General features: G+C 47.6%; 1 protein-coding gene across 1 annotated transcript; it reads left to right on the top strand.

Moving 5' to 3' along the window:
- Positions 1 to 28937: 28937 nt before the first annotated feature.
- Positions 28938 to 97417, top strand: LOC144502629 (leucine-rich repeat-containing protein 75B-like). Its single transcript, XM_078226783.1, has 3 exons — positions 28938 to 29062; positions 70606 to 70718; positions 96735 to 97417. Exons 1-3 carry the CDS (start codon positions 29027 to 29029, stop codon positions 97273 to 97275), a joined length of 690 nt encoding a protein of 229 aa, XP_078082909.1. The 5' UTR covers positions 28938 to 29026; the 3' UTR covers positions 97276 to 97417.
- The last annotated feature ends 35408 nt before the right edge of the window (positions 97418 to 132825 follow it).

Genomic DNA, 132825 nt, shown 5'->3' with positions numbered 1-132825 from the left:
TCCCCCTCCGCCGGTCTGTCTCCCCCCCTCCGCCGGTCTGTCTCCCCCTCCGCCGGTCTGTCTCCCCCTCCGCGGTCTGTCTCCGGGTTGTCTCCCCTCCGCGGGTCTGTCTCCCCCTCCGCGGGTCTGTCTCCCCCTCCGCCGGTCTGTCTCCCCCTCCGCCGGTCTGTCTCCCTCCGCCGGTCTGTCTCCCCCTCCGCCGGGTCTGTCTCCCCCTCCGCGGGTCTGTCTCCCCCTCCGCGGGTCTGTCTCCCCCTCCGCGGGTCTGTCTCCCCTCCGCGGGTCTGTCTCCCCCTCCGCGGGTCTGTCTCCCCCTCCGCGGGTCTGTCTCCCCCTCCGCGGGTCTGTCTCCCCCTCCGCGGGTCTGTCTCCCCCTCCGCGGGTCTGTCTCCCCCTCCGCGGGTCTGTCTCCCCCTCCGCGGGTCTGTCTCCCCCTCCGCGGGTCTGTCTCCCCCTCCGCGGGTCTGTCTCCCCCTCCGCGGGTCTGTCTCCCCCTCCGCGGGTCTGTCTCCCCCTCCGCGGGTCTGTCTCCCCCTCCGCGGGTCTGTCTCCCCCTCCGCGGGTCTGTCTCCCCCTCCGCGGGTCTGTCTCCCCCTCCGCGGGTCTGTCTCCCCCTCCGCGGGTCTGTCTCCCCCTCCGCGGGTCTGTCTCCCCCTCCGCGGGTCTGTCTCCCCCTCCGCGGGTCTGTCTCCCCCTCCGCGGGTCTGTCTCCCCCTCCGCGGGTCTGTCTCCCCCTCCGCGGGTCTGTCTCCCCCTCCGCGGGTCTGTCTCCCCCTCCGCGGGTCTGTCTCCCCCTCCGCGGGTCTGTCTCCCCCTCCGCGGGTCTGTCTCCCCCTCCGCGGGCTCTGTCTCCCCCTCCGCGGCTCTGTCTCCCCCTCCGCGGCTCTGTCTCCCCCTCCGCGGCTCTGTCTCCCCCTCCGCGGCTCTGTCTCCCCCTCCGCGGCTCTGTCTCCCCCTCCGCGGCTCTGTCTCCCCCTCCGCGGCTCTGTCTCCCCCTCCGCGGCTCTGTCTCCCCCTCCGCGGCTCTGTCTCCCCCTCCGCGGCTCTGTCTCCCCCTCCGCGGCTCTGTCTCCCCCTCCGCGGCTCTGTCTCCCCCTCCGCGGCTCTGTCTCCCCCTCCGCGGCTCTGTCTCCCCCTCCGCGGCTCTGTCTCCCCCTCCGCGGCTCTGTCTCCCCCTCCGCGGCTCTGTCTCCCCCTCCGCGGCTCTGTCTCCCCCTCCGCGGCTCTGTCTCCCCCTCCGCGGCTCTGTCTCCCCCTCCGCGGCTCTGTCTCCCCCTCCGCCGGTCTGTCTCCCCCTCCGCCGGTCTGTCTCCCCTCCGCCGGTCTGTCTCCCCCTCCGCCGGTCTGTCTCCCCCTCCGCCGTCTGTCTCCCCCTCCGCCGGTCTGTCTCCCCCTCCGCCGGTCTGTCTCCCCCTCCGCCGGTCTGTCTCCCCCTCCGCCGGTCTGTCTCCCCCTCCGCCGGTCTGTCTCCCCCTCCGCCGGTCTGTCTCCCCCTCCGCCGGTCTGTCTCCCCCTCCGCCGGTCTGTCTCCCCCTCCGCCGGTCTGTCTCCCCCTCCGCCGGTCTGTCTCCCCCTCCGCCGGTCTGTCTCCCCCTCCGCCGGTCTGTCCCCCCCTCCGCCGGTCTGTCTCCCCCTCCGCCGGTCTGTCTCCCCCTCCGCCGATGATGCTAGTCTGTCTCCCCCTCCGCCGGTCTGTCTCCCCCTCCGCCGGTCTGTCTCCCCCTCCGCCGGTCTGTCTCCCCCTCCGCCGGTCTGTCTCCCCCTCCGCCGGTCTGTCTCCCCCTCCGCCGGTCTGTCTCCCCCTCCGCCGGTCTGTCTCCCCCTCCGCCGGTCTGTCTCCCCCTCCGCCGGTCTGTCTCCCCCTCCGCCGGTCTGTCTCCCCCTCCGCCGGTCTGTCTCCCCCTCCGCCGGTCTGTCTCCCCCTCCGCCGGTCTGTCTCCCCCTCCGCCGGTCTGTCTCCCCCTCCGCCGGTCTGTCTCCCCCTCCGCCGGTCTGTCTCCCCCTCCGCCGGTCTGTCTCCCCCTCCGCCGGTCTGTCTCCCCCTCCGCCGGTCTGTCTCCCCCTCCGCCGGTCTGTCTCCCCCTCCGCCGGTCTGTCTCCCCCTCCGCCGGTCTGTCTCCCCCTCCGCCGGTCTGTCTCCCCCTCCGCCGGTCTGTCTCCCCCTCCGCCGGTCTGTCTCCCCCTCCGCCGGTCTGTCTCCCCCTCCGCCGGTCTGTCTCCCCCTCCGCCGGTCTGTCTCCCCCTCCGCCGGTCTGTCTCCCCCTCCGCCGGTCTGTCTCCCCCTCCGCCGGTCTGTCTCCCCCTCCGCCGGTCTGTCTCCCCCTCCGCCGGTCTGTCTCCCCCTCCGCCGGTCTGTCTCCCCCTCCGCCGGTCTGTCTCCCCCTCCGCCGGTCTGTCTCCCCCTCCGCCGGTCTGTCTCCCCCTCCGCCGGTCTGTCTCCCCCTCCGCCGGTCTGTCTCCCCCTCCGCCGGTCTGTCTCCCCCTCCGCCGGTCTGTCTCCCCCTCCGCCGGTCTGTCTCCCCCTCCGCCGGTCTGTCTCCCCCTCCGCCGGTCTGTCTCCCCCTCCGCCGGTCTGTCTCCCCCTCCGCCGGTCTGTCTCCCCCTCCGCCGGTCTGTCTCCCCCTCCGCCGGTCTGTCTCCCCCTCCGCCGGTCTGTCTCCCCCTCCGCCGGTCTGTCTCCCCCTCCGCCGGTCTGTCTCCCCCTCCGCCGGTCTGTCTCCCCCTCCGCCGGTCTGTCTCCCCCTCCGCCGGTCTGTCTCCCCCTCCGCCGGTCTGTCTCCCCCTCCGCCGGTCTGTCTCCCCCTCCGCCGGTCTGTCTCCCCCTCCGCCGGTCTGTCTCCCCCTCCGCCGGTCTGTCTCCCCCTCCGCCGGTCTGTCTCCCCCTCCGCCGGTCTGTCTCCCCCTCCGCCGGTCTGTCTCCCCCTCCGCCGGTCTGTCTCCCCCTCCGCCGGTCTGTCTCCCCCTCCGCCGGTCTGTCTCCCCCTCCGCCGGTCTGTCTCCCCCTCCGCCGGTCTGTCTCCCCCTCCGCCGGTCTGTCTCCCCCTCCGCCGGTCTGTCTCCCCCTCCGCCGGTCTGTCTCCCCCTCCGCCGGTCTGTCTCCCCCTCCGCCGGTCTGTCTCCCCCTCCGCCGGTCTGTCTCCCCCTCCGCCGGTCTGTCTCCCCCTCCGCCGGTCTGTCTCCCCCTCCGCCGGTCTGTCTCCCCCTCCGCCGGTCTGTCTCCCCCTCCGCCGGTCTGTCTCCCCCTCCGCCGGTCTGTCTCCCCCTCCGCCGGTCTGTCTCCCCCTCCGCCGGTCTGTCTCCCCCTCCGCCGGTCTGTCTCCCCCTCCGCCGGTCTGTCTCCCCCTCCGCCGGTCTGTCTCCCCCTCCGCCGGTCTGTCTCCCCCTCCGCCGGTCTGTCTCCCCCTCCGCCGGTCTGTCTCCCCCTCCGCCGGTCTGTCTCCTCCCCTCCGCCGGTCTGTCTCCCCCTCCGCCGGTCTGTCTCCCCCTCCGCCGGTCTGTCTCCCCCTCCGCCGGTCTGTCTCCCCCTCCGCCGGTCTGTCTCCCCCTCCGCCGGTCTGTCTCCCCCTCCGCCGGTCTGTCTCCCCCTCCGCCGGTCTGTCTCCCCCTCCGCCGGTCTGTCTCCCCCTCCGCCGGTCTGTCTCCCCCTCCGCCGGTCTGTCTCCCCCTCCGCCGGTCTGTCTCCCCCTCCGCCGGTCTGTCTCCCCCTCCGCCGGTCTGTCTCCCCCTCCGCCGGTCTGTCTCCCCCTCCGCCGGTCTGTCTCCCCCTCCGCCGGTCTGTCTCCCCCTCCGCCGGTCTGTCTCCCCCTCCGCCGGTCTGTCTCCCCCTCCGCCGGTCTGTCTCCCCCTCCGCCGGTCTGTCTCCCCCTCCGCCGGTCTGTCTCCCCCTCCGCCGGTCTGTCTCCCCCTCCGCCGGTCTGTCTCCCCCTCCGCCGGTCTGTCTCCCCCTCCGCCGGTCTGTCTCCCCCTCCGCCGGTCTGTCTCCCCGTGTCTCTCCCCTCCGCCGGTCTGTCTCCCCCTCCGCCGGTCTGTCTCCCCCTCCGCCGGTCTGTCTCCCCCTCCGCCGGTCTGTCTCCCCCTCCGCCGGTCTGTCTCCCCCTCCGCCGGTCTGTCTCCCCCTCCGCCGGTCTGTCTCCCCCTCCGCCGGTCTGTCTCCCCCTCCGCCGGTCTGTCTCCCCCTCCGCCGGTCTGTCTCCCCCTCCGCCGGTCTGTCTCCCCCTCCGCCGGTCTGTCTCCCCCTCCGCCGGTCTGTCTCCCCCTCCGCCGGTCTGTCTCCCCCTCCGCCGGTCTGTCTCCCCCTCCGCCGGTCTGTCTCCCCCTCCGCCGGTCTGTCTCCCCCTCCGCCGGTCTGTCTCCCCCTCCGCCGGTCTGTCTCCCCCTCCGCCGGTCTGTCTCCCCCTCCGCCGGTCTGTCTCCCCCTCCGCCGGTCTGTCTCCCCCTCCGCCGGTCTGTCTCCCCCTCCGCCGGTCTGTCTCCCCCTCCGCCGGTCTGTCTCCCCCTCCGCCGGTCTGTCTCCCCCTCCGCCGGTCTGTCTCCCCCTCCGCCGGTCTGTCTCCCGCCTCCGCCGGTCTGTCTCCCCCTCCGCCGGTCTGTCTCCCCCTCCGCCGGTCTGTCTCCCCCTCCGCCGGTCTGTCTCCCCCTCCGCCGGTCTGTCTCCCCCTCCGCCGGTCTGTCTCCCCCTCCGCCGGTCTGTCTCCCCCTCCGCCGGTCTGTCTCCCCCTCCGCCGGTCTGTCTCCCCCTCCGCCGGTCTGTCTCCCCCTCCGCCGGTCTGTCTCCCCCTCCGCCGGTCTGTCTCCCCCTCCGCCGGTCTGTCTCCCCCTCCGCCGGTCTGTCTCCCCTCCGCCGGTCTGTCTCCCCCTCCGCCGGTCTGTCTCCCCCTCCGCCGGTCTGTCTCCCCTCCGCCGGTCTGTCTCCCCTCCGCCGGTCTGTCTCCCCCTCCGCCGGTCTGTCTCCCCCTCCGCCGGTCTGTCTCCCCCTCCGCCGGTCTGTCTCCCCCTCCGCCGGTCTGTCTCCCCCTCCGCCGGTCTGAGTCCGCCTCCGCCGGTCTGTCTCCCCCTCCGCCGGTCTGTCTCCCCCTCCGCCGGTCTGTCTCCCCCTCCGCGGGTCTGTCTCCCCCTCCGCGGGTCTGTCTCCCCCTCCGCGGGTCTGTCTCCCCCTCCGCGGGTCTGTCTCCCCCTCCGCGGGTCTGTCTCCCCCTCCGCGGGTCTGTCTCCCCCTCCGCGGGTCTGTCTCCCCCTCCGCGGGTCTGTCTCCCCCTCCGCGGGTCTGTCTCCCCCTCCGCGGGTCTGTCTCCCCCTCCCCGGTCTGTCTCCCCCTCCGCCGGTCTGCGGGTCTGTCTCTCCCTCCGCTGTCATAAGAACATAAGAACTAGGAGCAGGAGTTGGCCATCTGGCCCCTCGAGCCTGCTCCGCCATTCAATAAGATCATGGCTGATCTTTTCGTGGACTCAGCTCCACTTACCCACCCGCTCACCATAAACCTTAATTCCTTTACTGTTCAAAAATTTATCTATCCTTGCCTTAAAAACATTCAATGAGGCGGCCTCAACTGCTTCACTGGGCAGGGAATTCCACAGATTCACAACCCTTTGTGTGAAGAAGTTCCTCCTCAACTCAGTCCTAAATCTGCTTCCCCTTATTTTGAGGCTATGCCCCCCAGTTCTAGTTTCGCCCACCAGTGGAAACAACTTATCTATTCCCTTCATAATCTTATATGTTTCTGTAAGATCTCCCCTCATTCTTCTGAATTCCAGTGAGTATAGCCCCAGTCTACTCAGTCTCTCCTCATAAGTCAACCCTCTCAACTCCGGAACCAACCGAGTGAATCTCCTCTGCATCCCCTCCAGTGCCAATATATCCTTTCTCAAGTAAGGAGACCAAAACTGTTCACAATACTCCAGGTGTGGCCTCACCAGCACCTTATACAATTGCAGCATAACCTTGCTGTTTTTAAACTCCATCCCTCGAGCAATTAATTACCTGCTGCACCTGCAAACCAACTCCTTGAGATTCCTGCACAAGGACACCCAGATCCCTCTGCACAGCAACATGTTGCAGTTTTTTACCATTTAAATAGTAGTCCATTTTGCTGTTATTCCTACCAAAATGGATGACCTCACATTTACCAACATTGTACTCCATCTGCCAGACCCTCGCCCACTCACTTAGATTATCTATATCCCTTTGCAGACTTTCAGCGTCCTCTGCACACTTTGCTCTTCCACCCATTTTAGTGTCATCTGCAAATTTTGACACACTACACTTGGTCCCCAACTCCAAATCATCTATGTAAATCGTAAACAATTGCGGTCCCAACACTGATCCCTGAGGCACACCACTAGTCACTGATCGCCAACCAGAAAAACACCCATTTACCCCCACTCTTTGCTTTCTGTTAGTTAACCAATCCTCTATCCATGCTAATACATTACCCGTAACACTGTGCACCTTTATCTTATGTAGCAGTCTTTGGTGCGGCACCTTGTCAAATGCCTTCTGGAAATCCAGATACACCACATCCACAGGTTCCCCATTGTCCACTGCACATGTAATGTTCTCAAAGAATTCCACCAAATTAGTCAAACGTGACCTGCCCTTCATGAACCCATGCTGCGTCTTACCAATGGGACAATTTATATCCAGATGTTTCGCTATTTCTTCCTTGATGATAGATTCAAGCATTTTCTCTACTACAGAAGTTAAGGTAACCGGCCTATAGTTACCTGCCTTTTGTCTACCTCCTTTTTTAAACAGCGGCGTCACATTTGCTGTTTTCCAATCTGCGGGAACCACCCCAGAGTCCAGTGAATTTTGGTAAATTACCACTAGTGCATTTGTTATTTGTTACCTGTCTGCGGGTCTGTCTTTCCCTCCGCTGTCTGCAGGACTATCTTCCCCCGCTGTCTGCGGGCCTATCTGCCAGTTCAGTTTTGACATGAGTGTGGAGTAGCCCTGGCGAGTTGGGGTGGGTTGTGGGGTGGGGAGATGGAGGGGGGAATGAGTTCTGTATACCCGATGCTTCCAGTAAACAGATCGCGCCTGAACTGCTCTTTATTTTGAATAATTTCTTGGAATTAAACATGGGGAGGCAGAGGATGTCCCAGTGTTCAGGCAAGTCACCAAGAAGGAGTTTTGTTCTGCAATGTTGGGAGCTAGCCGCCTCTCGGCTGATCCCAATGCCTCTGGGAGAATTCTCTCTCAATCTCACAAATGTTTTTTTTATAAACCTACATCTCAGGAAAAACCTCCCACTTAAAAATCCCAGTGAAATGCTGTACAATCTACTTGTTATTTTAAAAAACAGTTTAATTTGGAATTATTAAATTTAACCTAAAGTTTAACTTATTTTACAATACAAATATGTAAATATTCATTTCATTAACAGCAATTTGTGTTTGTTTTAAAAATAAAGCTCCAGTTATATTCCACAGGAAACATTTCTAACAAATCAAATATTGCAAATCTTATTTAAGTTATGAAGAGAGGTTGGAGAGGCTTGGGTTGTTTTCAATGTGTGAAGATGCCGGCGTTGGACTGGGGTAAACACAGTAAGAAGTTTAACAACACCAGGTTAAAGTCCAACAGGTTTATTTGGTAGCAAAAGCCACACAAGCTTTCAGAGCTCCAAACCCCTTCTTCAGGTGAGTGGCCACACTCACTCACCTGAAGAAGGGGCTTGGAGCTCCGAAAGCTTGTGTGGCTTTTGCTACCAAATAAACTTGTTTTCATTGGAGCAGAGAAGATTGAGGGGGTGACCTGATCGAGGTGTACAAGATTATGAGGGGCATGGACAGAGTGGATAAGGAGCAGCTGTTCCCTTAGTTGAAGGGTCAGTCACGAGGGGACATGGGTTCAAGATGAGGGGCAAGAGGTTTAGGGGGGGATGTGAGGAAAAACATTTTTACCCAGAGGATGGTGATGGTCTGGAATGCGCTGCCTGGGAGGGTGGTAGAGGCAGGATGTCTCACAACTTTAAAAATGATCTGGATGAGCACTTGGCATGTCAGAACATTCATGGTTGTGGGACAAGTGGTGGTAAATGGGATTAGGTAGGAGGTCAGGTGTTTCTCGTTTGTCAGTGCAGACTCAATGGGCCGAAGGGCCTCTTCTGCGCTGTGTGATTCTCTGAAGTATTTCCAAACTCACTCTAGATTGTACTCTACATAACAAACTATATTATAAAACCAGTCTAAATCTCTCTGCAATCTGCAAAACATTTTAAATCCCACAATAAATCTCACTATTACATTCAAATATTACAAGTATAATTAAAATATTATAGATCTCGAAATAAGCCTATGAAAAGCTCTCCAACAGAATGCATCTTATTGAAATGTTCTAGAGTCTGAGGAATGTGCAGAAAAGATTGACTGGAATGAGTCTGGGAGGTTCTGCAGATCAGGAACAGCTGAACAGACCCTCATCCTTTTATTTAGAAAAGAGGTTCAGGGGCAACCTGATAGTCTTTAAGACAGTGAAAAACTCTGGTAATTCTCATGAAACTCTGGGTAATGTGGAGAAAATGTTTCCACTTGCAGGAGAAAGTAGATTGAATGGTCAGAAGTATAAGATAATCATTTATAAATCCAATAGGAAATTTGGGAAAAACTTCTTCACAAACATAAGAAATAGGAGCCTTTTGGCCCTTTGAGTTTGCGTATAAACATTCAATATTCCTGTTGCACTGTAGCCCTATCCACTATTGAGAAAATCATGGCCGATGTGGCTTAACTCCGTCTTTCCACACTGTATCCATATCTTTGATTTGATTTATTATTGTCAGTGAAAAGTATTGTTTGTTTTGCGCTATACAGACAAAACATACCGTTCATAGAGAAGGAAAAGAGAGGGTACAGAATATAGTGTTCCAGTCATAGCTAGGGTGCAGAGAAAGATCAACTTAATATGAGGTAAGTCCATTCAAAAATCTGATGGCGGCAGGGAAGAAGCTGTTCTTGAGTCAGTTGGTATGTGACTTCAAACTTTTGTATCTTTTTCCCGACGGAAGAAGATGGAAGAAAGAATGTCTGTGGTGCGTGGGGGGCGTCCTTGATTATGTTGGCCGCTTTGCCGAGGCAGCGGGAAGTGTAGACAGAGTCAATGAATGGGAGGCTGGTTTGCGTGATGGATTGGGCTTCGTTCACGACCCTTTGTAGTTTTTTGCAGTCTTGGTCAGAGCAGGAGCCATACCAAGCTGTGATACAACCAGAAAGAATGCTTTCTATGGTGCATCTGTAAAAGTTGTTGAGGGTCCCATATCCCTTAACTTACCCAGTATCCAAAAATCTCTTGATCTCTGTTTTGAATGTACTTGATGATGGAGCATCCAAAGCCCTCTGGGGTAGTGAATTCACTCTGTCGAATGAAGAGATTTCTCATCTCAGTCTAAAATGACAGGCCCTTTATTCTGAAAGTGCGACCCATGATCTAGATTCTCCAGCCAAGGCAAACGTTTTCTCAGCATACACACAGACAAGCAACTTACATGTTTCAAATAGATCACCTCTCATTCTTCTAAGCTCCAGTGAATACAACCTACCCGATCTCTCCTCATAAGGCAATCCCCTCATCCTGGGAACCAGCATTGTGAACCTTTGTTGCAGTCAAAGAATCACAGAATACCACAATGCAGAAGAGGCCCTTCGGCCCATCGAGTCTGCACCGACGCATGAAATGCCCTGAGCTGTCCACCTAATCCCACTTGCCAGCACTTGGCCCATAGCCTTGAATGTTTGGCGTGCCAAGTACTCATGCAGGTATTTTTTAACGGATGTGAGGCATCCCGCCTCCACCACCCTCCCAGCGCATTCCAGACCGTCACCGCGCTTTGAGTAAAAATGTTTTTCCTCAAATCCCCCCTAAACCTCCCACCCCTCACTTTTAACTTGTGTCCCCTTGCAACTGACCCTTCAACTAAGGGGAACATTGCTCCCTATCCACCCTGTCCATGCCCCTCATAATCTTGTACACCTCAATCAGGTCGCCCCTCAGTCTTCTCTGCTCCAACAAAAAACAACCCAAGCCTCTCCAACCTATCTCCATAACTTAAATGTTCCATCCCAGGCAGCAGCATCCAGGTGAATCTCCTCTGCACCCCCTCCAGTGCGTTCACATCCTTCCTATAATGTGGCGACCAGAACTGCACACAGTACTCCAGCTGTGGCCTCACCAAAGTTCTATACAACTCCATCGTGACCTCTCTGCTTTTATAATCTATCCCCGATTGATAAAGGCGAGTGTGCCGTATGCCTTTCCGCCTTCAGGGATCAATGGACAAACATGCCAAGATCCCTTTGCTCTTCGGAATTTCCCACTGTCAGACCTTTCATAGTATACTTCCTTGTCAAATTACTCCTTCCAAAGTGCATCACCTCACACTTTTCTGGGTTAAATTCCATCTGCCACTTATCCGAGCATTTGACCATCTCGTCAATATCTTCCTGTAACCCTAGACACTCAACCTCACTGTTGACCACCCAGCCAATCTTTGTGTCATCAGCAAACTTACTGATCCTACCCCCCCCCACATGGTCATCTATGTCATTTATATAAATAAGCAATAGGGGTCCCAGCACGGATCCCTGGGAAAGAGCATAACTTCTGGGGAAGTTATGCTCTTCCTAAATTAGAGGCCAAAACTGCACGCAGCGCATCAAGCGTGGCTTCACCAATGCTTTGTATGATTGTAGTAAAACTTCTTGACACTTCTACTCCTAAGTTTAACATTTTGAATAGCTCGCTGTTTGTGCTTCAAACACCCAGGTTCCTCTGAATGAAAATATCATTCACCATTCAAAACAATATTCTGCATTTTTATCATCTAAAGTGTAAATATAGATTGCAAATAGCTGGGATTCAAGTATTGATCCTGCAATATTCCATTAGTTACAGCCTGGTAACCCAAAAATGTCCCATTTATTCCTACTCTCAGTTTCAATCCATCAACCAATCCACACTCAGTGCTAAAATATTATCACCAAACCCATGAGTCCTAATATTGAGTAATAATCTCTTGTGTGGCACCATATGAAATGCATTTTGAAGATTTGAAAATCCAAGTACAGGAGTTCCCTCTCATCCATTTTACTACTTGTATCCTTGAAAAACCAGTCCATTTGTCCAACACCATATCCCTTCCATAAATCTGTGTTGCCTTTTTTAATCACATTATGATTTTTTAAGTGCCCACCACCATGTTCCTAATAACAGGTTCTAGTGGTTTGCCTATTAACTGGCCAATAGTTCCTTGTTTTCTCTCTTCCTCCTTTCTTAAATAACAAGGTCACGTCAGGGAGCTGGTCTAGAATCTAAGGAATTTGGGAAGATCAAAACCAGTGCATCCACTATCTGTGGAACTGCCACTTGTAACACACTTGGTTGTCAGATCCAAGGACCACTCACCATTTAACCCCAATGGTTATATTCAATCCTTTAAGTTTCTCATTCTTGCTAAACACTTGGTTCCCCAATTTTTCTGAAATGTTTTTTGTGTCTTCTACCGTGAAGACAGACAGAAGGCATTTGTTTAATGTCTCTGCCATTTCCTTACTCTTCATTATAATTTCATCTGTCTCTGCCTCTATTTTCACTGAACTCATCCTATTTACATGCCAATAGAAATGTTTACAATCTATATTTATGTTTCTTTCTATTCTACTCTCATATTCTCTTCAATTTTTCCTTCTTAATTACTTTGTCCTCCTTTGCTGAATTCGACAATTGTCCCTACTATTTCTGGCAATGTAATAAACCTCTTTCTTTGATATAATACTATCTTTAAATTCTCTAATCAGCCATGGTTGGACCACTTATTCTGTGGGACTTTTCTATCATGAAGGAATGTATATTTGTTGCAAGTTCAATATTAATTCCTTAAGTGCTAGCCTTTGCTTCTCCACCATTGGATCATTTAATGTAATTTCCCAATCTACCTCAGCCAACATATATACTTGGTTTAGATGTAAGACCCTAGATTCAGACTTAACTAAATCACTTTCAAACTCAATATTAAGTTTGTGGATGATACAAAAATTGGTGGGGTGTTAAATAGTGAGAGGATAGCTTTGGATTACTGGAGGATATAGACAGGATGGTCAGATGGACTGATCAGTGGCAAATGGAATTCAATCCACATAAGTGTGAGGTGATGCACTTGGACAGGACAAACAAGGCAAGGACCCTGGGAAGCACTGAGAATCTGGGAACTTGGTATGCATGTACACTGGTCCATTTTGATAGCAAAAAGAGAAAGACAGATTACTATCTAACTGGCCATAAGTAGGAGAGGGGAATGTGCAGTGGGACCTGGGTGTCCTTGTACACCAGTCACTGAAGGTAAGCATCAGGTGCAGCGGGCGGTAAAGAAGGCAAATGGTATCTTGGCCTTCACAGCAAGAGGATTCAAGTACAGGAGCAAGGATGTCTTGCTACAGCTATACAAGATCGTGAGGCCACACTTGGAATATTGTGTGCAATTTTGGTTTCCTTTTCTGAGGAAGGATGTTCTTGCTCTAGATTGAGTGCAGGGAAGGTTTACCAGACTGATTCCTGAGATGGCAGGACTGACATGTGAGGAGAGATTGCGTCGGTTAAGATTTTATTTGCTGCAGTTCAGAAGAATGAGGGGGGATTTCATAGCAACCTATAAAATTCTAACAGGATTAGACAGGGTAGATACAAGGAGGATGTTCCTGATGATGGAGGTGTCCAGAACCAGGGGTCACAGTCTTGAGGATACAGGATAGACCATTTAGGACAGAGACGAGGAGAAATTTCCTCATCCGGAGTGTGGTCAGCCTCTGGAATTCACTACCACAGAAAGTAGCTGAGTCAAAAAATTGAATGCTTTAGATAAGCAGTTAGATATAGAATTTGAGGCAAAGAGAATCAAAGGATATTGGGGGGGGGGAGGGGGGGGGCAGGATCAGGCTATTAAGTTAGATGATCAGCCATGATCATAATGAGTGACAGAGCAGGCTCGAAGAGCCGAATGGCCTCCTCCTGCTCTTATTTTTTATGTTTCTAAATGGGATGAATTTCAAAGAGATCTAGCAACTCAAAGGTGGCTATCCATGAGGTGCTGTGGGCCATCATCAGTAGCAGAATTGTATTGAGCCACAATAAATGGGAATTTCCGCCTCCTCAGATACTGAAGCAGTCCGTGTGCATCTGCAACAAGACCTGGACTACACTCAGGCTTGGGCTGACAAGTGGCAAATAACATTCACCACACAAGTGCCAGGCAATAACCATCTCCAACAAGAGGCAATCTAACCATCTCTCCTTGACTTTCAATGGCATTACCATTACTAAATACTGCACTATCAACATCCTGGGGGTTACCATTGACCAGAAACTGAATTGGACTAGCCATATAAATACTGTGGCTACGGAGCAGGTCAGAGGCTGGGAATTGTGTGGTGAATAACTCACTTCCTGACTCCCCAAAGCCTGTCCACCATCTACAAAACACAAGTCAGGAATGTGATGGAATACTCTCCACTTGACTGGATGAGTGCAGCTCCAACAACACTAGTTCGACACTATCCAAGACAAAGCAGCCCTGCTTGATTGGCACCCCAGCCACAAACATTCACTCCCTCCACCACCAACACACAGTGGCAACAGTGTGTACCATCTAGAAGATGCACTGCAGCAACTCACCAAGGCTCCTTCAGTAGCACATTCCCAGTCCATGGCCACTACCATCTAGGAGAAGGACAGCAGATACATGGGAATACCACCAGCTGGAAGTTCCCTTCCAAGCTACTCACCATCCTGACTTGGAAATCTGTCGCTGTTCCTTCACTGTCGCTGGGTCAAAATCCTGAATCTCCCTCCCTAACAGTACTGAGAGTGTACCTACACCACATAGATGGCAGTGAATCAAGAAGGCAGCTCGCCATCACCATCTCAACAACAATTAGGAATGGGCAATAAATGCTGGTCTAGCCAGCGACGTCCACATCCCATGAGCAAATAAAAATGCAGCCTGAGAATGTGGACCCCGCTTGCACCAGAAGTAGCTGAGGTAACAGCATTTAAAGAGATAAACACACGAGGGAGAAAGGAATAAAAGGATATATTGATGGGGTGAGATGACAAGTGATGAGAGGATGCTTGTTTGGGGGTTAAGTGGCCTGTTTTAATGTAAATAGTACATAGTTAGGTCATACTGCATAAAATATTCCAACTCCCACTGAACACATTTCAAATTTCACCAAGAATATCTGAAACCAAATTAAAATATTCTAAATATCACTTTGCATTGTAAACGTAGACAGCTTCATGTTAGAACTATTTGGTGTTTATATTTTTATATATGTATAACAAATTTACTGAAAGAATGTCATTGTCAAATGCAACAGCCTCTAATATTAGGTTGGTTTTGGTCACCTTGCCAAGTAATTTCACTGTAAATACAATGTAGGAGCAGAGTCTGCCTGGGGAAAATTATAGGATGTCAACTATCAGGTATTTGCCAGTTCTGGGTTGCAGCAAGAACTTTCGTTTACAAAGAACCTTTTGTGACCTCAGCATTTCCAGATCTCACTGGAAACAACTTAATATATTTTGAAGTGTAATTGCCTGTTGTAAAAGAACACAACGACATCCCACAAACCAGCAATGTGACCAATGAACAGATAAACTATTTTAATTAGCACGTTGGTTGTACCTGATCCGGATGACAACCCCTCTGACACTGCAGCATTGTGACAGGAATCTCAATCTGGATTCGGTGCTCGAGATTAGGGAATGGGACTTGAACCCACAACTTGGGGAGTCTGAGGGTAAAGTGCTATCTCTGAGCCACCCAGCTGACACAGGCCTCGCGCTGTCGGTGGGATAGCAACTGAGGGAAGTAAGATTGGCCTCAGGGAGTCTGAAATTGGTTCATTTGGGGGAATTCCTACTCTTTCTTCCTGTTCAGTGGTCATTCATCTTAGATACAACATTAGAGCATCAGTAACAAGTCACAGTGTTCCACACACACTGGCCAATATGAATTGAAAACAGTAAACCTGTGAGAAGGAGAAACATTCTCACACCAGAATGCACGGAACAAATAGGAACTTGACATTTTGGGATTTATTGTGGAAGTTCACTTCCACAATAAATTGTTTTTGTTGTGTATGTGGTGTCTGCCTCTTTAAGATGGCACAGCAGAAGAGAGTCACCTGACTCGAAGGACCAATGGAACTGAGAGTGATGATCACCCCAGAGGGTGGAGTCTTCTCTCAGAGAGAATCTTTTAGCAGCCATGTTGTAAGCATGTAAGGATTGGAGCTCTGCTCCAGGGCAGCCCAGGGCTGCAAACTCCTGGACCAAGTCTCTTATTCAATAAATACTTTTAGTTTCTGACAAAGTTTCAAATCTCTTGATGATATCAGAGTGCCGCAATGTAACAGTTTTTAATCCCGAGAATCTAATGATCTGAAGAGCCACATGGGAGAGTTTGGTAGTTTCTCTCCGAAATGTAATGAAGGCTCTGAAAGTTCAGCACTATATCTTTTGCTGTGGTTAAGAGGTTATAGGATAGAATCCCGACAATGCAGAAAGAGGCCATTCGGCCCATCAAATCTGTGCCAACTCGCTGACAGAGCAAGCCACGCAGGCCCTAACCCCATAACCGCACATATTTTCCCCTCTAATCCCCCTAACCTGAGTATCTTTTGGACACTAAGAGTCAATTTAACATGGCCAATCCACATCTGTGGACTGTGGGAAGAAACTGGAGCACCTGAAGGAAACCCATGTAGACACAGGGATAACGTGCAAACTCCACACGGAGTCTGGAATTGAACCCGGGTCCCTTACACTGTGAGGCAGCAATGCTAACCACTGTGCCACCATGCCTTGTTTAAAAGATTATGGTTATGCTATGGTTAAGTGGTTATGATTCTGCTATGGTTAAGAGGTAGCAATGATGCAGTATTGACACAATCTGGAGACTGGGGGGAGGGGGGGCCCTACCGCAGGAAAAATATTTATTTCCTAGTAGATTCCAGACTCCAGCCCTCAGAGAGGGGAAAAGAGAGGCACTTCTTCCATGAGTTCTCTGTGTAAGCTCAGCTGTGCCCAGTCATATGACCTGACCTGTCAAGCAACCTCATCAAGCCCTACTCTGCAATCTCCCAGGGAAAACATAAAACAACATAACCCTGCATTCGGTCAGATTAAAACAAACATTGTAGCAATTAAGATCAATTACGCTGTTACAGTAATAACACAGTGCTGCTGTGTATAGACAGAACAGCTCCAACAATAAAAAAAACAATATGGATTTTAGCAAGGCGTTCGTTAAGGTCCCCCATGCAAGGCTTCTAGAAAAAGTGAGAGGGCATGGGATCCAAGGGGCTCCTGCCCTGTGGATCCAGAACTGGCTTGCCCAAAGGAGGCAGAGAGTGGGTATAAATGGGTCTTTTTCTAAATGGAGGTCAGTCACCAGTGGTGTGCCCCAGGGATCTGTTCTGGGACCCTTGCTGTTTGTCATTTTCATAAATGACCTGGATGAGGGAGTGGAGGGATGGGTTGGTAAGTTTGCCGACGACACGAAGGTTGGTGGGGTTGTGGATAGTCTGGAGGGATGTCAGAAGTTACAGAGGGACATAGATAGGATGCAAGACTGGGCGGAGAAGTGGCAGATGGACTTCAACCCAGATAAATGCGTAGTGGTCCATTTTGGCAGGTCAAATGGGATGAAGGAGTACAATATTAAGGGAAAGACTCTTAGTACTGTGGAGGATCAGAAGGACCTTGGGGTCCGGGTCCATAGGACTCTAAAATCGGCCCCGCAGGTGGAGGAGGTGGATAAGAAGGCGTATGGTGTGCTGGCCTTTATCAATCGAGGGATTGAGTTTAGGAGTCCGGGGATAATGATGCAGCTATATAAGACCCTCGTCAGACCCCACTTGGAGTGCTGTCCTCAGTTCTGGTCACCTCATTACAGGAAGGATGTGGAAAAGATTGAAAGGGTGCAGAGGAGATTTACAAGGATGTTGCCTGGAATAAGTGGCATGCCTTATGAGGATAGGCTGAGGGAGCTCGGTCTTTTCTCCTTGGAGAGACGTAGGATGAGAGGAGACCTAATAGAGGTATATAAGATGTTGAGAGGCATAGATCGGGTGGACTCTCAGAGGCTTTTTCCCAGGGTGGAAATGGCTGCTACGAGAGGACATGGGTTTAAGGTGCTGGGGGGTAGGTACAGGGGAAATGTTAGGGGGAAGTTTTTCACACAGAGGGTGGTGGGCGAGTGGAATCGGCTGCCGTCAGTGGTGGTGGAGGCAAACTCAGTAGGGTCTTTTAAGAAACTCCTGCATGAGTACATGGGACTTAATGGGATGGAGGGTTATAGGTAGGCCTAAAAGGTAGGGATATGTTCGGCACAACTTGTGGGGCCGAAGGGCCTGTTTTGTGCTGTAGTTTTCTATGTTTCTATATCTATGTTTCTAAGATGCTACAACAAATCCTGGACAAATAAATGACATACATTTCTTAAAGGCAACAGTACAGGTGGAATTATCTTTAATTCAGAAATGGATCCATCAATACAGTGGTGTCACTACACAGTTTGTTCAGTGGATATTGATAATGTGACGAGTGGTACAGCTGTACAGACACAAGACACAACATATACTAGAATGATGCTGATAATGTCAAAGGACCATTCAAATTATATCCGGATAGCTGGTATTTCAGAGCAATAGATTTCCAGATTGGAGAGGTTACAGTGGGATGTTAAAGGTGCTTTATAAATGCAAGTTGTTGATGATTGTTGGTATACCAGGAAGGGAAGTAGGGTGTAGACCACACAGAGGGACAGACAGTGGCAGAGCCAACACATTGGCACAGTCATTAGAACAGGTCTGAGCTGTCACAGTGAACTGGGGCCTCATATTCCTGCTGTGTATAGAATCATAATGAAACCAGGCAGCAGGAGGTATTTTGCCCAATTGTGTCTAAGAGCCATCCAATTAACCCCCCTCCTCTGTTCCCACCCCATAGCTCTGCAAATGTCACTTTACAAATATTTATCCAGTTTATTTTTGCAAGTTATACTGAATCTGCTTCCACCATCCTTCAGGCAATGCATTCCAGCTCCTGTCAGCTCACAGCGTTAAACAATTCTACTTTTCCTCCGCCCACGGTTTTTTGCCACTCGTTAGAAATCTGTGTCCTCTAGTGACTCACCTCCTGCCAGTGGAAATAGTGCATCCTAATCGAATTAATCAGCTTTGTAGACCTTTAATTGGTGCTGTCTTTGTGTTTTTTTATTTGTAAGCAATGGTTTGCTCCCTCGGATCAGAGACTAGTTTGAAATAAAGCTGTTAGATTGGCGATCACTACTGGTACGGTTGTCACACATTTCATAATCCTTGCCCTAGCAGCTTCCTGCGACATTCCCTGCTGTATTTGGTCATATCGTCTGGCGGCCCAGCCACGTTGGCACGCAGGTGACACACGTAGTGATTTTTAGTTTATTTATTAGTCACAGTTGGCTTACACTAGCACTGCAATGAAGTTACTGTGAAAATCCCCTAGTCTCCACACTGTGGCACCTGTTCGGGTACACTGATGGAGAATTTAGCACGGTCAATGCACCTAACCAGCACATCTTTTGGACTGTGGGAGGAAACCGGAGCACCCGGAGGAAACCCACACAGACACGGGGAGAACGTGCAGCCTCCACACAGACAGTGTCCCAAGCCAGGAATTGAACCCGGGTCCCTGGTGCTGTCAGGCAGCAGTGCTAACCACTGTGCCACCGTGCCGCCAGTGTCAGTGGGTATGTTTTCAGTAATGATTGTCATTGAGCAAGTGCTGCTGGCAATGTGAGAGAAGTTTGTGCCAACAGAGGCACACGCTGTTCCAGCACAAAACAAACCAGTGTCAAAGCCTTTCCAAAAGAATCCAATATTACAGTGTTCAGGAAGCATGTCGCTGCCAGAGTCTGACGTCAGGGCAGAACAACTTCTCATCAGCTCCAGACACTTGTTGCTGAGGCTGAGGGTGGGGGAGAAGAGTTTTACACAATGGTTAGGGCTGAAGATCAGCAGCAATAAATTATCCTTGCCTTTCGGGATGATCCTAGAGTAGTGGCTGGTTTTCACAGTGGAAGCAAGGCCTGAGCGATGCTGAATGGTACTGGAGCTAACAGGGTTACGTTATGAGAACCGGTTTCATAGAGTATTCCCTGTAGGAATAGAAACTAGAAGCAGGACTAGGCCATTCGGCCCTTCGAGCCTGCTCCGCCATTCATTTTGATCATGGCTGATCATCAAATTCAATATCCTGATCCCCTCCTCCCTCCCATATCCCTTGATCTCTTTTGGCCCCCAAGAGCTGTATCTAATTTCTTCTTGAAATCAGACAACGTTTTGCCCTCAACTACATTCTGTGGTATTGAATTCCACACATTCACCATCCTCTGGATGAAGACATTTCTCCTCACCTCAGTTCTAAAAGGTTTACCCCTTATCCTCAAAATATGACCTCTAGTTCTGGACTCCCCCACCACTGGGAACATTCTTTCTGAATCTACCCCGTCTAATCCTGTTAGAATTTTATAAGTTTCTATGAGATCCCCTCTCACTCTTTTAAACTCTGGTGAATATAATCCGAACCAACTTAGTCTCTCTTCATATGACAGACCTGCCATCCCAGGAATGAGCCTGGTAAACCTTCGCTGTACTCCCTCTATAGCAAGGACATCCTTCCTCAGATAAGGACACCAAAACTGTGACACAATGCTCCCGGTCTGGCCTCACCCACACCCTATACAATTGCAGCAAAATATCCCTATTTCTATACTCAGATCCTCTCGCTATGAAGGCCAACATACCATTTGTCTTCTTTACTGCCTGCTGCACCTGCGCGCTTACTTTCAGTGACTGATGCACGAGGACACCAAGGTCTCGCTGAGTATCCACCTCTCTCAATTTACACCCTTGAATGATGATCAAATTCAGCTGTTAATATAGTCAAAGAAGTTGGCAAGATAGAAACTATTCCCTCCATCTCTAGAACATGGCAAAAAAACAGCTTCAAAATTCGAGTGAACCATTCAGATGGTGATGAAAGAGAGTATTCCTTCATCCAGGGGCTACTTAAAGCTCAGGGTCAATTGAAATGTTCACGCCAAGAGTTTAATATTCTGATAATTCAGTCAAAACGCTAGTTTCCCGTCACCAGCGACCCTTTATTGTGCACCAAAGAGAAAGGCCACAGCTTACAGCAAGACAGCCTTCACCTCGGGACCTACAATGCCGGTCCTTGTTTATAAACCCATTGCTGACCGCTTCTCATTGGGCAAGCCTCCATTCACTCAATAAGGTAGCTCATACTCTACGCAGCCCACGGGGAGACCTATTCATAGCAGATATATTTTTGTTAGGCAAAGGTAACAAAGGTATGGAATTGTGGTGATTGTCCCTTTAAGGGCAACACAGCAGAAGAGGATCACCTGGCTTGAGGGACCAAATGGGACTGAGAGTGAGTGTCATAGAATTCTCACAGTGCAGGAGGCCATTCAGCCCATTGAGTCCACACCGACTCTCTGACAGAGTATCTTACCGAGGCCTTCTGCCCTGCCCTATCCCCGTAACGCCACGCATTTCCTATGGTTAATTCATCTAACTATCCAGCTTTGGACACTAAGGGGCAATTTATCATGGCCAATCCACATAACCTGCACATCTTTGGACTGTGGGAGGAAACCGGAGCACCTGAGGAAACCCACGGGGAGAACGTGCAGACTCCGCACAGACGGTGACCCAAGGCTGGAATTGAACCCGGGTCCCTGGCGCTGTGAGGCAGCAGTGCTAATCACTGTGCCACCGTGAAGGACAGACGCAGAGCAAACCTGAATTGTCAGTACAGTTAGCAATTTAGAAATATATAGAAAGGAAGTGCAGAGAAAATAACCCTCATATCAAACGCTGTGATTTAGTGTTTAAGGAGAATTGAAACTTAAGTTTTTTTAAAAAGGACAAAGAGTTGCTGCAAGTTTTTTTTCCTTAAAAAGTAAACAAAGAGAACACAGGAATGTTTTGAGTAAAACATTTTTAGAAAATGCCCCGACGGGTTGTAGCTCGTGCCAGTCTCCAGAGTGCGGGAAAGTGGAGGATGAGATTGCCAGGCTCCAGATCCAAGCAGAGTCTGTGAGTGGGTCCGGATAGTGGCCCCTGCACTGAGAACTGCAGGCAGCAAGTTTCGATGTTTTAGAGAGAAGTTCTCAACCCATTCAGTAGATAAGTTGAACAGTTTTGAAAACAGCCCCTTGGATCTCGAGAGCGCTGGATCTTGCAGTGAAATTGATTTAAAAAAGAGAATGGACTCTCCAAATGGCCAGAGAAAACCAAGCTGCAGAGATCGCTGAGAGAGATTTCTGTCAGTAAAAAGGACAAGTTTAGAAAGTTTTTTAAAAAGGTTCAGGACCTGCCAGGTTCACGCTAAAACTTCAAAAGTGTGGGAAAAAAATACGGAGAGAAGCAGCAGCTGCTGACAGTTAAAAAGTCTTAAAGCGGCAATGCATTTAATGTGGCAATGCTTTTAAAGCAGCAACCACAAGAGGAAACACGGGGCAGTGGACAGAGGACGGCACAGTGTTTAGCACTGCTGCCTCACAGTGCCAGGGACCCGGGTTCAATTCTGGTCTTGGGTCACTGTCTGTGCGTTCTCCCCGTGTCTGCGTGGGTTCCTCCCGGTGCTCCGGTTTCCTCCCACACTCCAAAGATGTGTAGGTTAGATGGATTGACCATGATAAATTGCAGGGTTATGGAGATTGGATAGAGTGGAGGGTCTGGGTGAGATGCTCTTTCGGAGAGCGGTGCAGTCTCGATGGGTCAAATGGCCTCCTTCTGCACTGCATTCTATAGTCAACAACATAAGCTCCAGCTTATGGCAAGGGAGGAAATTGCTGGGGCCCCCTTGAGAGAAATCTTTGTATCCTCACTGGCTACAGGGGAGGTCACAGTAAGAAGTTTAACAACACCAGGTTAAAGTCCAACAGGTTGGACTTTAACCTGGCAAACCTATTGGACTTTAACCTGGTGTTGTTAAACTTCTTACTGTGTTTACCCCAGTCCAACGCCGGCATCTCCACATCATGACTACAGGGGAGGTCCCAGAGGATTGGAGAATAGCCAACGTTGTTCCTTTGTTTAAGAAGGATAGCAAGAATAATCCAGGTAATTACAGGCCGGTGAGCCTTACGTTAGTGATAGGGAAATTCTTGGAGAGGATTCTTCGAGACAGGATTTATTCCCACTTGGAAATAAGTGGGCATATTAGTGAGAGGCAACTTGGTTTTGTAAAGGGGAGGTCATGTCTCACTAACTTGGTTGAGTTTTTCGAGGAAGTGACGAAGATAATTGATGAGGGTAGGGCAGTGAATGTTGTCTACATGGACTTCAGTAAGGCCTTTGACAAGGTCCCTCATGGCAGATTGGTGCAGAAGGTGAAGTCGCATGGGATCAGAGGTGCGCTGCCAAGGTGGATACAAAACTGGCTCGGTCAAAGAAGACAGAGGGTAGCAGTGGAAGGGTGCGTTTCTGAATGGAGGGCTGTGACAAGTGGCGTTCCTCAGGGATCAATGCTGGGACCTTTGCTGTTTGTAATATATATAAATGATTTGGAGGAAACTGTAACTGGTTTGATTAGTATGTTTGCGGACGACACAAAAGATTGATGGATTTGTGGATAGCGATGAGGACCATCAGAGGATACAGCAGGATATAGATCAGTTGGAGACTTGGGCAGAGAGATGGCAGATGGAGTTTAATCCGGACAAGTGTGAGATCATGCATTTTGGAAGGTCTAATACAGATAGGAAATATACAGTAAATGGCAGAACCCTTAAGAGTATTGATAGGCAGAGGGATCTGGGTGTACAGGTACACAGGTCACTGAAAGTGGCAATGCAGGTGGAGAAGGTAGTCAAGAAGACATATGGCATGCTTACCTTCATCGGCTGGGGCATTGAGTTTAAAAATTTGCAAGTCATATTGCAGCTTTATAGAACCTTTGTTAGGCCGCACTTGGTGTTCAATTCTGGTCACCACACTACCAGAAGGATGTGGAGGCTTTGGAGAGGGTACAGAAAATATTTACCAGGATGTTGCCTGGTATGGAGGGCATTAGCTATGAGGAGAGGTTGGAGAAACTTGGTTTGTTCTCACTGGAACAATGGATGTTGAGGGGCGACCTGATAGATGTCTACAAGATTATGAGAGGCATGGACAGAGTGGATAGTCAGAAGCTTTTTCCCAGGGTGGAAGCGTCAATTACTAGGGGGCATAGGTTTAAGGTGCGAGGGGCAAGGTTTAAAGGAGATGTACGAGGCAGATTTTTTACACAGAGAGTGGTGGATGCCTGGAATTCGTTGCCGGGGGAGGTAGTGGAAGCGGATATGGTAATGACCTTTAAGGGGAGTCTTGACAAATACATGAATAGGATGGGAATAGAGGGATATGGTCCCCGGAAGAGTAAGGGGTTTTAGTTCAGTCGGGCAGCATGGTCGTCAGTGCAGGCTTGGAGATCCGAAGAGCCTGTTCCTGTGCTGTAATTTTCTTTGTTCTTTGTTTGTTCTTTGTTCTTCCCGAAGGATCACAAAACATTATCAAGAATAAGGAAGTTAGTTTATCAGGAGACCAGAGTGCCAGAGGGTACAAAACAGCATGGATCCAGAGATATGGAGCTGAGGGAGCAGGAAAGGCCAGTTGATGTTTCTTCGAATATAGCTTGCAACCAGTTCCAATTAGAGATTTACAGAAGTTATGAAAAGACGAAAGGTTAATTCAGGAAGCTTCAAATTGATGCAGACATCAAGGGCTTGACAGCTGTTAAACAAAGCGATAGCAACACATTTGACAGAACGAGGATAGTGTGCTAAGTGGTCATGCAGTTTGAAGGTCAGTTACTATGCTGATACAGGTCAGAGTGTCGGCTGTTGAACCAATGAACAGCCTCACACAATAGCACAGTGGTATTGATGAGTTGGGAGTGTTTCAGTGAATGTGAGCTGCAGAAAGGATAACTCAGTAAGAGGCATTTATCAAACTGTTGTGATGGTGAATGCACAGTAGGCAGGCGGCCTTCTTTATCTCTTTCTCTCACTTGCACTCTTTCCCTCTCACCGCCCCTCTCAACTGTTACTCTTTTGCTCTCCTCTCTCTTTCCCCCTCTCCCTACTCTCCCCTCCAACTCATCTCCTCAGTCTCCTCTCTCCCCCACCCTGCGCACTCCCTCCTCCCACATCTCCCATCTTCTCTTTCACTTTGCCTTCCAATCTCTATGTCTCACCCTCCTTCCCTCTGTCTTTTGATTTCTGTCTCCCTCTCTCTCCATCCCGCTCTCCATCGCCCATCTCGTTGCCCTCTCTCTTTCCATCTCCCTCTCTGTCTCGCTCTCGCTCTCCCTCTCTCCCACTCTCTCATGTTGTGTCCCAGTCTCAATGGACAATGCCTGACATTTCTCTAACCCATGTTGTTGGATGAACTTCCTCCTCAGCCATTCTGGGAGTGACAGTCAATGTGTACCAGCCTCACAGCTTCAATACTCTGTACTGTTGCCAGGAGGAGAGCTTGGCACCAGAGAGATATTTTCAGTTCCCAAATACCTGCACCATCTCAGTCAGATTGTCAGCTTCATTCTAATTTGCTATTGGTTGTAATCGCTGGGAGCTGGGTTCAAAAATGGTCAGATTTAATTTGTAGGCAGCGCACGAAGGGAGATTTTCATCTCCACAGTCTGGACTGTGCGTGAGTCCAAACACTCCAGTCTATAACACTCCAAGCCTGTGAATTTGTCTCATACGCTCTCTCCAGCAGAGTATGCTGCGTTCTTTAAGCTCACTTTTATCCTATTTATACAAATCAATGCAGAAAAATTCTGGAAATATCATCAGGCAGGTGGCAAATGTGAAACAGGAAACAGAGCTAACATTTCAGAGCAACAACCTTTCTACAGAGCTGCTTTCTCAAACTTCCAGCACCTGCATTATTTTGATTTAATCACATTTACCATTTGCCAACTAGAAAATGGCTGTGTCTCTAGGTGACAGGGTCCGGGTGCTTCTGGGTGACGGTGCGGGTGCCTCTGGGTGATGGTGCGGGTGTCTCTGGGTGACAGGGTGCGGGTGTCTCTGGAGGACAGGGTGCGGGTGTCTCTAGAGGACAGGGTGCGGGTGTCTCTGGGTGACAGGGTGCGGGGATCTCTGGGTGACAGGGTGCGGGTGTCTCTGGGTGACAGGGTGCAGGTGTCTCTGGGTGACAGGGTGCGGTGTCTCTGGGTGACAGGGTGCGGTGTCTCTGGGTGACAGGGTGCGGGTGTCTCTAGGTGACAGGGTGCGGGTGTCTCTGGGTGACAGGGTGCGGGTGTCTCTAGGTGACAGGGTGCAGGTGTCTCTGGGTGACAGGGTGCGGTGTCTCTAGGTGACAGGGTGCGGGTGTCTCTGGGTGACAGGGTGCGGGGATCTCTGGGTGACAGGGTACAGGTGTCTCTGGGTGACAGGGTGCGGTGTCTCTGGGTGACAGGGTGCGGTGTCTCTGGGTGACAGGGTGCGGGTGTCTCTGGGTGACAGGGTGCGGGCGTCTCTGGGTGACAGGGTGCGGGGGTCTCTGGGTGACGGTGCGGGGATCTCTGGGACAGGGTACGGGGTGTCTCTGGGTGACAGGGTACGGAGTGTCTCTGGGTGACAGGGTGCGGTGACAGGGTGCGGGGATCTCTGGGTGACAGGGTACGGAGTGTCTCTGGGTGACAGGGTGCGGTGACAGGGTGCGGGGATCTCTGGGACAGGGTACGGGGTGTCTCTGGGTGACAGGGTGCAGGTGTCTCTGGGTGACAGGGTGCGGGTGTCTCTGGGTGACAGGGTGCGGGTGTCTCTGGGTGACAGGGTGCAGGTGTCTCTGGGTGACAGGGTGCGGGTGTCTCTGGGTGACAGGGTGCGGGGATCTCTGGGTGACAGGGTACGGAGTGTCTCTGGGTGACAGGGTGCGGTGACAGGGTGCGGGGATCTCTGGGACAGGGTACGGGGTGTCTCTGGGTGACAGGGTGCAGGTGTCTCTGGGTGACAGGGTGCAGGTGTCTCTGGGTGACAGGGTGCGGTGTCTCTGGGTGACGGTGCGGGTGTCTCTGGGTGACAGGGTGCAGGTGTCTCTGGGTGACAGGGTACGGAGTGTCTCTGGGTGACAGGGTGCGGTGATCTCTGGGTGACAGGGTGCGGGGATCTCTGGGTGACAGGGTACGGAGTGTCTCTGGGTGACAGGGTGCGGTGTCTCTGGGTGACAGGGTACGGGGTGTCTCTGGGTGACAGGGTACGGGGTGTCTCTGGGTGACAGGGTGCAGGTGTCTGTGGGTGACAGGGTACGGGGTGTCTCTGGGTGACAGGGTGCAGGTGTCTCTGGGTGACAGGGTGCGGGGGTCTCTGGGTGACAGGGTACAGGTGTCTCTGGGTGACAGGGTACGGGGTGTCTCTGGGTGACAGGGTACAGGTGTCTCTGGGTGACAGGGTGCGGGTGTCTCTGGGTGACAGGGTACAGGTGTCTCTGGGTGACAGGGTGCGGTGTCTCTGGGTGACGGAGTGCGGGTGTCTCTGGGTGACAGGGTGCGGGTGTCTCTGGGTGACGGAGTGCGGGTGTCTCTGGGTGACAGGGTGCGGGTGTCTCTGGGTGACAGGGTGCGGGTGTCTCTGGGTGACGGTGTAGGTGTCTCTGGGTGACAGGGTGTGGGTGTCTCTGGGTGACGGTGCGGGTGTCTCTGGGTGACAGGGTGCGGGTGTCTCTGGGTGACAGGGTACGGGGTGTCTCTGGGTGACAGGGTGCGGGTGTCTCTGGGTGACAGGGTACAGGTGTCTCTGGGTGACAGGGTGCAGTGTCTCTGGGTGACAGGGTGTGGGTGTCTCTGGGTGACAGGGTGCGGGTGTCTCTGGGTGACGGAGTGCGGGTGTCTCTGGGTGACAGGGTGCGGGTGTCTCTGGGTGACAGGGTGCGGTGTCTCTGGGTGACAGGGTGCAGGTGTCTCTGGGTGACAGGGTGCGGGTGTCTCTGGGTGACGGTGCGGGTGTCTGTGGGTGACAGGGTGCGGGTGTCTCTGGGTGACAGGGTGCGGGTGTCTCTGGGTGAGAGGGTGCGGGTGCCTCTGGGTGACAGGGTGCGGGTGTCTCTGGGTGACGGTGCGGGTGTCTCTGGGTGACAGGGTGTGGGGTGTCTCTGGGTGAGAGGGTGCGGGTGCCTCTGGGTGACAGGGTGCGGGTGTCTCTGGGTGACGGTGCGGGTGTCTGTGGGTGACAGGGTGCGGGTGTCTCTGGGTGACAGGGTGCGGGTGTCTCTGGGTGACAGGGTGCGGGTGCCTCTGGGTGACAGGGTGCGGGTGTCTCTGGGTGACGGTGCGGGTGTCTCTGGGTGACAGGGTGCGGGGTGTCTCTGGGTGACAGGGTGCGGGTGTCTCTGGGTGACAGGGTACAGGTGACTCTGGGTGACAGGGTGCGGGTGTCTCTGGGTGACAGGGTACGGGTGTCTCTGGGTGACAGAGTGCGGGTGTCCCTGGGGGACAGGGTACGGGGTGTCTCAAGTTAGGGTATGTGATTAGAAATTCCGAGGTACATTATGAAGTTAGACTAGGCCCCAGCAATTTGCTATTTTGGCATTAATGTGAGAATAAGATGTTTCACCCCAGGTGTGACTCTACTGACACTAGGGAGCTTTTATCAAAGCAAACTTCATGTAACCATACAGTTTAACTTTAACTAATGAATTAGATTAATATTTACCAATTGAGCAATACTTAAACATGCCAAGATACAGTTCTTAACTGTTAAGCTATCCCTATGAATTTCAATACAAGCAATATTCCTCTTATAGACTTAAGCTCTTCTTCAAAATCAGTTAGCAAACCCCATGCTTCTGTGCTTGAATTTGTTAACCATCTTGGGGCCTTTTGAACACTTCTGGAGAGAGACATAGAGATACCTGTCTTCTGATAGCCCCAAACAGCAGCCTCCAGAGAGAGAGAAAGAAATGGAAAGACACTTATTGCTTCTTTCTGGACCAGGCAGAAACTGACTATTTTAAAATAAAAGAGAACTGTGTGTTTTCCCTACAAGTTTCGCTCCAGGACTAATCAAAACCCTACTCTGAAACACCAGGGGGAAACTGAAGTAAATGCAAATGTATTAACTCTGTTTAGACAAACACACCATTAGCTAAAATCAATCATTAGCCTGCATTCGCAGCATGTCAGCAGCCTGCTGCCCTGACAAATCGACACCATGTAAATCAGAGCTGAATTCTAAACGTAACCCTCACAAGAAAAATGCTAAAAATACATTTCTTAAAGGCACTGTATCAGCATACTCACGGTGACAGGATACAGGTATCTTCGGGTTCTGTCTAACATGTCTCTGGGCTCCAGGTGGCAAGGTATGGGTGTCTCCCGCTAACCATAGAACCAATAGAATCTCTAGTGCAGAAGAAGGCCATTCAGCCCACTGAGTCTTCACCGATTCTAAAAGAGCATCCTACCCAAGCCCAACCCTCCACCCCCACCCCATCCCCAACACCTCACGCAATTACCATGGCCAATCCACTTAACCCACAAATCTTTGGACTTTTTGTAATAGAGTGAAGGTTTTCCATCTCATTACACTCAGGAAAGTTGCAACTATAGTTTATCTGGTATCCTGTAAGGCAATATTGAAATCTCTCTTCATAGGGACTCCATGATTCTGCATTCTCATGGAATGGTTCCATAGCGCCACCTTTTACCGATCTTCCCAGAGCACCCTACCCAGTTCTGAAGTCGTAGAAGGATATTAGGAGAGCATGAGAGGTCAGAGTTAGAGAAGCATGGAGAACTCAGAGGGTAAAGGTCAGCATGTGACTGTGTGACTGGATTGGCCAATCTTCCAAGTTGCTAATTAGCTGCCTTCTCTCCTGTGCAGGATCTGGGTCTGGAAAGCTCATCCTTAAACGATGTTCTCTATAAACACACGGCGTTCCCCAATTTGGTGGACCCCATTTCCCATGACTTGCTCATGAGCCTGGCCCGGGATATCCAGTGCCCCAAGAAGGTGAGTCATGTGATGTTTGTATTAAATCCCCAAGACTGTGTTTGTTTGAGCTGTGTGGGAAGGTATGTAAATTGTTAGTGCGGAAAAAAATGAAACCTCGGTGCAAGTCGGTGCTGTTGGTGTCATGGTGTTAAATTTTATTGGCTACGTTAGGTTTGCTGGTGGAACCTCTGCTATGAAGGACTTGTTTATAGGACTACAGACATTTTAATACTGGAGAGATTGCTGTGAAATACACACTGATCGGTGGCATTGTCCAATAGAAAGTATTTGAAAAGGTTTGTAGGATCCTGGGTTTATAGTAGAAGAATTCAAAAACAAGGAGGTTACGATGAACCTTTTTAAAACGTGAGCTTCCACTGGACAATTGTATCCAATTCTGAGCATGAATTGACATTGTAGAAAGTGAAGAAAAGATTGTGAGAGTGACGCCAGGGATGAAATGTGTCAGTTAAATGGATAGATTGGAGAAGCTGGGGTCCTTGGAGAAGACAAGGAGGGGAGGAGATTTGATAGAAGTGTTCAGAATCCTGAGGAACCTGGATGGGATGGAATAGGAAGAAACTGGTCTTCAATCTATTCACTGATATGAAGAGACTCATGGTGATTGGCAAAAACAAACAAAAGTACATGAGGAAAAATTATTTTCTGCAGTGAGTTGGGTGACAGAGTGACAGTTCTTTGAGGATGTAACAGAGAGAGTAGATAGAGGGGAACCTGTAGATGTAGTGTATTTAGATTTCCAAAAGGCATTTGATAAGATGCTGCATAAGGGGCTGGTGCATAAAGTAAAAGCCCAGGGAACAGGAGGAAGTGTGTTAGCATGGATTGAAAACTGGCTGTCACATAGAAAATAAAGAGTTGGAATAAATGGATCCGATTCAGGGTGGCAAGATGCAATTAGTGGAGTACCGCAGGAATCAGTACTTGGCTCGCAATTGTTCACTATTTACGTTAATGACCTGGAGGAAGGAACAAGATGTAATGTTTCCAAATTTGCCGATGATACAAAGTTAAGTGGGAAGACAATTTGTGATGAGGATATTGTGATTCTGCAAAGGGATATAGATGGATTGGGCGAAAACCTGGCAAATGGAGTTTAATGTGGGGAAGTATGAGGTCATGCACCTAAGTAGGAAGAATCAAAAGGCAGATTATTATCTAAATGGAGAGAAACTGTAGGTAAAACCATAAGACATAGGAGCAGAATTAGGCCGCTCAGCCCATCGACTCTGCTCCGCCATTCAATCATGGCTGATATTTTTCTCATCTCCATTCTCCTGCCTTTTCCCGATAACCCCGATCCCCTTATTTATCAAGAACCTATCTATCTCTGTTTTGAAGGCACTCAATGACCTGGTCTCCACAGCCTTTTGCGGCAAAGAGTTCCACAGATTCACCACTCTCTGGCTGAAGAAATTCCTCCTCATCTCTGTTTTAAAGGATCATCCCTTTAGCCTGAGGTTGTGACCTCTGGTTCTAGTTTTTCCTATTAGTGAAAACATCCTTTCCAAGTCCACTCTATCCAGACCTCGCAGTATCCTGTGAGTTTCAATAAGATTCCCCCCTCATTCTTCTAAACTCCAACGAGCACAGACCCCAAACCCCTTAACCATTCCTCATATGACAAGCTCTTCATTCCAGGGATCATTCTTGTGAACCTCGGCTGGACCCTTTCCAAGTCCAGCACATCCGTCCTTAGATACGGGGCCCAAAACTGCTCATAATACTCCGAATGGAGTCTGACCAGAGCCTTATACAGCCTCAGAAGTACATCCCTGCTCTTGAATTTGAGCCCTCTTGACATGAATGCTAACATTGCATTTGCCTTCCTAACTGCCGACTGAACCTGCACGTTAACCTTAAGAGAATCTTGAACAATGACTCCCAAGTCCCTTTGTGCTTCTGATTTCCTAAGCATTTTTCCATTTAGAAAATAGTCTATGCCTCCATTCCTCCTTCCAAAGTGCATAACCTCACACTTTTCCACATTGTATTCCATCTGCCACTTCTTTGCCCACTCTCCTAACCTGTCCAAGTCCTTCTGCAGCCCCCTGCTTCCTCAATACTACCTGTCCCTCTCCATATATTTGTATGATCTGCAAACTTAGCAACAGTGCCTTCAGTTGCTTCTTCCAAATCGTTAATGTATAGTGTGAAACGTTGTGGTCCCAGCACTGACCCCTGAGGCACACCACTTGTCACCGGCTGCCATCCTGAAAAAGACCCCTTTATCCCCACTCTCTGCCTTCTGCCAGTCAGCCAATTCTCTATCCATGCCAGGATCCTACCCTTAACACCATGGGCTCTTAACTTATTTAATAGTCTCCTATGCGGCACCTTGTTACAGGCCTTTTGGACATCTAAATAAATCCCACCCACTAGTTTTCCTTTATCTAACATCCTTATTATCTCCTCAAAGAACAGATTTGTCAGACATGACCTCCCCTTGACAAAGCCCTGCTGACTCAGTCCTACTTTATCATGCACTTCCAAGTACTCCGCGATCTCGTCTTTAATAATGGACGCTAATTCTCGCCAATGACCAAAGTCAGGCTAACCGGCCTATAATTTCCTGTCTGCTGCCTCCCTCCCTTCTTAAACAGCGGTGTTACATTAGCTACTTTCCAGTCCTCTGGGACTGGAATTATTTGCTACCAAATAAACCTGTTGGACTTTAACCTGGTGTTGTGAGACTTCTTACTGTGTTCACCCCAGTCCGATGCCGGCATCTCCACATCACCCTCCCTGCCTCCAGTGACTCCTAAAAGATCACCACCAATGCCTCCACAATTTCCTCAGCTATCTCTTTTAGAACCTGGGGTGTAGTCCATCCGGTCCAGGTGATTTATCCACCTTCAGGTCTTTCAGTTTCCCCAGAACCTTTTCCTTAGTGATGGCCACAACACTCACCTGTGCCCCTGGTTTTCCTGGAGCTCTGGCATCCCACTGGTTAAAAGCAAATTACTGCGGATGCTGGAATCTGAAACCAAAAGGGAAAACGCTAGAAAATCTCAGCAGGTCTGGCAGCATCTTTAAGGAGAGAAAAGAGCCGACGTTTCGAGTCCAGATGACCCTTTGTCAAAGCTAAAAGGAATAGAAAGTGGGAGATATTTATACTGCAGGGGGAGGGAATGAAAGATGAATCATAGCCACAGCAACCAGGGGAAAAGACTGCTAATAGCTGTCCACAGAGAGAATAAAGGGTGTGAATGGCTAAACGGCAGAGAAGCTGTAAGTTGTGACAGATGAAGATGTTGGGGGAGAGGGGGCGGTGGTGGAAAAGATGGGACAGAGGTAGAATGTAGAAACGGGGAAGCGGGGAGGAGAAAAGGTAAGGGAAGGGGGATGAAGTAGGGGGAAAGAGTGCGGGGGAAGAAAAATGAAGAAAGACAATAAAGAAATAAAAGGTAGAGAACAGTAAAAAATTAAATAAAATAGAATGAAAACAAAGGGGTCGAGGTGGGGTAGAGCAAATCATCTGAAGTTGCTGAATTCGATGTTGAGACCAGAAGGCTGTGAAGTGCCTAGCCGGAAGATGAGATGCTGTTCCTCCAGTTTGCGTTGAGCTTGACTGGAACATTGCAGCAAGCCAAGGACAGACATGTGGGCATGGGAGCAGGATTGTGTGTTAAAATGGCAAGCAACCGGAAGGTCAGGGTCCTGATTGCGCACAGACCGAAGGTGCTCAGCAAAGCGATCACCCAGTCTACACTTGGTGTCTCCAATATAGAGGAGACCACATTGGGAGCAGCGAATGCAATGGACCAAATTGAAAGAGGTACAAGTGAAATGCTGCTTAACCTGGAATGAATGTTTTGGGCCTTGGATGGTAAACATAGAAGAGGTAAAGGGACAGGTGTTACACCTTCTGCGATTGCATGGGAAATTGCCATGAGTGACGGGAGAAGTGTTGGATATAGTGAAGGAGTGGACTAGGTTATCCTGGAGGGAAGGGTCTCTGTGGAATGCTGACAGCAGGAATGAAGGGAAGATGTGTTTGGTGGTGGTATCACACTGGAGATCGCGAAAATGGTGGAGGATTATGCTTTGCATGCGGAGACTGGCGGGGTGAAATGTGAGAACAAGGGGAACTCTCCCCTTGTTCTGGGAGGGAGGGGAGGGGGTGAGGGTCGTGGCGCAGGAGATGGACTGCACGCTGTTGAGGGCCCTGTCGACAACTGTGGATGGGAACCCACGCTTGAGGAAAAAGGGGCACATATTAGAATCACCACTTTGGAAAGTGGAACAAATGCGACGGAGGCGAAGGAGCTGAGAGAAAGGGATGGAGTCCTTACAGAATGTGGGCTGTGAAGAGCTGTAGTCCAGATAGCTGTGGGAGTCAATGGGCTTGTAATGGATATTGGTAGATAGTCTGTTGCCGGAAATGGAGAACAGAAAGGTCCAGGAAGGGAAGGGAAGTGTCTGAGTTGGACCAGGTGAAGGCAATGGAGGGGTGGAAACTGGAAGCAAAGTTCGTGAATTGTTTGAGGTTTGGACGAGAGCATGAAGCGATACCAAAATAGTCATCGATGTACCGGTAAAGAAGTTGTGGGAGGGGACCTGGGTAGGCCTGGAACAAGGAATGTTCCACGGTAAAGATTCCACGTAAATGTTTCCACATAAAGTGGAAAAGATTGAAAGGGTGCAGAGGAGATTTACAAAGATGGTGCCTGGATTGAGTGGCATGCCTTATGAGGATAGGCTGAGGGAGCTCGGTCTTTTCTCCTTGGAGAGACGTAGGATGTGAGGAGACCTAATGGAGGTATATAAGATGTTGAGAGGCATAGATCGGGTGGACTCTCAGAGGCTTTTTCCCAGGGTGGAAATGGTTGCTACGAGAGGACACAGGTTTAAGGTGCTGGGGGGTAGGTACAGGGGAAATGTTAGGGGGAAGCTTTTCACACAGAGGGTGGTGGGCGAGTGGAATCGGCTGCCGTCAGTGGTGGTGGAGACAAACTCAATAGGGTCTTTTAAGAGACTCCTGGATGAGTACATGGGACTTAATAGGATGGAGGGTTATAGGTAGGCCTAAAAGGTAGGGATATGTTCGGCACAACTTGTGGGGCCGTAGGGCCTGTTTTGTGCTGTAGTTTTTCTATGTTTCTATACCTCATAAAAAGACATGGTGTCTTCCACCATGAAGACTGGTAATGCAAAGTAACTATTCAGTTCCTCTGCCATTTCTTTGTTTCCTATTATTACTTTTCCAGCCTCATTTTCCAGTGGTCCAATGTCTATTTTTGCCTCTCTCTTACCTTTTATATGTTGAAAAAACTCTTCCTATCTTCTTTTATATTACCAGCTAGCTTACACTCATATTTCATCTTCTCCCCCCTTATTGCTTTTTTAGTTGTCGTCTGCTTGCTTTTAAAGGCTTCCCAATCCTCTGACTTCCCACTAATCCTCATCATTTTGTATGCTTTTTCTTTTGCTTTTATGCTGTCCTTGACTTCCCTCGTCGGCCATCGATGCCTCATTCTCCCCTTAGCATGTTTCCTCCTCCTTGGGATGAATTTCTGTTGTGCCTCCCGAATAACCCCCAAAAACTCCTGCGATTGCTGTTCCGCTGTCTTCCCTGCTAGGCTCCCTTTCCAATCAACTCTGGCCAGTTCCTCCCTTATGTCTTTGCAGTTACCTTTATTTAATTGTCATACTGTTACATCTGATACCATCTGATACCCTCTCAAACTGCAGGGTAAATTCTATCATATTGTGGTCACTGCTCCCTAAGGGTTCCTTCACCTTAAGTTCCCTAATCAAGTCTACCTCGTCACACATCACCAAATCCAGAATTCCTGGTTCCCTAGTAGGCTCTGTCACAAGCGGCTCCAAAAAATCATCACTGAGACATTCCACACATTCCTTTTCTTGGGATCCACTACCAACCTGATTTTCTACCTGAGCCCTCTGCTCCTTTAACTAGTTGAAAGTCCTCATCATTAACCTGCTCTTCTCCCCTCTCCTTTAACTTTGATTTTCTAATTCTCTATACAACTGAACCTTCCCCCCAACTATTTAGTTTAAAGCCCTATCTACAGCCCTAGTTATGGTCCCAGCATGATTTAGATGAAGACCATCCCATCGGAACAGGTCCCCTCTACCCCAATGCTGGTGCCAATGTCCCATGAATTCAAACCCATTCCTCCCACACTAATCTTTGAGCCTCGTATTTACCTCCTTAATTTTATTGACTCTGTGCCAATGAGCTCGTGGCTCAGGAAACAATCCAGAGATTATTACCTTTTTGGTTCTGCTTTTTAATTTAGCTCCTAGCTGTTCATACTCCCTTAGCAGAACCTTTGTTCCTGTTCAGCCTATGTCATTGGTATCTACGTGGACCATGACAACTGGATCTTTACCCTCCCACTCCAAGTTCCTCTGCAGCCCAGATGAGATATCCCGAACCCGAGCACCAGGCAGGCAACACAATCTTCGGGATTCTTGATCCAGTGTCAATGCCCCTAACTGTACTATCCCCATTTACGACTACATTTCTTTTTTCTCCCCCTACTTGAACGGCTCCCTGTATCACGGTGCCGTGGTCAGTTTGCTCATCCTCCTTGCAGTACCCATTCCCGTCCACACAGGGAGCAAGAATCTCGAACCTGTTGGACAAGTTCAGGGACTGAGGCTCCTGCAACCCTACCTCCTGGATCCCTCTACCTGCCTGACTCGCAGCCACACCCTCCTGTCCCTGACCACTGGCTGAATTCAAGGTATTTAATCTAAGGGGTGTGACTGCCTCCTGGAACACAGGTAAGTGAAGTACAGAGTGATTTAGGTGTTCTAGTGCATGGATGACAAAAAGTGAGGAAGCAGGTCCAACTAGTAGTTAAGAAGGCAAACAACATATTGGCCTTTATTGCAAAGGGGTTGGAGTTTAAAAATAGGGAGGATTTGTTGCCATTGTACAGCGTGTTGATGAGACCTCAAAGGGGACCAAAACTGCGTACAGTTTTGGTCCCCTTACCTAAAAAGGATATAGTGACATTCCTCAGAGAAATTCCTCCTCATCTCTGTTTTAAAGTATCGTCCCTTTAGTCTGAGAGGGCACAACCTCAGACTAAAGGGACGATCCTTTAAAACAGAGATGAAGAGGAATTTCTTCAGCCAGAGTGTGGTGAATCTGTGGAACTCTATGCAGCAGAAGGCTGTGAAGGCCAGGTCATTGAGTGTCTTTAAGACAGAGATAGATAGGTTCTTGATTAATAAGGGGATCAGAGGTTATGGGGAAAAGACAGGAGAATGGGGATTTAAAAAATATCAGCCATGATTGAATGGCGAAGCAGACTCGATGGGCCGAGTTGCCTAATTCTACTCCTATGTCTTATGGTCTGATAGCTTATGGGCATTGGAGGCAATCCAAAGGAAATTTTATAGTGTTAATGTAAGCCTACTTGTAATACTAATAAATAAACTTAAACTTAAATTTCACCAGACTAAATCCTGGGATGAGAGGGTTGTCCTATCAAGAGAGACTAAATAGTCTGGGTCTATATTCCTTGGAGTTTAGAAGAGTGAGGGGTGACTTTATTCAAATATATAAGATCTAGAGGGGGCTTGACAGGGTAGATGGTGAGATGTTTCACCATTGGGAGAGTCTCAAACAAGGGGACATAGCTACAAGACAAAGGGCTGGTCATTTAAAAGTGAGATGTGTCGAAATTTCTTCTCACAGAGGGTGGTGAATCTCTGGAATTCTCTGCCCCAAAGGGTGGTGGAGGCTGGATCATTAGAAGTGGAGGTGGATAAATATTTGACATATCGAGGAACAGGGGGCTATGGGGAAATGGCACAGAAATCAGGAGTTGAGGCCGGCAGAGATCAGTCATGATCGTATTGAATGGCAGAACAGGCTTGAAGGACCTGGTGGCTTGCTTCTATTCTTGTGTACTTGTGAGTTAATGAAATGTACACTAAATGTATTCAACTGTATGCAGATGGTGGACATTAACTAGTGTAGTGGGAAAAATCACAAAGATGGGTACCTGACACACAAAATGGTTGCCTGGCACATAAAATGGTTACCTGGAAAGAGACATTAAGTAGGCACTGACTTTTAGCTACTTAAAATTAAAACATGCAGCACAGACAGTTATTTAAAGTTAAACATGCAGGGAACAAATACTGCAGGAAGCCAGTAAGAGCTTGAGGCACTTTAAAGATAAGGACAGACCCAGGACAATAAGGTCTAATAAAGAGATTAGCCATAGATGAGAACAGAAATACATAAATGCAGGAAAACCAATCACTGTATGTATAGACTGAAACTAGTCATTGATAGAGGAAATGTATCCATTCTATGAAACAATGCGATGTTAAATGCCCATGTCTGTATCTGTCTGATTGTAACGATGTGTTAACTATCGATCATCATGATCTGCCTACTCAACTATAACGATGTGTTAAATGGCTAATGTCCGGACTACCTATTGTATGAAAAGTATAAAAATGCTCAACTCCTATTGTATTATTGAGAGGGTAGCTGCCAAGTACTGCGGAGTACCAGTGCTTTCTCCCTTGAAGCTTCGTGTCCAAAATAAAGCTGTATTATTGAACCTCCAGTCTGACTCCGGTGGTAATTTTCCCACAACACTAGGGTTCACTTGAATCCCGATATGTAGACACAGACTGAAATCTGTGATTGTTGAATTAGGAGGTGTATGCTTGTCCTCTCTAACAGCTGTGATGTTAGTGTACCTTTAAGAGATTTTTTTTTTTTAAATCATGTTCTCTGCAGCTCTCAGTGTTGCTGCGTTGTCTATAGAAGCCCTTTTATTGCTTCTTCAGTGGTTTAAATGGGGTTTGTTTATTTTTACTCTGGGTTGTTTTATGACCCTGCATTGTTAGAAGGAAGGTCATGTGTTCTGGACAGTTTTTTTTCCTTCCTAGTGAATTGAAGGTTTCATTTTCCATTTGGCTGCAGAGTTAGTTTTAGAAGGGACATCAGACTGAAAACAGTGTCTCTTTCTTTCTCTCTCCGGTTTTGGAAATTCTGCTGGTTAGCTGAAAGCAAGACTTTTGCCTACCTGGAGTAGAGAATCTGCTTTTGGTGGCTTGGCCAGAGCCTCACCCTGGTGTTCTGGGAAGCAGTTCTGACGTCAGACTGTTCTGGGCGTATCGAGAGGGCTGCTAGCAGTTACAAGCCCGAGAGGTCAGAGTTTCAATTCTCGAAGCAAAGGACTCAATTCCAGTATGACATGAGCATTAGGGAGAGGCTCTGGCCAAGCCACCAGAAGCAGATTCTCTACTCCACGGAGGCAAAAGCCTTGTTTTTAGTTAACCAGCTGTGTTAAACCTGTGAAAAGGGTTTTTTTGGGGGAGTTTTGTTTGATTGGAACATCTTAGATATATTTGTTAAGGGTTATACATTATCATGATTGCTTTGTTTTTGTTTATAAAAATTATTGCTGATTTTCTTTCCATACATGTTAACTATATTATTAAATAAACTTTGTTTGATAAAAGCTGTCTAGTGGGTCATTTGAATCATACCTAAAGTGAAACACATCATGCTTATCCTAGCCAAATTCAAGACGCAAAACTTATGAACCAGGCGAGCTTCATAAAACACTTTGGAGTTTCTGACCTGGGGGGCTCTTGCGGAATTAAAATCTCTATTTCCTGATTGATTTGGGATTCTTCAACTCATAGGTAGGAAAAGGAATGAGGTCCTGAAATGTGAATATAGAGAGTTAGGCAGAAGACTAAAGTGTAGGACCTCGAAGGTAGTAATTTCAGGACTACTACCGGTACCACGTGCTAGTGAGAGTAGGAATTGGAGGATTAGGCAGATGAATGACTGGAGAGCTGGTGCAGGGGGCAGGGATTTAGATTTTCGGATCATTGGGATCTTTTCTGGGGAAGGGCTGATCTGTTCAAGAGGGACGGGTTACATTTGAACTGAAGGGGGACTAACATCCTGGCGGGGAGATTTGCTAGAGCCACTCGGGAGGGTGTAAACTAGTTTGGCAGGGGGGTGGGATCCAAAGCAGTAGGGAGACAGAAGAGAAGTTTGAGGACAGCATGGAAGTTAAAGAGAATACTTTAATTAGTAAAGGCAATGTCAGTAATCCTAGTAAGAGTTTTAACAACACCAGGTTAAAGTCCAACAGGTTTATTTGGTAGCAAATACCATTAGCTTTCGGAGCGCTGCTCCTTCGTCAGATGGAGTGGAAATCTGCTCTCAAGCAGGGCACAGAGACACAAAGAGAGATGTGTGTTGTCTCCAGACAGGACAGCCAGTGAGATTCCCGGTTTAGGCCGTCCTCATGTGTGCGGAACTTGACTATCAGTTTCTGCTCAGCGACTCTGCGTGGTTTCCCCAATGTACCATGCCTCGGGACATCCTTTCCTGCAGCGTACCAGGTAGACAACATTGGCCGAGTTGCAAGAGTAGGTACCGTGTACCTGGTAGATGGTGTTCTCACGTGAGATGATGGCATCTGTGTCGATGATCCGGCACTTCTTGCAGAGGTTGCTGTGGCAGGGTTGTGTGGTGCCGTGGTCACTGTTCTCCTGAAGGCTGGGTAGTTTGCTGCGGACAGTGGTCTGTTTGAAGTTGTGCGGTTGTTTGAAGGCAAGAAGTGGGGGTGTGGGGATGGCCTTGGCGAGATGTTCGTCTCGAAACCATGCAGACACTATGACAACGGATGAATGAACACCGCTCGACAATCACCAGGCGAGACTGTTCTCTTCCTGTGGGGGAGCACTTCGGTCACGGGCATTCAGCCTCTGATCTTCGGGTAAGCGTTCTCCAAGGCGGCCTTCACGACACACCACGGCACAGAGTCGCTGAGCAGAAACTGATAGCCAAGTTCCGCACACATGAGGACGGCCTAAACCGGGATCTTGGGTTCATGTCACACTATCAGTAACCCCCACAGCTTGCCTCCTGGACTCGCAGAATCTCAGTGGCTGTCCTGTCTGGAGACAATACACATCTCTTTAACCTGTGCCTAATGCTCCCTCCACTCACATTGTCTGTATCTTTAAGACTTGATTGGCTGTAGAGACTCGCATTCTAATCAGTATTCTGTAACTTGATTTTGTGTCTCTGTGCCCTGTTTGAGAGCAGATTTCCACTCCATCTGATGAAGGAGCAGCGCTCCGAAAGCTAATGGTATTTGCTACCAAATAAACCTGTTGGACTTTAACCTGGTGTTGTTAAAACTCTTACTGTGTTTACCCCAGTCCAACGCCGGCATCTCCACAGTAACCCTAGTACCAGACAGGTCAGACAGAAGCAAGACAGAGAGCAAGGGAAGTCCAGATTAAACTGCATTTATTTCAATGCAAGAGGCCTGAAGGGCAAGGCAAATGAACTCATTGATGGGTACGTGGGACTGGGATATTATAGCAATTACTGAAACATGGCTAAGGAAGGGACAGGACTGGCAGCTTAATGTTCCAGGGTACAGATACTATAGGAAAGATAGAACAGGAGGTAAGAGAGGAGGGGGAGTTGCACTTTTAATTAGGGAAAGCATCACGGCCGTACTGAGAGGGGATATATCCGAGGGTTCGGCCACTGAGTCTATATGGATAGAACTGAGAAATAAGAAGGGGGAAATCACTTTGATAGGGTTGTACTATAGGCCCCCAAATAGTCAGTGGGAAATTGAGGAGCAAATATGTAAGGAGATTACAGATAGCTCCAAGAAAAATAGGGTGGTAATAGTCGGAGATTTTAATTTTCTCAACATTGACTGGGACAGCCATAGTATTAGAGGGTTGGATGGAGAGAAATTTGTTGAGCGTATTCAGGAGGAATTTCTCATTCAGTATGTGGATGTCCCGACTAGAGAGGGGGCAAAACTTGACCTCCTCTTGGGAAATAAGGAAGGGCAGGTGACAGCAGTGTAGTGAGGGATCCCTTTGGGACCAGTGACCATAATTCTATTAGTTTTAAGATAGCTATGGAGAATGATAGGTCTGTCCCAAAAGTTAATATTCTAAATTGGGGCAAGGCCAATTTTGATGGTATCAGGCAGGAACTTTCAAAAGTTAATTGGGAGAGTCTGTGGGAAGGCAAAGGGATGTCTGGTAAGTGGCACGCTTTCAAAAGTGTGTTATCTGGGGTTCAGGGTAAACACATTCCTCTTAGAGTGAAGGGCAAGGCTGGCAGATGTCGGGAACCCTGGATGACTCGGGATATTGAGGCCCTGGTCAAGAAGAAGAAAGAGGCACATGACGTGCATAGGCAGCTGGGATCAAGCGAATCCCTTGAACAGAGTATAGGGGATGTAGGAGTAGAGTTAAGAGAGAAATCAGGAGGGCAAAAAGGGGACACAAAATTGTTTTGGCAGATAAGGCAAAGGAGAATCCAAAGAGCTTCTACAAATACATAAAGGGCAAAAGAGTAACAAGGGAGAGAGTAGGACCTCGAAGGATCAACAAGGTAATCTATGTACAGATCCACAAGAGATGGGTGAGATCCTAAATGAATATTTCTCATCAGTATTTACTGTTGAGAAAAGCATGGATGTTAGGGAACTTGGGGAAATAAATAGTGATGGCTTGAGGAGTGTACATATTACAGAGAAGGAGGTGCTGGAAGTCTTAAAGCGCATCAAGGTAGATAAATCTGCAGGACCTGATTAGGTATATCCCAGGACGTTGTGGGAGTCTAGGGAGGAAATTGCGGGTCCTCTAGCAGAGATATTTGAATCATCGATAGTCACGGGTGAGGTGCCTGAAGATTGGAGAGTGGCAAATGTTGTGCCTTTGTTTAAAAAGGGCTGCAGGGAAAAGCCTGGGAACTACAGGCCAGTTAGCCTCACATCTGTGGTGGGTAAATTGTTGGAAGGTATTTTGAGAGACAGGATCTACAGGCATTTAGAGATGCAAGGACTGATTAGGGACAGTCAGCATGGCTTTGTGAGTGGAAAATCATGTCTCACAAATTTAATTGAGTTTTTTGAAGGGGTAACCAAGAAGGTAGATGAGGGCAGTGTAGTTGATGTTGTCTACATGGACTTTAGCAAGGCCTTTGACAAGGTACCGCATGTTAAATCTCACAGGATCCAGGGTGAGGTATCTAAATGGATACAAAATTGGCTTCTTGACAGAATAAGAAGTCTGACAACACCAGGTTAAAGTCCAACAGGTTTATTTGGTAGCAAAAGCCACTAGCTTTCAAAACAGGCTGTTCCTTCGTCAGGTGGGTGGGAATTCTGATCACAAACAGGGCACAAAGACACAAACTCAATTTACATGAATAATGATTGGAATGTGAGTCTTTACAGCTAATCAAGTCTGAAAGGTACAGACAATGTGAGTGGAGGGAGCATTAAGCACAGGTTAAAGTGATGTGTATTGTCTCCAGAAAGGACATTCTTGACAGAAGCCAGAGGGTGGTTGTAGAGAGTTGTTTTTCAAACTGGAGGCCTGTGACCAGCGGTGTGCCTCAGGGATCAGTGCTGTATTTGTCATTTATATTAATGATTTGGATGAGAATATAGGGAGCATGGTTGATAAGTTTGCTTCCCCTAACTAAATATTCATTGTTCATGTGAGTTTTGATGGTGACTGTCTCAAAATGTCTTAACCTGATGCTCAAATAAGTGCATTTATAGTAATGTCACTGGTCATTGATCAGGATTTATGAACCCATGTCAATTTGATCCGCAGTGCAGGATACAGGGTATTAACTGTAACATCCTTACTACTTCCAGCATCCCCATATTCCCAATCCTAATGGAGATTAGTTAACTCATTGCAGACCAATTGAAGCAGGGTGTCTAATGGCCTGTATTGCTTTCCCACCTTGGCCTCCATTACTTTTGGAAAATTGAGTACTTGAATAACCAAATATTCCCATAGACTTTCCACCTCCTTTACCTGTCAATTAGCTCAGTTGGCTGGACAGCTGGTTTGTGATTCAGAGCGATGCCAATAGTGCAGGTTGAATTCCTGTACCAGCTGAGGTTATCTTCTCAACCTTGCCCCTTGTCTGAGGTATGGAGATCCTCAGGTTAAATTTCCACCAGTCAGCTCTCCTCCCCAAAGGAGAGAGCAGCCTATGGTCATCTGGGCCTACAGCGACTTTACTTTTTACTTACCTCCAGTGTCTCTATTTTTGCAAAACCCAAATTAGTGGAATGTATAGTATAGAAGCTATCTTTACTTGAGAATGCCCTATGCAGCTTGGTCATGATTCTCCAATCTGGATCAGTGAAATAGAAATATTTCATAGTTTACCATGAAAGATTTGACCATCGTAGTCTTTTCAATCACTGTGGTTTAAATGGTTACTGCATGCATTTTTCATACATAGACATGAGTTTGAGCTTGTGCTCACCAGCAATGTTCCTTATTCCCACTGGATAATGTTGCATTGAAATTTTGATGTCAGCCCAGCCCTAAAACTACCAGCTTCATAGAAGCTCTCTAAAATGTGTGGGTTAGGTGGATTGGCCATGCTAAATTGACTCTTGGTGTCAGGGGGTTAATAGGGTAAATACACGGGGTTACAGAGATAGGGCCTGGGTGAGATTGTTGTCGGTGTAGGCGTGATGGGCCGAATGGCCTCCTTCTACACTGTAGGTGTTCTGTGAAACTCTTCTCTGTTCTATGACACCAAGATTGGTGGCATGGTGGACAGTGACGAAGGTTATCTCCAATTGCAGCGGGATCTTGATCAATTGGGCCAGTGGGCTGATGAATGGCAGATGGAGTTTAATTTAGACAAATGCGAGGTAATGCATTTTGGTAGATTGAACCAGGGCAGGACTTACTCAGTTAAGGAGAGTTACAGAACAAAGAGATCTAGGGGTACATGTTCACAGCTCCTTGAAAGTGGAGTCACAGGTGGACAGAGTGGTGAAGAAGGCATTCGGCATGCTTGGTTTCATCAGTCAGAACATTGAATTCAGGAGTTGGGACGTCTTGTTAAAGTTGTACAAGACATTGGTAAGGCCACACTTGGAATACTGTGTGCAATTCTGGTCACCCTATTATCGAAAGGATATTATTAAACTAGAAAGAGTGCAGAAAAGATGTACTAGGATGCTACCGGGACTTGATGGATTGAGTTATAAGGAGAGGCTGAATAGACTGGGACTTTTTTCTTTGGAGCATCGGAGGCTGAGGGGTGACCTTATAGAGGTCTATAAAATAATGAGGGGCACAGAGGGCCACATCGTATATTTTACACATTTTCGGGGGCCAAAGAAAAAAAATTAGTTTTATAAATGAATGAATAAAATTTAAATGAATGAATAAGTTTTATTTAGATCATCTTTGTAATCAGCATGATATGATTCAGAACAAAGGAGAAATGTGACAATTACAAAGAAACAATGTCGTGCTTACACTGAGAAATGATATATGAGTAAAAATGTCAAACATTAGCAAATGAACCATAGAACCATAGAAAATTACAGCTCAGAAACAGGCCTTTTGGCCCTTCTTGTCTGTGCCGAACCATTTTTTGCCCAGTCCCACTGACCTGCACTTGGACCATATCCCTCCACACCCCTCTCATCCATGAACCCGTCCAAGTTTTTCTTAAATGTTAAAAGTGACCCCGCATTTACCACTTTATCCGGCAGCTCATTCCACACTCCCACCACTCTCTGCGTGAAGAAGCCCCCCCTAATATTCCCTTTAAACTTTTCTCCTTTCACCCTTAACCCATGCCCTCTGGTTTTTTTCTCCCCTAGCCTCAGCGGAAAAAGCCTGCTTGCATTCACTCTATCTATACCCATCAAAATCTTATACACCTCTATCAAATCTCCCCTCAATCTTCTACGCTCCAGGGAATAAAGTCCCAACTTATTCAATCTCTCTCTGTAACTCAGCTTCTCAAGTCCCGGCAACATCCTTGTGAACCTTCTCTGCACTCTTTCAACCTTATTTACATCCTTCCTGTAACTAGGTGACCAAAACTGTACACAATACTCCAAATTCGGCCTCACCAATGCCTTATATAACCTTACCATAACACTCCAACTTTTATACTCGATACTCCGATTTATAAAGGCCAATGTACCAAAGGCATTCTTTACGACCCTATCCACCTGTGACGTCACTTTTAGGGAATTCTGTACCTGTATTCCCAGATCCCTCTGTTCAACTGCACTCTTCAGAGTCCTACCATTTACCCTGTACGTTCTTCTTTGGTTTGTCCTTCCAATGTGCAATATCTCACACTTGTCTGCGTTAAATTCCATTTGCCATTTTTCAGCCCATTTTTCTAGTTGGTCCAAATCCCTCTGCAAGCTTTGAAAACCTTCCTCACTGTCCACTACACCTCCAATCTTTGTATCATCAGCAAACTTGCTGATCCAATTTACCACATTATCATCCCGATCATTGATATAGATGACAAACAACAATGGACCCAACACCGATCCCTGCGGCACACCACTAGTCACAGGCCTCCACTCAGAGAAGCAATCCTCCACAACCACTCTCTGGCTTCTTCCATTGAGCCAGTGTCTAATCCAATTTACTACCTCCCCATGTATACCTAGCGATTGAACCTTCCTAACTAACCTCCCATGAGGGACCAAATGCTCTGACAAAATAATCAATTACTTAACTGCAGATGAGAAAAGCAGGCTATTCATTTTTTAATTAATTTTTACTGAAATTTTACAAATGTTTACTTGAAATGAGAATTTGCCCAATTTTGTGGCACACAATAAGAAAAATAAACACGCCCCAAGAAAGAACTTCAGTAAAACAAAGCAAAGACGTTCAAAATAAACTTGAACCATTAATAAAGGTCGAACAAAAATAAATTCAGTTTGCACCTTTCTACACAATTCTGGCAATTGGAGTTTTCAATCGTAACCAACAAATCATTAAGTTTTGCACAAAAGTAATGGGAATGATGGAACTGCTTTTTTAATTTCAAAATATTGCTGAACTGAGGTTTCAAGCTTGAGGAGCCAATTATTAGAATGGACCATTGATGCGCGATTAAATCACTCGGGAGGCTGGATCGTACCCGGGAAATAAAGGCTTTTATTAGTAACAAGAATGGAGCATACTATATAACAATACAATCCCAGACTAAAGGGTCACCAGGCAGTGCAGTGACCTTTATACTCCTACAGGTAGGCGGAGCCAACCGAGTGTACCACAGAACAATACCAACAGGTAGAACACCCCAACCCTAACCCCAACAGTGACAACAGTAACATATGTACAAGTACCCATAGTGGTAACCATCTGTGGTTCACCACATTCACCCCTCCTTTAAAACAAAGGCCGGTGGGGCAAAAAAAAACAGAACGAACTGTCCATATATTCGCAAGTTCAGTCGTATTGGAGGGCTGCACCATCTCTGCGACCTCCTCAACACTGGCGGTAGCGCCGGTTCTGGTGACCGTGATGACCCTCTCTCCAAGGCGGTGTCCAGTGACTCCTCCAGTTCCTCACGGACAGGTGGACCACGAGGTGGCGACAATCTCCTGGACTCGAGCACGCCCCGAGGTGGCGACAATCTCCTGGACTCAGGCAAGCTGTACACGGGAGTAAGAGGATTAAGTGGTGGTCCCGATACTGCCCGTGCCGTGTCAGGAGGGGAGATAAAGGTCAAGGGGTCCCTAACCAGGGGTGCGGGAGCGACGGGTTTCCAAGTCCCCTGCAGGCGCCAGATCCCGAATAGAGACCGTGTCCTCTCGCCCGTCAGGATATGCCACATAGGCATATTGAGGGTTGGCGTGGAGGAGATGGACCTGTTCAACCAAAGGGTCGGACTTGCGGGTCCTAACATGCCGCCGCAGGAGGACAGGTCCTGAGTACATCAACCAAGACGGCAGTGAGGTCCCAGAGGAAGACTTCCTAGGGAAGGTAAACATCCGCTCATGTGGGTTGCGTTGGTTGTCGTACACAGGAGGGACCGGATTGAATGGAGCGCATCAGAAAGTACCTCTTGCCAACGGGAGACTGGAAGACCCTTAGACCTCAACGCCAGTAAGACAGCCTTCCAGACTGTAGCATTTTCTCTTTCAACCTGCCCGTTACCCCTGGGGTTGTAACTCGTAGTTCTACTTGAGGCAATCCCTTTTGAGAGCAGGTATTGCCTCAAGTCGTCACTCATAAACGACGAGCCCCTATCACTGTGGATATAGTTGGGGTAACCAAACAGGGTGAAAAGATCCCGCAATGCTTTGATAACCGTGGCAGTGGTCATGTCTGAACAGGGAATGGCAAAAGGGAATCGGGAGTACTCGTCAATTACGTTGAGGAAGTACACATTCCAATCTGTCGAAGGAAGGGAGCCCTTGAAATCCACACTCAGTCTTTCAAAAGGGCGAGTGGCCTTAATGAGGTGTGCCCTGTCAGGTCGATAGAAGTGCGGCTTACATTCAGCACATACCTGGCAGCTTCGGGTTATTGACCTGACATCCTCTACTGAGTAGGGTAGATTCTGGGCCTTTACGAAATGGAAGAGCCGAGTGATCCCCGGATGGCAGAGATCATTGTGGAGGGCCTGTAACCTATCCTCCTGCACACTGGCACATGTTCCACGCGACAGGGCGTCTGAGGGCTCATTGAGCTTCCCCGGACGGTACATGATATCATAGTTGTAGGTGGAGAGTTCGATTCTCCACCTCAAGATTTTATCATTTTTGATCTTACCCCGTAACGTGTTGTTGAACACGAACCGCTGGTCCGTGACCAGGGTGAATCGTTTTCCAGCCAAGTAATGGCGCCAATGCCGGACAGCCTCCACAATGGCCTGAGCCTCTTTTTCCACCGCGGAGTGCCGAATTTCAGGGCCTTGGAGGGTGCGAGAGAAAAAGGCGACGGGCCTGCCCGCCTGGTTAAGTGTGGCGGCCAGGGCGAAATCAGATGCATCACTCTCCACCTGAAAGGGGATGGACTCATCGACAGCGTGCATCGTGGCTTTCGCGATGTCAGCTTTTATCCCTTCAAAGGCTAAACGAGCCTCTGCTGCCAGGGGAAAAGAGGTAGACTTTATGAGCGGACGAGCTTTGTCCGCATAATTGGGAACCCACTGTGCGTAATACGAAAAGAAGCCTAAGCATCTTCTCAGTGCTTTGATGCTAGTGGGTAGGGGAAGTTCAAGGAGGGGACGCATATGGTCTGGATCAGGGCCAAGGACCCCGTTTTCCACCACGTATCCGAGAATTGCTTGGCGGCACTTGCTAAGTACACACTTCTCCCTGATGTAGGTCAGATTCAGGCGAGACGCAGTGCGTAAAAATTTTAGGAGATTGGCATCGTGGTCCTGCTGGTCATGGCCACAGATAGTGACGTTGTCCAGGTACAGGAAGGTAGCCCGTAGCTCGTTTTGGTCCACCATTCGGTCCATTGCACGCTGGAAGACCGAGACCCCATTCGTGACGCCAAAGAGGACCCTTAAGAAGTGGAAGAGACGACCATCCGCCTCAAAGGCCGTATATTTTCGGTCCTCTGGGCGAATGGGGAGCTGGTGGTAGGCTGACTTCAAGTCAATGGTGGAGAACACCCGGTACTGCGCAATCTGGTTGACCATGTCAGATATGCGCGGGAGAGGATACGCGTCCAGCTGCGTGTATCTATTAATGGTCTGACTATAGTCTATGACCATCCGGGGTTTGTCTCCAGTTTTAACCACCACGACTTGCGCTCTCCATGGACTAGTGCTAGGTTGAATGATCCCTTCCCTGAGGAGCCGCTGAACCGCAGATCGAATAAAGATCCGATCCTCAGCGCTGTAACGCCTGCTCTTAGTTGCGATGGGCTTGCAGCCTGGCACGAGATTCTCGAATAAAGATGGCGGGGTGATTCTGAGTGTCGAGAGACTGCACGTGGAGCGCGCTGGGCAATTTGGAGGCTGCTGTTCTCCCACTGAAAGTGGAGGGAGTGGCCCATCGTACTGCAGGGTCACACTCCTCAGGTGGACCATAAAGTCTAGTCCCAGGAGTATCGGAGCACAAAGGTGCGGTAACACGAGGAGCCTGAAGTTCTCATAAACTGTGCCCCGCACCGTAAGGTTGACCACGCAGCTCCCAAGAACGGTAACAGATTGGGACCTCGACGCCATAGAAATTGTCTGTCTGACAGTCTGTACTCGGAGACCGCACCGTTTCACGGTGTCAGGATGAATGAAACTTACCGTGCTCCCGCTGTCAAACAGACAATGTATTAGGCATCCATTTACCTCTATGCCCATCATGGACTTGTCGAGTCTGTGAGGCTTGGCCTGGTCCAGGATGATTGACGCCACCGTTGAGTCTTGAGTGAACCTACAGGCAGCTGAGATGGTTGATGATGATGATGACCCCTGCTGGTCGTCTGCGGTCGGTGCCGACCAAAATGGCTGCGCCCATGGATCGCACGTGGTCGGTGGTGCTGAAAGTGGCGGCCCCTGCAGGTTGCACGTGTCTTGCGTCGTCGTCGTCAGGAATGGCGGCGCTCGTGAATCGCACGTGGTGGAAGACCTCGATGAAACCGGAGACAAGGAGACAGGTTCTGGAGAATCACACGCCGCGCTGCTAAGCTTCGAGGGTGGTTTAGCTCTGCATACTTTGGCATAGTGCCCTTTCTTCCCACACGCGGAGCAAAATACCGTTCTGGCCGGACATCGCTGCCGAGGGTGTTTTGCCAATCCACAGAAATAGCACCGCGGGCCTCCTGGAGCTGCCGCCGTCGTCAGGTCCGAGGTTGAAAACACAATCGCGCAGTTTTTCGGAGCCGCTGGGTAGAATTGAGTCGGTGGCTGTACTTGCCACGATGTTCCCACGTGGTCGGTGGGGTAAGTTTCTAGACTTCTGGAGGCCGTTTCCATCGTGTCAGCCAATTCCACCGTCTTAGCTAGGTCCAGGTTACCTTGCTCTAGCAGCCGCAGGCGAATATAGGATGAGCCGATTCCCGCCACGAACGCATCTCGGATCAAGTCGTTAGTATACTGGGTCGCCGACACTGGCTTGCAATTGCAGGCTCTGGCTAGCTGCTGAAGTTCGCGCAGGTACTGTCCCGTCGTTTCACCGGGCTGCTGCCGTCGAGTGGCTAGAAGGTGTCGAGCATGAATCTCGTTTGGCGGTTTGTTGTACAGTTTCTTAAGTAGTTCGATGGCCCCTTTGTAGTCTTGGGCATCGCGGATTGATGAGTATACAGTGTCGCTTAGCCTTGCGTGGAGGACCCGCAGTCTATCAGCGTCGTTTTGAATGGCTGTTGAGGCATCGATATAGTCTTGAAAACACTTCAACCAATGGTCGAAAGTGTTCGACGCTCTAGCTGCACGTGGATCTAAGGTAAGCCGATCGGGTTTTAACATTTGCTCGATGGTTTTTTTTTAACCAAAATTGTTACTAATAAAATTGATGCGCGATTAAATCACTCGGGAGGCTAGATCGTACCCGGGAAATAAAGGCTTTTATTAGTAACAAGAATGGAGCATACTGCATAACAATACAATCCCAGACTAAAGGGTCACCAGGCAGTGCAGTGACCTTTATACTCCTACAGGTAGGCGGAGCCAACTGGAGTGTACCACAGAACAATACCAACAGGTAGAACACCCCAACCCTAACCCCAACAGTGACAACAGTAACATATGTACAAGTACCCATAGTGCTAACCATCTATGGTTCAGTACCCATAGTGGTAACCATCTATGGTTCACCACAACCATTAATGCTCATCAGATAAATTTGCTCGATATTTGGACTTGACGTACTGTGTGAACATGTTTGTTCACACAGGTATGTTGTGCCAAAAACTGATACAAATCCACAAGCAAATCGCTTCAAATTTGGAAACTGCTCAGGCTGCAAAGATTTATAAAATTGGATCAGATTTCCTTCTTTATACTTGTCTTTCAGCATGTCATCTGATTGGAGATCAATAATTTCCATTTGAAACTGACTTGGAAGTGTTTCAACATTGCAGCCAAATGGATTTTGAAACAGCTTTATTTCATCTGTGTTTCCATCAAGATCAGAAAATCGTTCCTGAAATTGTTTTTGCAAGTCCTTAATGATTTCTGTTGCAAATGAAGAAGGAAATTCTGCTTCACCTTCTTCATGAAATTTTTCACAACATGGAAAATGAACCAAGTTATGAACTTTCAGCTGTCCTTGAAATAGCATCAGTTTTGCCCTGAATGCCTTGACATGCGCGAATAGATCACAAATCAAATTTGTTTCACCTTGCAACTTCAGATTCAATTGATTCATATCGCCTGTCACGTCTGCAAAAAATGCCAATTTCCAAAGGCAGTCAGTGTTTGATAAAAGTGGTTTGGGTCGATTGTTCTCTGTGAGAAAGGAATCAATTTCCTCTCTGAGCTGAAAGAACCGTGATAGATCCTTTCCACAACTAAGCCATCGAACTGCTGTATAATAAGGCAAGTCACCGAACTCAGAATCAGTTTCTTTCAGAAAATCACGAAACTGGCGATGCTTAAGCCTGTGAGATCGAATGAAATTCACTGTTGAAACAACAGGTTTCAGAACGCAAGACATATCCACATATTTTCCGCACAATGCTTGTTGATGGATAATGCAATGCAGAAACATGGGCTTTGAGAATCCACCAACCTCACAAGCTTTTGTGATTTGTCCAACCAAACCTTTCTTCACCCCAGACATGTTCTTTCCTCCATCAATTGTCACGCATTGCAGTTTATCCCACTCCAGGTTATATTCTAACACAGTTTTTTGCAATTCTTTGAAGATGTCTTCTCCAGTTACTGTGCTGTGCATGCTATGCACTGATGCTAATTCTTGTCACATTAAATTCACTGTCGACGCCACGGATGAATACTAGGAGTTGTGATGTGTCACACACATCAGTGGATTCATCAAGTGCGAGAGAATACAACTGAAAATTTCTTGCTTTGTCTGCAATTTGATGAAATATATTGCTTCCTATATCCTCAATTCTACGAGCAACTGTATTTGGCGCAAGACTGATGATTTTGAACAGATTTGCTTTTTCTGGGCATAACTCTTCCACTGTTTCCATTATACACTCTTTGATGAGATCTCCATCGGTGAATGGCTTTCCTCTTTTAGCCAACACATAAGCTAGTTTGTAACTGGCCCTGGTTAAAGCTTCATTTTCAGTTAGCTTCTGCGTAAAAAAAGCTTGTTGGGAAAGCAGCCTGCGTTGCATTGATTCAAATTTTTCTGAACGCTGTGTTCCTGTGAATTGGGAATAACTTGGTTCATGTTTGGTCTCATAATGCCAACGTACATTGTACTCCTTCAAAACTGCAACAGTTTCGTTGCATATGACACACAAGGCTTTATCACCTGCTTGTACAAAGAAGTACTTTACACCCCATTCTTCGTTAAACAGGCGGCACTCACTGTCCACTTTTCTTTTTTCCTTCCATAACTGAATTGGTCTGAATTGCCGCCATCATTGTCATTGTTCTCGCTCATTTCAGACAGATGGAGCTTACGGATTGGATAAAGCAGCTGTCACTCAGTCAGTGCAGAGCGGCAATTGGATAACAGATGTCTCAATTGCTGATTCATTTAATGAACTGTCAGTCACAGGTCGGCAGCTCTGATTGGACAATAGGCCGGTAAAGAGGGCGGGGATTCCCATGGGTCCATCAGACACCGCGCGGAGCGGCAGCAAATGTCCGGCCTGTGGCTTCCATCCCCGCGTCCGGATCCTGAGTCAGCGGTGGGGTTCCGGACGCGGGAGTGTTTTCGGCAGCGGGAATCCCGTCCCGCCCCACTGGCTGCGGGCCAGATGTAGCCCGCTGCGGGCCGGATGTAGCCCGCGGGCCGTAGTTTGGAGACCCCTGAGCTAGATAGTCAATATCTTTTCCCAAAGGTAGGGGAGTCTAAAACTTGAGGGCATAGGTTTAAGGTGAGAGGGGAGAGATACAAAAGTGTCCAGAGGGGCAGTTTTTCACACAGAGGGTGGTGAGTGTCTGGAACAAGCTGCCAGAGGTAGTGTGGTAAACCACTGTTATCTGTTATCTGCAGTGGTTAACCACCGTAGTTAGTATTTCTCAGTACCTGGGTATGTGGCACATCCCTGTCGGTTCCGCCCAAGTCTCCTCCCCCTGGTCCGGGTATAATGGTGGTGGCTCCTCCCCCTTGCCTTCAGTTCAGACCAGATCACCGACACGGATGGCTCCAAGTTCTTGCTAATAAAAACCTATTTGTTTTGCTCACAACTAGTCTCGGCTCGATTGATAGTGCATCAATTTTATTAGCAAGTTTTTTTTGAAGAATGGAGCAGTTACTAAAACCCAAAAGGCTGAATCTGGACCCGCAAGCTGCTGGAGCTTCGAACACGTTTGACCACTGGCTGCAATGTTTCGAGGATTACATCAAAGCCTCCGCTGCCATCAGCACAGATGCTGACAAACTACGGGTGCTCCGCGGCCGGGTAAGCAACGTAGTATATGCTACGATCCGAGACGCGGAAAATTACACGACCGCTATCGAACTGTTAAAGGGCCTGTATAATAAACGGCCTAATGAAGTCTATGCGAGACACCTCCTCGCTACGCGCAGATGGCAGCCAGGTGAATCAGTCGACCAGTTCCTGCGCGCGTTGCGACTGCTTGCCCGGAACTGGAACTGTAGGTCTGTGACTGCCACCCAATATACAGATGACTTAATCCGGGATGCCTTTGTCAGGAGCAACGGAACTACTTATATCCGGCAACGGCTGCTGGAACAGGGTGCGCTGGACTTAAAGAAAACGGTGCAACTGGCTGAATCCCTAGAAGTGACCTCACAATACCTCGAAGCCTACTCACCTGACCACATGGGCGCATCGTGGACACCGCGGCTGTCGCTACCGAGAGGACCACAGCCCTACGCCGCCCCACGCCTCACCGGTGACCTGAACACTGCAGCAACCTCTGGAGGCCCGAAATGCTACTTCTGCGGCCTGGGTAAGCACCCCCGACAACGCTGCCCGGCGAGGGAGTCGTTCTGCTCCGCGTGTGGGAAGAAGGTGCACTATGCCAAGGTCTGCCGTAAGTCTACCCCCAAATCCACGAGCGCTGCGTGTGACCCGCAGGGGCTGCCATCTTGGATGACGTCATCAGCCGTCGGCGACCCACGGGGACCGCCATCTTGGATGACTCTGGCCGCGTGCAACCCGCGGGGGCCGCCATCTTGGATGACGTCATCAGCCGTCGGCAACCCGCGGGGACCGCCATCTTGGACGACAAGGGCCGCGAGTGACCAGCAGGGGCCACCATCTCCTACCTCATCAGCCCCCTACGGCTATCTGCAAGATTCAACGGTGGCATCGGTGACCCTGGACCAGACGAAGCCTGGTCATGATGGACATTGAGGTAAACGGGCACAGGGAGCATTGTTTGTTTGACAGTGGGAGTACGGAGAGCTTCTTTCATCCTGATACGGTGCGCCGATACGCCTTTTCTGTGCGGCCCGTCAAGCATGGCATCGCAATCCTGCTCCGTGAATGTCCTCGGCTGCTGCGTGGTGACCCTGAAGGTGCGGGGCACGGTACACGATGACTTCAGGCTCCTCGTGCTGCCACACCTCTGCGCTTCTGTACTCCTGGGGCTAGACTTCATGACCCATCTGAAGAGTGTCACTATACAGTATAATGGGCCTTTTCCCCCGCTCTCCGTCTGCAATCAGCAGCGTCTAAATTGCCCACCGCACACCACCTGCAGTCTATCAACCCTTAAAATCGCCCCTCCCTCCTTGTTTGCGAATCTCACCCCCGACTGCAAGCCCATCGCCACCAAGAGCAGGTGGTATAGTGCTGGAGACAGGGCCTTTATCAGGTCCGAAGTCCAGCGGCTCCTCAGGGAAGGGATCATCGAGGCCAGTACCAGCCCCTGGCGAGCACAAGTGGTAGTCGTTAAGTCCGGGGAGAAACACAGAATGGTCATTGACTACAGTCAGACCATTAATCAATATACGCAGCTGGATGCGTACCCCCTTCCCTGCATATCTGACATGGTCAATCAGATTGCACAATATCAGGCGTTCTCCACCATTGACCTGAAGTCGGCATACCACCAGCTCCCTATCCGCCCGGAGGACCGCCAATATACGGCGTTCGAGGCGGATGGTCGCCTTTACCACTTCCTTAGGGTCCCCTTTGGCGTCACCAACGGGGTCTCGGTCTTTCAGCACGAAATGGACCGAATGGCAGACCAGAACGGGCTGCGGGCTACCTTCCCACACCTGGATAACGTCACCATCTGCGGCCATGACCAGCAGGACCACGATGCCAACCTCCACAGATTCCTGCACACGGCTAGTCTCCTTAAACCTGACCTACAATAAGGAGAAGTGCGTGTTCAGTGCACACCGCCTCGCCATCCTCGGGTGCGTAGTGGAGAATGGGGTCCTCGGCCCCGATCCCAACTGTATGCGTCCCTTCCTGGAACTTCCCCTCCCCACTAGCCTCAAAGGACGGAGAAGATGCCTGGGTTTCTTCTCGTACTATGCACAGTGGGTCCGCAACTATGCGGATAAAGCCCGTCCGCTCATAAAATCCACCCTTTTTCCCTTGACGGTGGAGGCCCGGCTGGCCTTCAACCGTATCAAAGCAGACATCGCGAAGGCCACGATGCACGCTATAGACGAATCCATCCCGTTCCAGGTGGAGAGCGAGGCGTCTGATTTCGCCCCAGCCGCCACCCTTAACCAGGCGGGCAGACCCATGGCCTTCTTTTCACGAACCCTCCAAGGCCCCGAAACTCGACACTCCTCTGTCGAAAAGGAGGCCCAAGCCATAGTGGAAGCTGTGCGGCACTGGCGCCACTATTTAGCTGATAAACGGTTCACCCTCCTCACGGACCAATGATCCGTTGCCTTCATGTTCAACAACACGCAGCGGGGCAAGATCAAGAACAACAAGATATTACGATGGAGGATCGAACTCTCCACCTACAATTACGATATCTTGTATCGGCCCGGGAAGCTCAATGAGCCACCTGACGCCCTGTCCCATGGAACATGCGCCAGTGCACAGGTGGACCGGTTACAGGCTCTCCACAACGACCTCTGCCACCCGGGGGTCACCAGGTTTTTCCACTTCATTAGAGCCCGAAACCTGCCCTACTCAGTTGAGGATGTCCGATCCATTACTCAGAACTGCCAGGTCTGCGCGGAATGCAAGCCGCACTTCTAACGGCCAGACAGGGCACACCTCATAAAAGCCACCCGCCCCTTTGAACACCTCAGCATCGGCTTCAAAGACCCCCTCCCCTCATCTGATCGCAACATATACTTCTTCAATGTCATTGACGAGTACTCACGTTTCCCCTTTGCAATTCCCTGCCCAGATATGTCCTCGGCCACAGTCATTAGGGCCCTGCGCAGCCTCTTCACTCTGTTTGGTTACCCCAGCTATATCCATAGCGATCAGGGTGAGAGGGCTATAGAGGTCCCTGAGTCACCTGCGGGCGCTAGGTCACGGATAGATACTGTGTCCTCCCGCCCGTCGGGGTACAGCACGTAGGCGGACTGGGGGTTGGCGTGGAGGAGTTGTACCCTCTCGACCAGGGGGTCAGACTTACGGGTCCTGGCATGCTTCTGAAGCAGGACAGGGCCCGGGTATGCCAGCCAGTTCCTTCATGGGTGAGGAACTGCAACAGTACCTGCTCTCCAAAGGCATAGCCTCAAGTAGGACTACTAGCTACAACCCCCGGGGTAACGGACAGGTGGAGAGAGAGAACGCCACTGTCTGGAAGACCGTTTTACTAGCACTACGGTCTAAAGGCCTTCCAGTCACTCGCTGGCAAGAGGTCCTACCGGAGGCACTACACTCCATTAGGTCCCTCCTGTGCACGGCAACCAATGCCACCCCCCACGAACGAATGTTCGTGTTCCCCAGGAAGTCTTCCTCAGGGACTTCACTACCGTCGTGGCTGGCATATCCGGGCCCTGTCCTGCTTCAGAAGCATGCCAGGACCCGTAAGTCTGACCCCCTGGTCGAGAGGGTACAACTCCTCCACACCAACCCCCAGTACGCCTACGTGCTGTACCCTGACGGGCGGGAGGACACAGTATCTATCCGTGACCTAGCGCCCGCAGGTGACTCAGGGACCTCTATAGCCCCCAACCCCTCACCCCCAACCCCCGACTTTGTCCCTACCATGTCAGAACCACTACTCACTCCTCTTGCCCCCGTGTACAGCTCGCCTGAGCCCAGGAGTCGTCACCACGCACCCGATGGGCGGACGAGACCGCGGATGACAGCTATGTTCCGGCGCTCGAAATGACACCGCGACCTGAAACCACGTCGGAACCGGCACTACGGCGATTGCAGCGGAAGAGCTAGCCTCCGGATAGACTAAATCTGTAAATATTGTTCACTTTGCCTCACCCCCGACGGACTCTTTTTTAAACAGGGGGTGAATGTGGTAAACCACTGTTACATGTTATCTGTAGTGGTTAACCACCGTAGTCGTATTTCTCAGTACCTGTATATGTGGCACATCCCTGTCGGTTCCGCCCAAGTCTCCTCCCCCCTGGTCCGGGTATAAAGGCGGTGGCTCCTCCTCCTTGCCTTCAGTTCAGACCAGATCACCGACAGGGATGGCTCCAAGTTCTTGCTAATAAAAGCCTATTTGTCTTGCTCACAACTAGTCTTGACTCGATTGATAGTGCATCAGGTAGTAGTAGAGGCAGGTACAATTTTATCTTTAAAAAGCATTTACATAGTTACATGGGTACGATGGGTATAGAGGGATATGGGCCAAATGCGGGCAATTGGGATTAGTTTAGGGGTTTTTTTAAAAAAAAGGGCGGCATGGACAAGTTGGGCCGAAGGGCCTGTTTCCATGCTGTAAACCTCTATGACTCTAACTCAAAGATGGTGAGTGGTGAGCATATTTGTGTTTTCTTTTCAGGTGTTGTATTCAGGTTTAAATAGGTAGTGCTTTGTGGAATAATGGTTCTTTCAGAGGCTTAGGAGTTCCTGGCCGGGGGGGGGGGGGGGGGGGGGGGGCGTGGAAGAAGTCAAAAGGTGACTAAAACAAAGCTTTTGGAAATGGCAAAAACATTTTGGGGAACTTCATCTGGAGTTGGTCATAACAATATCAAACCCTGAGACTGTTTGACACAGATCTACTCTGTAAAATAGGGTAACGTATGCTGTCCCCAGTGCTGTTACCAACCACCTTCAGCCCATAATTCATTACTGAGAGTATTCCAATTTCTGATGATCCATACGTATTTCTTTTGGAGGCAACCTGCTTTTAACATTGTTCCATAACGTTCTGAATAACAGGCCATTGAGAGCTCCTGTTGCTGTGTCACTTACTGATGTGCACCTTCTTCACAACATCAAAGATTTTCACACATTTGGACAACAATGGTTTTGTTTGAGAGTCTGGCTGAGAATTCAGGCTCAGAAAATACCCGTATATTCCCGTCAATATCAATACTCTCTGTAGTATTTCGCTATAATTGTGTTCTTGAATTTTTCATATCTTGAGTCAGCAAATTAAGAGCTGATGCTGAGGGGGGTTGCATTATGTTAGCACAGAGCACAGAATGAATTAAAGGAACTTGGATTAATGCTGCACTTTATCACAAATCCCAAAATCTTTCACAGTCAGTGGAGTATTTTTAGTGAAGACTCTTTGTAGGAAAACGCAGCAGTCAATTCACCTCAATACATATTGTGTATTTGATCCCAGACCGACTGTCATCCGAGAAACTTCAAAGCGCTGTCAATAGGGAAGAGAATTGGCATTGGTCCCATTCCCAATTCCCACTGGTTGTAAGTTCCCCTCCAAGCCATACAGGATAGCAGTTATACAGCATTACTTTCACAACACAATCTCCATTCCAAATCAATCAGGGCTTCTCAGCCTTATTGCTTGATACTCTCCCCCCTCCTGTGTAATAAAAATTCCATGGACCCCTGATAATACAAGTATTGTTGAAAATTAGCATTGAACATTTTCCAGCTATCCACAATTTAGGTTGGATCACTTATCTCCACAGTGCTTATTGCATGATAGGAACCATATATTGTTGTATGACATATTATGTGCATATATGTACATGAATGAATGCCCATTTCAGTCCTTTTAGCATCAGTTATCCAGGTTTACAATTTTAACAATAGTTTACCAGCTGGTCAATAAAGAAATTTAGCAAAACTCTGGCTGAGGAGTTGGAGTGAGGAAATTCCTCCTTCCAATCAAGATTCCTACCGAGCAAGTCACACAGCCTGGAGCCAATCCTCCGAGGATTCTGCTTCCACTCCCTTCCTGACTTCATCCCATGGGAATAAACAGCTGCGTGTGGACCTGGCATGAGGCAATGACGTTCAAATGGTTTTCTCTTTTGGAAAGCAAACTTCTGAGGCGGTTATTTCATTTGTTTGTGATGGGATCGCACCTGTCAACCAGGGGGAAAGCGGCCATGTTTGTTTTGGTCGCGTTTCCAAGAGGTGTTTCGAATAGACAGGAAGGCAGATTAAGTTATTCTCAGCGGTGGGAGATAAGTTGAAAGAGAACACTTTTGTAGGGAAGCATATAGCCGAGTCTGAGTTGATCTGGTTTGGTGTGGGTTTGTTTAGTTTCCCCGAGGGAAACAGACCAGAGCTGACCGACTGCATCGAGTGACAAATCTGCAACACCCAGCAGCACATGTGAAACATCCCCAAACCACATGGCCCAAGCACAACCACAATCAACCATCAACAAGAAATTCCACAACCTCAAATTGTCCATGCTCATCACAATCCCCTGACCCAGGAGGAGTACGCTTTGACCATGAGAAGAGGTTAAAGGGAAATATTTTTATTAAGTTGAAAAATGAAGGCCAGGTTCAGGAGCTGTTTCTGGGCTAATTTATTACACTGGTCGTACAATGCACAGAGTTGCTCCTGGGGCTTCTGGAGAAATATAATCTTGGTGAATCCAGGCCATCAAAGCCATGGTGAGCCGAGCGGGGGAGATTCCGCAGACGTGCACCATTTTGGTGAAACCAGTGCAAGTGGAATCTGGATTAGTTGGGTTTTGGCTGAGGATTGGAGACTAAATCTTGCATTGGCGAACGGACTGGAACTCTGAGGAAGACAGAGGCTGGGATTTTCAACCTCCTCTATGACGGATGTTTCCATGGTGCTGGGAGAGGTTGGGAGGGTCATGAGGATGAGGGCAGGATGCCCAGAAATAAAGGTGGACTTTGGGCTCCATGAACTGTAAATCCTTCTCTGATTATATCCACACCAAAGTTTCCTGAGTTTGCTGTTTTGAGTAACATCCAATCAAATTTCCACTTGGTAAAGGGCTCACAACATAAAACTTCACTCAGTGCGAGATCTCAGTGCCCTTGTGCAGAGGTAGGTAGGTGTCCATGTTGGGGCTGAGACACAGAGAGAAGTCTGTTTGAAGTCTGTTTACAATTGCAGACAGGGGGACTTGCAGCCTCACTGGAACACATACGTGTACTGGATGAGAAAACATCATTCTGCAGCACTTAGTGCACCAGCCAAGTCTCAACTCCCTGGGCAGTCATCTGTTATTGAGATTCTAGCTGACACATAGTCATGTTGAAGATTTATTCAGTATTATAGCAATAATACTGCCGGCCAGTAGATTTATTACTGCAATTATAATAATCCATCGATTTCAAATCTCCCAAACTTTTAAAAGTCTTCCAGTCTGTCTGCTCCTATTTGTGAGGGAATTATAGCTTACAACCACAATGGAGCCACCGTAAGTGAATGACCTGCTCTGCCATTTTTCAGATCGACGGGGCACCACCCCAGTGTAGACCGAGTGGTCATGTGAAAACATGATATAATGGCTAGAAAAGAGGTCACGTGGTGGGAGAGGGGGAGATATCCCTGGGAGCAGGGAAGTTACCTCTGGGAGTGCGGGGTTATCCCTGGGAGCACGGGAGTTAACCCTTGGAGCACGGGAGTTACCCCTGGGAGCACAGGAGTTACCCCTGGGAGCGCGGGAGTTACCCGTGGGAGCGCGGAAGTTACCCATGGGAGCGCGGGAGTTACCCGTAGGAGCGCGGGGATTACCCCTGGGAGCATGGGGATTACCCCTGGGAGCATGGGAATTACCCCTGAGAGCACAGGGATTACCCCTGGGAGCATGGGGATTACCCCTGGGAGCGCGGGGGTTACTCCTGGAAGCGCGGGAGTTACCCCTGGGAGCATGGGAGTTACCCCTGGGAGCGCAGGAGTTACCCCTGGGAGCGCGGGAATTATTCCTGGGAGCATGGGTGTTATCCCTGGGAGCACTGGAGTTACCCCAGGGAGTGCGGGAGATACCCCTGGGAGCTCGGGAGTTACCCATGTGAGCGCGGGAGTTATCCCTGGGAACGTGGGAATTACCCCTGGGAGCGAGGGAGTTATCCCTGGGAGCACTGGAGTTACCCCCGGGAGCGCGGGAGTTATCCCTGGGAACGCGGGAATTAGGCCTGGGAGCGGGGGAGTTATCCCTGGGAACGCGGGAATTACCCCTGGGAGCGGGGGAGTTATCCCTGGGAGCGCGGGAGTTATCCCTGGGAGCTTGTGAGTTAACCCTGGGAGCGCGGGAATTACCCCTGGGAGCGGGGGAGTTATCCCTGGGAGTGCAGGAAGCACCCCTGGGAGCGCGGGAGTTACCCATAGGAGCACAGGAGTTACCCCTGGGAGCGCGGGAATTACCCCTGGGAGCGCAGGAAGCACCCCTAGGAGCGCGGGAGTTACCCATAGGAGCACAGGAGTTACCCCTGGGAGCACGGGAATTACCCCTGGGAGCGGGGGAGTTATCCCTGGGAGCGTAGGAGTTACCCCTGGGAACGCGGGAGTTACCCCTGGGAACGTGGGAGTTACCCCTGGGAGCACGGGAGTTACCCCTGGGAGCGCGGGAGTTATCCCTGGGAGCGCGGCAGTTACCCCTGGGAGCGCAGGAGTTGCTCCTGGGAGCGCAGGAGATACCCCTGGCAGCGCAGGAGCTACCCCTGGGAGCGCGGGAATTACCCCTGGGAGCGCGGGAGTTGCCCCTGGGAGCGCGGGAGTTAATCCTGGGAGCGCGGGAGTTAATCTTGGGAGCACAGAAGTTACCCCTCGGAGCGCGGGAGTTATCCCTGAGAGCACGGGAGCTACCCATGGGAGCGCGGGAGTTAAACCTGGGAGCGTGGGAGTTACCCCTGGGAGCACGGGAGTTACCCCTCGGAGCGGGGCAGTTACTCCTGGGAGCGGGGAGTTATCCCTGGGAGCAAGGGAGTTACCCCTGGGAGCGGGGAGTTATCCCTGGGAGCGCAGGAGTTGCCCCTGGGAGCATGGGAGCTACCCCTGGCAGCGCAGGAGTTATCCCTCGGAGCGGGGCAGTTACTCCTGGGAGCGGGGAGTTATCCCTGGGAGCAAGGGAGTTACTCTTGGGAGCGGCGGAGTTACCCCTGGGTGCGTGGGAGTTACCCGTGGGAGCGTGGGTATTACCCCTGGGAGCGTGGGGATTACCCCTGGGAGCGTGGGGATTACCACTGAGAGCGCGGGGGTTACCCCTGGGAGCGCGGGAGTTACCTGTAGGAGCACGGGAGTTACCCCTGGGAGCACGGGAGTTACCCCTGGGAGCACGGGAGTTACCTGTAGGAGCACGGGAGTTACCTGTAGGAGCACGGGAGTTACCCCTGGGAGCGTGGGAGTTACCCCTGGGAGTGCAGGAGTTACCCCTGGGAGCACGGGAGTTACCTGTAGGAGCACAGGAGTTACCTGTAGGAGCGCGGGAGTTACCCGTGGGAGCGCGGGAGTTACCCCTGGGAGCACGGGAGTTACCCCTGGGAGCACGGGAGTTACCCCTGGGAGCGCGGGAGTTACCCCTGGGAGTGCGGGAGTTACCCCTGGGAGCACGGGAGTTACCCCTGGGAGCGCGGGAGTTACCCCTGGGAGTACGGGAGTTACCCCTGGGAGCGCGGGAGTTACCTGTGGGGGCGCGCGAGTTACCCCTGGGGGCGCGGGAGTTACCCCTGGGAGCACGGGTGTTACCCCTGGGAGCACGGGAGTTATCCCTGGGAGCGCGGGAGTTATCCCTGGGAGCGCGGGAGTTACCCCTGGGAGCGCGGGAGTTACCCCTGGGAGTGCGGGAGTTACCCCTGGGAGCACGGGAGTTATCCCTGGGAGCGCGGGAGTTATCCCTGGGAGCGCGGGAGTTACCCCTGGGAGCGCGGGAGTTACCCCTGGGAGTGCGGGAGTTACCCCTGGGAGCACGGGTGTTATCCCTGGGAGCGCGGGAGTTACCCCTGGGAGTGCGGGAGTTACCTGTGGGGGCGCGGGAGTTACCCCTGGGAGCACGGGAGTTATCCCTGGGAGCGCGGGAGTTATCCCTGGGAGCGCGGGAGTTACCCCTGGGAGCGCGGGAGTTACCCCTGGGAGTGCGGGAGTTACCCCTGGGAGCACGGGAGTTATCCCTGGGAGCGCGGGAGTTACCCCTGGGAGCGCGGGAGTTACCCCTGGGAGTGCGGGAGTTACCTGTGGGGGCGCGGGAGTTACCCCTGGGAGCACGGGAGTTATCCCTGGATGATAAAACCTTCCATCATTCGACCCTGACCCAGTGCATGTCTGTCCCTCCAGGGCAGAGCCATCTGCTCCCTTGGTCCTACACTCCAGCAAGGGAGAAATAGATCTACATTCATGTAGCGCCTTTCATGTTTACAGTTTGCCACAAAAATGCTTCATAGCCAGGGAGTTACCTTTGTAGTTTGGTCACTACTCTCTTGTCGGCAAAATTGGGAGCAAATTACCCTGCACGGTGGCACAGTGGTTAGCACTGCTGCCTCTCAGTGCCAGGGACACAGATTCAATTCCAGCCTTGGATGACTATCCATGTGGAGTTTGCACATTCTCTCCATGTCTGCGTGGATTTCCTCCAGATGCTCCAGTTTCTTCTCTCAGTCCAAGGACATGCAAGTTAGGTGCATTAGCCAGGCTAAATTGCCCCTTAGTGTCCAAAGATGTGTAGGTTGGGTGAATTAGCCATGGTAAGGGTGCGGTGTTACGGGAGTGGGTGGGCCTGGGTAAGATGGAGAATCAGTGTAGATTCAATGGGCCGAACAGCCCATATCTGCACTATAAGGATTCTATGGTTCTGATCACAGCTGAGAGGACTTCTCAGCAAACTAGGCCTCACTCCATTTCTCCTGACACCTTTGTCATCACTTTATCAGCAGTGCCTCTCACAGTCTCCTGTAATCTCCCCCTTACTCCTGTCTGAGTTAGACTTCCAGCCATGGCGTAATTCAGCATGTTTTACAAGATTAAATGGAAATTGGTGTCAGACCTGAGGTAATCCCTCAATAACCGTTGATAATCTCACCCTGCAGAACTTTACGATGTTGACAATCCTGTGCAAAACACTCCCACTCTCCTGACAGTTTATTAAACTTGATCCGCTGACCTCAGCGCTCCTTATAATCAGCAGATGCCAATTTAATTACTTTCTCTTCTTCAGGTTTTCGTGCTGTAACCATAGAGACCACATTCAGTCCCTGATCAAATCAAATTGCTGTCGTTCATTCTCAGAATAAAACATTTTCACGTGCAGCAATCCAATTTGAATAAGTCAGACGGTTTATATCTCCAAACAACTTCTAACCACTGAACAACACTGACCTACAACCTTCCATCCTTCATCCACTGACCCGGAACCTTCTCTTCTTCATCCACTGACCCGGAACCTTCTCTCCTTCATCCACTGACCCGAAACCTTCTCTTCTTCATCCACTGACCCGGAACCTTCTTTCCTTCATCCACTGACCCGGAAACTTCCATCCTTCATCCACTGACCCGGAACATTCTCCCATTCATCCACTGACCCGGAACCTTCCATCCTTCATCCACTGTCCCGGAACCTTCCATCCTTCATCCACTGACCTGGAACCTTCCATCCTTCATCCACTGACCCGGAACCTCCTCTTCATCCACTGACCCATAGAACATAGAACATAGAACATTACAGCGCAGAACAGGCCCTTCGGCCCACGATGTTGCACCGACCAGTTAAAAAAAAAAACTGTGACCCTCCAACCTAAACCAATTTCTTTTCGTCCATGAACCTATCTACGGATCTCTTAAACGCCCCCAACATTCTCCCCTTCATCCCCTGACCCGGAGCATTCTCCCCTTCATCCACTGACCCGGAAGCTTCCATCCTTCATCCACTGACCCGGAACCTTCCATCCTTCAGCCACTGACCCGGAACCGTCTCTCCATCCACTGACCCGGAACCTTCCATCCTTCATCCACTGACCCAGAACCTTCTCCCCTTCATCCACTGACCCGGAACCTTCTCCCCTTTATCCACTGACCTGCAACATTTCATCCTTCATCCACTGACCCAGAACCTTCCATCCTTCATCCACTGACTTGGAACCTTCCATCCTTCATCCACAGACCCGGAACCTTCTCCCCTTCATCCACTGACCTGGAAACTTCCATCCTTCATCCACAGACCCAGAACTTTCTCTCCTTCATCCACAGACCTGGAACCTCCTTTCCTTCATCCACTGACCCGGAACCTTCTCTCCTTCATCCACAGACTCGGAACCTTCCATCCTTCATCCACTGACCCGGAACCTTCTCTCCTTCATCCACTGACCGGAACCTTCTCTCCTTCATCCGCAGACTCGGAATCTTCCATCCTTCATCCACTGACCCGGAACCTTCCATCCTTCATCCACAGACTCGGAACCTTCCATCCTTCATCCACTGACCCAGAACCTTCTCCCCTTCATCCACTGACCCAGAACCTTCGCTCCTTCATCCACTGACCCGGAACCTTCTCTCCTTCATCCACAGACCTGGAACCTCCCATCCTTCATCCACTGACCCGGAACCTTCTCTCCTTCATCCACTGACCCAGAATCTTCTCTCCTTCATATGTTCCATCTGAAAGGCTTTGGTGCTTGAGATAAACTCTGGTGACGAGAGAGAAAATGCACCTAATGGAGGATTACACCCAGAGGCAGTCCCAGGGGTGCATGCTCGAGCCTTTGTACATCTTTATTCACACAAATAGGTAAATGGCCCAGATTCGGAACAAGTTGGTTGAAGTTCATAGGTAATATTAAACAGTGGGGGCAAGTCTGATATTTATGGAGGGGCCCTGTCAATGTTTACAAGTGGGGAGAACTGTGGTAAATAATATTCAACGCACAGTCTTGCACATTGATGGAGAATATGGAGAACATAATGTACAGTGTCAACCTGTCCAGTGAAGAGACATAAAGAGATCTGAGCCCAACAACACTAGTCATAGCCAGTCTTTGTAGAGCTAATAACTAGCAGGCGATGGTGAGCTACATTGGGCTGTTAATGGAGCCACTATAAGGTCGTCATATTGAGGTTGGATGGTGTTGTGGTCAGACTGTATCTGGAGTATTGTCTGCAGTCTAATTACTGAGGCTTACTAGATTACATGGGGATTTTCACAGTAACTTCATAGCAGTGTTAAAGTAAGCCTTACTTGTGACTAATAAATACATTTTACTTTACTTGAGGCACCAGAGAAGTATTCACACCCTAGAGGTGGTATGGGAAATGTCAGGAGAATGATCCCTGGTGTCAGAGGGCTGACATCAGGAGGAAAAATTCCAAAAACCTGGCTTCTTCGACCTCAATGGTTGAGGAAAGTGGGATAATAGAGGTTAGCTATCATGATAAGAGCTGCCTGATTTTTCCTTTCATTGACCTCAGCTAGGGTGTAGAACAAGCAGATAATTTAGTATCAACTATTTTACAATAAAGTTCAAATAATCCTGACTAAGTGGAACGGTACAATTAATCCTGGATAGCATTCCGAGTTGAAGCATGGGATTGAAGGAGACGGATAGCAATGAGTTCATTATTCATGACCTCCAATAACGTGGATCTACCAGGTTACATTGGGGCTGAAACTAAAGCAACCAGAACCAGTGCCCCTCCACCCTACTCTTCAGCTAGAGGAGAGGATTCCTCTAAAATACAGCAAGACACCCAGTCAAACATTCAACAGGGATTCCATTCTCATCATTGGGCAACATACCGCAATGTTCACCAATCACAGGGGGCTCGATGTGATCCCAATGCTGTGTCATCGAGGAGCAGAATGGGTCAGGACAAACATCAGGAAGAATAGCCAACAGCAGACCCGAAGGCTGGAAATTTGGAATCATTCGAGAGGCAGACAGATATTACAGTGAAGAAAGGATTGCAGGTTTCTACCTATCCGGAACATAATTGGGTACATTGGCTATTGGGTAAAGTGGACACGCTACTGGACTAACGCTCTAGTGAACCGAGTTCCAATCTCACCACAGCGTTTTATGAATTGATTTCATTTAATTAAATAAATCTGAAATATAAAGATAGTGTTAGTGATGCTGACTATGAAACTAGCATTGATTGTCGTAAAAACCCATCTGGTTCACTAATGTCCTTTTGGCAAGGAAATCTGCCATCCTTACCTGATCTGGCCTACATGTGACTCCAGACCCACAGCAATGTGGTTGATTCTTAAATGCTCTCTGAAATGGCCTCAACAGCTTCTAAGGTGACTCACCACCACCTTCTCAAGGGCAATTAGGGATTGGCAATAAATGTTGGTTCTAGCTAGTGATGCCCATGTCACATAGAATATAGAACATAGAGCATTACAGCGCAGTACAGGCCCATCGGCCCTCGATGTTGCGCCGACCAGTGAAACCAATCTAAAGCCCCTCTAACCTACACTATTCCAATATCATCCATATGTTTATCCAATAACCATTTGAATGCTCTTAATGTTGACGAGTCCACTACTGCTGCAGGCAGGGCATTCCACGCCCTTACTACTCTCTGAGTAAAGAACCTACCTCTAACATCTATCATAGAAACCCTACAGTACAGAAAGAGGCCATTCGGCCCATCGAGTCTGCACCGACCACAATCCCACCCTATATCTATCATATATCTTATATATGTTATATATCTTATATATATCTATCATATATCTTGTATATCATATGTCCTATATCTATCACCCCTCAATTTAAAGCTATGTCCCCTCGTGTTAACCATCACCATCCGAGGAAAAAGGCTCTCACTATCCACCCTATCTAATCCTCTGATCATCTTGTATGCCTCTATTAAGTCACCTCTTAACCTTCTCTCTAACGAAAACAACCTCAAGTCCCTCAGCCTTTCCTCATATGATCTTCCCACCATACCAGGCAACACCCTGGTAAATCTCCTCTGCACCCTTTCCAACGCTTCCACATGTTTCCTATAATGCGGCGACCAGAACTGTACGCAATACTCCATGTGTGGCCGCACCAGAGTTTTGTACAGTTGCAGCATGACCTCATGGCTCCGAAACTCAATCCCTCTACCAATAAAAGCTAACACACCGTATGCTTTCTTAACAACCCTATCAACCTGGGTGCCAACTTTCAGGGATCTATGCACATTGACACCCAGATCCCTCTGTTCATCCACACTACCAAGTATCTTTCCATTAGCCCAGTACTCTGTATTCCTGTTACTCCTTCCAAAGTGAATCACCTCACACTTTTCCGCATTAAACTCCATTTGCCACCTCTCAGCCCAGCTCTGCAGCTTATCTATGTCCCTCTCTAACCTGCCACTTCCCTCCGCACTGTCTACAACTCCACCGACTTTAGTGTCATCCGCAAATTTACTAATCCATCCTTCCACGCCCTCATCCAGGTCATTAATAAAAATGACAAACAGCAGTGGCCCCAAAACAGATCCTTGCGGTACACTACTAGTAACTGAACTCCAGGATGAATATTTCCCATCAACTACCACCCTCTGTTTTCTTACAGCTAGCCAATTCCTGATCCAAACCACTAAATCATCCTCAATCCCATGTGTCCGTATTTTCTGCAATAGCTTACCATGGGGAACCTTATCAAACATTTTGCTGAAATCCATATACACCACATCAATCGCTTTAAACATTACACACAGGAGGAAGCTATTCAGTCCCTTGCACCTGTTCCACCATTCAATTAAATCATGCCCGATCTGTATCTCAAGCTATATATCTCTGCCTTTGCTTCATGTTCCTGATCTCCCTACCCAACAGAAATCAGGATCTCAATCCTGCAATTGGCTGCTCTGTGTGTGTGTGTGTCTGTAGGGGGAGGGGGGGGGGGGTCCGTGGGAAGGTGGGATTCTATATTTAGAACATAGAACAGTACAGCACAGAACAGGCCCTTCGGCCCACGATGTTGTGCCGAGCTTTATCTGAAACCAAGATCAAGCTATCCCACTCCCTATCATCCTGGTGTGCTCCATGTGCCTATCCAATAACTGCTTAAATGTTCCTAAAGCGTCTGACTCCACTATCACCGCAGGCAGTCCATTCCACACCCCAACATACCTCTGATATCCTTCCTAAATCTCCCACCATGAACCCTATAGTTATGCCCCCTTGTAATAGCGCCATCCACCCGAGGAAATAGTCTTTGAACGTTCACTCTATCTATCCCCTTCATCATTTTATAAACCTCTATTAAGTCTCCCCTCAGCCTCCTCCGCTCCAGAGAGAACAGCCCTAGCTCCCTCAACCTTTCCTCATAAGACCTACCCTCCAAACCAGGCAGCATCCTGGTAAATCTCCTCTGCACTCTTTCCAGCGCTTCCACATCCTTCTTATAGTGAGGTGACCAGAACTGCACACAATATTCCAAATGTGGTCTCACCAAGGTCCTGTACAGTTGCAGCATAACCCCACGGCTCTTAAACTCCAACCCCCTGTTAATAAAAGCTAACACACTTTAAATGCAAATGTGTTCCCTGATTTCCCAGCTGAATAGTCTCACTCTGATCTGAAGATTATACTCCTTTGGTTTCGATTGCCCCCCCCCCCACCCCCAAAGTGGAAATGGTTTCCCTAGTATCTGCCCCATCCTTTATTCTCTCGCTGGCTGGGTCAGCGTTTGTTGCCCATCCTTAATTGCCCTTGAACTGAGTGGCTCACTCGGCCATTGCAGAGGGGCAATTAAGAGTCAACCATATTACAGTAATGGAGTGACATGTAGACCAGACCAGGTAAGGACGGCAGATTTCCTTCCCTAAAGGACACTCGTGACCCAAATGGGTTTTTACAACAATTGATGATAGTTTTACGATCACCATCACTGAGACTAGCTTTCAACCGCAGATTTATTAACTGAATTTAAATTCCACCAGCTGCCGTGGTGGGATTTGAACCCATGTCCCTATCAAAACCTTTTAACATTTTAAATACCCTGATCAGATCACTCTTATGCTTAAGGGTTCAGCAGCCTGCCTTTGTAATTTAATCTTTTTACTTTTGGTATCATTCTGGTGAACCCATGCTACATCCCCACCAAGGACAATATATCCTTCCTGAGGTGCAACCGAATACACTGCTCCAGATGGGATCTGACTAAGACTCTATATCACTGTGACTAACCTTTATATTCTAGCCCCTTCAAAAAATAGACAAATTCTCCATTACCATTTCTGATTTCTCTTTGTATCTGTCCATTAGTTTCTAATGATTTGTGATGAACTGTGTGGGTTGAATGGCTCCCTCTTGTATTTATCATTGCCGAAAGGGACAGAGTTTGTTTTCTAGGTGGGGTGGACGGCACACAGGACCAAGTTAGGTTCAAGGTTTAACCACTGTCCATTTGTTTTAGGAATTGGAGCCCCTGAAGTCTTCCGAAAAGCTTTGCCGACAGCTCATTTATCACCTGACCCCACATTCTAAGTGGCACCGACAGACAGTGTCCAGGCAGAAGTCACAAGCCTGGTGAGTACCAGTGGTCATGAGAGACACCATGTTGGAGACACTTGTCTCTCATTCCCTAACCTGCTCAAGGACAATGACCCTCACCTGTCAGGCTAGCTGGAAAGGTTTCTCATACTGTTCAGCCAGATCAAATCAGAAAACAGATTTTTAGACACAGCCAGAATATTATTATCCTGAGAAGTGAGAGATGGCTATTGATTTCAAGAAGAAATTGGATTTGTCTCTTGGGGCTAAAGGGATCAAGGGATGGGGGAGGGTGACAGAGGTGAATTTGATGATCAGCCATGATCAAGATGAATGGCGGAACAGGCTGGAAGGGCCAAATCGCTTCTAGTTCCTATGTTTCTATCCAATCTCAGAAAATGAAGTTCTGGGAAAAGCGTGAAGAAGTTGGATTTGTTTAGCTGAGAAAGTAAACCTCTTTAATATGACCTGATCAAAGAGGTGAGGGGTGGCATGGTGGCAGTGTGGTTAGCACTGTTGCCTCACAGAGCCAGGGATCTGGGTTCGATTCCCGGTTTCGGTCGCTATCTGTGTGGAGTTTGCACATTCTCCGTGTCTGCGTGGGTTTCCTCCGGGTGCTCCAGTTTCCTCCCATGGTCCAGTAATGTGCGGGTTAGGCTGATTGGCCATGCTAAATTGTTCCTTAGTGTCAGGGGGATTCATAGGGTAAATATGTGGGGTTGCGGGGATAGGCCTGGGTGAGATTGTTGTCGTTGCAGGCTCGATGGGCCAAATGGCCTCCTTCTGCACTGTAGGGATTCTATTCTACGATTAGGAGAGCAGTTGATAAAACTGATGCAATTCAAGAATTTCTTGTGTTGAAGGGCTCACATCCCAGGACATCGGTGCAGACTCGATGGGCCGAATGGCCTCCTTCTGCACTGTAGGGTTTCTATGATTCTATGATTCTGTGAGGACAGAGAAATTTAAATGTGGATCAGGAATAAAAAGGGGCAATTGAGAGGGGAAACACTCTTTGCTGTAATGATGGAACTACAGGTCTTCACATTTAGTAAGGAATATCCCCTTAGAACTAATGACTTTGCTTATTTTTTTATTTTGGGCTTAAAGAATCGTTAACTGGTTCCTGCAAGGTTACTGACAGGTCTTATGTCTGAGAGAAAGACTTTAAAATGTGTCAGTGGAGCATCTGATATAGCTGGAGATGGGGGGGTTTTTGTGCATGCCTGAGCAGGGCAGGAAAACCCTTTTAGGGTAAGCCCGTTTCTTTGAGTCAATATCCTACACTCTCTTTGGCTAAATAAACAATGGCAAGAACTACTTTGAAACTTTGCTTCTGGAATATGCAGGGAATACATCATCCTATTGAATGAAAAAGGATTGTGGGGGCGTTCTTACCAGTTCATCACGCCAGTTTGCGCGACATCACGCAAAGGGGGAAAATTGGGTTTGCGCAGTTTCTCACCTCTCATGATATTACCAGCCCTGTTCTGGCAGCGTAATCAGCCTCACACCCAATATTCATTCGCTCATTTTAATATTATTATTAGGGAGTCCCGGATGCAATTTTCTGGGCTCACTTGCCTTAAGACTTCGCCGGTGAAGGTCCTCACTGGCGAAGATCATGTATGGTCCCCACCAACGGGCAGCAGACGTGATGGCCTTGCCGATGGGACCGGAGGCTGTTGAGGCCCCCCCGGGGCAGTCAGGGGCAGGGGCGGGCAGTGTCACTTGGGCAGTACCTTGGCAGTCTGGCACCCTGGCAGTGCCGACTAGGCACTGGGCAGTGCCAAGGGGCAGGGTCTAAGGGGCGGGGTGGAGCCTAAGGGGAGGGCGGGGGCCTGAAGGGCATTGGGCCTGAAGGGGCAAGGCTGAAAGGGAGGCAGGCTGTGGGGAGCTCTATAGGGGCTGCATAGTCTTTATCGGGGATCGCCGGGGAGGCAATTGGCAGGTGGGGGGGGGGGGGGGGGGGGGAGGAGGGTGGTGGGTAACAGAGGCTGCGATCAGCAGGGGTGTGGGAATTGGGGACGGCAATCGGAGGGGTTCACAATCGGGAGTGGTGATCGGGGGAGTAGCGTGATCAGGGTGGTGGGGGTGCGATGTCCAGGTCGATGGGGTGGGAGTGACAATCCCCCATGCACTGTGTACTGTGCAGTAGTGCCCTCGAGCAGTCTGCAGCCAGCTTTCCAATGTGAATAGACTCCACCCACTCCCCCTACTAGCGAAAATCACACTTTGCCTCATTTTTGTTTCTAAGTGTCGTACGATTGCACCTGGAAGCTCGTCTAAAAATGGGTGCGATTCTCCCCCATTTTCATGCTTGTTCAGCGCTTAGAATTGTTTTGGTAAGATCGCCCTCTTTAAAAAAGGAGAAAGTTGACACAGCTTTATTCCAGGAATCTCATCCCAATGACAAGGAGAACCTAAGGATGAAGCGGGACTGGGTGGGGCAGGTTTTCTTTGCCTCATTCTCAACCAGTAGCCAAGGTGTTGCGATGTTAGTCAATAAAAATGTGCCCCTTACATTGGAGGACTGTGCGAAGGATAAGGGGAGAAGAAATGTGATTATCAAGGGCTATCGTATGGGGAAAACATCTCCATAACAACTGTCAATGGTTCCCGCAAATTATCCCCCTGATTTTGTTACTAAATACATATTTTGCTGAATCAGCATCAACAAATTCTCTTAGAGGTGGGATTTCAACTGTCATTTTAACCCTTTGATGGACAAACTCCCCATACCTAGGAATCCCCCCACCTAACAGGCAAAGGGTTTAGCATTGGTTTGCGAGGAGGTGGGGTATTTAGATGTGTGGAACACTGCATCCTAAAGATATAAACGCCGGAACCGGAGCAGGCGAGGGGCGGACAACGGAAATGTCTATTGACCTCGTGTGGGAATTTCCAGTCTCGCTCGAGCGAGGCTGTAAAATCACACCCATTGAGTTTACTTTCTTCTCTGCTGCCTACCAATGTCATACTAGAATTGACTATTTTTTCATGCCATAAACAAACTTACATCCAATGGCTTCCTGCTCTGTAGATAGCCTTGTTATTTTTTTATCACGCTCCTGCCTTCCTGGAATTTTTATTCAAGGGGACCCACCCCCGATCTAGATCCCAGAAATTACTCAGGGATCATAACTTCGTTCCATACCTTAAGGGCAAATTTGATCACTTCTACTCAGTCAATTCTCTCTCAACCTCCCTCAATCCTGTGAGAAACCTGCAAGGCTTGTTGCAAGGGATTTAGTCATCTCGTATATAGCCAACAAAAAGAGTAAAATGCTGGAGCGATAGCGCCAGCTTTAAGTAAAATTGACTGAAACAGAGAGGGAGTATGTTAAGAATCCTAGCCACTCAATATGGAAAGAAATCAATGCAGTCTGATTGGCACCGGGCTCCTTGCTGACTGACTCAACATGCTGAGAGGAGTATAAAGTTTGCCAAACAAAAGCTATGAGTTTGGAAAAAATCTTAGCAGATACCTGGCTTTCCTTACTAGGAAGAAGGCAGATTCTCGGGCTATTCCCTTTGTGCTACACTCAAAGGCTAATAGGATGATTAAAATGGGGGATATTAATAAGGCATTTCTATGCCAACTCATATGAAACAGACCTGTCTGGGGATGCATTGTCAATTTCTGATGACCAAAGGTCAATCCTGAATGCTCCCATTTCCAAGGGGGAGGTGGCTCTTGCCCTGAGGGAGCTTCAATCTGGATAGTTCTGGGGCCTGATGGTTTTGGATGTGAATTTTACAAGGAATTTAAAGACTTGATTGGAATGTATAACCATTCATTTGAAGCAGGTTGCTGCCTCAGTAGCTTTGTAAAGCCAATATCTCCTTAATTTTGAAGGCAAGCAAGAATCCTGAAGAATGCATCCTATAGGCCAGTCTCGCTCTTGTAGATTTGAAACTGATGCCTAAGGTGCTGGTGCGGTGCCTGGAATGAATCCTCCCCTGGATTATCCAGGGCATGATGTGGAGATGCCGGCGTTGGACTGGGGTAAGCACAGTAAGGAGTCTCACAACACCAGGTTAAAGTCCAACAGGTTTATTTGGTAGCAAATACCATAAGCTTTCGGAGCACAGCTCCTTCGTCAGATGGAGTGGATATCTGTTCTCCAACAGTGTACAGACACAGAAATCAAGTTACAGAATACTAATTAGAACGCAAATCTCTACAGCCAGCCAGGTCTTAGAGGTACAGACAATGTGGGTGGACGCTACGACAACGGATGAATGAAAACCACTCGACAATCACCAGGCAAGACTGTTCTCTTCCTGTGCGGGAGCACTTCAGCAGTCACGGGCATTCAGCCTTGGATCTTCAGGAAAGCGTTCTCCAAGGCGGCCTTCACGACACACGACAGCGCAGAGTCGCTGAGCAGAAACTGATAGCCAAGTTCCGCACACATGAGGACGGCCTAAACCGGGATGTTGGATTTATGTCACATTATCAGTAACCCCCACAGCTTGCCTCCTGGACTTGCAGAATTTCACTAGCTGTTCTTTCTGGAGACAATACACATCTCTTTAACTTATGTTGAATGCTCCCTCCACCCACATTGTCTGTACCTTTAAGACCTGGCTGGCTGTAGAGATTTGCATTCTAATTAGTATTCTGTAACTTGATTTCTGTGTCTGTGCACTGTTGGAGAACAGATATCCACTCCATCTGATGAAGGAGCTGTGCTCCGAAAGCTTATGGTATTTGCTACCAAATAAACCTGTTGGACTATAACCTGGTGTTGTGAGACTTCTTACTGTGCTTATCCAGGGCAAGCAGACTGAGGTTTTGAAATTTATTTATTATTGTCACAAGTAGGCTTACATTAACACTGCAATGAAATTACTATGAAAATCCCCCAGTCGCCACACTCCAGCGCCTGTTCGGGTACACTGAGGAAGAATTTAGCATGGGCAATGCACCTAACCAGCACGTCATTCAGACTGGGTCCATAAAGGGCTAGAATTCGGTTAACATTGTCAGCAGGTGACTAAATATCATTCAGGTCTTTCAAAAGTAGGCATTAGGTAGTTTAGTGATCTCTTGGAATGCAGGGAATGCTTTTGACATGGTGGAATTGAATTATTTATTCTATATGTTGCAGATGTTTGGGTTGGGAGGGGAATTTGTTAAGTGAATACAAGTCTACTGGCGGCAGTTCTTACTAATGGTTATAGATCAGATTATTTTAGTGTGGGGCTAGGCTGGGTTGCCACTATCCCAGTTATTGTCTGCAATAGCTATTGAGCCTCTAGCGGAGAAAATTAAACCTGACTCTTTGGTATGTGGGCTATTCAGTGGAGGAAAGCAATGTAAGATTACGTTATACGCAGATGGTGTGTGACTATTTGTGTCCAAACCGGACATTTCTGTTCCAGCCTTTATCAATGTTGTGAGTAGATTCAGCCTTTTCTCAGGCTATAAAATCAATTTTACCAAGTCTGAAACTATTGCTGGAATTTTACCACCTCGCCCGCCCGAGGCTCGTAAGATCTTTCCCGGGGCTAATGGAGAATGCCGTTCTGCGAGCCTTGGGACAGGCGTGCCAGTAAAATTCCGACCGTTGTCTCTGAGAAGACTGAGAGGGAGACTGCCCCCCCCACCCCGCCTTTGCTTATTTCCCTTGAGATGGACCCCTCAGGGTTTACTCCTCTGAGTATTTTTGTTAGTCCCTCTTTCAGACATTTGTATTGGCAAATGTGCCCTCCCCACCCCTTGCATCAATTAAATGGGACTTACATTGTTGATCCTCTTAACGATATTGTGGCTGGGCAAATAGCACTGATTAAGATGAATGTGCTGCCTAGGTTGTTGTATCCTTTACAGATGCTGCCAATCTTGCTTTTTCCGAAGGTCCTAAAGGAAATGAATGAAGTGTTTAGTTCCTTTGTATGGAGCAAAAATAGACCTCACTTAAAATTGGCCAAATTGCAGCTTCCTAGTTCGAAGTGGGGGGTTTGAGTTGCCGAATATTAAGGTGTATCAGTTAGCCTCTCATCTGAGTTTGGTGTGTGAGTGGGTAAGAGGGAACCTCACCTCTATTTGGCTTAATATTGAAGCTGGCCAGTCTGAGTGCTCCTTACAAACTCTGTTGTTTCTTAAGGGTTTCAAGACTGTGCCTGACAAATGTGAGAATCCAATAATCATTAACATTCTGAGAGCATGGAGGATGGTCTGTGAGTTGGAAGGAAGATTTAATTTAACTTCTGCTCTCTCGTCCATTCAGGGTAACACAAATTTGCCACCCGGTCTTATGGAACATGGTTCTGATGTTTGGAAGGTTGGGGCACTCATTCGGTTACATGACATGTTTAATAGAGCTCTGTGTTATCTTTTGAGCTCCTGTGTGAACAATATGGTATTCTGAGACCTTCCTTTTTCATATATCTGCAACTTTACAACAGAGACTTTATTCTTAATTAGACATTTCCACATCTTGATACTAGTGTCCCCCGGTGGAAATATCCTGCTATCCATTGAACCTAAGTAATTAATCAGCAAGTTTTATAACACTTAATGTTCTAGATCCTTTGTGAATATACTAGTGACTCTGCAGTCTTGGGAGAAAGACTTTGCAGTGAATATTGATGAGGAGACTTGGGGCAATATGTGGGAACATGCCAATAGAATCTGCAATAGAACGAAGGAGACTCAGCTTAAAATATTACACTGTCTGCATGTAAAGACAGTAAGAAGTCTCACAACACCAGGTTAAAGTCCAACAGGTTTATTTGGTAGCAAAAGCCACTAACTTTCAGAGCGCTGCTCTTTCGGCAGGTAAGTGGGAGTTCTGTCTTGGAATTCCCACTTACCTGACGAAGGAGCAGCGCTCTGAAAGCTTTTGCGACCAAATAAACCTGTTGGACTTTAACCTGGTGTTGTGAGACTTCTTACTGTGTTTACCCCAGTCCAATGCCGGCATCCCCACATCATGCATATAAAGACCCAGGATAGACCCTGCTATATTTTCATTGTGCCAATTGGTGAGAAGTGACTACACACATTGGCCGGAATTCTCCTGCCTGCCATGGGAATTGTAGAGGCGGGGAAGTGGACCATGCAAAGGTCCATTGACCTCGGGTGGGATTCTCCGGTTTTAAGACGAACACGGCCAGAGAATCCCGTCCATTATGTCTGGTCCTGTGTCAGAATTAAATCTTACTGGTCTGGCATACTTAAAGAGTTTGAGAAGATATTTGAAACACCCTTAGAATTTGATCCTTTGTTTTTAATTCTGGGGCTCCCAGATAGTAAGATAATTGATAATTGATCCCTTGTGAGACATTAAACTGAGGCCCTGTCTATGTAAAGGATGGTAGACATGATGTGGAGATGTCGGCGTTGGACTGGGGTGAACACAGTAAGAAGTCTCACAACACCAGGTTAAAGTCCAACAGGTTTATTTGGTAGCAAATACCATAAGCTTTCGGAGCACAGCTCCTTCGTCAGATGGAGTGGATATCTGTTCTCCAACAGTGTACAGACACAGAAATCAAGTTACAGAATACTAATTAGAATGCAAATCTCTACAGCCAGCCAGGTCTTAGAGGTACAGACAATGTGGGTGGACGCTACGACAACGGATGAATGAAAACCACTCGACAATCACCAGGCAAGACTGTTCTCTTCCTGTGCGGGAGCACTTCAGCAGTCACGGGCATTCAGCCTTGGATCTTCAGGTAAGCGTTCTCCAAGGCGGCCTTCACGACACACGACAGCGCAGAGTCACTGAGCAGAAACTGATAGCCACGTTCCGCACACATGAGGACGGTCTAAACCGGGATGTTGGATTTATGTCACATTATCAGTAACCCCCACAGCTTGCCCCCTGGACTTGCAGAATCTCACTAGCTGTTCTGTCTGGAGACAATACACATCTCTTTAACCTATGTTTAATGCTCCCTCCACCCACATTGTCTGTACCTTTAAGACCTGGCTGGCTGTAGGGATTCGCATTCTAATCAGTATTCTGTAACTTGATTTTTTTGTGTCTCTGTGCACTGTTTGAGAGCACATTTCCACTCCATCTGACGAAGGAGCAGCGCCCCGAAAGCTTATGGTATTTGCTACCAAATAAACCTGTTGGACTATAACCTGGTATTGTGAGACTACTTACTATGTAAAGGATCCCATGGTGCTATTTTGAAAACAGGAAGGGAAATTATCCCAAACATCCTGATACTTATCGCTCAACCGGCAATCATTAAAAAATGGTACCCTGGTCATTTTATTCCCATGCTGTTTGTGGGATCTTGCTGTGCTACTGTATTTCCTATGTTACAACAGTATCTACACTTGAAATGTGTTTCACTAGCTGTACAATGTCCTGATGTCGTGAAAGGCGCTATGAAAATACCACTTTTTCTTTCTTTTTTATTCAGCTGACAGATTAAGGGCGGTACAGTGGCACAGTGGTGAGCACTGCTGCCTCATAGCGTCAGGGACCCAGGTTCAATTATGACCTTGGGTGACCGTTTGTGTGGAGTTTGCACATTCTCCCCGTGTCTGCCTGGGTTTCCTCCGGGTGCTCGGTTTCCTCCCACAATCCGAAGATGTGTTGGTTAGGTGGATTGGCCATGCTAAATTGCCCCTTAGTGTCCAAAGATGTGTAGGTTGGGGAGGCAATTGCCGAGTGGTGTTATCGCTAGACTATTAATCCAGGAATTCAGTTAATGTTCTGGGGACCTGGATTCAAATCCTGTCATGGCATAGGGTGGAATTTGAATTCAATAAAAAATATCTGGAATTAAGAATCTACTGATGACCATGAAATTGTCAATTGTCGGGAAAAAACCCATCTGGTTCACTAATGTCTTTTAGGGAAGGAAATCTGCCGTCCTTACCTGGTCTGGCCTACATGTGACTCCAGAGCTACAGCAATGTGGTTGACTCTGAACTGCCCTCGGGCAACTAGGATGGGCAATAAATGCTGGGCAACCAGCGACACCCATGTCCCACGAATGAGTAAATAAAAAGGTCAGGGGAATTAGTTGGGTAAATACATGGGGTTACGGGATAGAGCCTGGGTAAGATGCCCTGTCGGAGAATTGGTGCAGACTCAATGGGCCAAATGGCTCCTTCTGCACTGTAGGGATTCTATGATGGGGGTTGGGGGGCACGGAGTTTCAGGTCACGTATGATGTGTGGTGGGGGTGTGACCCAACACTTAGTGGTTGGGGGGAGGAGGTTGGCTCTGTGGTAGAGGTTTGGGGGTCTACCCTTTGTTTGCTGGGGATCTATATGTCTGTGGGGGCAGCAAGGGGAACTGTGTCTTAACTTTGAGATTGAAATAATGGCACCCTGATCTCTGTGGAGCAGGCCTTGATGATGAGATTAGGCCCCGCCTCTCAGGAATGAGTGTCAGAGGATCTGGAGAGAAATCCTGACTGTTACCCTGGGGAGAAACACACGAGTTTTCAGTCAGAACCTGACACTTTGCCACTTTGTGGGAAAATACCACCGAGAGTAAGTGAATAAGTCAGGCAACAAGGTCCATATAGTGTCCCCTCAGTCGAAGGTGGTTCCCAGAAACTTCTCACACACAGGGACTGGTTCCCACTCTAAGATCACTACAGAGCTACAGCTGATTTTCTGAATCTGCAGCCTCATCCATTTATTCAAGCCTAACACAACGCAGCATCCAAATCTTACAAATCCATTAAAGCACATCCCCAGTTCCCTCTGCAGAAACCTTCCATTCCAACACCCTGAGAGGAGGGAGGATCTCTCTTAGTGGGTGGAGGGGACATTCTTTCTCCTGGTGGATGGGATACTCTGTCCTGTTGGGGGGAGTGCGGGTCACTATTCCACTTGAAGAGACGTACTCTTTATTCAGGAAGCTCAGCTGAAGATCAGTCTTTTGATTGCACTCACTGCTTCCATCTCTCACTGCCTTTCTGCTGATTTAAATGACTTGATGCCTGTCAGTCGAGTGTGGCTGAGGGGAAATATTATATTTCCTGCGACTGACATCTCTTCCACAAGTACACAAGAATGTAAAAAGGACATTGCTGACTCTGAGCTTGTGTATATTACTGAATAGAGGCTGGCACTGCCAGTCTGTGCTAGTGTCTCTCCCTCTCTCTCTTTGCTTAGTTTATCTTTCCACACTCAAAATCAATCTTAACAAATCCATTCTGTCAGCAGGAGCCATCTGGGACCACCAGAGGGGTGTTGCTTCAAACCTCGAAGCCGCTTGAGATTTTCCCTCACTTTCCAATTCATAATCCTGGCAGGTATTCTCAGCACGTTGCCGATTGATGTGAGCAGACAGCAAGGGGCTGCTTAATGGATGGGGAGGAGCATCATCAGTAGGCGAGTGATACCAGCAAAATAGTTTCAAATATTTACTGTCTAATGCTAAGTACTACTGTTTGCAGAAACAGGCCCCATATTACACATATTGAATCTTAAAAGGGTAGGCTACGTGTTTTTGCATGGTGAACAACGTATACTTGAATAGCCAGACAATAATTCTGTGTGTGAAACAGTGCCGCCAATACTCTACACTCCTATCAGTTCACCCCATCAACCCCACTTATACATCTGCTGACGCTGCAATCCATTCAGAACCCCACTCCATAAATCCGCCCATTATCTGCACTATCTATTATAGGTTCCTATGGTGGGACCAGCTGATTGACAAACAGTATAAACACACACATAGCATTCCCTACCAGTCGTTCCCCTGGAGGTAATAATACCAGAAATGCCTTTGGAATGATATACATTGTACTCACACACTAGCTTTCAGCTGATGGGTGGCATTTTCCATACAACCCACCGCAGTGGCTTGTCACTGGCTGGTGCTGGGATCGTTTGGTCCTGTCATTGTCAAAGAGCTTTCCCATTTGAATGCACCCCTCGCTACTGGGAAACCCACGGAGGGGTGCACCATTGGTGAGACCGATAGATCCCGCCGGTGTGACTTTTGAACCTTGTATGCCAAACACAGTGCTGTCTGCAGGCCCCTTAAATGTACATTCAGGGCACTAAGCAGTCAACTGTTCATTGGAAATAATTTCCAGAATCTCAAGTCTCTCCTCATAACTATAATCCTGCAACAACCTGGAGTATCCACCCACACAGTCTCTTGTGTGTTTAATAATCTTTCTCAAATTTCGTACCTACACTTACACACTAGTAGAGGAAAGTGGTTTTTCAGATGCAGAACTAACAGACAGAATTATTGAGTTGGTGATGTGTCCACTCCCACGGAAACACTCCAGCAAGATTCTGCTGAACAAGCTTAAAATGTAGAGCATCGAAAAGTTACTCAAGGATTTACATAAGTACGAATCGATCCTCACAGGCCGATAAAACTTACAGATCCAAAGCACAATCCCCCAACTGTCAATGCTCTCAGTGGAACACCCAAAACTAGCAGAACATGTGGAAGGTGTGACCTTCTGCAAGCACCAAGAGAATGGCTAGCTTTTCTTCAATTCTGTGAGGCATGTGACAGAAAGGGTCATTGATAGTGACTGTGCATTAGAGCAAAGGCTGGTACAACTACAAAGAGCCGTACACTGATCCACACAGACTGTACACAACGGGTACCTTCCAACAATAAGAATGACCATCCGGTATCCCATCAGACATAAGGTGATTGACAAGCAAAAAAATGACGATTATGCCAACATACAAGACAAATTGATGGTCATGCTAGACAAAATGGAGAAAGACGGAATCGTTAGAAGAGTACAAGAGCACACAGACTGGTTCAGCTCGATCACAAGTCATAATGAAGGATGGATCGTTGAGTGAATGCCTCAATCTATGATATTTAAACACAACTTTGAAATGTTGTCCTCACAAAATACCAACACTGGAAGAATTAAATCTGAGATTTGAAGGTGCAAAATTCTTCTTGAAGCTTGACGCCAAGTATGGTTACTCATCAGTATAGCTCGCAGAGAAGTCCTAAGGGCTTACTACATTTTGTACCCCATTTGGAGGATACCTTTTTCAGTAACTTTCTTTCATGCTATCTGTTAGCCAGGATCTCTTTCAAGGTCTCATGGACCATGTTGCAAGCACTGCGCCAGGATGCATCTGTATTGCAGATGATATAGCTATTATGGAAAGAACAGCAAGAACATGACCACAATCTGCATCGATTGACACAAGCGGCACATAATGATGAATTGGTGTCTAACAGCCTGAAACGAGCAAAAAATTAATTTCTTCAGTTCTATTTATTCCAGTGCTGGTATATGTTCTGATCCAAGTAAAATAGAGAATTAAAGTCATGTCAACTCCTCAAGATGAGGACAATCTTTGAAGATGTCCAGGTCTCTTTAATCTCTTGTCTCCATTCATTCTCAATTTTGCTCAAACATTTTCATCACTAAGGGAATTGTTGGGAAATGATGTGCCTTTCCTGTGACACAAAGACCACTCATATCTCTTCAAAGCACTGGAACAGTCATTATCAGAAGCATTGACATTGTCATTTTACAATCCGAGGGAGATCCTGGAGACAGAAGCCTCACAGAAAGGTCTGGGAGCATGCACACGACAAACAGGTAAACCTGCACTTGCTTCAAAATCTCAATCCATAAACACAATCCAACTACTCCAACATCGAGGGGGAAACATTAGCTTTAATGTCTGGAATCATCGTTTTCATACCTATCTGGTTGGCAAAGGATTTGTGGTGGAGACCGACCACAAGCTGGAGATGATTTGGTGAAAATCATTGACCAGTGCACCACCAAGATTGCAATGTTGCTTGATAAAGATCCAAGGTTAAGACTGTGAAATCAGGTACAAGACAGGTAACTTGATGTTCATATCAGATATACGTAGCAGATTGTTTAACCCAGTGAAAACAGAAGGTGTATCCTTACATCTAAAGTTGACTTTATTGACATCAAACCTGAAGATATTTCCAAATTGATCAGGTACATTTTGTGCAATGCAAATGCCAAAAGCTACAAAAAGAAATGGAAAAGATCAACCCTGCAGAATTGCAAGCCATCTTCGAAAGATGTCCTGATTCCATTCAGCATGTCCACAAAAATCTGACACCATTTTGGCCTGATCTGGACAAGTTAGGCATCTCCTGGCCAGTCATTTTTAAAGGGAGACAGGTCATCATACCAGAATCTTTGCGACCTGATATTCTTCAACAAATTCATCACTCACACATGGGAATAGATTGGATGAGAAGACTTGCTAGACAGACAGTCTACTGGCCATGTGTGAACAATGACACTGGAGTCGCCATCAAGAAGTTAATCACTTAGCCATCACTAAGGAGAAAGTTCTGGGGAAACTGAAAGGTCTGAAGGTGGATAAATCACCTGGACCGAATGGACTACACCCCAGGGTTCTAAAAGAGATAGCTGAGGAAATTGTGGAGGCATTGGTGGTGATCTTTCAGGAATCACTGGAAGCAGGGAGGGTGATGTGGAGATGCCGGCATTGGACTGGGGTGAACACAGTAAGAAGTCTCACAACACCAGGTTAAAGTCCAACAGGTTTATTTGGTAGCAAATAATTCCAGTCCCAGAGGACTGGAAAGTAGCTAATGTAACACCGCTGTTTAAGAAGGGAGGGAGGCAGCAGATGGGAAATTATAGCCGGTTATTGGCAAGATTTTAGAGTCCATTATTAACGATGAGATTGCTGATACTTGGAAGTGCATGATAAAATAGGACTAGGACTGAGTCAGCACAGGTTCGTCAAGGGGAATCATGTCTGACAAACTTGTTAGAGTTCTTTGAGGAGGTAACAAGGAAGTTAGATGAAGGAGAACCAGCGGACTTCATTTATTTAGATTTCCAGAAGGCCTTTGACAAGGTGCCGCATAGGAGACTGTTAAATACGTTAAGAGCCCATGGTGTTAAGGGTAAGATCCTGGCATGGATAGAGGATTGCCACATCCTGGAAATCAAGATAGAGTCCATATTCTCAACTTGCGCTCAGGACGCAGACCAGCTGCAAAGCTCTGCCAAGCAGACGAGACAAAGGAACTACACCATCTACATGCACACCAAGAACAGGAAACTTGAGATACTCGGCATCACCACCAGCAGCAACCAAGCCTCCCCCGGTACCACAGTAGAAAACAGTACCACTACAGGGAAGTCCATTGTCAACTTGTCGGACTACACAATTCAACCAGATGAAATCGAAGTTCTCAGCCAAGGGCTCAATTTCTGTCCCACCACCAAAATAGACCCCATCAGTCTCGCAGCAGACACAGAGGAACTCATCAGGCGAATGAGGCTGGGGGAGTTCTTCCACAAACCCCAAGAGGCCAACAGCGAACACAATAAGACAGCCAATGAACCGGAACAGCCAACAGAGAGATCCACAGTGCAACAACCGAAGAGGAAAGAGTCGAATTGGAATCCTCCGGAAGGCCGCTGCCCTCGACTTGACATGTATGCCCAAGCCAACAGGAGGTGCGTCAACACCAGATTCATCAATCGCACTCAAGACAGCCCCGAACATCACCCAAGCACAACACAACGTCATCCGCACTCTCAAGACCAACCGCAACATTGTCATCAAACCAACAGACAAAGAAGGGGCCATCGTCATACTGAACAGAACGGATTACTGCAAAGAAGTGTACCGACAACGGAACAACGAGGAACACTACAGACAGTTACCCACAGATCCGACCAAAGAACACACGCGTCAACTCAACAGACTGATCAAGACCTTTGATCCGGACCTTCAGAGCACCCTCCGTGCTCTCATCCCACGTACTCCCCGCGTTGGAGATCTCTACTGCCTCCCGAAGATACACAAGGCAAACACACCCGGCCGTCCCATCGTATCGGGCAATGGGACCCTGTGCGAGAATCTCTCCGGCTACGTTGAGTGCATCCTGAAACCCATTGTACAAAGAACCCCCAGCTTTTGTCGCGACACTACGGACGTCCTACAGAAACTCAGCACACATGGAGCAGTTGAACCAGGAGCACTCCTCATCACAATGGATGTTTTGGCACTCTACACCAGCATCCCCCATGATGATGGCATTGCTGCAACTGCCTCAGTACTCAACTGCCAGTCTCCAGATGCAATTTTACAACACATCCACTTCATCCTGGACCACAATGTCTTCACCTTCAACAACCAGTTCTTCATCCAGATACACGGAACAGCCATGGGGACCAAATTCACACCTCAATATGCCAACATCTTCATGCACAGGTTCGAACAAGACCTCTTCACCGCACAGGACCGATGCTATACACTAGATACATCGATGACATTTTCTTCCTTTGGACTCATGGTGAACAATCACTGAAACAACTATATGATGACATCAACAAGTTCCATCCCACCATCAGACTCACCATGGACTACTCTCCGGAATCGGTTGCATTCTTGGACACACGCATCTTCATTGACGGTCACCTCAACATTTCACTGTACCGCAAGCACACGGATAACCTCACGATGCTCCACTTCTCCAGCTTCCACCCTAAACACGTTAAAGAAGCCATCCCCTACGGACAAGCCCTCCATATACACAGGATCTGCTCAGATGAGGAGGATCGCAACAGACACCTTCAGATGCTGAAAGATGCCCTCATAAGAACAGGATATGGTGCTCGACTCATCGATCGACAGTTCCGACACACCATAGCGAAAAACCGCACCGACCTCCTCAGAAGACAAACACGGGACACGGCAGACAGAGTACCCTTCATCGTCCAGTACTTCCCCAGAGCGGAGGAGCTACGACATCTTCTCCGGAGCTTTCAACATGTCATTGATGAAGACGAACATCTCGCCAAGGCCATCCCCACACCCCCACTTCTTGCCTTCAAACAACCGCACAACCTCAAACAGACCATTGTCCGCAGCAAACTACCCAGCCTTCAGGAGAACAATGACCACGACACCACACAACCCTGCCACAGCAACATCTGCAAGACATGCCGGATCATCGACATGGATGCCATCATCTCACATGAGAACACCATCCACCAGGTACACGGTACATACTCTTGCAACTCGGCCAACATTGTCTACCTGATACACTGCAGGAAAGGACGTCCCGAGGTATGGTACATTGGGGAGACCCATTGCACACGCTACGACATCGGATGAATGAACACCGCTCAACAATCACCAGGCAAGAGTGTTCTCTTCCTGTTGGGGAACACTTCAGCGGTCACGGGCATTCGGCCTCTGATCTTCGGGTAAGCGTTCTCCAAGGCAGCCTTCACGACACATGACAATGCAGAGTCGCTGAGCAGAGACTGATAGCCAAGTTCCGCACACATGAGGATGGCCTCAACCGGGATCTTGGGTTCATGTCACATTATCTGTAACCCCCACGACTTGCCTGGGCTTGCAAAATCTCACTAACTGTCCCGGCTGGAGACAATACACATCTCTTTAACCTGTGCTTAACGCTCTCTCCACTCTCATTGTCTGTACCTTTAAGACTTGATTACCTAGAAAGATTCGCATTCCAACCATTATTTTGTAAATTGAGTTTGTGTCTTTATATGCTATGTTTGTGAACAGAACTCCCACTTACCTGACGAAGGAGCAGCGCTCCGAAAGCTAGTGGATTTTGCTATCAAATAAGCCTGTTGGACTTTAACCTGGTGTTGTGAGACTTCTTACTGTGACTGGCAGAAGGCAGAGAGTGGGGATAAAAAGGTCTTTTTCAGGATGGCAGCCAGTGACTAGTGGTGTGCCTCAGGGGTCGGTGCTGGGACCACAACTTTTCACAATATACATTAACGATTTGGAAGAAGGAACTGAAGACACTGTTGCTAAGTTTGCAGATGATACAAAGATATATACAGGGACAGGTAGTATTGAGGAAGCAGGGGGGTTGCAGAAGGACTTGGACAGGTGAGGAGAATGGGCAATGAAGTGGTAGGTGGAATACAATGTGGAAAACTGTGAGGTTATGCACATTGGAAGGAGGAATGGAGGCAGAGGCATTTTTTAAATGGGGAATGCTTAGGAAATCAAAAACACAAAGGGACTTGGGAGTCCTTGTTCAACATTCTCTTTAGGTTAACGTGCAGATTCAGGCAGTTAGGAAGGCAAATGCAAAGCTAGCATTCATGTCGAGAGGGCTAGAATACAAGAGCAGGGATGTACTTCGAGGTTGTATAAGGCTCTGGTCAGACCCCATTTGGAGTATTGTGAGCAGTTTTGGGCCCCATATCCAAGGAAGGATGTGCTGGACTTGGAAAGGGTCCACAGGAGGTTCACAAGAATGATCCCTGGAATTGTGGATGTGGATATGTGTGAAGTGATGCTTGGATAGTGATGTCTTCCTTGATTGTAGAAACTATTAATAATCTAATGCTTACAGTATTATAGTACAAGTGAGTATAAACTATTGCCTGGCTCCTGGCAGTTGGGTGAGGTCATGTGATGGTATGGCCTTGTTCTGCAGACAACTGCCTGCTAAGATAATCTGAATGCAGCTGCGATCACTTGTTATCACACAAGTGTTCTGTGTGGCAGCATACGTGCACAGAATGTGACTGGCCAGTGAAGGTCAGCACGAAGAGTGCACGAAGTATTATTATCCTCTGATTGGTAACGAGTATATTGGGGTTATAGCTGGTAGGCTATCGGGTCGCTTGCATGCGTTAGAAAAAAAGTATTTGTATTGTACCAAAACAAAGAAGCGTGTTCAGTCTCCCCTGAGGGCTGCAGGCTTTGTGAGCCTGCATCATTAAGGAAGACTGACCCGACGTCGTAACATAATGAAATAAAGAGGTTGATTAAACATCTGGATTTGAATCAATTTGTTGTTGAACCAAGCCTGATAGAGTGTAATTTGAGATTATCAGAATGAAGAGCTTGTCGTATGAGGAACGGTTGAGGACTCTGGGTCTGTACTCGTTGGGAGTTTAGAAGGATGAGGGGGGATCTTATTGAAACTTATAGGATACTGCGAGGTATGGATAGAGTGGACGTGGATAGAGTGTTTCCACTAGTAGGAAAAACTAGTACTAGAGGGCACAACCTCAGGCTAAAGGGATGATCCTTTAGAACAGAGATGAGAAGGAATTTCTTCAGCCAGAGAGTGGTGAATTTGTAGAACTCTTTCCCGCAGAAGGCTGTGGAGGCCAGGTCATTGAGTATCTTTAAGTTAGAGATAGATAGGTTCTTGATTAATAAGGGGATCAGGGGTTATCGGGAAAAGGCAGGAGAATGGGGATAAGAAAAAAGTCAGCCATGATTGAATTGCGGAGCAGACTCGATGGGCCAAGTGGCCTAATTCTGCTCCTAGGTCTTATGGTCTTATGATCTAATTGCAAAGCATGTCAAGAGCGTTTGCCAGGTCAGCACAAAGGACCACTGATTCCACAAGAGGTTCTGACCCATCCTTGGTCTGAAATCACACCGAACCCCCTTTCATGTCCATGGCACTGATTTCATCATTGACAACCAAGTACCCTATTATTAAACAAGTGCATATCACATCAAGCACAAAGCTGTGCACATCCCAAGAGCTATTTTCAGTTTATTTGGTGCGCCTAGAGAAATCATTATGAATAATGTTCTGCATAATATTGGCAAGTCAGGATATGTGTGAGAAGTGGAATATCAATCACACTACTCCTTCCTCATTACACATGATCTTACGGCCCAGCCAAATGAATAAGTTGCACAGTGAAACCACTAATTCTCAAATACAGCAAGGCCTGGGCAACAATCAGGCTTAGGCTGATAAATGGCAAGTAACACGTGCCACACAAGTGCCAGGTAATGACCATCGCCAACAAGAGAGAATGTAACAATTTCCCTTGACATTCAATGGCATTACCATCACTGAATCCCCCACTATCAATATCCTGGGGTTTACCATTGACCAGAAATTGAACTGGACTAGCCATATAAACACTGGATAAAAGCAAATTATTGCGGATGCTGGAATCTGAAACCAAAAGAGAAAATGCTGGAAAATCTCAGCAAGTCTGGCAGCATCTGTAAGGAAATCATAGAAATCATAGAAACCCTACAGTGCAGAAGGAGGCCATTCGGCCCATCGAGTCTGCACCGACCACAATCCCACCCAGGCCCTACCCCCACATATTTACCCACTAATCTACGCATCCCAGGATTCTAAGGGGCAATTTTTAACCTGGCCAATCAACCTAACCTGCACATCTTTGGATGTGGGAGGAAACCGGAGCACCCGGAGGAAACCCACGCAGACACGAGGAGAATGTGCAAACTCCACACAGACAGTGACCCGAGCCGGGAATCGAACCCAGGTCCCTGGAGCTGTGAAGCAGCAGTGCTAACCACTGTGCTACCGTGCCGCCCAAAGGAGAGAAAAGAGCTGACATTTCGAGTCCAGATGACCCTTTGTCAAAGCGCAAATACTGTGGCTGTGTATATAAATACCGTGGCTACAAGAGCGGGTCTGAGTATAGGAATCCTGCAGCGAATAACTCTCCTCCTGACTCCCCAAAGCCTGTTCACTATCTACAAGGCACAAATCAGGAGTGTGATGGAATACTCTCCACTTGCCTGGATGGGTGCAGCTCCAACAACACTCAAGAAGCTCAACACCCTAAAGGACAAAGAACTCCACTTGATTGGCACCACATCCACACTTTAAACATTCACTCCCTTCAACACTGACACATACTGGCAGCCATGTATACCATCTACAAGATGCACTGCAGCAATTCAACAAGGCTCCTTTGACAGCACCTTCCAAACTCACAACCACTACCATCTAGAAGGACAAGGGCAGCAGATGCATGGGAACACCACCATCTGCATGTTCACCTCCTCCACATCCTCTTTCATATTCACTCCCTCTCCTTCCTCACCGCTTCCCCATCCGCCTCTCCCTGTCCCCATCTCCCCATCCTCCTCTTCCCACATCCCTCTCCCCATCTCATGGGCGGCACAGTGGTTAGCACTGCTGCCTCACAGCGCCAGAGACCTGGGCTCAATTCTGGCCTCGGGTCACTGTCTGTGTGGAATTTGCACATTCTCCCGTGTCTGTGTAGGTTTCTTCCAGGTGCTCCGGTTTCCTCCCACAGTCCAAAGATGTGCAGGTTAGGTTGATTGGCCATGTTCTCCCTGGAAAGACAGAGGATGAGGGGCGACCTAATAGAGGTGTATAAAATTATGAAGGGCATAGAGTGAACAGTGGGAAGCTTTTTCCCAGGTCAGAGGTGACGAACACAAGGGGTCACAGGTTCAAGGTGAGGGGGGCAAGGTTCAACACAGATGTCAGGGGGACGTATTTTACACAGAGGGTGGTGGGGGCCTGGAATGCACTGCCAAGCAAGGTGATTGAGGCGGACACGCTGGGATCGTTTAAGACTTATCTAGATAACCACATGAACAGATTGGGAATAGAGGGATACAAAAGAATGGTCTAGTGGGCACATGGAGGGCCGAAGGGCCTGTTTCTGTGCTGTATTGTTCTTTGTTCTAAATTGACCCTAGTGTCAGGGGGATTAGCAGAGTAAATGCATGGGATTATGGGGACATGGCCTGGGTGGGATTGTGGTTGGTGCAGACTCGATGGGCCAAATGCCTCCTTCTGCACTGTAGGGATTCTATGGTCTCCTTCCTCATCATCTCTCCCTCTGTTTCCTTCTTACGCAGACCTCACACTCCACCATGCCCACTGCTATTCCCACCATTTCTTTGATTTGAGTTGATTTATTATTGTCACATGTATTAGTATACAGTGAAAAGTATTGTTTCTTGCGCTCTATACAGATAAAGCATACCATACATAGAGAAGGAAAGGAGAGAGTGCAGAATGTTATAGTCATAGCTAGGGTGTAGAGAAAGATCAACTTAATGCGAGGTAGGTCCATTCAAAACCTGATGGGAGCAGGAAAGAAACTGTTCTTGATTCGGTTGGGATGTGATGTCAGACTTTTGTATCTTTTTCCCGACGGAAGAAGGTGGAAGAGAGAATGTCTGGAGTCCTTGATTATGCTGGCTGCTTTTCTGAGGCAGCGGGAAGTGTAGACAGAGTCAATGGATGGGAGGCTAGTTTGAGTGATGGACTGGGCTTCGTTCACAACCCTTTGTAGTTCTTTGCGGTCTTGGACAGAGCAGGAGCCATACCAAGCTGTGATACAGCCAGAAAGAATGCTTTCCATGGTGCATCTGTAGAAGTTGGTGAGAGTTGTAGTGGACATGCCAAATTTCCTTTGTCTTCTGAGAAAGTAGAGGCGTTGGTGGGCTTTCTTAACTATAGCATCAGCTTGGAGGGGCCAGAACAGGTTGTTGGTGATCTGGACACCTAAAAACTTGAAACTCTCGACCATTTCTACTTCATCCCCTTTGATGTGGACAGGGGCATGTTCTCCTTTACACTTCCTGAAGCCAATGACAATGTCCTTTGTTTTGCTGACATTGAGGGAGAGATTATTGTTGCCGCACCAGTTCACCAGATTCTCTATCTCATGCCTGTACGCTGTCTCATCATTGTTTGAGATCCGACTCACTGTGGTGGTGTCGTCAGCAAACTTGAAAATTTCCCCTTTCCCCACCCTACCCCATTCTCCCCTTACTGCCTGCCCATCTAGCTTGGTCCCCAGTCCCTTCCCCTCCCTGTCCTGCTGTGGAAAGTCTGTGTACTCTATGGAGGCTCTGAGATGAGTCAGGATAGGCAAGGGAGCTCTGAGTTATTAATAGAAACTGATATCCGGACATTTAAGAGTGAAATGAAGTGAAAGGAACGTGTCTCCTTGACGACTCTTCAATGAGCTTGTGAGGGTTCTGTAATTGGGTTTTTTTTGGCATGTAGATTGCTGCCGGCAATCTGCAGGATCTGTCAGCAGCTTTGGTGTGTTATTAATTATTTGCCTTAGAGTGCTGTGGTGCCAGGTCAGTGAGCTGTTGGAGCAAATCATGTGAGTGCAGACTGAATCCTGAGAGTGCAGACTGAATTCTGTGACTGGCCAGCCTTTACACTGGTTCACACCAAGAATTCTAGACAGCAAATTAAAGGGACTGGGGGTTAAATTCAACAATGCCGCATCCATTTTCCCTGGGGTGATAATCGATTTAATACAGGCCCACACTCTGCCCTTTCCAGAAATTGATTGGGACTGTTGATTGGTTCTCTCACCTCCAGGAGATCAGTACTGGAATGGTCAATCCTGTTTTTAATCAGCAGTTCCAGAAATTCCACAGATGTGAATTTAATACCAAAGGCATAAGAGACTCCCCCGCCCCCCCCCACCACTTTGCATAATGAAGTTGCTTCTTTTTAATTATAAAAGGTCATCAATAATCAACATCAAAGCCAACCTCTGCACTGGAGCCAGAATTCCACCCCCTAATTGCCATGTCTTTGTGGGTCCTGGCCTGGTTTCCTCTCAAAAGCAAAGAAGGTCAAAGCTGTGAAAAATAGGACTTGTCAGAGCTGCTTGAAATAAATGTCACTCAGATCACAGATCAGCATGGCTTTGCTCTCTCTTCACTCTGCTGGGAATATCAGTCTGCCTGTTTGCAAATGATGATTGCAATACTGAGGAATAAAAATATCACATTGAGGAAAAATAGCTGAATATTACTGAAAGTTCAAAGAAGGTCTGAAAGCAGACATTACATAGCAAAAGCTTGAAGCCAGGCCTGATAGCAGCGAGTTGTTAACCACCCATTGGGCAGCTGATTCAGACAGAATTATCTCCAGATGTGAAGCTGGCTAATGTTGTGTCATCTGCTTCAGCTTTTTGATCTTGTTATCTTTTGACTGCATTAGATTTCTCTTACTCTTTGTGCGACTTGGACATAGTCTGCATGACGTTTTCTTAACATTGTTTACTATTTACATAGGAGGGGGAGGCCAGGCGGGAGGGGAGTCTGACTCAGAGAAACAGAGAGAGGTGCAATTGTGTATGAGAGAAAGAGATGGGAGTCAGTGAGTGTGTCATGGAGAGTGTGAGTTAGTGAGATGCAATCAGATTGGCCGGCGGCTCTCTTGACCCTCCAAGTACAGCACTTCAGTGGCCGGAGGGGGTACTACAGGGAGCAGCTTGGAGCTAAGTCCCAGGAACCACAGGGGACCCAGGGTAGGGAGGGCAGGGAACACCTTGGGGGGATCGTGATGTCTCTCCCCACCCCCCTACTCCAAGCTGTTATCTGCCCATCAGCCTAAACATTGAGACTGGGCAGGAAAAAGGCCACTTAAGGGCATTAAATGGGGCATGGCAGTCTTCCCATCCGAGGCCCTGCCTGCCTCATTGTAAAATCACGACCAGGGCAGGCGAGCAGGAACCCAGAGGGAAACTTGTCCGTGTAATTTTATGCTTCCCTACCACCACCCCAGAACCCGCCAGGCCATGGTTCTTCGGTTTGCTTAGAGTAACATTAAATTAATTTAGCTTCTCTTTGGAATTTTTCAGAAGAATAGACTTTATCCTGAGGGATTCTTGTAATGTGAGGACTCTTCATCTGGTTTTCCATTTTTGTGCGAAGCTTGCTTGCTTCATCTTGAGCTTTCCTGTAATTCAGCAAAGTTGTCTCGGGATTCTTCTGTTGTGCTTCCATGCTGCTGTGTAAAGCAGTTTTCATTTCTTCATGTTGCTGAATGGTGACAGATTCCTTTTGCATTTGACTGTGAAGGACAATCAACTGATCTGTTTAGTTTCTTGTTGACCTCTTGCCGACTCACTCTGGGTTTCAGTGCATCATCCCGTTGACTCAACTTCAAATCTTCCAGCTTGGCTCTGATGTAAACATTTTCTTGTGGAACAGCTTCAATTTCCTTTTGCACGTTTTGCTTCATTTGAGTGGGCTCGGATAGCTTCCCTTCATTCGCCAGCCATCTGCTCACTTTGCACTGCCACCTGCATTCTTGGAAAACTCTTCTGCTCATGTATTTCATTGTACTGACCGGCTCGACAACCATCTTGTTGCTTCCCTCACTCTGATGTCTTTTGTTGCCCATGGTGCTTTATCCAGGTTGTAGACTTTATTCCAGGGCCAACACTCTCCACAACTTGCAGTTTAAAATATCTGTCACAGCATTTTAATATCTCACCAAATGTTGTTGAATATTGACCTATACGTTGGCTGTGGAGTACTTCACCCACAATTAAACCTAAAAGAAAGAAAAACTTATCGGCTTTTACTTCTTCTGATTCCTTATTTCATTCTGTAATTGTCCTGTCAACTGAAAAATTACCTTCTCCGAGACTCCTACTCCATGGTCTGGTTTAGCTACTCCCTTATCCAAAATGGGTCCGGCTCTTCTATCCATGGTTGCTTTTTTTGTTGAATTGCAGCTTTAAATGTCATTGCCCCTTTAAGGCAGTAACCATTTTTTTTCACTCGGGTGGTCTGCAACCTCTCAGTTGCTGCTCTGTGATTTATACAGGTTCAACAGGACCCCTGCAATCGTAGCTTTTTGTTTACATTTTTTTAAAACTGCATTTGTTTCCTTTTTTTAAGATCTGTGGGTACTTTTCTCCATTCTGCCATTTCTCTTTCTAAGCTTTAGACTTTCTTTAACTTTAGCCCAGTCACTTTGTGTTATGGTACTAGCTGAGAGCCCTGCCACAGGCTTTTTTTCAGCTCCTGCAATCTGCTGAGTCCCTGGGACTGCCACCTATTCTACAGTGTAAGTACAGCTTTTTTTATAATTTTGCTCACCCGTATTGTGATCTGACCAGGTTCCTTCACTTTGTGTCACTCAGGGTGTTACACTCACTCTGGTGGAGTCCTCAACTTTTGAGTCAATGGTGATGCTTCTTCAACTGCTCCTTCAACGTTTCTCTGGTCAGACTTCCACTGCTTTTAATTTTTCATATATTGGGATTCTGTGTTGGGATATCTGTTGAGTGCCACCTTTCATATCACCACTGATCACCATGTTTTTGATTTGATTTATTATTGTCGTATGTATTAGATACAGTGAAAAGTATTGTTTCTTGCACGCAACACAAAGCATACCGTTCATAGAGTACATAGGGGAGAAGGAAAGGAGCAGTAATGTAGTGTTAGAATCATAGCTATGGTGTAGAGAAGGATCAACTTAATATAAGGTAGGTCCATTAAAAAAATCTGATGGCAGCAGGGAAGAAGCTGTTCTTGAGTCGATTGGCACAGGATCTCAGACTTCTGTATCTTTTTCAGACCTGCAGGAATCGAGAGGAATACCAATTTACAGGAACATTCACCAATTACCACCTCATTAATGGACCAATTAAAGTGCTCATTTCTGCACACTTCTTTCATATTTCCTCATTTTTATTCACTATTTTCAATTCATTGATGGTACAATGGTTGTAGATCAGATCAGTTGATAAGTTATAATAATTGATTTAAGAGGAAAGCTCTTTTGGTACAGTAACACCATTATAGACCTATCCTCTGAAAACTCTATCTACCCATCTGTGCCAATCTGACATCTTGTAGCCTCTCAGTGTGAGATTGATCTTGTGATGCTAAATTCTGAGCAGCTTTAAAGTTTCACATAAGGATTTGAGTTGAACTGCCCACAGATAACCAACCTCTCATTAGTTTGGCAGGAGCGCAATCCATAGCTCAGGGTCAAACACAAATGTACCAACCCACTATTCTGCCCAGTTTCCGACATCATTTAATTGTTTGACCAATGAACTTCAAATCTCCTTGAATAACATGTCAGCAGATTAACTGGTTCAAGTTGTTTTTTGCTGGGCCTGGTCAATTCCCAATAAGGGTCTAATGTGACTTCAATTGAAGAACAGTGGGAGTCAGACATAGACCAGCTCAGGAATCTCCCCTTAAATAAATACACAGGCTTGCTCTGTGCCTCACTCCACCAGCATACACCTGAATGTCTCAGTATAACTGGTTTTCAGATACAAAACCTGCACATGTTGTCCAGCCCATTGATGTGGCCACAACGTATGGGATTCAGATGTAATGAGACCTAACTTTGTTATTGGGACCCACTATTCTCCCAGTCCAAAGATCATGTTAAAGTTAAAGGATGAGCTATAACCCCTTTGTAAGATTATGTAGGTCAGGTTCAGAGCCAGGGGTTAGAAATGGCAGATCAGGAAGAAAGGACAATGGTTGAAATAACCTATTCTTTGTCTTTCTTTCAGCTTGAAGGCTGCACTGCAGAAGAACCTTGTTAACGACTCCCTGAATCTCTCGGGAATGCCACTGTCTCCCAGGGACATTCACCGTGTAGTGTACTACTTGCAGCTGAACGGAAACCATCTGACCTCCATAGACCTGAGCTTCACTGAGTTGTCTGATGATGGTCTACACCTGCTGTTGCCCTTCCTGGCAGCCCTTCCAAAACTAACCAACCTGGCGCTGAATGGGAACCGCCTGACCCGGAACATTCTCAAAGAAATGACTGAGATGATGAAGGAGCCGAACAAGTATCCAGCGCTCTCCTGGATTGATCTGGGTAACAATGCAGATATCTGCTCCATGCCCCAGCCCCTCCTGGTGGGTCTGCGCCGTCGCTGCAGTCTGCAGGGGGCACTGCCCACCATCCAGGAGCACACAGAAGGTCAGCCCAGTGACCAGGAGATGCAGCACGAGGAGGAGGTCAACCAATCAGAGGAGGATGAAGACAATCCCTGGCCCATTCTGCCGAGGGAAATGGGTGCACGGGGATACTGTCAGAGGTGATTGTGTATTCATGAGAGGTTGGAATTCCGAGAGATGTGTTCAGTAAAGAGGGATTCTGAAACCAGTTTAAGCTTCAGACAGTTGAACCTGGCCACTTGAACTATCATTATTTGAAAGCCTGTCCCAGCAAAGCACCCATACATCCCATCAAATTGTCCATGGCTGAATAATATATCATGTGATCAATGGTGTACCTTTGAGTAAGGTAGGGTTTCATTGGAAGATGAAGCTGTAGACCCTCACATTAAAGAAACAAAAGTTGACTTTGATGCAAAATCTTCCCAAGGGCTAAGAAAGGAAAACATAATGTCAAAATGGGCTGAAGTGACATAACAAGAATTAAGCAGTGACGTGCTTCCCTACTGGTGTTGCCCAGACATCCAACGTGTTTGTGTTTTGGTAATCACAAAGCTAAAGAAATATTAAATAGACTCAGTGTGTTGTGTAGTGTAAATTGTCACGGGGCTGGAGGAACACACTCAGTCAGGATATCTAAACATTGTCGAATTCACTGAAACTCACTGTGGAGACATCAAAACCAGTCAGATGTGAACTCCTCTTGTGTGTGCGTGTACACGTGCATGTGTGTGTGTTTTGCGTATGTGCGTGGATTGTGTCTGTGTGTGCATGGTTGCACGTGTGCCACATATGCATGCGTGTGTTTTGTGTGTATGCATACATGTTTTGTGTGTGGGTATATTTATCTATGTATCTTCCCTTTATCTTGCCCCTATTTTAAGTGCCACGTGTCTGTAATCTCTTCCAGTTCTGATGAAGAGTCTGATTTCTGAATTGTTAACCATTTCTGCTCACTGCGCAGACACTGAATTAATCATCGAGTGTGTCCAGGTCTCTGCTTCAGATATCCAGCAGCTGCAGTTTGCTAGTTTTCCTATGGATGTAAACTGACTTGTGTGTTTTGACTAACTCAATACTGTCATGCCTATAATAGTACCATTCATATCATTTATAGTTACATACAGCTCTGTAATCTGTCCATGACGCTCATGTGCAGAGATCAGTGGTGCAAGCTCCCAAACTTTCCCTCCTCGCTGTGTTTGAGTTTCCTTGTTCATCTGTTTTCCCATTTTCAGCTTTGGGTTTTTAAATTTTGTTAAATTTACTTTTGAAAGTTCAGGGGTCAGCTCTATGACCTTAGTCTCTTGACAGTTTTCCTCATCACAGGAAGGAGGTGATGGCTTAGTGGTAATATCGCTGGACTATTAATCCAGAAACTCAGCTAATGTTCTGGGACCCGGGTTTGAATCCTGCCATGGCAGATGGTGGAATTTGAATTCAATAATCTACTGATTACAATGAAACCATGTCAATTGTTGGAAAAGCCCATCTGGTTCACTAATACCCTTTAGGGAAAGAAATCGGCCATCCTTACCTGGTCTGGTCTGTATGTGACTCCGGAGCCACAGCAATGTGGTTGATTCTCAACTGCCCTTGGGTAACTAGGGATGGGCAATAAATGTTGGTCAGCCAGCGACGCCCATGTCCCACAAATGAATTTTTAAAAATACAGGTCAGGAATTGGAGTGAGGGGTCAGAGCAGCCTGACAATAGTGATGGCTGCAAATACCAGCACATTGACATGGGCCAGAACAACAGGGGAATTCCCCTGCTCGTTTTCCAGTGCTGCAATGGCATCCTCTGGGGACAAATGGGGCCTCGTTCTCAACTTAAAGACAACAGCTTCAACAGTGCAGCATTCCCTCAGTACTGCACTGGCATGTCAGCGTGGATTATGTGCTCAACTATCCGGACTTGAACAATTCTAAGAACTTGAGCTCCTGCTCTCGTTGCATGAAGTATTGGAAATCGAAACCATGGAAATTTTCCTCCAAGTAACACAAACAAAAATTTGCATATGTTTAGGGGCTTCCAGGGAAGTTCCAAAGAACCTCATAGCCAATGAAATACTGTTGAAGTAGGAAACGTGGCAGCCAATATCAGGGGAGGTGGTGGCAAAGCAGTATTGTTGCTGGACTAGTAGTCCGGAGAGCTGTCAGAGTGAAACTGATTTGATTTATTATTGTCACATGCATTAGTATACAGCGAAAAGTATTGTTTCTTGTGCACTACACAGACAAAGCATTCCACTCATAGAGAAGGAAACGAGAGAGTGCAGATTGCAGTGTTGCAGTCATAGCTAGGGTGCAAAGAAAGGTCAACTTATTATGCGATAGGTCCATTTGAAAGTCTGATGGCAGCAGTGAAGAAGCTGTTCTTGAGTTGATTGGGACGTGACCTCAGACTTTTGTATCTTTTTCCCAATGGAAGAATGTGGAAGAAAGAATGTCCGGGGTGCGTGGGGTCCTTGATTATACTGGCTGCTTTTCCGAGGCAGCGGGAAGACAGAGTCAACAGATGGGAGGCCGGTTTGCGTAATAGACTGAGCTACGTTCACAACCCTTTGTAGTTTCGTGTGGTCTTGGACAGAACAGGAGCCATACCAAGCTGTGATACTGAGGGAGCGCTACACTGTCTGAGGTTCAGTACTGAGGGAGCTAAAAATTGTTAAAACGCCTCGTTTCTGATGAGATGCTAAACCAAGGTCTCATTGGCCCTCTTAGGAAGATCCTTTGGCACTATTTGAGGAAGAACAGAGGAGGTCTCTCTGGTGTCCTGGACAGTATTTATCGTTAGATCAACATCACAAAACGGATTACCTGAATGCATTAACGCGTTGCCGTTTGTGAGAGCTTGTTGTGCATTTTCTTTTCCTATTCATTCGTGGAATGGGCCAGAATTTATTGCCCGTCCCTAATTTAAGAATTAACCACATTGCTGTGGGTCTGGAGTCATACGTGGCCCAAACCAGGTAAGAACAGCAGATTTCCTTCCCTAAAGGACATTAGTGATCCAGATGGATTTTTACAACAATTAACAATGGTTCCGTGATGATCAGTGGACTTTTAATTCCAGGTTCTTACTAGATCCAAATTTCATCATCCGCCATGTGGGATTCGAACCCAGGTCCCCAATGCATTACCCTGGGTCTCCAGACTACGAGTCCAGCAACAATACCGCTTTGCTACCACCTGCCTGGATGTTGGCTGCCATGTTTTCTACTTCAATAGTATTTCATTGGCTATGAAGTTCTTTGGAACTTCCCTGGAACCCCTATACAGATGCAAATTTTTGTTTGTATTACAATCCTGTTTGGGGGCAGAGCCTCCCCAAACTACCCCTTTCACCATCCACTTCAAAGGCCCCACTTCCCCGGCATCTGTTATTGCTGCTTGGGGGATGGCCCTTTCACCCCAGATTTCCTTTCTACCTCCTGGCAGTTCCATTGGGATCTGCAGCACTTCACTGGGGAGCCTGTTGCAGTTCTATCAGTTCTGCTTTGAAATCTGGTTGAATCCAGAAAATGCTCTGTAACTAATGGTTTCAACATTAACCGTAAATGCTGCCCTCGACGCCATCTCCTTACCAATCTCACATGGCATTGGATGCCATATTCAGAAACGAAAGAGGTTAGAGAGTCATCAATATGTAGATCTCCCCGATGCATAAGTTCCAAAGCCAAGGAGTCAGCCTCTTGCACTCTCAGCCAGCCTGGGATGACGTGTGAAAGCGAATGTGGAGTAAATAACCAGAAATACAAAAGAGAAAGTAACTTGTAGATTTAACAACCTCCTCTGGTCTCGGAAGGTACTGGCATTGCCAGATTCTGGAAAATTACTCTGCTGTCCATGAGATGATTGATTGTATTGTTCCTGTACAGTGGGGAGAGCTGAGTTTTATTTTAATAAGCACAATATAACTGCCACAGTCAATAACAGGACACTCACACTTGTTATCCGCACTCATCAACATTTTATTCCATTGATTCTGCAATTCCCAAAGATGCACAAATGTGCCACTGCATTATACACAGGACAAACCAGGAAAATCTCCACCCAGTTCTCTCTGTTTATCTCAGTAGACTGAACTTTGGTGGCTTGCACAAATAGCTGTGCCATTCCCTAGTTTAATGTATCTCTGTGCAGACCAGCAATTATTGCCCATCCCCCATTGCCCTTAAGAAGGTAGTGGTGAGCCACCTTCTTGAACTTTGGCAGTCTGTGAGGTAGGTACACCCACACTGCCATTAGGAGGGGGAAAGGTAATCTTGTGTTATATGAGCAAAAACCACATGTTCTCTGTTTCCTCTCAGGCCTCTTTTTGAATGGGAGTGCAGTGGAAGCAGGGTGAGTTCTCAATCTAGTTGTAGCTCCCTCAATCACGTACTCCCTGGAAGTGTGGTGGAGGCAGGTTCAATTGAGGCATTCAAGAGGACATGAGATGATTATTTGAACAGAAACAATGTGCCGGAGTACAGGGAAAAGTCAGGGGAATGGTACTAAATCATGATGTTCATTTGGAGGACTAGTACAAACACGATGGGCCAAATAGCCTCCTTCTGAGCCATACCAATTCTGTGATTCTGAACATGTTACTGAACCTAACAAGATGCAGAGGTTGATCCCTGGTCTCAGATGAGCTAACCAGTCTCTGCTGGCAATCAGCAACTGTCACCAGTTCCCATGGCTTAAGGAGGGATCAATTTAGCCGAGGCTTCAGTTCTTTGACTGCTATCCACTGACTTCTAACTCTCAAACTCAAACAGAAAGAATAACTGCTTGAGGCAGCAGAATAGGCTGTGCAGAGAGAGCAGTACACTGTGTCATTTCAGAAATGAGGAGGAGGGAAGTGCAAGGGATAGACATATCTGCTCATTAACTTGATTATTTTCTGTGTCCTCTGTACTAGGCGAGTTCTCCCTGATTTGGAGAAGCAAATTAGCTGCTCCACTAGTCATTCATTGTTAGTCTGATATTCTCCTTGTGCACATTGCTTTGTCAGTTAGTCTCTGAATTTTCGCTGAAGCAAAACTTCACAGCAAATCAACCTGAAGAGAGAAGATCACTGGATGCTGCTGTATAATTGGACTCCCTTAGGCATTGTTACACTGTCAGGAAGCTGGTCTGATAGAAGCAGAGCCTTTGTAAAATGTTAATGTCATTAATGTGTTGCTGTGTTTCAATGTCCTTCAATAAACTGTTTGGATATGACGCTTTCTGCCATTTCTCCCACTTGTTTGGGATTAGAGATTGCTGAGGAATATTAATGGCGAACAGAATTTGGGCTTGAGATTATTGAGGGACATGAGATGAAGTGAACCAGGGAGGAATCAGAAAAGTATGCAACAAGAATCACTAACCAAAAACGACCACATTCTAGTCTCTGGGCAGAAACCTCATTACATCACCCCTCAGCAGAGCGGGGGGGGGGGGGGGGGGGGGTGGCGCGGTGGAGGGGGGTGGTTTAGGGAGAGTTGGAAAGGTTATGCACAATGCTGACACAAAATCACAACAACTGTCTCAAAATTAGAGTTGGGTCATTCAAAGGTTAAATCAAGAAGTATTAGTTCACACAAAAGGTGGTGGAAATCTAGAACTTTCTCCCCAAAATGCTGAGGTTGACACAACAAGAAGGAGGGTCAGGTGGATTAAGGGACAAGTCATCTGGATTCTAACTGAATAGCAGAACATGCTCAATGGGTGAAATGATCCCTTGTGGCACATGGTGACACGATTGGCTAACGTACAGTCACAGAGTTAAAACAGCTTTATTGGCACTGGGATGGGAGGGGGAAACGCAACACGGGTGAGGCCAGAGTCAGGGTTAACTGTAATGACCCCACCTCAGGGAACAATAGGCTGCCAGCATTGAAGACTGAGGCTGGGGAGAGGTGTTCAGAGCCTTGCAGAGGAGCTGGTTAAAGTGAGAACGTCATCTAATATTAGTCTTATGACCAGACTAAGAACACTGTCCAACATTGGTATTGATAAGAGTTTATCATCATGGAATCTGACAGAAACACCCATTCACATTGTTGTAAGATCCCTGGAGACAATGACCATGATCTTTTTGACATGTTACTTTCACCCACCAGTTTGATCAATGCTAATTTGCTGTTTCCTTGACAACACACACCGACCCGATTGCAAACATGCTCTTTGGGAAAGGTTGCGGGTCTAACTCAGAGGCACGGTCGTAGTGACCAAATGCACAGTAAGTGGCAATGATTTCTCTGGGGCAGAATTTTACAGCCCTGCAGAATTTCCCAGTCCCGCTAGTGTCAATGGAGGTGTGGGTTTCCTCCCACACTCCAAAGATGTGCAGGTCATGGGGATTAGCTGGGTAAATATGTGGGGTTACAGGGATAGGGCCAGATGCTCTGTTGCTGAGTTGGTACAGACTTGGTAAGGCCGAATGACCTTCTGCACCATAGGGGTTCTATGATTCTATAACATGCGAATGGCTCGCCACATTTTATGGTAAGGTGGGTGGCAAAATTCTGTCAGGTGAATGCGACTGATACCCTCCAGGAAACAAGTTCCAATTAATCCATTCTTGTTGGGTAACTTCCTCTTGACCCTTAGTTATAGAGGTATTTCCTGTCACTTGTTCTAACATTCCTTACTCCTGTCAGCCTGGCTCTCAGCTCTGAGGCAGGAAGCTATGAGTTCATGCTGTGCTCCATGTTGTGAATACATATGGCCCAGCTCTGTGAAGATCCAATCTTGAGTTTTGCTCATGGCAGGTTATGAATGTGGGTGAATTTCAATGCATTGAAGTTTACTGAGTGCAGATTTGCTTGTCTTCAGATTAACATGAAACATCATTTCAATAAGCTACTTACCTGTACACTGTCTGCCACCATTGACCAATGTCTACCCTCAGCATCCACCTTGCTCATGTAACCTCAGCTCGCCATTACCCGCACCTGACCTGCTACTGCTCAACCCTTAACGGGAGGTTAACATTATTGGATCAGTTGGTTAATTGGTGAACTGCTTTGACATTGCAGCTTTCTTGTGGCTCCTGTTTCTTTTGGAATAGTCTAACTTTGCAAGGCAAACATTTCGCACAAGGTTGATAATTAACAAACATCAGAGCAAGGGGCTCTCCCATTATAAGGCATGAATTAAATTAGAATAATTCCAGAAGGCAAAGCTTTCTGAACCAAATACATCTCAACAGGTTTATACTCAATACCTCACAATCTATATTTAACCACAGACCTGCCTGTATTGTCAGAGAGCTATCAGACACCTTAGCTACGCTTCAGACACTGTGAACACACTGTACTGTCTTCAGCCACTGTGAATGCTGAATCTGTGAACGTCACAGTGATTTTAATTTATATTCATCTTGGAGACTTTGCCCTCCCAAATCCCTACCACATTCCTTTAACAATCCTTAACCTTCCTACTCATTTCCCTCTCTACTTCCCCTTGCCTCCTTCAGAAGTCCATTGAAGCACTCATAACAAGAAACAATCCCAGTGGCTCCATCCTGCTCTCTCACTGATCTTTCCACACAGCATGTAGCTGGGGGGGCTCCCTCTTTCCCACCTCACTCACCAATCTCAATACAGATCCAGTACATTTTGCCACTGGATCAATTCTCACCACTTGGCTCTGCATCTCTCCACAGAATGTCCACTCCTTCATGAACAAGGACCTTGCTATCCATTGTGGATGATTCTATCAGCATCATAACCTTGCCATAAACCCGACTGACAAATGACGCCTTGCACTTTCTCCTCCTTTGAGTGCCTCACTTTCTTCCATCCTTTGCCTTTCATTTAAAATCCTTGTTCTCCAGAGCTTATGCCAGTACCAAGACAAGTTCTCACAAGATATCTCCACTCATACAGTCATGGAGGGGGTTTTCCCATCCTGCCCGCCATGGGAATCATAGTGGGCAGGGGGGTGCGGGTGGACCATGCAAAGGTCCGTTGCCCCCAGGGCGGGATTTTCTGGTTTTAGGGCGAGTGCAGCTGGAAAATCCCGCCCATAGTTTTACAGCACAGAAAGAGGCCCGTCAGTCCATTGTGTCTGTATTCATCATCAAGCATCTATCCATCCCATTTTCCAGCATTGTTTGTTCTCCCTCAGGCACTGCACCAAATAACTTCTCATCTGTGACAATTTCAACTTCAACCTCATCACATTGTCATTCTCTCTGAGTTCTCTTAGTTCTGTCTGTTAATGATCGTAGTGTGGATCCCAGTATGAAGTACACTGGTGAGTGGATGCATAACTCAGACGAGGGTTCAAATTTGTGCACCACTACATAGCGCATGTTATGTCAATAAGACATGCAAACAAATGAAAACAGTATGCACCAAAACTTTATTCATTTTTACTATTTTAAAATGGGCTTCTGCTGAATGGCTGCTACAGGTTACAGGTCTCACAAGATTGGCCATCTGATCTGTCAGGTTCCAAAAGAATCTGCAAGAACAATAGGTATGATTTTTATGATTCTATGATTCTAATCCCATTCTGTGGAATCTCAGACCCCATTGTACATGCACATTACAGTAACTAAACTAGAGCGCCAAAAAGCTGGGACGATAGCAAAGACTATCTTGAAACTAGTAATAGCAGAAGAAATGTTAACAACCACTGTTTTGCTCCTAAGGGAAACAATGGATTTTGCTGTTTGTGAGACTGTAATTAACTCATTAATTGGCTACATCACATGACATCATCCTTCTAGCCTTTGGGATCATTTTAATGTTGCCTTTCTAACCTCACAGCTTAGACAGCTGCTTTAACACCAAACAGAGAGAGCAGCTTCTGCCTCACCAGGCAGGCAGTCACCACCTCTCAACTCCTCCAAGCCTGTTTGATTTTGAAAGTCTGTCAAGTGGTCTAATCCCTAATGGTCTAATGCAAATCAGAGTGGATAAATCCCCAGGACCAGACAGGGTATTCCCACGGACCTTGAGGGAAGCTAGTGTTGAACTTGCAGGGGCCCTGGCAGACATATTTAACATGTCAGTATTCACGGGGGAGGTGCCGGATGATTGGAGGGTGGCTCATGTTGTTCCGTTGTTTAAAAAAGGTTCCAAAAGAAATCCGGGAAATTATAGGCCAGTAAGTTTGACGTCGGTGGTGGGCAAGTTATTGGAAGGTGTGATAAGGGCTAGGATCTACAAATATTTGGATAGACAGGGACTTATTAGGGAGAGTCAACATGGCTTTGTGCGTGGTAGGTCATGTTTGACCAATCTATGAGAGTTTTTCGAGGAGGTTACCAGGAAAGTGGATGAAGGGAAGGCGGTGGATGTTGTCTACCTGGATTTCAGCAAGGCCTTTGACAAGGTCCCTCATGGGAGGTTAGTTAGGAAGGTTCAGTCGCTAGGTATACATGGGGAGGTAGTAAATTGGATTAGACACTGGCTCAATGGAAGAACAGTCAGAAGTCTCACAACACCAGGTTAAAGTCCAACAGGTTTATTTGGTAGCAAATACCATAAGCTTTCGGAGCAATGCTCCTTCGTCAGATGGAGTGGTCTCTGTTCTCAAACAGGGCACAGACACAGAAATCAAATGACAGAATACTGATTAGAATGCAAATCTCCACAGCCAGCCAGGTCTTAAATGCACAGACAATGTGGGTGGAGGGAGCATTCAACACAGGTTAAAGAGATGTGTATTGTCTCCAGACAGTACAGCTTGTGAAATTGTGCAAGTCCAGGAGTCAAGCTGTGGGGGTTACTGATAATGTGACATAAATCCAACATCCCGGTTTAGACCGTCCTCATGTGTGCGAAACTTGGCTATCAGTTTCTGCTCAGTGACTCTGCGCTGTCGTGTGTTGTGAAGGCCGCCTTGGAGAACGCTTACCTGAAGATCCAAGGCTGAGTGCCTGTGACTGCTGAAGTGCTCCCCCACAGGAAGAGAACAGTCTTGCCTGGTGATTGTCGAGCGGTGTTCATTCATCCGTTGTCGTAGCGTCTGCATGGTTTCCCCAATGTACCATGCCTCGGGACATCCTTTCTTGCAGCGTATCAGGTAGACAACGTTGGCCGAGTTGCAAGAGTAGGTACTGTGTACCTGGTAGATGGTGTTCTCACGTGAGATGATGGCATCCGTGTTGATGATCTGGCACGTCTTGCAGGGGTTGCTGTGGCAGGGTTGTGTGGTGTCGTGGTCACTGTTCTCCTGAAGGCTGGGTAGTTTGCTGCGGACAATGGTCTGTTTGAGGTTGCGTGGTTGTTTGAAGGCAAGAAGTGGGGATGTGGGGATGGCCTTGGCGAGATGTTCGTCTTCATCAATGACATGTTGAAGGCTCCGGAGGAGATGCTGTAGCTTCTCCGCTCCGGGGAAGTACTGGACGACGAAGGGTACTCTGTCCACCGTGTCCCGTGTTTGTCTTCTGAGGAGGTCGGTGCGGTTTTTCGCTGTGGCACGTCGGAACTGTTGATCGATGAGTCGAGCGCCATATCCTGTTCTTATGAGGGCATCTTTCAGCGTCTGGAGGTGTCTGTTGCGATCCTCCTCATCCGAGCAGATCCTGTGTATTCGGAGGGTATTCGGAACAGCCATGGGGACAAAATTCGCACCTCAATATGCCAACATCTTCATGCACAGGTTCAAACAAGACTTCTTCACCGCACAGGACCTTCAACCGATGCTATACACTAGATACATCGATGACATTTTCTTCCTTTGGACTCATGGTGAACAATCACTGAAACAACTCTATGATGACATCAACAAGTTCCATCCCACCATCAGACTCACTATGGACTACTCTCCGGAATCGGTTGCATTCTTGGACACACGCATCTCCATTAAGGACGGTCACCTCAGCACCTCACTGTACCGCAAGCCCACGGATAACCTCATGATGCTCCACTTCTCCAGCTTCCACCCTAAACACGTAAAAGAAGCCATCCCCTACGGACAAGCCCTCCGAATACACAGGATCTGCTCGGATGAGGAGGATCGCAACAGACACCTCCAGACGCTGAAAGATGCCCTCATAAGAACAGGATATGGCGCTCGACTCATCGATCAACAGTTCCGACGTGCCACAGCGAAAAACCGCACTGACCTCCTCAGAAGACAAACACGGGACACGGTGGACAGAGTACCCTTCGTCGTCCAGTACTTCCCCGGAGCGGAGAAGCTACGGCATCTCCTCCGGAGCCTCCAACATGTCATTGATGAAGACGAACATCTCGCCAAGGCCATCCCCACACCCCCACTTCTTGCCTTCAAACAACCACGCAACCTCAAACAGACCATTGTCCGCAGCAAACTACCCAGCCTTCAGGAGAACAGTGACCACGACACCACACAACCCTGCCACAGCAACCTCTGCAAGACGTGCCGGATCATCGACACAGATGCCATCATCTCACGTGAGAACACCATCCACCAGGTACACAGTACATACTCTTGCAACTCGGCCAACGTTGTCTACCTGATACGCTGCAAGAAAGGATGTCCCGAGGCATGGTACATTGGGGAAACCATGCAGACGCTACGACAACGGATGAATGAACACCGCTCAACAATCACCAGGCAAGACTGTTCTCTTCCTGTGGGGGAGCACTTCAGCAGTCACAGGCATTCAGCCTTGGATCTTCAGGTAAGCGTTCTCCAAGGCGGCCTTCACAACACACGACAGCGCAAAGTCACTGAGCAGAAACTGATAGCCAAGTTTCGCACACATGAGGACGGTCTAAACCGGGATGTTGGAGTTATGTCACATTATCAGTAACCCCCACAGCTTAACTCCTGGACTTGCATAATTTCACAAGCTGTACTGTCTGGAGACAATACACATCTCTTTAACCTGTGTTGAATGCTCCCTCCACCCACATTGTCTGTACATTTAAGACCTGGCTGGCTGTGGAGATTTGCATTCTAATCAGTATTCTGTCATTTGATTTCTGTGTCTGTGCCCTGTTTGAGAACAGAGACCACTCCATCTGACGAAGGAGCATTGCCCCGAAAGCTTATGGTATTTGCTACCAAATAAACCTGTTGGACTTTAACCTGGTGTTGTGAGACTTCTTACTGTGCTTACCCCAGTCCAACGCCGGCATCTCCACATCAATGGAAGAAGCCAGAGAGTGGTTGTGGAGGATTGCTTCTCTGAGTGGAGGCCTGTGACTAGTGGTGTGCCACAGGGATCGGTGTTGGGTCCATTGTTGTTTGTCATCTATATCAATGATCTGGATGATAATGCGGTAAATTGGATCAGCAAGTTTGCTGATGATACAAAGATTGGAGGTGTAGTGGACAATGAGGAAGGTTTTCAAAGCTTGCAGAGGGATTTGGACCAACTAGAAAAATGGGCTAAAAAATGGCAAATGGAATTTAACGCAGACAAGTGTGAGATATTGCACATTGGAAGGACAAACCAAAGTAGAACGTACAGGGTAAATGGTAGGACTCTGAAGAGTGCAGTTGAACAGAGGAATCTGGGAATACAGGTACAGAATTCCCTAAAAGTGACGTCACAGGTGGATAGGGTCGTAAAGAGTGCCTTTGGTACATTGGCCTTTATAAATCGGAGTATCGAGTATAAAAGTTGGAGTGTTATGGTAAGGTTATATAAGGCATTGGTGAGGCCGAATTTGGAGTATTGTGTACAGTTTTGGTCACCTAGTTACAGGAAGGATGTAAATAAGGTTGAAAGAGTGCAGAGAAGGTTCATAGAACATAGAACAGTACAGCACAGAACAGGCCCTTCGGCCCACGATGTTGTGCCGACCTTCATCTGAAACCAAGATCAAGCTATCCCACTCCCTACCATCCTGGTGTGCTCCATGTGCCTATCCAATAACCGCTTAAATGTTCCTAAAGTGTTCACAAGGATGTTGCCGGGACTTGAGAAGCTGAGTTACAGAGAGAGATTGAATAGGTTGGGACTTTATTCCCTGGAGCGTAGAAGATTGAGGGGAGATTTGATAGAGGTGTATAAGATTTTGATGGGTATAGATAGAGTGAATGCAAGCAGGCTTTTTCCACTGAGGCTAGGGGAGAAAAAAACCAGGGGGCATGGGTTAAGGGTGAGAGGAGAAAAGTTTAAAGGGAATATTAGCGGGGGCTTCTTCACGCAGAGAGTGGTGGGAGTGTGGAATGAGCTGCCGGATAAAGTGGTAAATGCGGGGTCACTTTTAACATTTAAGAAAAACTTGGACGGGTTCATGGATGAGAGGGGTGTGGAGAGATATGGTCCAAGTGCAGGTCAGTGGGACTAGGCAAAAAATGGTTCGGCACAGACAAGAAGGGCCAAAAGGCCTGTTTCTGAGCTGTAATTTTCTATGGTTCTATGGTTCTAATCCCCCATTGTGCACAGTAAGAAGTTCCACAACACCAGGTTAAAGTCCAGCAGGTTTATTTGGTCGCACGAGCTTTCAGAGCGCTGCTCCTTCATCAGGTGAGTGGCTCGCCATTCTTGGACTTTAAACTGGTGTTGTGAGATTTCTTACTGTGCCCACACCAGTCCAATGCCGGCATCTCCACATCAGTGCCCCCATTGTGCTGCAGCATCATTTGTTTCGAGGATTTCTGTGTGGTCGGGACTGAACTCTGCCACGAAGGAAATGTCCTCCGGACTTTGACTTCTTAGACTCTAGAAATCACGTGAACTAATATTCCTTTCTGTGGTTCTTGTACTGTTGTTGCCCATTATTGTAAATCTTTCTCTTTTTCATTTCCCCTTTACTGTATGTGTGTGTGTCTGTGTGAGAGAGCGTGTGTGTGAGTGCGTATGAGAATGCAGTTTTGTGTGAGTGTGTGAGTGCATGTGAGAGTGAGCAGCACAGTGGCACAGTGGTTAGCACTGCTGCCTCACAGCCCCAGGAACCCGAGTTCGATTCCGGCTTGGGTCACTGTCTATGCAGATTTCCTTCTGGTGCTGTGGTTTCCTCCCACAGTCTGAAAGACGTGGTGGTTAGGTGCATTGGCCATGCTAAATTCTCCCTCAGTGAACTAAGACATAGGAGCAGAATTAGGCCACTCAGCCCATCAAGTCTGCTCCACCATTAAATCATGGCTGATATTTTTCTCATCCCCATTCTCCTGCCTTTTCCCCATAACCCCTGATCCCCTTATTAATCAAGAACCTATCTCTGATTAAAGACACTCAATGACCTGGCCTCCACAGCCTTCTGCGGCAAAGAGTTCCACAGATTCACCACTCTGGCTGAAGAAATTCCTCCTCATCGCTGTTTTAAAGGATCGTCCCTTTAGTCTGAGGTTGTGCCCTCTGATTCTAATTTTTGCTACTAGTGGAAACATCCTCTCCACGCCCACTCTATCCAGGCCTTGCAGTATCCTGTAAGATTCAATAAGATCCCCCCTCATCCTTCTAAACTCCAACGAGTACAGACCCAGAGTCCGTACAGGTCTGACAAGCTCTTCATTCCAAGGATCATTCTTGTGAACCTCCTCTGGACCCCTTTCCAAGGCCACCACATCCTTCCTTAAATACGGGGCCCAAACTGCTCACATTACTCCAAATGGGGTCTAACCAGAGCGTTATACAGCCTCAGAAGTACATCCCTGCTCTTGTATTCTAGTCCTCACGACATGAATGCTAACATTGCATTTGCCTTCATAACTGCAGCCTGAACCTGCTTAACGTAACCTTAAGATAATCTTGAACAATGACTCCCAAGTCCTTTTGTGCTTTTGACTTCCTAAGCATTTCCCCATTTAGAAAATAGTCTCTGCCTCCATTCTTCCTTCCAAAGTGCACAACCTCACACTTTTCCACATTGTATTCCATCTGCCACTTCTTTGCCCACTCTCCTAACCTGTCCAAGTCCTTCTGCAGTGCCCCCGCTTCCTCAATATTACATGTCCCTCTATATATCTTTGTATCATCTGCAAACTTAGCAACAGTGCCTTCAGTTCCTTCATCGTTAATTGTTAATTGTTAATGTATATTGTGAAAAGGTGTGGTCCAGCACTGACCCCTGAGGCACAGCACTAGTTACCGGCTGCCATCCTGAAAAATACACATTTATCCCCACTTTCTGCCTTCTGCCAGTCAACCAAACCTCTATCCATGCCAGGATCTTACCCTTAACACCATGGGCACTTAACATATTTAACAGTCTCCAATGCGGCACCTTGTCAAAGGCCTTCTGGAAATCTAAATAAATCATGTTCACTGGTTCTCCTTTATTGAACTTCCTTGTTACCTCCTCAAAGAACTCTAACAGATTTGTCAGACGAAGCCGTGCTGACTCAGTCCTATTTTATCATGCACTTCCAAGTACTCCACCATTTCATCTTTAATAATGGACTTTAAAATCTTGCCAATGACCAAAGTCAGGTTAACCGGCCTATAATTTCCCATCTGCTGCCTCCCTCCCTTCTTAAACAGTGGTGTTACATTAGCTACTTTCCGGACTTCTGGGACCCTCTCTGCCTCCAGTGATTCCTGAAAGATCACCACCAATGCCTCCACAATTTCCTCAGCTACCTTTTTTAGAACCCTGGGGTGTAGTCCATCTGGTCCAGGTGATTTATCCACCTTCAGACCTTTCAGTTTCCCCAGAACTTTCTCCTTAGTGATGGTGACTACATTCGCCTGTGATCCCTGATTCTCCTGGAGCTCTGACATCCCACTGGTGTCTTCCACCATGAAGACTGATGCAAAGTAACTATCCAGTTCCTTTGCCATTTCTTGTTTCCTATTATTACTTCTCCGGCCTCATTTTCCAGCGGTCCAATGGCTATTTTTTGCCTCTCTCTTACTTTTTATATGTGGAAAAAAGTCTTCCTATCTTCTTTCATATTACTAGCGAGCTTACACTCATATTTCATCTTCTCCCCCTTTATTTCTTTTTTAGTTGTCCTCTGTTCGCTTTTAAAGGCTTCCCAACCCTCTGGCTTCCCACTAATCCTCGCCACTTTGTATGCTTTTTCTTTTGCTTTTATGCTGTCCTTGACTGCCCTCATCAGCCATGGATACCCCGTCCTCCCCTCAGCATGTTTCCTCCTCCTTGGGATGAATTTCTGCTGTGCCTCCCGAATAACCCCCAAAAACTCCTGCCATTGCAGTCCCACTGTCATCCCTGCTAGGTTCCCTTTCCAATCAACTCTGGCCAACTCCTCCCGCATGTTTTTGTAGTTACCTTTATTTAATTGTAATATCGTTACATCTAATTCCAGCTTCTCCCTCTCAAACTGCAGGATAAATTCTATCACATTGTGGTCGCTGCTCTCTAAGGGTTCCTTCACCTTAAGTTCCCTAATCAAGTCTGCCATATTACACATCACCAAATCCAGAATTGCCTGTTCCCTAGTAGGCTCTGTCACAAGCTGCTCCAAAAAACCATCTCTTAGACATTCCACAAATTCCTTTTCTTGGGATCCACCACCTACCTGATTTTCCCAGACCACCTGCATATTGAAGTCCCCCACGATTATTGTAATATTGCCTTTTTTATTTGCCTTTTCTATCTCCTGATTTATTTTCTGCCCCACATCCTGACTACTGTTAAGGGGCCTGTACATAACTTCCATCAGGGTCTTTTTACCTTTGCGATTCCTCAACTCCATCCACAGAGATTCTATGCTTTCTGATCCTATAGTGCTTCTTGCCATCGATTTAATTTCATTCCTTACTAACAATGCAACCCCACCCCCTTTGCCCATCTGCCTGTCCTTTTGATAGGAAACAAATCTTTGGATATTTAGATCCCAGCCTCGATCCTCTTGCAGCCACGTCTCCGTGATACCCACAACATCGTACCAGCCAATTACCCAAACAGGCGCCGGAGTGTGGCGACTAAGGGATTTTCATAGTAACTTCATTGCAATGTTAATGTAAGCCTACTTATGACAATAATAAATAAACTTTTTTTAAAAGTATGGGTTTGTGTGAGTGTGTGTGAGGTTGAAAGCACTACCCACCCCTATCCCCTAGGTTTGAACACAAATAAAGTAACTCTCTAATAATAACAAAGCTGAATGAGTATTAAATTGGATCACACAATCCAAAGATTTGGGGAAACACACCACACTGTACTTTAAAATAACTCAAACCAGCTCTGCATACGGACAGGCATGGAGAGGATAAAGAGATTTTGTTTATCTCTCTCTTCTGTCTGTAACACATATCTTATTGACATAACACCATGCTGACATACTTCCCTCCCTCCTTCAGGGAAAGATGGTCAGAGAGCAGCACCTAACCAGCAGGGGACAGGCACAGCTGAATATTCTCAGGGTGATGGAGGAAACCGGGCTCACCATCATTGGAGTGGCGATGACTGAGGCCATGGGCTGTAGCAGCGTTGAAACAGTTAAGATGATTGTATGTTCCAACAAGCTTCTCACATCCCACTACCCTCTCATCCCACAATCTCTTTTGATACACAAGTTGCAGGTGATGGAAACATGAACGTCTCATTTTTCCCCCTTCACTCAGATGCCCAAGTACTGCCACCCAGGTCAACCCCGATGCAGGTGCCTGAGCTGCAGGATGAATGAGTGACCGCTGATGAAGAAACATCATCACTCAATCTGATACTCCCAGGCATATTTAGAGGAGATTTGAGGAAAAAGGTTTTCACCCAGAGGGTGGTGGGAATCTGGAACTCACTGCCTGAAGGGTGGTAGAGGCAGGAACCCTCACAACATTTAAGAAACATTTAGATGAACACTTGAAATGTTAAAAGATAAAAGGCTACAGGACAAGTGCTGGAAAATGGGATTAGAATGGATAGGTGCTTGATGGCCAATGCAGACACGATGGGCTAAAGGGCTTATTTCTATGCTGTGTTGTAAACCCTATGACTATAACTCAATGAGATGACACAAAGAAGCCTTTTGGCTAAGATCAAGCAACAGAACAAGCCCAAGATGGAGTGCAATGCCTCATCCTGTCAGCTTGGATCCTGTTTGTCTGCCTTGTGGGTACCATGAATTGGATTCAATTGGATTTTGAATTTGGTTTTTGGAACAAGCAAGGAATGAATTTGGGTTTGCCCATTCCGAGCATCGGCTTTGTAACTTTAAAAATGGAGTAAAAAATTAAAAATAATAAGTCTTCTCTCCTGATTTAAAGGGACTCTGTCATCTCTCTGATGTAGCATTCTGGATGGAGAGCTGGGAGATATTAATTATGACGCCTCTTCCAGCCTGGAACAATCCTAATGCAAAGAAATTCAGGGGCAAGATTACCTCATGGCCACTGGCAGTGCCACTCGCAAGGCTGAATTACTTCAGTACCTGAGGAGTTGTAACTTGTACTGAACACTGTGCCATCATCAGTGCACATCCCACTTCTGACCTCAGTGTTGAGGGATCACTGTATACCACTGTGCCACCACCTCTGCTGGGTCTCTCCTGTCAGTGGGGCAAGACATATCCAAGGATGGTGATAGAGCAGTCTGGGACCATTGCTGTAAGGTATGATTCAGTAAGTATGACTATGTCAGGATGTTACTTGCCTAGTCTGTGCACCAGCTCTCCCAACTTTGAAACAAATCCCCAGATGTTAGTAAGGCCTTTACAGGGTCAACTGGACAGGGTGTGCCCCTGTCATTTCAGGTGCCTGGGTCAATTCTTCCAGGAACGTTGGTTACGAGGTAAGTGTAGAGGAGATGATTGGAAGTGTGAATGCGGAGCAAAAGACAGAGGAGAAACATGTTATGCAATAGAGAGCAGGATATATGGTGCATCACATAACATCTCGAAAAATCTATCAGGTACTTTTTTCAGTGAAAAACTCATTGACAATTGATGAAGAGCAGGAATTAGACCAGCCGAGTAGAAAATGCATAACTCCCTGAAAAAGTAAATATGAACATATTTAAATGAGGGGGAAGGATAGACTAATCAGTCCATCAGCCCCACACCCACAATGGTGGCAGCATCATTATTGAATACCCTCTCTCTTCCTTCCTCCCTTGCTGGCTGTCCACACGCACACCTCCATCCCCTCTCTCCAACCCCATCTCCATCTCTCCCCTACTTGCTTCCGCTCCCCATTTCTCCTCTCCCTACTCCCATCTCCCCACCTCCTCCACCCCCAACTCTCCTCAAAACTCCTTCCCCCACACACCTCATTATCCCACCCCCTTCTTGCCCTAGCCCCCTCCACTCACCTAACCCTCTTCTGCACCCCCTTATCTCCCCATCCATCTCCCCTCACTCCAATCCCATCTTTCCTCCAACCCATCTCTCCTACTCTCCCTGCTTCCAATTCGACCTCGACATGTGTCCTCCTTGCCTTTCTCCACCACCTGCTCTCCCCCACTCCTCCCCATCCCAACCTCTCCCCAACTACTCCTATTCTCCAACCCCTCCTCTCGCTACCCCCACAGGCGTGTAGTCTACTCAGCAAGATGAAAATCAAATCCACTGAAAGTGCTAAGAATAAATATTTTAAATATGACTATTGTTAATCACTCAGAGCTGTTATAATTTCACACAACTACCTTCCACTGCACTGAGCTGCCTATCATCTCGCTGGAAACACACTAGTTTCTCTCTCTCTAAGCTGGGATATTAGCTGCTTCATATCTTTCTGAAGGTGCCTGTGGCTTTGTTAGTGTTTATACTGAGAGACGGGGATTTAGCTCTCGCGCAGATCTCACTGGGTTCATGGTAAGGTCACCAGCACATCCAGAATGACCCGGAATCTCCAGCAGTCAAAAATTAATCGGAGCAGGACTCAGGAGAACAATCTTGCAGTTGGGGAAATAGTCATTTGACTGATAATCAAGAGTTGTCCAATCAGTCACTTGATGGTCCTGAACATGAATATTGCTGGAAAAAGAGACATTGTGTCAAAGTTTTTCAACTTACACTCATCAGGACAAATCAAAGATTGACAAATTTCAAACTATCACTACAATTTATACTGCAGGAAATAAAGAATGCTGATTGGTTAGCAAGTCAGCTCAAGTGATAAATGCAAGACGAAAAGCATTACACAATTTATCTTTCTTTTCAGCAATATTATCGAATCAGTTAAGAAGGAGCCTGTTGACTTTCCAATTGGTCGAGGGTCGGTGGAGGAGACTGGGCAGGTGGATGTCTCAGGGAGCGAGAGCTCGGAAGGGTGCGACAGTTGGAGGTCATGTGATGAAAATTCCTGGAATTTGCCAAACCAGCCTTTGGCAACTCAAGTCAGCGGGCAGTTTGGTTTATCACAAGTTGTGCATCGCGGGCTTCAATTCACGGGAGTGCCGTAATTCGAGTCCCTGTGAGTGCACAGAATCCTGAATCAGAATTACTACAACCACTTCCTTTCCGGGTTTAATATAGCCAGCATCTCTCCTGGACAGCTTTGACTTCAAAGGCACAATTATATTAATCTCCAGAAGGTTATTAGAAGCCTTCATTTCCATATCTTATTCCAAAAAATGATAAGCATCCCACTCCTGCAAACCTATTTCATCAAAAGACTTTCGATGTTCTTAAAGCAACGGATGAAATGGAATGTTGGATCTACCAGTAGCTTACATTTGCTGCACTTTCCATTTAACCAGTTATTGTAACGTGTCATGCACTGATATTTAGGGTCTTTTTATGAGTTGTCAGATTTGCTGGTCTGTGCCACTTCCAAATGGTTTGATGGTTTGAAGGTCTAAACAATGCTCAACTCCAGGCAGACACTGCCTCCTGTTGGCAGTATTGCCCCGAGATCATTCTTACAGATCAATAAAAGAAGCTGAGGACAGATCTGTTTGCATGTTTTGGAAATGAATACTGGTCCTTAACACTGTCCCAACTAACCACCTGGAGGTCTTTGTCAAAACTTGGAAAGTTGTCTGGTCATTTACACTCTGCGTTAATATCACATTTCCAGGTGCTACACTCTAGCTCTCTTAATGATATAAAAATAAAAACTGACATAGCCTCTGTGTGTCCCAGAGAGTACAGCAAAAATATCTCGCCTCAGAGATACTTGACAGGATAGAGAGACTTGCATTCATATAGCCCTTTTCATAATCTCGGGTGACCCAAAACACTTGACAGCCAATGAGTACTTTTAAGGTGCAATTCCTCATTTTCACACAGCAAGATCCTACAACAACAATTATCAGACTTGTCTTTGTAATATTGTTTGGGTGTTAAATGTTGGCCAGGAAACTAGAACAACATGTGACAATTTACTGTCAACACGCTTCTTACATGATACAACAAATGACAGTCCACTCAATACATGAAACATATGTTGCTCTATCAATAATCCCTGTGTGATCCACATGTGAGCCTCTCGTGCCTACAGATTCCACAGATAATACAACATAGGACATTTTGCAGAGAACGTCACACATCATACAAGAGCATACGGATAGGATGCTGGTAGTATTTCATCTCAAAGAATCAGACAGAGAAAGACTCCTTAACCAGCAACTGCTGAAGAACTCCTCTCCCAATGCCTATCACTTAACCCGTGCACCCGCCCCACCCCCTTCCCCCACCCCATCTCACAACTACTCTCTCAGTTCCTGTGACATCCATTTCATGGTCCATGGCAACAATCACTATGGGAACATTTGTAGAGACTGTTCAGACAGTGGCTTGTTTATTTTTTACCATCAATATTTATCGATTAATGCTTTTCAGGCAATGCTGAATGCATAGCCGCTACTCTGGATTATTCTTGGCACAGTTAGATCTCATTGAGCTGTGGTTACATTGTGCTTTGATACAGAGAGGTATGCCCATGCTGTCAGGGTAGATTGATTGGCAATGACGTGATTTCTGGGCCTGCACTATCTGCTCCGAATTAATCACAAGATTTGAACTATTTGATGTCCTTTTTATCTATCAATAATTTGGAATCAGTTGTATGTGGGTTGCTGTTGAAGGTCAATGTTTATCCCTAGGTAATCTATGTAGCTTCTGATATGCTTCTGTGTAACAGATGATCTTTGCATAGCTGATCAAACTCAAAGCTATATAGTACTGTGCTGTGTCTCTCAGAGTTCCAATATTCACCTGGCTGTTCTGCCTGAGTGACTCCCCACACATTGTTTGAACTGTTTGGGGCCCACTACCCTTGCATTGTATCAGTTTTCCTTTTGTTACGGATGAAGTGCTGGGCTTCTTGATCAGCCAAAAATGTTGCAGCTGCAAGCCCATAAATGAACAGAGCGCCAACAGTAAGATGGATAGTCACAGGCGATGTTTATAGGCTAGGTAACACAAAGCTGCTTCATCTCCTATTGAGAGGCGGTAGAATGTTGCTCGGTGTGGTAACCCCTACGACTTGCAGACTGACAGACCTTCCTGTAGGACTCATTGAATATGAGCTCCCTGGGATTGGCAATTAACCAACCAGGTGGAGCTCGTATATTGAACCCTGTATAAAGCAGGCCCCTGAGTGGGTCCATTATTCCTTTTGTCGCGGTTGGGACCTGTTGTGTTCACCACAGGCTTGTGGGTTTTGCTTTGTTTTGTTTTATTTTATTTTATTTTGTGCAATAAAAGCACAGTTCTCTTATAGCTGAATCCTGGAGTCATTATACTCACTTACACTGCCTTCCTTAATCCAATTGCAAATAAACAAACATCTCCAAAGAACCTTTTAGGGGGCTCATTACTGAATTAGGAGAATTCAGTTGAAGGCCAAGACTTCTCAAATTCCCCCAAACCCTTAACCATGATGTTCTTCACCTGCCCCAATCTTCCTCCTTTCCTGAATCAAAATTTGATGTTGATTATCTACTCATTTTGCTCTGCTATCTCTCCTTCCAAACATCTGACTACTCTGCACTACAACCTCAGTCAGGGATTCTCAATAAAAACAAACACCAAGCAACAATTACTTGATTTAACAAATCAAATTCTTAGCATTAAATCAAATTCTTCACATTCGAGGAATTCAAAATGTACAATTCACCTCAATAAATAAATGGGCAGCATGGTGGCACATTGGTTAGCACTGCTGCCTCACAGCACCAGGGTCCCAAGTTCGAATCCCGGCTTGGCTCACTGTCTGTGTGGAGTTTGCACATTCTCCCTGTGTCTGTGTCGGTTTCCTCCGGTTGTCTTTATTGTCATGGACTGGTGCTTTCTGATACATTTGCTCTGTGAAAATATTCCATATCTTTCTATCAGTTCTTCGAATTGTTAAACAAACATACCTCCGTGAAAACTGTTCCTTCTTGTACCAAGTGCAGGTGCTACCATTGAAACATATGCAAGGAGATAGTAATGTCCTGGGAACCATTACTCTCCAAAGGTTTCCTCCCACAGTCCGAAAGACTTGCTGGTTAGGTGCATTGACCCGAACAGGCGCCGGAGTGTGGTGACTAGGAGATTTTCACAGTAACTTCATTGTAGTGTTAATGTAAGCCCACTTTGACACTAATAAATAAACTTACTTACTTACAATCTAACCAAATTAACTTTTGGAGAGTAATGGTTCCCAGGACATTACTATCTCCTTGTATATGTTTCAATGGTAGCACCTGCACTTAGTACAAGAAGGAACAGCTTTCACGGAGGTATGTTTGTTTAATAATTCCAAGAACTGACAGAAATATATGGAATATTTTCACAGAGCAAATGTATCAGAAAGCACCAGTCCATGACAATAAAGACAACCAACTGTTATTGTTGTCTGAAATTTTATTTCATAAATGTAACTTTAGTCTCCAGTTCAAGTTCCTTCTAACCATCAGCATTCTTTGTGCAATGATGTGTGATGATAGACAAGATCTGTCATGTCATTACAGGCCCACAGTAGCTGCAATGGAAAAGCAATCAGACGGCCTCAGGTTCCAATGATCCGACACCCACCCCGGGCCCCCAACCTCCTGTCACCTCTTGTGAGCCCTTGAAATTTTCTACTCATATCAGGCAGGAGCGGTTTGCTGGCAGCATGTTCTCAGAACCTGCAGAGCTCTGAATTAATAACACAGGGCAAAGTTCAAAATCCAACCAGCTGCAAATTTTGAATTCTGCTGAATCCCTTTCCCGAGGCATTGTCTCTCCCTCTGCAAAAATAGCTGTCATCAAACCATCCCAAAACCTATCCTTGAGCCATCTGTCCGAATAATCGCCCCATCCCCAACCATCCCTAACCATTCCCCATCCCTAACCATTCCCCATCTCTAATCACTCCCCATCTCCAACCATTCCCCATCTCTAATCATTCCCCATCCCTAACCTCTCCCCATTCCTAACCATTCCCCATTCCTAACCATTCCCCATCCCTAGCCATTCCCCATCTCCAACCATTTCCCATCTCTCAGCATTTCCAGCGGCATGGTGGCACAGTGGTTAGCACTGCTGCCTCACAGTGCCAGGGACCCGGGCTCAATTCTGGCCTCAGGTCACTGTCTATGTGGAGTTTGCGCGTTCTCCCCGTGTCTGCGTGGATTTCCTCCAGGTGCTCCGGTTTCCAAAACCACACTCCAAAAATGTGCGGGTTAGGTTGATTGGCCATGCTAAATTGACCCTAGTGTCAGGGGATTAGCAGGGTAAATATGTGGGGATGGGGATATTGGAATAGGGCCTGGGTGGGATTGTGGTAAGTACAGACTCGATGGATGAATGGCCTCCTTCTACACTATAGGGATTCTATGATTCTATGATTCCCCATCTCAAACCATTCCCCATCCTTAAGCATTCCCCATCCCTAACCATTCCCCATCCCTAACCATTCCCCATCCCTAACCTTTCCCCATCCCTAAACATTCCCCATCCCTAACCATTCCCCATCCTTCACCATTCCCCATCCCTAACCATTCCCCATTTTTAACCATTCCCCATCCCTAACCATTCCCCATCCCTAACCATTCCCCATCCCTAACTATTCCCCATCCCTAAACATTCCCCATCCCTAAACATTCCCCATCCCTAAACATTCCCCATCCTTAACCATTCCCCATCCCTAACCATTCCCCATCCCTAACCATTCCCCATCCCTAAACATTCCCCATCCCTAAACATTCCCCATCCATAACCATTCCCCATCCTTAACCATTGAGGATATCCTTATGGGGCTATGGCAGGTGAGAACCTAGAAACTATCATTATCACGAAAGAGGTAGTGTTGGGCAAGTTAGTGGGGCTAAAGGTAGACAGGTCTCCTGGTCCTGATGGAATGCATCCCAGGATACTGAAAGAGATGGCAGGGGAAACAGCAAATGCACTAGTGGTAATTTACCAAAATTCGCTGGACTCTGGGGTGATTCCCGCAGATTGGAAAATAGAAAATGTGACGCCACTGTTTAAAAAAGGAGGTAGACAAAAGGCAGGTAACTATAGGCCGGTTAGTTTAACTTCTGTTGTAGGGAAAATGCTTGAATCTATCATCAAGGAGGAAATAGCGAGACATCTGGATATAAATTGTCCCATTGGTAAGATGCAGCATGGGTTCATGAAGGGCAGGTCATGTTTGACTAATTTGGTGGAATTCTTTGAGAACATTACATGTGCAGTGGACAATGGGGAACCTGTGGATGTGGTGGATCTGGATTTCCAGAAGGTATTTGACAAGGTGCCGCACCAAAGATTGCTACATAAGATAAAGCTGCACGGTGCTACGGGTAATGTGTTAGCATGGATAGAGGATTGGTTAACTAACAGAAAGCAAAGAGTGGGGGTAAATGGGTGTTTTCCTGGTTGGCGATCAGTGACTAGTGGTGTGCCCTAGGAACAGCAATTGTTTATGATTTACATGGATGATTTGGAGTTGGGGACCAAGTGTAATGTGTCAAAATTCGCATATGACACTAAGATGGGTGGCAGAGCAAAGTGTGTAGTGGACGCTGAAAGTCTGCAAAGGGAGATAGATAGTCTAAGTGAGTGGGCGAGGGTCTGGCAGATGGAGTACAATGTTAGTAAATATGAGGTCATCCATTTTGGTAGGAATAACAGCAAAATGGACTATTATTTAAATGGTAAAAAATTGCAGCATGTTGCTGTGCAGAGGGACCTGGGTGTCCTTGTGCAAGAATCATAAGGAGTTGGTTTGCAGGTGCAGCAGGTAATTAAGAAGGCAAATGGAATTTTGTCCTTCATTGCTAGAGGGATGGAGTTTAAAAACAGTGAGGTTATGTTGCAGCTGTATAAGGTGCTGGTGAGGCCACACCTGGAGTACTGTGTACAGTTTTGGTCTCCTTACTTGAGAAAGGATATACTGGCATTGGAGGAGATGCAGAGGAGATTCACTAGGTTGATTCTGGAGTTGAGAGGGTTGGCTTATGAGGAGAGACTGAGTAGACTGGGGCTATACTCATTGGAATTCAGAAGAATGAGGGGAGATCTTATAGAAACATATAAGATTATGAAGGGAATAGATAAGATAGAAGCAGGAAAGTTGTTTCCACTGGCAGGTGAAACTAGAACTAGGGGGCAGAGCCTCAAAATAAGGGGGAGCAGATTTAGGACTGAGTTGAGGAGGAACTTCTTCACACAATGGGTTGTGAATCTGTGGAATTCCCTGCCCAGTGAAGCAGTTGAGGCTACCTCATTGAATGTTTTTAAGGCAAGGATAGAAACATTTTTGAACAGTAAAGGAATTAAGGGTTATGGTGAGCGGGCGGGTAAGTGAAACTGAGTCCACAAAATGATCAGCCATGATCTTATTGAATAGCGGAGCAGGCTCGAGGGGCCAGATGGCCTACTCCTGCTCCTAGTTCTTATGTTCAACCATTCCCCATCCTTAACCATTCCCCATCCCTAACCATTCCCCATCCATAACCATTCCCCATCCTTAACCATTCCCCATCACTAATCACTCCTCATCCTTAACCATTCCCCATCCTTAATGTGGTCCCGTTATTTAAGAAGGGTAGGAAGGATAACCCGGGAAATTATAGGCCGGTGAGCTTGACGTCCGTGGTGGGGAAGTTGTTGGAGAAGATTCTTAGAGATAGGATGTATGTGCATTTAGAAAGGAATAAACTCATTAACGATAGTCAGCATGGTTTTGTGAGAGGGAGGTCATGCCTCACTAATCTGGTGGAGTTTTTTGAAGAAGTGACTAGAATGGTTGACGAGGGGAGGGCCATGGATGTCGTCTATATGGACTTTAGTAAAGCATTTGACAAAGTCCCTCATGGTAGGCTAGTGCAAAAGGTTGGATCTCATGGGATAAAGGGGGAGGTGGCTTGGTCACAGAAGACAGAGGGTGGTAGTGGAAGGGTCTTTTTCCGGCTGGATGCCTGTGACTAGTGGTGTTCCACAGGGCTCTGTATTGGGATCTCTGCTGTTTGTGATTTATATAAACGATCTGGAAGAAGGTGTAACTGGGATGATCAGTAAGTTTGCGGACGACACAAAATTGGCAGGACTTGCAGATAGTGAGGAGCATTGTCAGAAGCTACAGAAGGATATAGATAGGCTGGAAATCTGGGCAAAGAAATGGCAGATGGAGTTCAATCCTGATGAATGCGAAGTGATGCATTTTGGTAGAACTAATGTAGGGAGGAGCTATACGATAAATGGCAGAACCATAAAGGGTGTAGATACGCAGAGGGACCTGGGTGTGCAAGTCCACAGATCCTTGAAGGTGACGTCACAGGTGGAGAAGGTAGTGAAGAAGGCATATGGCATGCTTGCCTTTATAGGACGGGGCATAGAGTATAAAAGTTGGGGTCTGATGTTGCAGATGTATAGAACGTTGGTTCGGCCGCATTTGGAATACTGCGTCCAGTTCTGGTCGCCACACTACCAGAAGGACGTGGAGGCTTTGGAGAGAGTACAGAGGGGGTTTACCAGGATGTTGCCTGGTATGGAGGGGCTTAGTTATGAGGGGAGATTGGGTAAACTGGGGTTGTTCTCCCTGGAAAGATGGAGGATGAGGGGAGACTTAAAATAGGTGTATAAAATTATGAAAGGCATAGATAGGGTGAACGGTGGGAAGCTTTTCCCCAGGTCGGTGGTGACGTTCATGAGGGGTCATAGGTCCAAGGTGAGGTGGGGGGGAGGTTTATCACAGATATCAGAAGGACATATTTTACACAGAGGGTGGTGGGGGCCTGGAATGCGCTGCCAGGCAAGGTGGTGGAGGCGGACACACTGGGAACGTTTAAGACTTATCTAGATAGCCACATGAACGGAGTGGGAACGGAGGGATATAAAAGAATGGTCTAGTTTGGACCAGGGAGCGGCACGGGCTTGGAGGGCCGAAGGGCCTGTTCCTGTGCTGTATTGTTTTTTGTTCTTTGTTAACCATTCCCCATTCTTAACCATTCCCCATCTGTAACCATTTGCCATCCCTAACCATTCCCACTCCCTAACTATTCTCAATCCATAACCATTTCATCTCTGAGCTCTTAATTGCTTGTAATAATCTCGCTGAGGCAAGTCTCCGTCACCAACACTCTGTATTTGCACAGTGAATAAAGCATCACTTCTGCACTTACAGTACATAAGTCAAAGCCCCGAGACCTATAGTTTCGGGTCCTGGTTTAAATAGCTGGTCTTAAACTCGTGCTGCTGATAGAGGAATACTCCACATGATCCACAGGCAGATCTATTCATGATCCCCGTAACTTCTGTGGCCATCATAACATCCCTCCCCATTAAGTCCCTTTCTCCCCCAGCATCCCCGCTGAAGGAAGGTCCTTTCCGTCACCTGGGGGGTCAGTCAAAAACGGGACTGGATCTGGTGGTGTGACTCAAATTGGAGACCTTCATTTGCGTCGCAAAGCCACAGGTGTAGATTCTTCCTGGGGTTCTGCTTCAGTTAGGGCACCAATTTCTTCCACTTTTATCTCGGAACCTGTGTTCTCATCACGTAGTGTGGCAGGTGTAGGATTGGCTTCAAGTCATGGTCCAATGCTGGATGATGACAAGACCAGCACTAGCACGGGCTGCCTACTCCTGAAGTGGTCCAGATGCTTTTACACAACTTTGCCCTGACCCTTAACTTTATAAGACATGGGCCCCGTTTTCTCTGTTATGCTTCCTGGGACTCAGCTGAGACTGATTCCTCACGTGAACCAGATCACCAAATTTGAACACACTCTGTCCTTGCAAAATTATGATTTTTCTTCTGGTTCTCTTGTTGGGACTCCACCCTCCCCACCAGGTTTGGGAACAGTAGTTCGAAGCTGCCATCCCATTAACAATCCTGCTGGGGCAATTCTTGTTGTTGTGTGAGTGGCAGTCCTATAGTCGAATAAAAATCGTGCTAGTTTGGTCTCTATGGATGCTGCAGATTGTTTCTTCATGCCAAGCTTAAAATTCTGTACCACTCATTCAGCCAACTCATTTGATGATTGGTGATAGGGTGTTGTCTTAATCTGATGCTGTTAGAAAGCATGAAGTTCTGGAACTCAGTGCTAGTAAAGGCAGTGACGTTGTCAGAAATTACAACTTCTGTAATCCATGCGTGCAGCAACTCTGGTCAATTGTAGCATGGGAAGCGATGGAGCTCATGCGATGTATTTCCAACCATTTGAAGTGTACGTCCACTTCAAACAGGGGACAGTAAGGAAGCCAAAGTCGGAATAAATTTCCCGTAATAATTTATTAACCCCAGGAAGGATTTCAACTCCGTGTAGTTCCTTGGAATTGGTGCTTCCTTAATGGCCCTTACCTCGTCCTCCATCAGATTTATCATAGAATCATCATAGTGCAGAAAGAAGCCATTCGGTCCATTGAGACTGCATCAACAACAATTCCACCCAGGTCCTATTTACCCTGCTTGTCTCCCTGACACCAAGGGGCAATTTAGCATGACCACTCAACCTAACTAGCACATCTTTGGGCTGTGGGAGGAGACTGGAGCACCCGGAGGAAACCCACGCAGACACAGGGAGAACGTGCAGAATCCACACAGTCACCCGAGGCTGGAATTGAACCTGGATCCCTGGCACTGTGAGGCAGCAGTGCTAACCACAATGCCACTGTGCCAGATGTACATCCTTGTCATCCACCTGATAGCCTAAGGAGTCACAGCATTTGGTTGGAAGACATATTTTTCCCTCCTTGGGCGCACCCCAACTTCTGAGAATCTTCGCAAGAACTCTTCTCAGTTTTCCAGGTGTTCTCGTTTCCAAGTCCCTGTGACTAGAATGTCATCCAGGTACACTGCTACTTAGGGTAATCCTTGGAGTATATTCTCCATGGCCTATTGAAAAGTGGCGTATGTGGATGAGACCCCGAGGGACAGGCAAGTGTTCTCGTATAGACCTTTATGCATATTAATTGCCACATAATTCCAGGAAAGCTGGACTAATTCAGGTTGGAGATACACATGGCTCCTGTTCAACAGGCTTGGCTGCCTGTTAACGTGGTAAACAGGTCTTCAATTCAGAGTATGAGTCATCTATCAAGTTTAGAAACTCGATTGACTGTGAGCTTCTGGTCTCCTCAAAGTTGGACCAATTTATTTGGCTTAAGGTTAAACATTCGGTGACAAATTCCCCTGGGGTTCACCCTGCTGTGTTGAAGCAGTATCACTGGAGTATAATAGAGGGCTTCAGCTCATAGTAGCATTTTAACAAGTCTAGTAACTCATTAAAGGTTTTTGAGCCAAGGGCATCTGAATAGGTCAGACTTTTCATCATGCTGAATGTCGGGACCCTGCCTATCATCAACATGTTTGCTTTCTGCTTTTCATCTCCCTCAATATTATTAGCCTAGAAGAAGTAATGCATGCGCTCTGCGTATTGGGCCCAGTCTTCTATGCTTTCATCATAAGTTTCGAGTTTACCAAAGAGAGAAATTTTTCTTACCAGAGAATTATTTGCCTTGATGATGAGTATCCAGACAGAAGATAAAAGCTTGTTTTACTCCTCGTCGTCAGTGCTTCTGTGGCTACAGTACCTAAGTCAAAGTCCCGAGACCTACAGCAGCTGGTTTTGAACAACGGACACCTTGGGGAGTCAGGAGATTAACTACAGAATTCCCAGCCTCTGACCTGCTCTTTTGGCCATAGTATTTATATGGCTAATCCAGTTCAGTTTCTACTCAATGGTAACCCCTAGGATATTGATGCTGGGGGATTCAGCAATGGTAATGCTGTTGAACATCAAGGGGGTGATAGTTAGATTCTCTCTTGTTGGGATCGTCATTACCTGGCACTTGTTTAGCCCAAATGATATTTACCGATAATCACCCAAAGGCTGACTGCTGTTCAGGTTTTGCTGCATATGGACATTCACTGTTTCAGTATCTGGGGACTTGCAAGGGGAACTGAACATTGTGCGGTCATCAGCAAACATCCACCATCATTTTGACCTGATAAAGCAGCTGAAGATGGTTGGTCCTAAGGAATTCCTGTAGTGATGTCTGAAGTTGAGCTGATTGACCTCCAACAAGCACAATCATTTTCCTTTGTGCTTGGTATGACTCTAACCAGTGGAGGGTTTTCCCCTGATTCCCAGTGACTCCAGTTTTGCCAGGACTCCTTGATGCCACACTCACCTCACTTCTTAAGTTTCAGATCTTTTGTCCAAGGCTGTAATGAGGTCAGTGAGCAGATTATTGACAGCACTGTCAACGGCACCTTCCATCACTTTAGAATAGACTGACGGCAGCTTAACCAATGCTGAGGGAAGAAATTATGGAACACTTTGCCATCACAGCAGGTTCTGGAGAAGGTGTTAGGGGGTGTGGTGGTGGTGGTTTGATGAGGCTCCAAGATTGACTGTTGGTCACCCTGATTGATGGGGCAGTAATTGGCCACGTTGGATTTATCCTGTTTTTTGTGAATAGGATGTTGGGCAATTTTGCGCATTGCTCGATAGATGCCACTGTTGTAGCTGTACTGGAACAGCTTGGCTATGCATTCAGCCAGTTCTGGAGCACCAGTCTACTGCCAGATTATTGTCAGGGCCCATAGCCTTTGCAGTATCCAGTTTCTTCAGCAATTTATTGATATCATGTGGAGTGAATTGAATTGACTAAAAACTGGGTTCTGTGATGCTGGGGATCTCAGGGGAGGCTGGATGGATCATCCATTTAGCACTTCTGGCTAAAGTTTGTTGCCAATGCTTCAGCCTTATCTTATACACTGGCTCCCCATCACAGGGGATGGAGGTATTTGTGAAGCCTCAGCCTCCTATTATTTATTTAATTGTCCACCATCATTCACAATGTGGCAGGATTATAGAGCTTAAATCTGATCTATTGGTTGTGAGTTTGCTTAATTCTATTACTTGCTGCTTCTGCTGTTCGGAATGCAAGTAGTCCTGTGTTGTAGCTTCACCAAGTGGTCACCTCCTTAGGTTTCCCTGGCATGACCTCGTGCAGTCTTCATTGAATCAGAGTTTGCCCCCTGTCTTGATGGTAATGGTAGAGTGAGGGATATGCTGGATCATGAAGTTAGATTTGATTTGATTTATTATTGTCACATGTATTGACATACAGTGAAAAGTACTGTTTCTTGTGCGCTATACAGACAAAACATACCGTTCATAGAGAAGGAAATGAGAGTGCAGAATGTAGTGTTACAGTCATAGCTGGGGTGTAGAGAAAGATCAACTTAATGCAAGGTAGGTCCATTCAAAAGTCTGACGGCAGCAGGGAAGAAGCTGTTCCTGTGTCGGTTGGTACGTGACCTCAGACTTTTGTATCTTTTTCCCGACGGAAGAAGGTGGAAGAGAGAATGTCCGGGGCGCGTGGGGTCCTTAATTATGCTGGCTGCTTTGCCGAGGCAGTAGTAAGTGTAGACAGAGTCAATGGATGGGAGGCTGGTTTGCGTGATGGATTGGGCGACATTCATGATCTTTTGTAGTTTCTTGCGGTCTTGGGCAGTGCAGGAGCCATACCAAACTGTGTTACAACCAGAAAGAATGCTTTCTATGGTGCATCTGTAAAAATTGGTGAGAGTCGTAGCTGACGTGCCAAATTTCCTTAGTCTTCTGAGAAAGTAGAGGCGTTGGTGAGCTTCCTTAATTGTAATGTCATCATGGGGGGACCAGGACAGGTTGTTGGTGATCTGGACACCTAAAAACCTGAAGCTCTTGACCATTTCTACTTTGTCCCCATTGATGTAGTAAGAAGTTTAACAACACCAGGTTAAAGTCCAACAGGTTTATTTGGTAGCAAAAGCCACACAAGCTTTCGGAGCTCCAAGCCCCTTCTTCACTCACCTGAAGAAGGGGCTTGGAGCTCCGAAAGCTTGTGTGGCTTTTGCTACCAAATAAACCAGTTGGACTTTAACCTGGTGTTGTTAAACTTCTTACTGTGTTTACCCCAGTCCAACGCCGGCATCTCCACATCATGACTCCCATTGATGTAGACAGGGGCATGTTCTCCACTGCGCTTCCTGAAGTCGATGACAATCTCCTTCATTTTGTTGACATTGAGGGAGAGATTATTGTTGCTGCACCAGTTCACCCAGATTCTCTATCTCATTCCTATACTCTGTCTTGTCATTGTTTGAGATCTGACCCACTATGGTAGTGTCATCAGCAAACTTGAAAATTGAGTTGGAGGAGAATTTTGCCACAGTCATAGGTGTATAAGGAGTATAGTATGGGGCTGAGAACACAGCCTTGTGGGGCACCAGTGTTGAGGGTGATTATGGAGGAGGTGTTGTTGCCTATCCTTACTGATTGTGGTCTGTGGGGTTAGGAAGTTCAGGATCCAGTCACAGAGGGAGGAGCTGAGGCCTAGACCACGGAGTTTGGAGATGAGTTTCGTAAGAATAATGGCGTTGAAGTCTGAGCTGTAATCAATAAATAGGAGTCTGACATAGGTGTCCTTGTTATCTAGGTGTTCCAGGGTTGAGTGCAGGGCCAGGGAGATGGCGTCTGCTGTGGCCCTGTTGCGGTGGTAGGTGAACTGTAGTGGATCCAGACAGTCTGGGAGGCTGGAATTGATTTGTGCCATGACTGAGGTTGAATATAATTCTGCTGCTGCTGATGGTCACAGCACCTCAAGCATGCCCAGTTTTGAGCTGCTGCATCTATTCTAAACATATCCATTTAGCACCGTGGAGAGTTTCTTCACTGTGAAGATGGGACTTCATCATCAGAAAGATAATGGTGTGGCCACTCGTACCGATAACGTCATGGATAGATGCATCTGTGACAGGTAGGTTGGTGGAGGATGAGAGTAAATGTTTTCCCCTTTGTTAGTTCTCTCACCTGCCACAAACTCAGTCAAGCAGCAATGTTCAACAAAAAAGTCGATCAAGTTAGTCAAACATGATTTGTCTTTAATAGATGTGTGCTGACATTTATTTAATAATCCATATTCTTCCTGTGGTGTATGTGAAATTGTTTCTGAACTGATCTGACAAGGAAGAAGGCTTCCTCAAGGTGCCACACTTCACTGGTTAAACAAAACCAATGAAGATTTATTTACAAGGTAGTGCCTGTTTGAAAGAAGAGCTAAAAACCTGAAAATGCCTCTGGTGAAGTCACGGCACATCATGTGGCTAATCACAGAGATGCACTGCATTACAAATCTTTCTCTACAGACACTGCCCGTCCCATTAAAGATGTCCAGCATGATTTTATTTTGATTTCAGATTTCAAGTGTCCATTGGTATTTTGTACACGTGTTGGGACATTTCTGGATTTTAACAAATTTGATTTGATTTATTGTCACTTGTACAGGGATATAGTTAAAAGTATAGTTTCTTGTGTGCTATACAGGCAAAACATACTGTTCATAGAGTACAGAGGGGAGAAGGAAAGGAGAGGGTGCAGAATGTAGTGTTATAGTCACAGGGTGTAGAGAAAGATCAGCTTAATATGAGGTAGATCCATTCACAAGTCTGATGCAGCAGGGAAGAAGCCGTTTTTGAGTTGGTTGGTATGTGACCTCAGGCCTTTGTATCATTTTCCCGACAGGAAGGTGGAAGAGAGAATGTCCGGGGTGAGTGGGGTTCTTGATTATGCTGGCTGCTTTTCCAAGGTAGTGAGAAATTTAGACAGTGTCAATGGATGGGGGGCTGTCTTGCGTGATGGAATGGGCTACGTTCACAACGCTTTGTAGTTTCTTGCGGTCTTGGTCAGAGCAGGAGCCGTACCAAACTGTGATGCATCCAGAAAAGATGCTTTCTATGTGCATTTGTAAAAAACTGGTGAGAGTCATAGTGGACATGCTGAATTTTCTTAGCCTTGGGACGGCACGGTGGTTAGCATTGCTGCTTCACAGTGCCAGGGAACCGGGTTCGATTCCCGGTTTGGGTCACTGTCTGAGTGGGGTTTGCACATTCTCCCCGTGCCTGTGTGGGTTTCTTCCAGGTGCTCCGGTTTCCTCCCACAATCCAAAGATGGATTGGCCATGCTAAATTGCCCCTTAGTGTCGGGGGGACTAGCTAGGGTAAATGCATGGTATTATGGGGATAGGGCCTGGATGGGATTGTGGTTCGTGCAGACTCAATGGGCCAAATAGTCTCCTTCTGCACTGAAGGATTCTATAGATTCTATGATTCTGAGAAAATTAAGCTGGGCATGTGGAAGGGTATCAGTATTTTGGTGACAGTGATCATATTCCAGTTGGATTTTAGTGTTATGGAAAAGGATTAAAATAAACAGAAAACAAAAGTGTTAAATTGGGGAAGATCCAATTTTACTAAACTGACAAGTGATTTAGAATACAGTGCAGAAGGAGGCCATTCAGCCCATCGAGCCTGCGTGACAACACTCCCACCCAGGCTAATCCCTTGACACTAAGGATCAATTTAGCATGACCAATCAACCTAACCTGTATATCTTTGGAGCAAAGGTGGATTGGAAACAGCTGCTCGGCAGTAACTGAGTGTCAGAGTGGGAGACATTCATGGAGGAGATTGAGAGGATTCAGAACAAATATGTTCCCACAAAGAAAA

Source organism: Mustelus asterias, chromosome 13 (genome assembly GCF_964213995.1).
Source record: "Mustelus asterias chromosome 13, sMusAst1.hap1.1, whole genome shotgun sequence".
In the NCBI taxonomy this organism is placed as follows: Eukaryota; Metazoa; Chordata; class Chondrichthyes; order Carcharhiniformes; family Triakidae; genus Mustelus; species Mustelus asterias.
Note: the sequence above shows the minus strand (reverse complement) of the source record. Positions and strands in the feature narration are given on the sequence as shown.

Excerpts from the sequence above, each read along its gene's own strand:
- LOC144502629 (XM_078226783.1), top strand. The coding sequence starts at position 29,027 with ATGAGCCTGGCCCGGGATATCCAGTGCCCCAAGAAG. Across the intron at positions 29,063-70,605 it reads ATATCCAGTGCCCCAAGAAG|GAATTGGAGCCCCTGAAGTC; the intron begins GTGAGTCATGTG and ends CATTTGTTTTAG. Across the intron at positions 70,719-96,734 it reads AGGCAGAAGTCACAAGCCTG|CTTGAAGGCTGCACTGCAGA; the intron begins GTGAGTACCAGT and ends TCTTTCTTTCAG.